This window comes from Rattus norvegicus, chromosome 10 (genome assembly GCF_021556685.1).
Source record: "Rattus norvegicus strain SHRSP/BbbUtx chromosome 10, alternate assembly SHRSP_T2T, whole genome shotgun sequence".
Lineage (NCBI taxonomy): Eukaryota > Metazoa > Chordata > Mammalia > Rodentia > Muridae > Rattus > Rattus norvegicus.
Window position 1 is genome coordinate 79,725,482 of NC_141543.1, and position 144,179 is coordinate 79,869,660.

A 144,179-nucleotide genomic window follows, 5' to 3' on the forward strand; every position below is an offset into this window, starting at 1 on the left:
CAAGTGAGTAAAAATTTCTATTTTTATTTTTCAGTATTGAAAATTGCTAGGCAAGGGACTTTACAACTAAGCTATACCCCCAGACCCTTATTACTTAAGGAGGAGGAGAGTCTTGCTATGTAGCCCAGGCTGGCCTTAAACTTGATCCTCCTGCTTCAGTCTCCCCAGAGAGAGTTCTAAGATTGTAGGTGTGCCTCACCTCACCCACTTTAGAAATACTATAACCAATTTGGCTTAGGTGAAGAAATTCTTAAGGGACTCTTGTGTCTCAATCTATCAGAATACCGAAAGAGTGGACCCCAAAGAAATGGTAATTTCCTTGGAATCTCATGCTGGGAGAGAACCGAGGAAGAATCTGTCTCCTGGGAAGAGATTTCACAGTTCTAACAGCTTGTGGGACAGAGCAGTTTACAGAATGAAACTGAATCCCAGACAATGATGGGCCAGTGGTGGGCTGGACCAGGTCTTGACTGGCACTTAGACGTTCGTATTTTTGCCTTCTATTTTAACTTTGAATCTCATTTCAGAACCTGAAGGTGGACTTGAGGGGTTTCCTGGGTCTCTTTTGCTGTTTTCCTCTTTTAAGTTGGCTCTTTTTTTTTTTTTAAATTGGTCCCTCTCTTGGGGACTGGTGGCTGGAGCTGACTTGGGGAACAGGTTGTGACACCCCAACTTTTGTAATCTTAGTTTTTTGTTTTTTTTTTAAGATCATGTACCATCAAAGGAACACTAACTCTAAATGCGTGACCATGGGATCCTGCCTTTAGGACGGTGGAGTTATGTTAGAGTCCACCATCAGGGAAGGAGTGGGAGCTGGACAGAAAGGCAGCACAGTTGGAGGGAAGGAGGAAGGGAAGAGGAAGGGAAGGAAAGGACATCCACAGTTCATATCGTATGGTTGTGTTTTGTTTTCCTTTAATTATTATGGGTATGATATTGGGTGGGGGAGTGTCAGCGGACAATTTTGTGCAATCTTAACCAAGGTTTCAGTAATTGTATTTAGGCTTCATATTCTCCTGCCCAGCCATCTCCCCATCCCTGTTTCAGATGTTGAGACAGCCACTAACTCTCTAGCCCAGGCTGGCATTGAACTGACGGCAATCCTCCTGCCTCAGCCTCTCAAGTGACAGAATTACAGGAATGACCCATCGTGCTCTGCGTCTGCAGTATTTTTTTTTTCCTGTTTGGCTTTAAGGTTTTTGTTTTTTTGTTTTTTTTGGGTTTTTTTGGTTCTTTTTTTCGGAGCTGGGGACTGAACCCAGGGCCTTGCGCTTCCTAGGCAAGCGCTCTACCACTGAGCTAAATCCCCAACCCCTGTTTGGCTTTAAGTTTTAATTATAAGACCCGTCCTGTTCTGGAGGGGAGGTTTGGGGACACCTGGGGGGAACGGATGAATGTTCTTCATAGCCAGGCTGCACTCTGGTAGGACATAGGTCCCGACCAGGAGGGTAGGATACTCCAACCACTGGGACAATTCATCTGCAGAGAGCCTCTGAAACTGCACCTGGTGGCCTTGGGCTTGTGCGTCGCTCGGATCCACAGGGTATGAGGAGCATCAGAGCTCTCCAGGTCCGCTCACCTTTGGCTTCCAGCAACAGACCAGAAGCTTCCCGCCCACCGTCCGGCCCCCCTGGGCCCCACGTGACTTCCTGAAAGTTCAGGGCGCCGCCCCTCCTGCCCAGTTTCGATTCCTTCCTCGCCGCTCCCCTAGCACCGCGCGGTGGTGTGTGCAGCTGTCCGTGCGCGTCCCGTCGGGTGCCCCCAGGAGAGCGATGGCCGAGCTGTTTCCTCTGGCCGAGGAGCTGTCGTGCTCCATCTGCCTGGAGCCCTTCAAGGAGCCCGTCACCACCCCGTGCGGCCACAATTTCTGCAGGTCATGCCTAAATGAGACGTGGGTCGTCCAGGGCCCGCCGTACCGGTGCCCGCAGTGTCGCACCGTGTACCAGGTGCGCCCGCAGCTGCACAAGAACACGGTGCTGTGCGCAGTGGTCGAGCAGTTTCTTCAGGCCGAGCAGGCGCGGACCCCCGTGGACGACTGGATCCCGCCTACCCGCTCCGCCGCATCCAGCTCAGACACCCAGGTGTCCTGCGACCACTGCCTGAAGGAGGTCGCGGTGAAGACGTGCCTCGTGTGCATGGCCTCTTTCTGCCAGGAGCACTTGCGGCCTCACATCGACAGTCCGGCCTTCCAGGACCACCCCCTGCAGCCACCCGTCCGTGACCTGCTGCGCCGCAAATGTTCCAGGCACAACCGCCTTCGCGAAATGTTTTGTCCTGAGCACGGAGAGTGCATCTGCCATATCTGCCTGGTAGAGCACAAGACCTGCTCCCCTACGATCCTAAGCCAGGCCAGCGCCGACCTGGAGGTAGGGAATGGCTGGTTGAGGGTCTAGAGGACAGCCTGGGCCAGCTGAATTGTGGAGAGAGCCCATCCTGGGTATCTCTGTAGTACAGTGGGTTGCCGGGAAGAGATAGGCTTTGCTGGGCCAGAGATTCTATATCCCACCCCTTCCTTCACAAGAACTCATGGCCTTAGGCTCTGTGAGCCGCTATCTGTGAGTTGGGCCGTAAGGGGCCATCTCCACAGACCAAACAGAAAGCAAGTAGATTATATATAGCCTCCCCACCCATCCGTTATTGTCTGCCTTCCCCAGCCCTCTCATGTCTATTTTACATAGCAGACAACTGTAGGCACAAGAAAGAGTGCCTGTCTCAAGCCTGTGTTTGTCCAGTGGAGTTCAATAGTTTTGAATATTAACTAAGACGAACCCTGGGGGTTACCTCTCCACCCACTCCAGGTCCTGGCAGCATGTAAGAACTGTGTGTGCTCAGTTCATCCCACAGTTCAGGAAAACAGGCCCAGAGAAGTTAGCTTAGCAGGAACCAGACTGCTTTGACTCACAGTTTCTAGTTTCCTTTTCCCCTGTAGACCAGATCTGTTGAGTCCACGTTTGTTGAGCCCAGAGCATGGAGCTCCAGGAGGCTCGAGGTGCAACAGAAGCCTCTGTTGACTGGAGAATTTTCATGGACAGGAAGTGTGAACAGAGAGTCTCAAGAATTCCTGCTTGTGACCTACAGGGAGAGAGCCTTTGACACCGTGGTGTAGTCCATCTTGATTTTTTGTTTGTTTGTTTGGTTGGTTTTTTTGACAGTCCTATGTAGTCCTAGCTGTTCTGGAACTCACTCTGTAGGCCAGGCTGGCTTTGAACTCATCGAGACCTGCCTGCCTCTGCCTCCCAAGTGCTGGGACCTAAGGCGTGGGCCACCACCACCACTCAGTTGGTGTAGTCCATCTTGCTGTGAAATTGAGCAGGAATTTGGCCTCTGGACCTGGGTTCAACTTGATAAAGACTGGAGGTGGAGCGTGTGTGTTAGGGAGTCAGGGTTCCTAATGGCTTTGTGAGGGGTTGCCATGATTTTAGTGGATCTAGAGGTCCCCGTCTTCCCCTTATGGTGCCTCTCCTTTGTCCATCTGTCAAAGCATGATCTGATCTCACCTCTCTTAAACATCTGGGGGAGTTGAGACCTGTCCCAATGTCGTGGAAGGAATCAGAAGCTGGGTGAGGTTGGTAAGCTTGGCGATGGTGCCAGGACCAGAATTCCAGCTCTGCTCCCTCTTGCCACAGCCCTTCCCTGGCTTTGCCTGCCTCTCTGGGTCTTAGTCAGGTTCCTCAGGACTTTTTCCCCCCCTGAGTCTTGGCACTTGGATCTTTTGAGTTCACCTCTTCAGTATGCTTTATATAGGTATGAGTACCTCCAAGCCTAGCTGTCCTGGGAGAGAGTCTGCCCTGCATTTAGAGCCTTTGCTACCACAGAGCTAGCTGTTTGGCTCGAGACGAGTCCCTGCAGATCTCTGGGTAGGTTGAGAGCCACTTGGGAAGGGCTGCAGGGGCAGGATCCAGTGTCAGGAGGCCTGTCACTTAGGAGACTCCTCTCAGATTCAGTGCCAAGGTCTGGGGTTAAATCCTGACCCCACCTTGTAGCATCCAACTACAAATGGTAAATTGGGGGACGAGGACGGTCTCGGGCTATAGTGAACCTTGGGCGAAGCTGGTGTCGTGCCTATAATTCCAGCACTTGGAAGGCTTAGGCAGATAGATCATCGTGAGTTTGAGGCCAGCTTGGAACTACATAGTTTCAGGTCAGCTACAGGGTGAGACTCTTGTCTCACAAAGACAACAACAAAAATAGCCAGTGGTCAGCAAGATGGCTCGACTGGTAAAGGGACTTGTTACCAAGGCTCTGGCCTGAGTTTGATCTCTGGGACCTGTGTGGTAGAAAGAGAACCAACTCCAGCAAGCTGATCTTTGACTTGACACCTATATGCACACAGATAAATGAATGTAATAAAATCAAAGGAAGAAAAAGGGGACAAGGCAGTTTTCTGCAAAAATCTCCATATATTTACCAAGGCAGACATTGGGGGCATGAGGAGCCTCCCCAGCCTGTCCTGAGCCTCTGCTCCCTTTCAGCCTTTTTGTCCAGAGCTGGAGTGAGCGGCCATTCCTGCTGCTGCTTTTTAATCCTGATAGCAGAATTCCTCCTGCCAGCCTTGTGCCCGTGTCTTTTTCAACCCAGCTGTGGCTCTTGTCTCAGTGCCAGACCCTAGCAAGCACTGCTCAGTCTTGAGCATTGTGGCTGCTGGTTTGGGGGGGTGCAGACTCAGGATTCCACTCTCTCCCATGTGGAAGACCCAGATCCTTGGTCTGCAACAAGCTCTCCCAAACCCCAAAGTCCTCTGTCCTTGGTCAGTGGTCTGTTGTTGCCGCCTAAGTCCTTGAGCTGCCTCTCTTTGATTAGGAGTAGGTCAGAGTAGGTTCCCCCCCACCCCCCATCCACTAGGAGGGGACTTTTATCTGTGTTTACTTAATGGTGGATTACTCTTTCAGCGTGGAGGGCTCCTCCTGCAGTTCTGGAATGGAGTCAGTTGCTAGTACCTGTGTGTTCTCAAGTCTCTTCTAGCCCAGGGAGGCAGGGTTTGCCCTTTGACCCAAATCTGTCTCAGCCTCTGTTGGAGAGAGGCCTGGGGCAGGGGAAGGGTTGTGTCACAGAGGTTGAGCCAAAACAAACATCACTGACCTGGGCTTTCTGGCTACAGTTAGTTTGTGCAGCCTTGATCTTTGTGTCCTGCCCTTACGTGTGCTAGTGGGTGGTTCAAATCCAGCCCCAAGGTTAGGTCCAGCTCTAATGGAGTAGAGGAATCAGGAAAGTAGAAAAGAGGGCTACTGTGTGTTGAGCTACTTGATTAGGGAAAGGAAATATTATCATTATTATTATTGTTGTTGTTAATTAATTTGTAGAAATTCCTAGCATACACAGTTTGGTCATTTGTTTATAAGTTTAGTAGAACCTAACCTTTGCCAGTTACTAACAATGTGGTCTTGAGTGAATCATGATTCTGTGATGTTTTCTGTAAAGTCTGAGTGATGTCTGCTTCTCCGAGTTGCTCTAAAAGTTAATAGGTGTGAGGTGCTAGAAAAGCGTGTGAGCACTTCATAGCAGCCTTCCTGACTGGTGGTGGAGTGTTCTCTCTCATCTCGGCACGCCGTTCTATCTTAGCAGGGACATAGAAGACTGTCGCCTCTGGAAAGTGGCTAAGAGCCAGACAGTTTGAATCAGCGTAGCTCTTTCAAGCCCCAGTGGCCAGCCTACCCTGATTCTCGGCCCTCCGTGGCTCTGGCCTGGAGTGGCCAAGTACAGCTGAGCATTTGTCCCTGCCTTGCTGGAGGTGACAAAGCCTCACCTAGCTTCCGTCCACCTTTGGAAGTCACCTCTGGGGAGGACAGCGTTGGGTGCTGAGCTCTTTCGCTGGGTTCCCTTCTCCTGGAAAATCCACTGTTTGGTTAGCTCTCCAGCGCCTTTGATATTTTGTCTATTTTCAAGGCTGTTTGCTGTGGTAGGGTGGGGTCACCGTTACCAAAGATCGCTGTGTCTCTGTGATCTTGGCCACTTGCTATCCCTCTTGCTTGGATTTCATGAGCTGTAAAATGAGTAGTGGGAGAAGAAATGTGTTATAATAGAAGCTGAACAGATCCAGGCAGGGCTCTGAGCACGGTCCTTGGTTAGTCTTCCTGATTGCCCCTGTAGCCACCTACCCAGTGGTATCTGTTCATGGCCAAGGAAGTAGGCAGAAGACACATGGCTGGGTCACAGGATTTCAGACACCGTCATTTTGGTTCCAAGTCTTAACGTTTCTGTATTGTCTTCCTAAAGGGATAGCGGGAAGCTTCAATTACAAGGAGCATACAGCGTAGGCAGAAGGGGCAGCGGGATGGAGGGAGGGAATGGTCCTCAGTGTAGGGGAACTAGGACACTAGGGTAAAGAGGGGCTCTCTTGCCCTGTGTGTTTTCCTTTACAGAACAAACTGAGGCAAAAACTCACCATCATGTACAGCCACATCAATGGAGCGAGCAAAGCACTGGAGGATGTGAAATCCAAGCAGCAGAATGTGCAGGTGAGTGACCCTCCCCCACCCTCACTCAGTCTGTAAACTTCAAACCCCTTCATCCTTCAGGGCGGGCATGGCCTCCTTGTGCCTGGGAAGTTGGCTGTCAGCAGAGGGCTTCTGTAGCTCACGTGAAGCCTTGGGTTCTCTCCTGAGACCACAGAAACTGGTAGGGCGGGATCAGAAGTTCAAGGTTCTCTTTGATTCCATAGTCAGTTCCAGACCAGCCTTGCTGGGTTTCGTTTTGTATTCAAGACAGGGTCTCACTATGCAGCCCTGGCTGTCCATGAACTCACTATGTGAATTAATCTGGACTTGAATCCACAGAGATATCTATTTGCTTCTGTCTCCCGAGTGCTGGGATTAGAGGCGTGCATCCCTTGTCTTTAAAAAAAAAAAAAAACCTTGCAAAACATTCAGAAAGCTGTATGTCCAAGAAACAGCCTTTATAAATACACATTGAAGAACTCCCCGTAAGCCCAGCCTTGAGAGAATCATGAAAAATGTAGGGGTAAGAGGCTTAGAAAGATGGCTCAGTTCATAAAGGTGATTGTGGCGTAGCCTGACCGAGTTCAATCCCTGGAATCCGAGGTGGAAGGTAAGAACAGAAACACAGAGTTTGACTTCTGATCTCCAAGTTTATGCTGTGGTACTCGCCGCCTTCACTCTGACAGTAAATAAAAAATGAAGAATAAATAAACACGCCAGGCATGGTGGTGCGCACCTTTACTTCTAGCCCTTAGGAACTAGAGACAGGTGGATCTCTGTGAGATCTAGGTTAGCCAGGACTACATAGTGAGCCTTGATCTATGGGAGGAGGAGAAGAAATAATGATGACGATGACGATGACGACGATGATGATGATGACGACGAGGACGTGTCGGGGAGAATCCTTCCTGTCTCTTCCAGCTTCCAGGGTCTTCCTTGTCTTGAGGCTGCTTATACTTTGTCTTCCATCTATAGTAAGACCACAGTCATTGGACTCAGGGCCCACCTGGCTAACTCAAGATGATCTCTCTCTCTCTCTCTTTTTAAATCCGTATTTCATGTGCATTGATGCTTTGACTGCAGTCAGATCAGAAAGTTGTAAGCTGCCGTGTGGGTGCTAGGTATTGAACCCTGGATATCTGGAAGAACAGCCAGCGCCCTTAACCACTGAGCCATCTCTCCAGGGCCCAAGTCCCTTTATAGAGAAAGAAAGGAGCTTGACTTTTTAAAAATTACTGTCGTTGAGCTGCACTTTACCATGGCAACTGTTGCTTCATTGAAGTCTGGGTTCTGATACCCACTATCACGACTGTTCATGGGGCTACGGTTGTGTTGGCGCATCTGTGAGCCTTTGATCTCCCACTGTGCCAGTGGAGCCACAACTCCTCTGAGGAGGTTGTGAGACTTTCAGGATGAAGGTAGAGTTACGAACGTTGTTTGGAGGGCAAATTAAACTCCTAGGAAGAAGAAAGACACCTCCGAATGCAGGGACTTTGAGAAGTGGCTCATTTTGTTCAGTTTAGCATCCTAAGTGTAACTCTTGACCCAGAGCATGGCTTTGGCTTTGTAGAGCGTGGCTTTGCAACGTGTGAATGCTCCCGCTGTTCTGCTACTCCACAGTGTGATGCTCTCATCTCTGATTGAAGCTGGGATTTTTTTTTTTTTTTTGAAAAATCGAGGCCTATTATGGGATAGCTGGCTGTCAAGGCAGAAGGTAATGTGGAGCAAAGAAAGGGGCTGGCAGGTCCAGGGTTGCACGGGCTGTACTATAGCATGGATATCCTGGCAGAAGAGAATGCTGGGTAGTTGACAAGACAAGAGTGTCTCTGCGTCCAAGGGAGGAGAAAGAGGTTTATATGCTGTTAGGCAGGGCTGGTGGCCAACTGAAGTGTACCTAATTTTCCAAAGTGATGGGGGGGAGGAGGAGAAGGAGGAGGAAAGAGAAGGAGGAGAAGGAGGAGGAGGAAAGAGAAGGAGGAGAAGGAGGAAGAAGAAGAAGAAAAAAGAAGAAGAAGAAGAAGAAGAAGAAGAAGAAGAAGAAGAAGAAGAAGAAGAAGAAGAAGAAGAAGAAGAAGAAGAAGACGACGACGACGACTTCAACAACAACAACTATTAACGTGTCGTGTAGGGCTTGGGATGTGTGTTTAGACTCACTTGGCAGTTATAACCAAGATGGCTGAATTCATGTCAATTTGGATAGGTCACTTGAACGAACTTCCTGGGTAACCTCAGTCGTTCAGACGCTAGGTCACCCTCAGCTGCTTTCTCTCGCTTGTGAAAAGAGGAACAAGACGGAAGATGCTGGCAACAAGCAGTTTCCTTTAAGCAATCGGTGTGGTGTTTGTTGCACACACTACTTCCAGCCTTGCCTCAGTGGAAGAAATTTAGCCGCCCTGGCCAAGCCTAGTTGCAGGGGAGGCTGGGAAATGTAGTCTGCGAAGCTGTATATCCTGATGATGCTCCCGCGTGCTCTCTTATTAAATAGAAAAGGAAATTAACACTGGAAGACGTTGGTGTTCGCAAGAGGAGGTACTCTGAAGGGATACCTAAGTGGATAAAGAGTTGAGGGTCGGTGAACTATCTCAGTGGGTAAAAGGTGCTTGCTGAACAAACTTGAAAGCTTGAGTTCAATCCCAGGACCCACAACGGAAGAAGAGAGCCAACTCCTGAAAGTTGTCCTCTGACCCTCACATGTGTACCTGGGGATGTGTGCACACAATGATAACAGCAACAACAACAGCAAGAAGGACAACAATAATAAATTTAACGGTTTTTTTTTTTTTTCATTTATTTTTACTTTCGGTGCATTGGTGTCTTTGCCTGCATGTATGTCTGTCTGTCTGAGGATGTCAGATCCCGGACTTTCAGACAGTTGTGAGCTGCATGTGGGTACTGAGAATTGACCCCAGGTTCTCTATAGAAGAGCAGTCAGTGCTCTTAACCTGAGCCACCTCTGCAGCCCCAAAGTGAACAGTTTTTAAAAAGCCGAATTCCATTCTTTCGGTGTACACTGTGTATTTTTGTTTGTTTGTTTGTTTGTTGTGTTTGATTCTGAACTAGTGAGGTTACCCAAAAAAGTTTGTTCAAAAATATGACTGTTGAAGCAACACTGTCTACCAGGAGCATCCTGGACACCTCTTATTAATTTAAAGCGAATTTGAGTTACGAGTGTGGTGGTAGGCTTTGAACCTTGGACCCATGACCTCACACATGCTAGGTAAACATTCTGTCCCTGAACTGTACTCCCAACACCTGAAACTAATTTTAGCGGTGTAACTTATTTAACTCAGTGTGTCCAAAATGTTATTTTAATGTATTATCAATACATTTTCCTTTTTGATAGTACTGGGGTTTGAACCTAGGTCCTCGTGCACGCCAGGCAAGTGCTCTACTAGTGAACTAATTCTAGTTCAATAAAAAGTATTAATGAGTTGGGGGGAGGGTTATAAAGTCTCTGACTGACATCCTTCATTGTCTACTCGCAAGTTACGCCACTTTTTTTTTTTTTTTCTTTTGGAGATGGGCTTTCTTTGTGTAACCCTGGCTGTCCTGGAACTCTGTGTAAGCCAGGCTGGCTTCAAACTCAGAGATCCTCCTGCCTCTGCCTCCCGAGCCACTGGGATTAAGGTTTGTGCCAACACTGCCCAGCTGATGTGTTTCAAATGCTCAGAAGCAACAGGTAACACTGAAAAGGAGAGTTCTAGAGAGTTCTAGAGGATTTTTTGAAATTGTTTCATGCCTTCAGGCTAGTCACAAACTCTTGGGCTTAAGTGACCCTCCTGCCTCAGTCTCCGGAGGAACCGAAGTAATAAATTATGTGGCCAACTCACTTTTTACCTTTTCAAAAAAATTTGCTTGTGAAGAGTTGTCTCCCCTCTTCCACCACCCCAATTTAGAGATAAGGGTCACATGTAGCCCAGGTTGGCCTCAAGTATTGTAGCCAAAAATGACCTTGAACTTCTGATCCTCCTGTCTCAGCCTCCCAAGTGCTGGGATTATAGTTGTGAGTCACCACACTGGGCTTTGCTTGTTAATGTTCTGTTCGTTCGGTTTTTTTTTGTTTTTTTTTTTTTTTTTGGTTGCTTGGTTGGGTGGTTGGTTTCTGGGTTTTGAGACAGGGTTTCTCTGTGGAGCCCTAGCTGTCCTGGAACTCACTCTGTAGACCAGGCTGGCCTTGAGCTCAGACATTCACCTGCCTCTGCCTCCAAGTGTTAGGAGTAAAGGTATGCACTACCACCTCCCTGGCTCTTGTGAGTTTCTTACATGTGTTTCTCGGGGCAGGTAGTTAAAGTACTTTCCTAGGAATTGGAGTTGCTGGGTCTTGGGGTGTGGTCACACCCAGATGGACAGGACTTTGCCAAGTGGCTGCCCAGTGTGGCAGCATGAATTATCACTGAGTTCCTGATGCTTGCCTCCCCTTCTCCCTCCCCACCTCTTACACACACACACATTCTCTCTCTCTCTCTCTCTCTCTCTCTCTCTCTCTCTCTCTCTCTCTCTCACACACACACACACACACACACACACACACACACACACTGGAGTGCAGCCTTAGTGTTATCAGCAGTCTGACAGGAGCCCCTCCATCATGGCCTCACAGGAGTCTATGAAGAGGAAGATGCTACAGCTGAGACAGGAATATTTGGAAATGAAGGCTGTCATCGATGCCGCAGAGACCAGCTCCACGCACAAGTTGAAGGAGGAGGAGAAGAGAGTCTATGGAAAGCTCGATACCATCTACCAGGTTCTTCTCAAGAAGAAGAACGAGATGCAGAATCTGAAGGCAGAGGTTGAGCTCATCCTGGCCAAAGGGGACGAGTTTGAGTTTCTGGAGGTGAGTTGTGGCGAGGGAGGGCGCTGCTTGGGTGTGTGTTCTGTCCAGCATCGCAGAGCTGATGGGAGTCTGGACCTCAGAGAGTCAGGGCTTTAAGAGGTCATTTGGAAAGATCACAGAGACATACTGTATGTCTATGCTCTGTGACAGCTTACTGAATTGAGGGCCTTCAGAGAACCTCTGATGATTATCTCCTGGTTCCCTGGGCCCAGCGTCTGGGCGTGGCTTCCCAGCTGTTGTCATAGCACCAGAGGTCTAGCTGCAGGCTGGGCTGTATTGACTTTGGAGCCTCAGGGCTGTTTTCCAAGCCGCACCTGGCTACTTAGTTCCTTGGGGCTATAGATTGGGTGTGCACCTCCTTGCTGGCTGTCTGCTGAGGCCTTATTTCAGCTTGACAGCATGTTTGCTCAAGCCAGCAGAAACGTTCCTCCCTCCAGGAAGGCCGGTGTTCCCCTTGAAGGTCTCTTACCCAATTAAGCCTGGTGGTCTACCCAGGATAGTCACCTTTTCGATTAATTCTTTCATCTGGTTGGATGCCGCCGATGTCCCTGTGGTGTTCCCCCTCTCGTTCCTTGTAGTTCATCGTGCAGTAATGTTGTTTCTGATCTGCCCTGTACTCAGGGGAGGGTTATGGGGGACTCTTGGGAGCATCTTAGATGTGTCACCCACTGTATAGGTGTCCGCCTTCTCTTACTGTCCTCCCTCACATACTCTCCGAAGATGCCTTTCTGAAGCACTGCCTCCCTGCTCTGTCTGGTGCTGTGCCCCTTAGCATGGTCCAGGAATGAGGGCCTTGCTGTTCGCACTTGGTCTCTGCTGTCAGGCCCTTGTGCTCTGACCACAACAGGTGCTATGCTCTTCATTCCTCAGACATAACCCCGAGTGGGAGCACCATGTTGATCTCCTCTGCCCAGTGGATTATGTCCCTTATGTCCCTGTTCCAGGACCACCGGGGTCACGCTGCTACACATTATTAGTGTTGCAGAGTATGCCCCACCCCCGGTAGTGCTGAAGACATCATTTCAGATGTGCTTGGCCTGTGTATCCTTTGGCTATAAGCCACATCATCTTGTCACTTGCCTCTTCTTCCTCACCTGTCTAGTTCAGGGCCCGGATCTCTGTGAACTACCTGGTTTGGTCCCCCAAGGACCCAGATTGCCTGACTTAGTACAGGAGTGATGGAACCCCCTCTGCCCGTGATGCTTACTGGTACCTAGGTGGAGGTTTTCTGCTACCCCGGGAGCTCATTCCTGTGCCTAGGAACTACTGAGTTCTCTGAGAAAGGATTCAAGTCCTTGTCTGTACCCTTTTTCTTAAAGTTCTTAAAGGAGCACTCCAGCTAGTTCCAGGATCTTTCCCTTGTGATTGAGGCAGGAAGTTGTACTCACTGTTGCGTTAGGAAACATCAGTGGGGTTGATGAGGATGGAGGCCCAACCCTGGTTTTCCCCCAATCACCTCTGCTTAAACACCTTGGCTTGTTCCAGAAAGCTGCAAAATTGCAAGAAGTGTCAACGAAACCAGTCTACATCCCTAAGATAGACCTGGACCATGATTTGATAAAGGGGGTCTACCAGGGTGCATTGGACCTCAAGAGTGAGCTGAAGCTCTCCCTCAAGCAGCTACAGGAAAAGAAGGCTGAGGAGCCCTGCAACTCAGGTAACCACAGTGGTCCGACACTGATGAGCCCTTCGGTGCCTTAGGGTGGGAGAGCTGTCAAGCAGAACATTGGCATTTGAATTTCAAGGGTCCTGAAACGGCCTCTGCTTTGTCCCGATGTCACAGCTACTTTTCCAAAAGGAATACCGAGGCTTGGTGTTCTGATGGGCTCTGGAGGCTAGCATGGATGGCTTTGAGTAGAGACTGGGTTGCCAGTTTGTTTGGTGGACAGAGGGCGAATTTCAGGATCAGAGAAATCTGAAATTCCTCCTTGTCGCTCCTTTGCGTTCTTTTCTCCACATCCCAACCACCATCTCTGCTTTCCACAGACACACAGACACACTCCACTACTAACACCCAATTTTGGGGACAGGTCCCAGTGTATGCTAGGCAGGTACCCTACCACAGACCTCTATATCTAACCTTTGGCTTTTTGAAACAAGATCTCTCTAGGTAGCCCAGGCTGTCTGTCACCTCCCAAGTACTGTCCCACCTAGCTGTCCCACTGAGCCCAGCGAAACACCATCTGGCTGCTGTCTGATACCATCACCTGCTCCAGGACCATGCTAACTTCCACAAGGTCCCCACATCTGCTATTACAGCCAGGGAGGGTTTTACAGGATGTCACTGTCACCTTGTTTTCCTCCTAACCCCTTCGGGAGCTTTCTGGTTATCCTAAGATGTCACACCAGACCCTTGATGTCAGATCAGACCCTTGACCTTGCTACCTTTTCTTTCTTTTTTCTTTATTTTATTTTATTTTTTTCGGAGCTGGGGACCGAACCCAGGGAGGGCCTTGCGCTTGCTAGGCAAGCGCTCTACCACTGAGCTAAATCCCCAACCTTTTTTTTAAAAAAATATTTATTTATTTATATGTGTACACTGTAGCTGTCTTCAGACACAGGTGAAGAGGATATCTGATTCCATTACAGATGGCTGTAAGCTACCATGTGGTTGCTGGGAATTGAACTCAGGACCTCTGGAAGAGCAGTCAGTGCTCTTACCCACTGAGCCATCTCTCCAGCCAGGTGCTGTCTTTTCATCCCAACACCTACCACCATCTCTCTCCAGTCTCTCAGTGCCATGCTTCCTGCCACAGGACCTTTGTATATATCCTCCCCAACACACATTGCTTGGGGATTCTTCACCGGCTAATCCCTTTCTACTGTTTCTTTTTATTTGTGGTTTTGCTGCACCGCCAACTGAACCTAGGGCCTTCATATACCAGGCAAGGCGCCCTACCACATGGCCCCTTTGAACATTTTTATTTTGAGGCAGAATCATTTATTTTGTTTATTTATTTATTTTGTGACAGGGACTCTCTACTATGTAGCTCTAGGTGTTCTTTAACTTGCTACGTGGACCAAGCTGGCCTCAGACTCATAAGAAATTCCCCAGCCTCGGTCTCCCAAGTGTTAGGATTAAAGGCATGTACCACCACACCTGGCATTGAGGAAGGATCTTGTTGAGTTGCCTAGGCTGGCCTTGAGTTTGCAATCCTCCTGCCTCAGGCTCCTAAATAACTGGGATTATATATTCCATATGCCATTAGGCATTCTAGTCTTGTTAGGCATCTACATTTTGGTTTCCTGTGGCTGTGGTAAGAATATCCAGACAAAAGCAACTTAAGGGAGAAAGGGCTTGTTTTAGCTCCCGGGTCAGGTCACCGTCCATCACACAGGCAGGGCAGCAGGGCTTGAAGCAGCGGGTCACATGACTTCGCAGTCAGAAGAGCAGTGAACGTTTGCACGCTAGTGCTCCATTTCTTCATCCTATGCAGTCCAGCATCCCAGCCAAGGACTAGAGCAGCCAGAGTGGGCGGCTCCTCCCGCCTCAACCAATGTAATCTTGACAACCCCCTCATATATGCTTTAACATTGGCTACCACATTGGGTTTTCCTCTCTCTCACTGTGTGGAAATCATTGAACCGTTACATTTTCCCTTAGACCCTTCTCACTCCTTTAAGCAGAAAATGTTTATTTATTCAGCACGTATACACATATGTCTGGGTGTATTGCATGTATGTGGACAGGTGCACTGTGATATGGGGGTTGAGGTCAGAGGACAACTTATGGAAGTCAGCTCTCTCCTGCTCTGTGGGTCCTGGGGATCAGACTCAGGTTTGGCAAGCTCCTTCCTACAGAGCCATCTTGACAGACTCATTTCCACCCACTGGAGTAGGATCCTTTTCTTTGGGGATGTGGATGATGGTCCTGGACTCCACTGTGGCCATCCCAGTGTCGTTGAAGAGTGGCTTCTAAAACAGGTAAAGATGAGGAACCTTGTGGAAGGTTCTAGAAGTTCTTCACATGGGGTAAATCTGAGTAACTAGACTGCCAAGAGAGGGAAGAAAGAACTAGGGGACAAGAACCTGACATTAGCCTAGCCTCCACTCCACCCCAGACACCTTGACCTCATTCAGGGATTCCTGTCAGCCATTATCAAGTTCATGTTCTCCTTGATGGATGTCCAGAGAAACCAGAGAAGTCCCGGAGCTGGGTGCTGATGGAGGAGGCTTTCTCCCAGCTTTGCTTTAAGCAGAGGAGAGAAGGAACACATGGAATTGGCCCTCCTCACACTAACTCTGTCTCTTGCAAGTGACTGGATGGGACAGTCAATGGGAGGGCTGCCTGTGTGGATGTTCTGTCCACAGCCTCGACAAACCTGGCTCTTAGAGTGGGTGGGGAGGATCCACATACAGCTGGGTCCTTTTCTCTGCCACAGGTAACGTGGGAGACCATGCGCAGTCCACATCCAAACCCACACGCCCTGCGAAGAAGACCGCACGTAAGTAGCCTCTTGTTTTTTTCTGGTCTTAGTGTGGCTGTGACTGGCAAGTGCTTGGTTGAGACTGTTAGAGAGGCTACTGAAGCTTCCAGATGGTCACAGCCCATCCCAGGTTTTCACAGTTGTGTGCGCGTGCATGCTTATGTATGTATGTAAGCATTCATGTATGTAGTGTATACATGTATGTATGCATACATATGTGTACACATGCACCATGGTGCACATGTAGAAATCAGAAGTCAGCCTTGGGCATCGGTCCTTAACCTTCCACCTTGTTTGAGGCAGAGCCTCTTTTGTGCCCTGGAACAAGGCAGGCTTGCTGGCCTGAACGCTTCTGTGATGAACAGCCATTATCTTGCTGTAAGACTTCTGGGATTTCAGATGCAAGCTAGTCCATCTAACATTATCTGGGGTCTGAAGATCTGAACTCAGGCCCTCAGGTTTGCGTGGCAATTGTTTCACCCACTCAGCCATCTTCTGAGCCCTATGTTTCTCTCTCTTTTCCCCATTGCCTTCTCCCAGTGAGCCATAGAAAACATTTCCCTAATTGTCCCTACCAGTGAAAATGTGATCCTATACATACACAGTATATTATTAGTTTATTTATAAAATGTGTAATCAGTAAGCAGTCCGGGGTGGCTCATACCTCTAATCCCAGCACTTGGGAGGCAGAGGCCGGTGGATCTCTGTGAGTTTGAGGCCAGCTTGTTTTACGCAGTGAGTTCTAGGACAGCCAGGGCTATGTAGAGAGACCCTGGCTCAAAAAAGAAAAAGAAAAAAGAAAGGAAGGAAGGAAGAGAAAGAAAGAAAGAAAACACTTTTTATACCCCACACCTCAGATTTTTTGCCTCCGCCCCACTCCCCCAACAACAGTGGTGTCCCTGTCATTGAGAATGTGGGCGTGGAGTTGGGAGTATGAGTCTCCTCTTCTCTCACATTTGGAAAACAGTGACATTGGAGCCCACGGGATGATAGTAAGTGAGGTTCCCACGGGACACACTGGTTGTGAGGACACTTCATAACCATTTAACGGGGAAGCTGGGACTGTTTCCCCAAGGTCAGTATGAGATGACATCAATGCCCTGAAGATGCCCTGATGTTAGTGGGTGTCAGGGGAGTGAGAGGGCTCTGTGTGCTTTACTTGTTGTTTGTCCATAATGTGTGAGTCGTCTTCAGCAAACCACTGCTGGGTACCGGTCTCTCTGAGGGCTAGAACATTTGGTGACGGTGTGCTTATGGATGTAGGAGAGCCCTTGGGGATGCAGGATGTTGTTAAAGCATTATTGTGATAGTTAACCAGGATTGTTTATTTTCTGATTTCCTCCTTTTTTTTTTTTTTTTTTTTTTGCTTGCTTGCTTGCTTGCATTTTTTTTTCTTTTGTAGAGCTCTAATCTCTACAAAATACACAGATCCTAAATGTCCAGTCAGATATATTTTGACAAATGAGTTCTATGTTACCATTTCCCAAATCAACATAAACACTTCCTAGAAAATTTCTCTCTGTTTCCTAATAGACACTGCATACCCACCATGACCCTGGTGGGGATTCCTATACTTGTAGATGTGTGATATCAGCCACTGCCTTATAGTTCAAGTTAGGCCATCCTTCTTTAGCTGGTATGGGTCAGCTGGTATGGTGAATGTTACCATGGTCTTTTGTGTGTGGCATCATGCTTTTAAATATCCTAATCCTATAATCTTTCCTTTTTTTTAGCGGACAAGAAGACCAAGAAAACCCGTAAGTTGTGCGTCTGTGTATCTTTTTGTTCTCTTGACTTACGTGAGCCTAGGGCGAAGGTGGACGGCAACAATTGAGCTGCTTTAACGAGGGTTCTGCAATTGGACCTGTTCTTACAAACGTTTGCTGTGGGGACAGACGGCTCTGAGCGGGGAAAGGAGGATGGGCGTGGAGATGTGTGGATGGGTAGTTGGTTGGGGGGATAGTAAATGAGTAAGACAGATAAAGAGCCTCATCTGGACTCAATTTGTGTGGCCCGGGCTGGTCAGATGTGTCTGTGGAAGTTGAGGGTCGTTTTGGAAAGAGAAATCATCTAGTTGTGGGTGTCGTATTGCTATTCTGTTTGTCCTCCCTCGCCTCCCAGCTGGTGCTGCGGGTGCTGCCGGTGCTGCCGGTGCTGCCGGTGCTGCTGGTGCTGCCGGTCCTACCTCCTACTCTTCCTCATCTAACAAGTTGCCCACCTTTGGAGCTCCTGGACAAGCAACTATCCCTGATGGTGAGTCTGTGTGGACAAGTGCCAGGGAATTAGCTACCATTTGTCCCAAGTCTGCCGTTTTGAATACCATTCTCTATTTTGTCTTCTAGCCACACTTAAACCCAATGCTCCACAACCAAACTCGGCAGCCGTCAAGGCTAAGATGTTAGAAAACTTCTTAACCATGTCCAGAACAGAGCTTCTGGAATGTGAGTAGTTTGGCTAGGTGGATGGAAGAACGGCTGGATGGCTTCATGCATACGTGGGTGGGTGGGTGGGTGGGTGGGTGGGTGGATGGATGGATGGATGATGGATGGATGATGGATGGATGTGTGGGTGAGTGGATGGATGATGGATGATGGATGGATGGGTGAGTGGATGGATGGATGATGGGTGGATGGATAATGGATGGATGGATGATGGATGGATGGGTGAGTGGATGGATGGATGATGGATGGATGGATGGGTGGATGGATGATGGATGATGGATGGATGGGTGAGTGGATGGATGGATGATGGGTGGATGGATGGGTGGATGGATGATGGATGATGGATGGATGGGTGAGTGGATGGATGGATGATGGGTGGATGGATAATGGATGGATGGATGATGGATGGATGGGTGAGTGGATGGTTGGATGATGGATGGGTGGATGGATGGGTGGGTGAGTGGATGGTTGGATGATGGATGGGTGGATGGATGATGGATGGATGGATGATGGATGGGTGAGTGGATGGATGGATGATGGATGGATGGGTGAGTGGATGGATGGATGATGGATGGGTGGATGGATGATGGATGGATGGGTGAGTGGATGGATGGATGATGGATGGATGGATAATGGATGGATGGATGATGGATGGATGGGTGAGTGGATGGATGGATGATGGATGGATGGATGGGTGGATGGATGATGGATGATGGATGGATGGGTGAGTGGATGGATGGATGATGGGTGGATGGATAATGGATGGATGGATGATGGATGGATGGGTGAGTGGATGGTTGGATGATGGATGGGTGGATGGATGGGTGGGTGAGTGGATGGTTGGATGATGGATGGGTGGATGGATGATGGATGGATGGATGATGGATGGGTGAGTGGATGGATGGATGATGGATGGATGGGTGAGTGGATTGATGGATGGATGGATGGGTGGATGGATGATGGATGATGGATGGATGGGTGAGTGGATGGATGGATGATGGGTGGATGGATAATGGATGGATGGATGATGGATGGATGGGTGAGTGGATGGTTGGATGATGGATGGGTGGATGGATGGGTGGGTGAGTGGATGGTTGGATAATGGATGGGTGGATGGATGATGGATGGATGGATGATGGATGGGTGAGTGGATGGATGATGGATGGGTGGATGGATGGATGGGTGAGTGGATAGATGGATGATGGATGGATGGGTGAGTGGATGGATGGATGGATGGGTGAGTAGATGGATGGATGATGGATGGATGAATGATGGATGGTTGGATGATGGATTGATGTGTGGGTGAGTGGATGGATGATGGATGATGGATGGATGGGTGAGTGGATGGATGGATGATGGGTGGATGGATAATGGATGGATGGATGATGGGTGGATGGATAATGGATGAATGGGTGAGTGGATGATGGATGGATGATGGATGGATGATGGATGAATGGGTGAGTGGATGATGGATGATGGATGGGTGGATGATGGATGGATGTGTGAGTAGATGGATGGATGATGGATGGATGGATGATGGATGGATGTGTGGGTGAGTGGATGGTTGGATGATGGGTGGATGATGGATTGATGTGTGAGTGAGTGGGTGGATGGATAATGGATGGATAGGTGAGTGGATGGATGGATGGATGGATGATGGATGGATGGATGATGGATGGATGGGTGGATGGATGGATGTGTGAGTGGATGGATAGATGGATGATGGATGGGTGGATGGTGGATGGATGATGGGTGGGTGGGTGTGTGGGTGGGCAGCTAGGTGGGTGGATGAATGGACAAATGAATGGGTGGTCAACGCACTGGGGATTAGTAGCTAGATAATGTGTGTATCTGAGTAAATGTTCTGATAGATGAATGATTAGTTGGATGGGAGGGTGGGCCGATGGATAGTTAGACAGATGAGTGGGTGAGTGAATGGATGGATGAATGGACGACGTGTGAGTAGATGGGTGGGTATGTGGATGTGTGGACAGAGAAAACAAGTGTCATAGTACGGGAGAGCTTTAAAAGTGCAGGTAGCTTGGGCCCCTTGTCACAGTTCTCTGGGGGATGTCTTCTCAGATTTCGTTAAAGTCGTCTTCGACTACAATACCGCCCACAACAAAGTGGCTCTGGCAGACAACTACACCACCGCTTCCGTGGCCGACGGGCTGCAGCACTACCGGTCCCATCCCCAGAGGTTCACCTACTGCTCTCAGGTCCTGGGGCTGCACTGCTATAAGAAAGGCATCCACTACTGGGAGGTGGAGCTGCAGAAGAACAACTTCTGTGGTGTAGGCGTCTGCTATGGCAGCATGGATCGGCAGGGCCCCGAGAGCCGGCTGGGCCGTAACCCCAGCTCATGGTGTGTGGAGTGGTTCAATAACAAGATCTCCGCCTGGCACAACAACATGGAGAAAACGCTGCCCTCCACCAAGGCCACGCGAGTCGGCGTGCTACTCAACTGTGACCATGGCTTTGTCATTTTCTTTGCTGTCACCGAAAAGGTGTATCTGATGTACAAGTTCAAGGTGGACTTTACTGAAGCTCTGTACCCAGCCTTTTGGGTGTTCTCTGCGGGTACCACCCTCTCTATCTGCTCCAAGTAGTCAGGCCGCGAGGCCAGCCACAGACACTTGGGCTTGCTGGGGGAACATCCAAGACTGGTAAAAGGTGGGGACCCTCCTTTGGAGAACTTCTGAGTCCTTGACAGATAGGAGATTGGGAGGGGAGCTGGCGAAGGGGCGGCAAGAATAAAAGGGGAGATTGGGCTCAGAAATGGGTGGGGTGATTGTCTTGTGGGTGGGGAAGCATATCTACCTCAGGCCCAGAGGGCAGGGTGACCTCCTCCCAGTGTTCTGGGAAATCTCCAGGCTGCTAGTTACTTGGGCAGTGCTTCAGAGAAGAAAATTATTTAGTGTTCCTGTTGTCTCACAGAAAATCTATAGCTGCTAGCCATGCTCTTTCCTCGGGTTACAGATGCCCACCCTATTCTGCTCTCTGGGGTAGCAGCCCGCAGATCTTTGTGTTTTGATCATGATCTGGATTTAAAAAAAAAAAAAAAAAAGCCAGGTGCTGTGATACACGCCTTTTAATCCCAGCTTTTGGGAAGCAGAAGCAGGCACATCTTCATAAGGAGTTTGCGGAGAGCCTGGTGTACATAGTGGGTTTTAGGATAGTTAAAGCTACATAGTGCCACCTTGTCTCTAAAAACCAGACCAAAAAAACCCAGTTCTTGAGTTTGGTGTATAGATTATCTCTTTGGTGCTGGGGACTATATCTGCAGCCTTGAATGCATGCTTTACCACTGAGCCTCACCCCTACTCTGAACTCCCATATAACCCTTTCCCCCAAGGAACCTTTTGTAGATAAGGCTGAAACCATGTCTGAATGAGCCTGTGTTGATTTGTGTCAAGGTAACCCAGACGTGGTTGAGACGAAAGTCTCTCCCTCTCCAGAGATGTGTTGACTGTGGGCACGGAGTTAGAGGCCTTTCTTTCTTCCCATAGCCTAGGCCGGGGGAGCAGAACCCTGGCTGGGTTATGGGAGCCCGATGGGTTTGCTCTTACTTGTTATCTTGCCTTGACAGCTGTTCCCAGCAGTAATGTCCCCCTCCTCTGGATTGTAGATATTGGGCTGATGGCTGTCAATGCCACCATTTGCCCTTTGTGGTTACTACCACAGTTTAGTGGACGGCCATGCCGCATTCCCAAAGCCTACGGTCATGCCGATGGGCTGTGTGTGGTTGCTTCAGAAACCTTGCTAGATCACCTATGGCCTGAAGGGTCCTAAAGCAGACCTGTGGCTGATAGCTGGATTCCTGTTTGTTTATCTCTAGCCACAGACTGCAGACCCAGGGGTGAGTCAGACCCATCTCTTGCCCTGACTCTTACTTCTCTCTTCCTCAGTTGAGCCAATTCCAGATGCTCATGTAGGACCAAACTACGGGTTAGGAAGACTTTTAAGGCTAAGGGAAAAAACAAAACAAAACAAGGAGGGTCCAGGCAGTGGCTGTTTTCTCTGTTGCCTTTCACACAGTGAAAATAGCCCAGGCCACTGAAGGGCAGGGATGGATGACTGGGATCTCCTCACCTCCTCCTGTCGTGATGTCAGATCCAGAAGATGTGAGGGTTTCTCTTGTGACAGGAGTCCAGCTCTCTCTTTCCTAAGTGGAAAGCTCCTCCTCATGAGCCTTCTTATGAAGAGAGGCCACCATAGGGAAGGTAGGCCCCTAGACCTTGTCATATGATGGATATTTGAGAACACAGCGCACCTCAGGTATTTATGGAATCCCAGGCTCTTAGAATTGGCATTCCTGCCAGATGTGTGGTCTGTGTCCTCTCCCAGAGGAATGTTCTATTCCCTGGAAGCATCTTTGCAGGGGACATGTCCCTGTAGATGATATGTGGGCTTTGAAAGGTTTCTTCCTTTGCCACACAAATTCTTGGCGATGCTTCTCGAACTTTGGAAGATGCCCAAAAGCATCTTTGCTGGTCTTCCGAGCCTTGTTTGAGGCTACATCAGACTTGGGAAAACAGCTAGGTTCAGAGGAGCAGAATGCCAAGAATTAACTCGAGAGTCCTGCTTGGACTCGCCTCAGAAAGTGTTAAGACTTCCGGGAAGTGTGTAGTTCAGGCAGGGAAGGCATGCATCCCTCTGTTTATGAGAGCCAAGCAGGCGATCAGAGCCCAGAGCTGTGCGAGGTGCTTTGGGGCTGTAAGTGGAGGGGTGTACCCTTGCTGTCTGGTACCCATCTGTTTGCAATGGTAAGACCGTCACCTTAACCGTAAGCATTTCTGGGTGGATGTACTAGCTAGCGTACATCAGAGTGCACATCTCACTTAGCTCACAGAATTGAGCAGGTGGGAAGGTGGAGGGTGGCTTGTTCACTATTCTTGTCATTCCAACATGGAAGAGACTCCTTATATGGATGACAAGAAAACCCCAGGGCCCTCTGGGTGTAACAGAGATTTCCAGAAATGTTGATGTAAAGTCCTGTTCTTGACTGAGATACTGGGGACTGTCTCAGTCACTCTGGTGTGATAAACTAAAGGTCAAGTCTTTGTATTTTTCTGAACTGGCTGGCTGCTGCTTCTGATCACTGAGAAACTGATTTTTTGATCTATTACTAATACTGATATGTTACTTTTATACTATACTGAGCTAAATCCCCAGCCCCATACTATTGATTTTTAATTGATTATTAATTACTAATGTTTTAGCTATGTGTTGGACCTAGTGTTTCAGAGATAATTCTTTATTACGATAACCATTATACTGGGCAAGACTGGCTGTTGTATCTTACTTTGAATGCAGTGAAACGGCCTCTTCTCTGGATTGAGGTGTGGGTGGAAGGTGTCAGTCAAGCTGAAATCCACTCATGAGGCACCCACCCCCTAAAAGCTACTGCCTGGGACCTCTGGGTACCCTGGCTCCACCCCAGAAACCATAGTGTAGTGCCAATCACAGGAAACTCTGGGTAAAGAACACTCGAGAGAGAGAATGTGTGCACTTAGCTTTAAGATAGTGCCAGGGCGGAACACTGCTGAGGGGTAAGCCCATGTGAGTAACCGGCAGGCAGTGGTGGGAAGCCAGAGCTTGCTTGCTTATTTTTCTTGCTGTTCTATAGACTTGACCATTTCTATCATGAGAAATTAAATGGTGAAATGGAAAACAGTCCTGACCAGAGATGGGCCCTATTCATGATCTTCTCTACAGAGGGACAGAGGAATAGGGGTCTCAGGAACTGTAGATACTATGCTGACTGTTAAAGAATTTGGTTTGTCTTTGTCACTGGCGTGTGTGTGTGTGTGTGTGTGTGTGTGTGTGTGTGTGTGTGTGTGTGTGTGTGTGCGTGCGCACTTGCTTGCTTGCTTGCTTGTGCTTGTTAAATCCTTGGAATTTCCTGAGAGTATGGAGTGTCGTTGTTACTTGTCTGCCTTGTGTGTCACAGCAGAATTTATGTCGAGAGATGACCTAGGATGGTAGCTAGCCACTACCAGCTTGTCATCGATTACAGGGTTGAGGCCTTGAGCTAGAAGGACCTCTAAAGGGAAGAAGAGGGGGTTGACTTCAGTTCAACATCTCTGTGAATCCTGTCTACCTACAAATGATGGTTCAATTCTATCTCCAGTTGAGACCTAGAGCAGCTTCCCTGCAGATGAACACACAGCTCTGCTTCAGACTGATGCATTCTTGTCCCGTGATGGCAGGACAGGGAGCCTCTGTGCTCGAGACCCTGCTGGACCCTGCCCTGTATGTGTCTTTGTTTGACTGCTTCTGATAATCGTTCTTTTGAATAAAGTTCAAATCATAAATGCGGTATTGTCCTGTCTCCTGTGAATTCTAGCCAATGACCAAATGGGAGGCAGATCATAGTCTCTCTCAGGATTTGCAGGTATTTGGCAGTGTGGAGCCTGGGGCCAGGCAAAGCATGGGGGCACTGTGCACCACACCTAACCCTCGGCCGCTGGCATATTCTCAATGCAATGCAGTTCCGCTGCTGGGACAGACGTGGTGGGACCTGCGGTCACATCTGTTCATTTAAGAAACCACTCCTCTTAGATTTGCTCCTTCACTTTATTCTGGGAAGACCCACAACGTCAGAGACTCTTCCGAGATGCCACTTCGTCTGTCCCAGAACACTGTCATTCAGATAAACTCAGAGTGGTAACAAAGTCAAGGCAAGCCATGTGTGCATGTACAAATGTGCCCATGTGAATGTGGGTGCACCCTGAAGTTCAGAAGAGCGCTGGGGTCCCCTAGAGCTCTGGGTGGTGATGAGCCCACACAGGTACAGGCAAAGAGAAGAAAGCTTAAGTGCTGGGCTGGCCTGTTTCTGTTTGAAACAATCTCCTTTAACTCAGGCTGGATTGGCTGTGTACCTGTGAGTGACCTAAAAATCCCTCACCCCCTGCCTCCGCCTCCCAGACGCTGGGAACAGTTTCAAAGTTGTCTGTGGTCTGTTAGAGGGACCACTGGTGGAGACCGTGTCAGGGTGGAGACAATATGTATTAAAATGAATGTTGAAGCTAGCAGGCCATGTCTGAGAACACGGAAGAAAGGTGAATGAGGCTTGTAGCTAGGAATTAGCCAAGTCAATCAGACCAGAGGAAGGACAGGGCTGGGGAGTGAGTGGGGACAGGACAGACAAGACTGGTCTTGGCCAGCTCAAAGCACTTTTGCCCTTTCCCATCTCCTGAGACGTGGACTTGCAACAGACAGAGCTGTGAGTTAGAACACCTTCTAAGAAAGCCTTCACCCATTCCTGGAAGATCACCCCCAGGGAGGAGAGAGAGAGGAGAAAAGCAAGTAATGATACAGCTACTTCTTGGGACCTTTGTCCCCAGGTGGTCAGAAAGGCCTTTGGTGGTTAAACATCCTTGCAGCCATAGATAGGTGTGTTTCGCTACTCTAGGAACTACGTCCACAAAAGACTCAACATTGCTATATCATTTACGTTGTGGTTTTGATATCCATTCCCTTCTGTAGAGATCATGGGAGGAGGCACCCTCGAAAGGGAGATTCAAGGGGAACCTCAAATGACTCACCATAATTTCGGACAGAGAAAAAGGTCATCACAAGAGTATGCTACCCACCACATAAATATTCATAACAACAATTTAAAGGGCTGGCCGAATGGCTCAGAAGGTAAGGGCCCTTGCTTTCAAGCCTAAATGGTGTGAATCCAGTCCCTGGGACCCATGAGCTAGAAAGAGAGGTGAATTACCTCCTGCGAATACATCCTCTGACCTCCACGTGTGCACCCACACACACAAGGAATAAAGAAATATCAGAAACTTCTTTAAGATCCTCAGCACAGAGCTGACAAAGCCGCCTCTGCCCACTTGTCCGTCCCTCGAGTGTTGTTCACCTTGGCTTAGCTTTGCTTGTGATACTTCTTTTCACAGAGTGAAAGAGCTTGTTGCTCTTGCAGAAAACTGGAGTTTCACTTTTGGTATTCACTTGGGCTCACAAACACCAGTAACTCAGGTTGGGGGGGGGGATCCAACCATCATCTGGACCCCATGCTCCCATGCACAAATAGGTGGATATGTGTAAGCATGCAGTGCACATATGTGCATTCAGGGACCCATACATACACATAAATAAATCAGTCTGAAGAAATAAAAGGTTTTAAGCAAGGCGTTAGGAGAGAGAAGGACGCCTTGAAAAGAACAGTGCACACTCAGGTCATGGGTATGGACCTGTTCTTACCAGCCAACAACAGCCAAGTGGCTCTGGGAGTTATATTGTTCAAAGTGTTTCTAAGGAAGCTGTCTGTCTGTCTATCTATCTATCTATCTATCTATCTATCTATCTATCTATCTATCTATCTATCTATCTAGTAGATCAGAGCCTAGGGAAGTCCTGAAGTGCACTGGGCAGAGACAAGGCAAAGCAGTAAAGTGATAGCAATGGAAGAAGAATGCTTATTGTAGGGTGTCACAAGAGATAGCAAACGACATTTACAATCTTGCTTGTGAGAATCTAAGGACATTCTGGGGCATCTTTCCAGATCAAAGTGTGCTCAGGGGGCCAGTGAGATGGATCGGTGGGGAAAGGTGCTTGCTGGCCGAGCTGGCGAGCCTGTGACCCACATGGCAGGAGAGAGCTGATTTCTGCTGATTGTTTCCTGACTTCCGTATGTGACTCGTGACCCCACGCTCATGTACTGCACAGGCACACAGTCTGGGCTGCTTAGCAAGACCGATCAAAAGGAGAGGGGAGGAGGGAGAAAGGGAGGAAGAGAGCACACACACACACACACACACACACACACACACACTCACACATACACACGCAGGCAGACAAGAAAAGCAAGGGGTACGTAGCTCCTTTAGTAGAGCGCCTGTCCAGATTATAAAAGGACCGGATGGCGCAGGCTTTCCGTCTCAGCACTCCGGAGACAGAGGTGGACAGATCGCTCTGAGTTTGAGGCTAGCCTGGTCTACATAGTAAGCTCCAGGACAGCCAGGATTGTTACCCAGAGAAATTGAATCCAAACCTCAGAACTAAACCTGACAGGATGTTCCTTATACGAAGACAATGCAATATTTTCCTTGGCTGTGCAGTGAGCTAAAGGGGTTAATGCACAGCCTCTGCTATAGGAGTCATTGGTAATACGTGTGTAACCCACGAAAGGTATATTCAATTTTACAATAGAAGTGGGGTTTGTTTTGCTTTGCTTTGCTTTAAAAATGGGCTTTTCATGTACCATATTATAGCCTCAAATTCACTGTCTTCCTGCCTCAACTCCCCCACTGCTGAGGCTGTAGATCATGCCATCTGTGGTGGTTTGAATAAGAATGGCCCCCATGGGCTCATATATTTGAAGGTTTAGTCACTAGGAAGTGGAACTGTTTGACAGGATCAGAAGGATCAACAGTGTGACCTTGTTGGAGGAAGTGTGTCACTGCAGGGGTGGGCTTCAAAGTTTCAAAAGCCCACACCAAACTAAGTCTCTCCCCTTTCCCCTTTCCCTCCCCGCCCTCTCCCTTTCAGATCAGGCTCCAGGACCATGCTCCCTACCATGAGAATAATGGGAAAAGCCTCTGAAACTAAGCAAGCCCCCAATCAAACGCTTCCTTTTATAAGAGTTGCCTTGGTCATATGTGTCTCTTAATAGTAATGACACACTGACTATGACACCATTCTACTCATTCTACTAGGTTAGCAGAACCTTACTGGCAAAGTTCCAAGTCAACTCAGGGCTTCGCCTTCCAGAGGGCCAGAGTCTGGGCATGTGCGTTTGTATGTCTTTTTTCTGGCCTTTCTCTCACCTCTTCTAAATCTACTTGTACTCAACTGTGAGAGGATCCATACCAATGACCTCAACTAATGTCTAAAATATTATTTTATAACTTTATGTGTATGAGTCTTTGCCTAAATGTATGAATATACACCATATGTTTGCCTGGTGTCCACAGAGGTCAAAAGAGGGCACCAGATCCCCTAGACTTGGAGTTATGGTCAGTTGTGAGCCATTATATGTGAACTGGGAACACATGTGGTGTTCTCTGCAAAGAACGGCAAGTATTATTAGCCACTGAGTCATTCTCTCAGCCCCCAATTTATCTAATATTAGTCACTTCTAGATATAATATTTAAGATCCTACTCTCTTAATAACACACAATGGAGACTAGGAAACCTATAATCAAACCACAATGGCAGAAACACAGTGGGCATTTTTTGCAAAAGTTAAAACTGCAGAGATGGATCAGTGGGTAAAGACACTTGCTTCCAAGCCTGCTGACTTGAGTTCAATCCTGAAGACCCATAGAGACCACAGAGAACTGACTCCTGCAAGTTTTGTTCTGACCTCCATATGCCCACACACATACATATACACAGATCAATAATGACACAGTTTAAAAGGCACAGAAACTAAATCCATAAAAATACAAAAGTTAATCAATGATTTTATTTTATTTATTTATTTATTTTTTTTTTTTTTTTTTTTTTCAGAGCTGGGGACCGAACCCAGGGCCTTGCGCTTCCTAGGCAAGTGCTCTACCACTGAGCTAAATCCCCAACCCCTGATTTTATTTTTTTAAGGTTTGTTTTATGTACGTGAGTACACTGTAGCTGTCTTCAGACACACCAGAAGAGGGCATCAGCTCCCATCACACATGGTTGTGAGTCACCATGTGGTTGCTGGGAATTGAACTCAGGACCTCTGGAAGAGCAGTCAGTGCTCTTTTTTTCTTTTTTTTTTTTTTTTTTTTTTTTTTTTTGGTTCTTTTTTTCGGAGCTGGGGACCGAACCCAGGGCCTTGCGCTTTCTAGGTAAGCACTCTACCACTGAGCTAAATCCCCAGCCCCGCAGTCAGTGCTCTTAACCACTGAGCCATCTCTCCAGCCTTAATCAATGATTCTTTAACTGGGGGGGGGGGGGCAATTTGGAAAGCTGCTTCAGTAGCTAAGAACATTTGCTTAGCCCATACATATACAGCCACCCAATTAGACAAGATGGATGAAGCAAAGAAGTGCAGACCGACAGGAGCCGGATGTAGATCGCTCCTGAGAGACACAGCCAGAATACAGCAAATACAGAGGCGAATGCCAGCAGCAAACCACTGAACTGAGAATAGGTCCCCCGTTGAAGGAATCAGAGAAAGAACTGGAAGAGCTTGAAGGGGCTCGAGATCCCATATGTACAACAATGTCAAGCAACCAGAGCTTCCAGGGACTAAGCCACTACCTAAAGACTATACATGGACTGACCCTGGACTCTGACCCCATAGGTAGCAATGAATATCCTAGTAAGAGCACCAGTGGAAGGGGAAGCCCTGGGTCCTGCTAAGAGTGAACCCCCAGTGAACTAGACTATGGGGGGAGGGCGGCAATGGGGGGAGGGTTGGGAGGGGAACACCCATAAGGAAGGGGAGGGGGGAGGGGGATGTTTGCCGGGAAACCGGGAAAGGGAATAACACTTGAAATGTATATAAGAAATACTCAAGTTAAAAAAAAAAAAAAAAGAACATTTGCTTAACCAAGAACATGAGAGTTTGGTTCTCAGCATCCACTGGGTGGCTCACAAAATCCCGTAATTCAAGCTTTGAGGAATCTAAAGCCCTAGTCTGGCTTTCTAGGGCATCTGCACTCACACAGCTGTGTATACCAGACGTACAGGCGCATGCACGTAATAAAATAAATTCTATCTAAAAAATATAAATATAGGATCGAGAGCAGATTCAGCTGTGTTTTCCCTTGGGATATAAACACACACGCACATGCATGCGTGTGCACACACATTTAAATTTACTAAAGAAGCAGGAAGTACCAACCATGCAGTCCCTCCCAGAGTAACACTCTGATAAATGTAAATAGAAAGATTGGCCTGCTCGTGGATGGCTGTGGCTGCTGTGTAACTGAACTTTGTCCTGTGAGCCCAGTGGCACCTGCTGGGTGGGTCAGTTTCTAGTTCCCCATTTCTTCCCCACTTCTAGTGACTCATAATGGGTCTGTTCACCAGACCTCAAGATAGACTTCTTTAAAGCACACTCTAGCAGTGACCCAGAGTGACCTCTTCTCTGTCACTTGTCAGGAAGGCAGACAGCAACGCAGCAGGAGGTGCAGATGCCCCAGTATTAGGGAGGAAAAGAGAATTTTAGAAATGGAAGCTTCCAGCCTCTGGACACTAAAAGTAGGGCAGAAGTTACTGCTGGAGTTCTGTTTTACTGCTGTCTTTTTGTTACATTGGTGTTTGAACCTAGGGGCTTGGACATGCTAGGCAACCATCCTCCATTACTGAACGACATACCAGGGATGTTTTATATTTGAGACAGAGTCTCACTGATTTGTCCAGGCTGGCCTTGAACTCACTCTGTGGTCCAGGCAGGTCTGCATCTCACTCTCTAATCCAGGCAGCTGTGTACTTCCTGCCTCAGTTTCTAGAGTTAGCAGATAGTGCAGGCCTATACCACCAGGCCTGATTCTTCCGTTTATATTTTTGACTTCTCCCTTCCCATCAGGTAACTCCTCCCCGCTTGGAATGATGGCTGTGGTGTTTTGAATATGAGTAAGGCCCATAGGTTCAGATATTTGAATAGTCACCAGGGGATGGGTGGTACTACTTGAAAGGATTAGAAAGATTAGGAGTCCACATTGGAAGGAGCGTGTCACTGAGGGTGGGCCCACACCACATACCACCAGCTCCCTTTCTCTCTGTCTCTGTCTCTGTCTCTCTGCTTCTGCTATCATATCAGGATGTAATCTTTCCTGCTGTTGCAGATGCTTCCTGCCACGTTTCCCACCATGATAAAAATGGACCGAGCCTGTGAAACTGCAAGCCAGCCCCAGTAAAATGCTTTCTTTTTTTTTTGTTTTTTTGTTTTTTTGGTTTTTTTTTCCGGAGCTGGGGACCGAACCCAGGGCCTTGTGCTTGCTAGGTAAGCGCTCTACCACTGAGCTAAATCCCCAACCCCAATGCTTTCATTTGTAAGAGTTGCCTTGGTCACCCAAGTCTCTTCACAGCAAGAGAACAGTGACTAAGACAATGGCCCTTCTAGTCCTTAAAGCAGCACTGCCCAGAGGTGTTCTTACAGCCTTTACAACAGCGGCTTGTTCATGTCACTGTCCCTGGCTGGCCAGCCTTTGTGGGTCGCTGCTGTGAACTCTGCCTTAGTGTCTTCTCACACAGTGCCACTGCTACTGCACAGGTCAGCGTTCTCATCCCGTACGTTTGTCTGGAGGACTGCCATGTGCTAGGTATTGTAACCATGGTTACTGAAAAACCCACCCCCAAATCCATGCCTGGGGGTAGGTGGGACAGGGGTTCAATATCTTACAGAGGGATGTGAGGGGTTGGGGGGATGTAGAAAACGGGCAAGAGTATGGCATAATAAACAGACATTGTGTGCTGCTCAGACTAAAGCACCAGGGCGAGATCTTTAGTCCCCAGAAGGCAAGACTGGGGGAAAGCATGAAGGCTCGGAAGTGAGGTGTGTGTGTGTGTGTGTGTGTGTGTGTGTGTGTGTGTGTGTGTGTCTGTGTGTGTGTGAGTGTGTGTGTGTGTGTGTGTGTGTGTGTGTGTGTGTGTAAAACCTGGGCCGTTTGCTGGAGAGACGGTTCAGAGGACTGGACATTTAGTCCCCAGCCCTCAAACCCTACAGCTATTTACAGTGTGTGGCTCCAGCTCCAGAGATCCATCCGGGCATTCTCTTCTGGCCTTCCGGGATGACTGCACTCACTCCCCTACTCCCCCCACCCCCATCCTGTGCAAACATAGAATTATCATCACCTTTAAAACTTGAGCTAGAGGGGTTGAGGATTTAGCTCAGTGGTAGAGCGCTTGCCTAGCAAGGCCCTGGGTTCGGTCCCCACCTCCGAAAAAAAAAAAAAAAAAAAAAGAAAAGGAAAACTTGAGCTAGAGTTCTTCCTGTCTGGCCGCCATCGGAAAGCTGCAGCCATGCCCCGCCGCGGGCGCCTCACTAAGCACACCAAGTTCGTGGGAGATATGATCCAGGAGGTGTGCGGCTTCGCACCCTACGAGCGGTGCGCCACGGAGCTGCTCAAGGTGTCCAAGGACAAGCGAGCATTCAAGTTTATCAAGAAGAGGGTGGGCAACGCACATCCGTGCCAAGAGAAAGAGGGAGGAGCTGAGCAACGTGCTGACAGCCATGCGGAAGGCGGGTGGCCAAGAAGGATTGATGACCCCTCCCCCAAAAAAAGATGGTTCTTAAAAAAACAAAAAAACAAACAAACAAACAAACAAAAAAACCCAAAAACAAACAAAAACCAAACTTGAGCTAGGGCTGCTCCATTTCTGAAATCAGGGGGATCTTGAGTCAAGGCTAGCCTGAGTTACACGGTGAGACCCTGTTACCAACACCCTGAAGCTCAGTACGACTCTATCCAGAGTCCTAGGGAAAAGGGGAAGTTAAGATCCTCAATGGAGTTGCCACTCCCCAGCCCCGGCTCTCTGCCCTGCATCCGCCTTTCAGTAACACTGCCAGGGAGAGCAGTGCCACAGTTTCTTGTGGAGGAAATCTCCCTTCTCCGGTGTCCCACTGCCTTACCAATAGGGATCATTTTCGCTAAGGATTCAATGTTCTCCATGTCACCAAGGCCTTTCCCAACACTCGAAGCTCCTGAGGACAGATTCTCCACAGTTTAGGGTTTTAGTGACTTCTGAACCACCCCAGGGTTTAAAGAAGACTCTCTCTCTCCACCCACAGCATCCCAGATGCCACGGGTCTGGAGAATTCACGTTTCTAGCTAGCGTCTGAGAACTGCACTCAGGATTCTATGTCCGAGGACATGAGATTTTGTAGTGTCACACACGGTTCCCCCGAGGTCTCTTTGTGGTGAAGGAAGAGTTTATCCGCGGCCCTTGTCTTGCATGACTAACTCCTTGTTAGTTGTTGATGTCTCCTCAGTTTCCAGAGCAACTCGACCTTACTTTCCTTTACTGGTTGTCCTCTTACCTTCTGGTGACTGGGACCTGCCACCTCCAGCACCAGGAGCCTTCTGACTGCCCTTGTTCCCACTGTGACTCCCGAGTGAAGACAATAGTTGATAATGCGTTTCCTCTCTCTGTTTTCCCATGTTCCTGGTTAGCACCCAGCTCTCCATGAACTTGACAACAGGATGCAGCTTGTTGGTAATGAACCTTACTATGATTATATTTTACGTGTATCCATGTTTTAGATGCATGTACGTGTCTTCCATGTGCCTGTCTGATGCCTGAAGAGGACAGAAGAGGGTTTTAGATCCCCTGAAACTGGAGTCGTGGATAGTTGTGAGCTGTGTAACCCAGGTCCACCTCAAGAGAGTCAGTGCTTTTGACTGCCAAGCCAGCTTTACAGTTTTTCCCTCATTTAAAAAAAAGGGGGGGGGGCTGGAGAGATGGCTCAGCGGTTAAGAGCACCCGACTACTCTTCCAGAGGTCATGAGTTCAATTCCCAGCAACCACATGGTGGCTCACAACCATCTGTAATGGGATCTGATGCCCTCTTCTGGTGTGTCTGAAGACAGCTACAGTGTACTTATATACAGTGAATAAATAAATCTTTAAAAAAATAATAAAAGAGGGGCTGGGGATTTAGCTCAGTGGTAGAGCGCTTACCTAGGAAGCGCAAGGCCCTGGGTTCGGTCCCCAGCTCCGAAAAAAAGAACCAAAAAAAAATAATAAAAGATAAAAAAATTAAAAGAGGTTTTGGGGTTGGGGATTTAGCTCAGTGGTAGAGCTAGGGTTTGGTCCCCAGCTCCGAAAACAAAAAAGAACCAAAAAAAAAAAAAAAAAAAGAGGTTTTAACATTTCTTTTGGGGCTAGAGAGATGATGGTTCAGTGGTTAAGAGCAATGACTGCTCTTCCAGAGGTCCTGACCAGCAACCACATGGTGGCTCACAACCATCTGTAATGAGATCCGATGCCCTCTTCTGATGTGCATGAGGACAGTGACAGGGTACTCATAAAATAAATAAACATATCTTTAAAAAGAACATTTCTTTTGTGTGGTGTGTGTGTGTGTGTGTGTGTGTGTGTGTGTGTGTGTGTGCATAGGTGGCACTGAGTATAAGGATCAATCAACAATTTATCATATATTTTTTAATTATATTAATTTGCGTTAGAGGGGGATGATGCTAGGGCACGCATGTGGTCAGAGGACAACTTATGGGAAATGTAAGTTCCCTCCTTCCACACGATTTGTCCTGGGGGGTCAAACTCAGGTCATCAGGATTAAAATCCAGCACCCACATGAGCATTTTGCCAGCCTAGTTTTGTTGGTGGTGGTGGTGATTTTTTTTTTTTTTTTGAGACAATGTCTTACCCTGTAGCCCTAGTGGGCTTTGAACATAGCTCAAGACAAACCTCCTGCCATAGCCTCTGAATTAGAGACTTGAGCCACCATGCATGCCTTGCTTGACAACCCAGCTTTTCAAAAATGAGGAAATACTTCATTCACCTCAAGAACTTTCGGTCTCGAGGCAGGGCGTCTCCGGGTTACAGAGTCAGCCTGTGGCAACTCTGTAACAAAGATAGCAGCACTCTTGGAGAAGAAAGCAGGTGTACTCTGCTTCTGAGTCTGCGCTGTACGCGGTTTGGGCGGGGCAGCTCATTCCCATTCCACTTGGCATCTGTTGGGGTAGTTTGAAGACCGGAGCTGTCCTTAGATCTGCTTCCTTGCACCAGATGCTAACATGAACCGCCCATACATCTGTTTGTGTTTCCTGCAGCAGGAAGATTTTATCTATGAGAGGAAGAAGAAAGGGCTGGGACCTAAGGGCAACTGTCCCAGCAGAACCAGGCAGAAACGGGGCCACCTTTTATGGCAGAACCTCAGGAGACCCTGTGTCAGTCACACTGGCCTTACAGAAAGGTTAGAGGAAGAAGGCCTTTGGACTCAGCCAGTATCACCTACTTGAACCCAGCTTTTGGGTTGAACTGCGGTCAGAAGTCTCATCATGAAAAGCATGCCCCCGCCCAATTGTAACTACCAAGTTTTTAGGTAATTAATAATGCAGCCATTGTCTATATTACTTTGGTGTAACTGTGACAGAATACCCAACGGTAACAATTTTGCTTTAAATTTTTTTTCTTTTCTTTTCTTTTCTTTCTTTTTTTTTTTCAGAGCTGGGGACTGAACCCAGGGCCTTGCGCTTGCTAGGCAAGCACTCTACCACTGAGCTAAATCCCCAAACCCCAACGGTAACAATTTAAGGGAGGGTGTATCTGGCTCAGTTTCAGAGGGTCTCAGTTCAGGAAGGCCAGAAAGGCATGGTGGAATTCTTCATGGGCGATCTCTAGCAGAGTAGCCTCATGTCTTGGCAGAGCAGGAAGCGGAGCGGGCCAGATTAGATAGACCGTTCAAAGGCTTGCTTCTAGTGACTTTAACATGCTAGTAAACATGAACTAATGGTTTCACAACTTCCCAAAATAGTGAGACCAGACAGAGAGCAAGCATTCAAAGCAGGAACCCTTGGGGCACATCTGTTGGAAAACACAACAGGTTATCAGAGAGGCAAGAATAGAAAGGGCTCTCAAACACCCCGGTCACCACCATCGACTCCCACAGGACACACAGGCCTGTGTTTTCAGTTCTGACCAGCCCCAGGCACTTCCCCATAAATGTCCCCATTATCTGTAAAGTGTCTGCGTCTAAAAACAAGCTTATCTGTAGCTTTGTCTGAAAGCTCAGCTCTTAACGTGAGAGGAGGGCTTCACCATGGCATCTCGTGAGCTTGCCAGTACTCAGGTACAATGGAAAGGCAGCCTATCTGTGTTTTGGCAGAACACCCTGTGATCTTCCTGGGTGTGGGAGACCTTCAAGGAATTGCCAGGAGTTCCACTAGTTGTCTTACTGGTCTGGAAAAGCAATCAGATAGTTTAGTTTCCCTTTTCTCAGGGCTTCAGAGGAAGTGGGAGGAAGAGGGTGGGGAGCTTCCTGCCCAACCCCCTCACAGCAGAGCTTTAGAATACCTAAGCCTAGAGGCAGCTTCTTAGCCCCCTGCTCAACTACGTTCATTTCCATCTCAGGCCTCATGAATTTCAGTGCGGCACTTTCTGGTGTATGTGACAAAAAAAAAATAAAAATAAAAAATCAAGAGGATTTGTTTGCTCGTGATGTGTTTATAAAAAGAGGAGGATATGTTCTATGGAGGTGTAGTGAGGTATGGGGGAGGGGGGCACCACTGTGGGCCCATGCTAAGACATCCGTTCCCCCGAGTGACCAATCACACAAAGGTATAGTATAGAAGAGTGTTTATTTAGGGCATGGGGAGGGGAGTTAAGAGGGTAGTAGGGGCAGAGAAAGGCAGAGAGAGAGAGAGAGAGAGAGAGAGAGAGAGAGAGAGAGAGAGAGAGAGAGTAGTGGGGGAGAGGAGGAGTAGAGGCCGGCCATGAGCCGGTGGAGAGAGGGGGGAAGGGATTAGCGGGGGGTGGGTGGGGTGGGGGTGGGGGGACAAGAGAGGAGCAAGAGAGCAAGAGAGCAAGAGAGTGAGAGGGGGCAAGCAGCCCAGCCCCTTTTCTAGTGTCAGGCATACCTGGCTGTTGCCAGGTAACTGTGGGGCGGAGCAAACCTGGCTGTTGCCAGGTAACTGGGGGTGGAGCTTAGATAGAATGCTAACCCCTGGAACCTTTGGTTTATTCCTTTTGTTTGGCCTGGGTCTCTCACGAAGGAAGCCTGATCTGGCCTCAGACTCTTAAGTAGCTGAGGATGACTCTGGACTTCTGATTCTCCTGCCTCCAGCTTTCACTGCTGGATTACAGGTATGTGTTACCACGTCCGGTATACTCGTCAACTCGGCTACACCTCCAGCCTTGGAGTATTGTTCTTGCTGTCTGCATAAGTAATAGTATTTTTTATCGGTGCATGTCTTTTTATTGCATTGATTTATTTATTGTGTATACTGGGCCAGTGTATTCCTGTGGAAGTCAGAGGACAACCTTTGGGAGCGGTTTCTTACCTTTTGTTTGTTTGGTTGGTTTTGGTTTCTGAGACAGGGTTTCTCTGTTTGGCTCTGGCTATAGTGGAGCTCAAACTATAGACGAGGCTGGCCTCGAACTCGGGTCTGCCTGCCTCTGCCTCCTGAGTGCTGGGATCAAAGGCGTGCACCATTACCAACACCTTGGCTTGGCTCTCGCCTTCATAATAGAGTCTTTTAGTCTGTTACTTCATGTGGATCTTTGGGATCAAATTCAGGTCATCGGGCTCGGTGGCCAACACCTTTACTTGCCATGTCACCAGCCCATAAGTGGCTCCTTGTAGCATACTGATTCAATCAGCCAGCACTGACTTAGCTCTGTTTGTGTGAGCTGGCATTCTATGCTTCTGTCTCCATTGTCCACACGAGAATGCATGCAATAGTTACTGAATAGATTCAGTTTCCCAAAGCTCAGGCCCCACCTACTCCCTCCTAGAGACGAGGAGTCACGTAGACAGAGCTGTCCTCAAAGTTGCTGTGCAGGTAAGGATGCAATGGAACTCATGCCCCTACCTCCCCAGTGCAGAGATTACAAGCACCGTGGCACACGTCCTCCCCAATGAATGAATGAGTGCGTGAATGAATGAGTGAGCCAATGAATGAATGAGTGCATGAATGAATGAGTGAGCCAATGAATGAATGAGTGAGCAAATGAATGAGTGCGTGAATGAATGAATGAGTGAATGAATGAGTGAGCAAATGAACGAGTGCATGAATGAATGAGTGAGCGAATGAATGGATGAATGAATGTTAAAACATTCTCTTCCAGGGGCTGGAGAGATGGCTCAGCGGCTAAGAGCACTAACTGCTCCTCTAGAGGTCCTGAGTTCAAATCCCAGCAACCACATGGTGTCTCACAACCATCTGTAATGAGATCCGATGCCCTTTTCTGGTGTGTCTGAAGACAGCTACAGTGTACTTATATATAATAAATAAATAAATCTTTCAAAAAAAAAACCCACCATTCTCTTCCATAGTTATTTGCTGCTTTTCCAGACTCATCTCCCACTGATCCTCTGCTAGCCCCCCACCCCCACACCCGTTCTTCCTGCCATCTTGTCCAGCATAACGTTTTTGGCTTTGGATTTCTTAGGTTTCTACTTCTAGGCTCAGGCTAAGTATCACTTTCCTTTTCCTGCCCACTCTTCTGAACTTGTAGACCTCCAATCTTGTCTCTCTGTGCATTTGTAGATGAGTCAGAGCTGAAACTGCCTGGAGGCAGCAGAAACAGACCAGTCAGAACAAGTTCATCCCCACTGCTGGCTTATATTGATGGTGTGTGTCGCCCATTGCTGGAGCTGCTGGGCTTTTGTTTGGTTGGCTTGTTTTTTGTTATTTTAGACAGGGTCTTTCTATGTAACCTTGCTGCCTGACCTAGAATTCGAAATATACACCAGGCTGACCTCAAATCCACAGAGATTCAACCACCTCTGAATGGGGTGGGATTAAAAAATATGTATTACCGTGCCAGGCTATGAAATTCTGTATTTTTCACATTCATTCATTCATTCACTCATTCATTCATTCAGCGTGTGTGTGTGTGTGTGTGTGTGTGTGTGTGTGTGTGTGTGTGTGTACATGCCACAGGACATCTTGTGGGTCCTGGGGATCAAACTTAGGCTGTCAGGCTTGGCAGTCTTCCACCTGTTGAGCCATCTTGCCAGACCAGTTCTGATGAGTTCTGAACCACAAAATTCTGCTCTTTGATCTGAGGAGATATCTGAGGAGTTGCATTCCACCCCTTAAAATCCTGTAAAAATGTCCAGTGTGGTAGCATCCAATTATAAACCCAACCCTGGGGACGTGGAGGCAACAGATTCCCCAGGCTTGCTGGACGGACAGCCTAATCTATATGGCGAGCTCCCAGGTTGGTGAGAGACCCTGTCTCAATTCCTGAGGAATGATACGTGGGACTGAGGTTGCCCTTTGACTTGCACAGACACATGTACACATGCACGCGTGCTTATATACAGGGTGCACTTGCACACACATGAACATACGTACATATACACAAACACACACATCTGCTTTGTGGCATAGCTGTGAGACATTGGAGAGAGGGAAAAGGAGTGTGTAACGGTCTTTGTGTGTGTGTGTGTGTGTGCGCGCGCGCGTGCGTGCATGGGTTTGTACAGGAGCAGGCAATGTCTTTGGAGGCCACAAGAGACATTGAATCCCCTGGAGCTGGAGTTAAAGGCAATTTTGTGCTACCCAATCCCAGAGCTGGACACCAAACTCTGGTCCTCTGCAATTACCGGCTCCTAACTGCTGAGCCACCTCTCTAGCCCTGTCTTAATTTATTTCAACTGTCAATTTGACGATGTGGAGGTACCTGAGGAGGCCTCCTCTTTGAGGGATTGTCCAGATTGGATTGGCCTGTGACATGTCTTGAGGAGGGGGGTGTGGGGGGATTATATTATTAATGGATGCAGAAGGGCCCGGCAATCCCACTCCCAGACCTGAGCCTGGTCCTGAGCCGCATAAGAAAGTTGAGTCTATGTTGGCCTGTGAGTAGGCTAGCAAGTACCCCCTTCCATCTGTGAAATGGGTTCCTTGATTGGAGGTAATGCTGTGTGGAGGCCTGCCTCTAACCTAACCTAAGTGTTTGCCCTGAATTCCACAAATGAATTCCATCCTTTAAGTAGAAATAAACCCTGCTCTTGCTTTTGGTCACAGCAACAGAATGAAACCCTAATAGTTAAAACAATAGCTAACCACATAGGGAAGCCTGCCTATGACCCAACGGAGACTAGAAACCCCTCACTTACTAGATGATTGTGCAACTTAGGGAAAGGGAGGCCCAACCCCCCTGGATTTCAGGATCATGAGATTGGTGTCCTCATTCCTCACAACACTGGCACTGAAATAAATCAACTTAAGAAAAATGCAGATTCCCACACCGATTAATCAATTAATCTTGATAATGAATCCATTAATGTTTTGGCCTGCAATCAAGAGCCAGCCAATGCCTCAGAGTCTCTTGGTGTTGAAGCTCAAAGGTGGTGTCTTTAAAGGCAAAAAGGCACAATTACATCAACCTTAGGTGAGGTCCGGGTAACCCTGCAACATTTGTATTGATAGAACCTAAGTATTTCGGGTACGACATGACAATTAATTTTGATTTATACTTTTCCCAGTTATTTTAACTTGTGTTTTATTTGCATAATCATTACCTATTTTGGTTAATGTATCCAGATGGACCATGCTCAGAGTCATAGAACAAACGGTGTTGCCAAGGCAGACAGACCTAGCTGTTGGGAGGTTAGAGGGTAGAGGGCTAACAAGTGTCTAAGCGGATGTAGGACGGAGTCAGGACAACTTCAATGTGTGTTACCTTTCGGAGTAAATGTCATGATTTGGGCAACAGAAATGGTATCTGTTCTGTTGATTCACTTGAATTTTTTGAAAGGAACAAATAAAATTAGTGACTGGAATTGCTCTATAAATGCCAGATGCTGTCCAGATGTTACTGTGCCACCTAACTGGGACACATATTATGTTATGGCTTTATGCTTCAGTTCAAAATCGCTTAACAGATTTTTTTGTTTTGTTTTTGAGGCAGTTCCTGACTGGTCTGGACCTCATTATGTAGATCAGGCTGGCCTTGAACTCGCAGAGATCCCCGCCTCTGCTTCCTAATGTCCCTCTGTCTCTTGAATTCTGGGGTCGCAGGAATTTGAGAGATCACACCAGCCTGATATGTGGGTGCCAGGAACCGAACTCAGTTTCTCATGGTTGTATATCAAGTACTCTTTTTTTTTTCTTTTTTTCGGAGCTGGGGACCGAACCCAGGGCCTTGCGCTTGCTAGGCAAGCGCTCTACCACTGAGCTAAATCCCCAACCCCGTATCAAGTACTCTTAACGGATGAGCCATCTCTTCAGTGTCCATTACAATTTTTTGTTTTCTTTTTGGTTTCTCTGTGCAGCTGCGGCTGTCCTGGAACTCACTCTGTAGCCTTTCAAACTCAAGAGATCTGCCTGCCTGTGCCTCCTGAGTGCTGGGAGTAAAGGCATGCACCACCACTGCCTGGCTTAATTACAATTCTAAAGTTTGTTTTCTTAAAGATTTATTTAATGTATATGAGTACACTATAGCTGTCTTTAAGATGAGGGCATTGAATCCCATTTCAGATGGTTGTGAGCCACCATGTGGTTGCTGAGAATTGAACTCAGGACCTCTGGAAGAGCAGTCAGTGCTCTTAACTGCTGAGCCATCTCTCCAGCTCCTCAAATTACAATTCTTTTTTTTTTTTTTTTTTTTTTTTTTTGTTTTTTTTGTTGAAGCACTTTATTCAGAGGCTTGGGGGAAAGGTTGTATGTAGAAGCTCACGCTGTCTGCTGTCCTGCGCAGGGCAGACCTTAGAGCTATCCCCGTGGCTAAGAGAGCTCAAATTACAATTCTAATGCAAGAGGGACAAAGGCATAGCAGCAGGAAGAGCTGAGAGCTCACATCTCAAACCCTCAACAGGAGTCGGTGGAGGAGGTATGTCACAGAAGGGGGCAAGAAGACACTTCCTAATCCTTCCTGAAGTTCCACCAACTGGGACCAAGTATTATAAGACATGAATCTATGGAGGCCGTTCTTCTGTTCTTTCCACCCCCAAAAATATGGGACTTAGAATTTGCCACGAATTATGCTTGCCCCGGTGAAGACCACTGACCATTGGTGGAGACTCACGGCTGCTTTTTACACGATTACTGTCTGACAAACACACACCCAACCACACTTTGTAAGTACTATACTTTATGTTTTATTTTAAAACAAGCAAACCTATCTTCAACGTATCAAATGCTTTCATTTACACTTCTGTTTGTAGGCACTGGTCACAGGATACAGACCCAACTCAATAATTAACATAGAATAAGTAACAATGATGTTATTACTGCGGTCAGAGCAGGGTCAATGTCTAAGAAGCCAGCTGGCTGCTCCAGTGGGGTCCGCCGAATATCTTCAGTGCTGTGGGTTAAGAGGTATGAGTAGAGGTTCTCCTGTGAGAGGACTGAGGACCCAGATAGGCTGCTCTAAACTTGCACAGAGCAGAATCAAAGAGCAGAGGGCCCAGCTATTCATAGGGGTCATTTAGGTGGATCAAGTTCTAAGGACTACTAGCCGAGTCCTGAACCCAGCAATTACAAAAGGTGTAGGAGGCGATCGCCACCTAAGAGCATGCACTGCCCTACGTAACCCTGTGTTTTTCCTCCCCTGTCACATCTGCCCATCCAATCAGGATGCTATCATGCTTGGACAATGTCAGAAAGAACCAGGAAACAATCTAACTTCCCAACTCTCCTCGTTTCAACATTCTCTGTCAGTCACCGACCAGACAGATCAGCGTTCCTTTCCTGTTCTGTGCTGGCTCCTTCAGTGAGTAGCCCAGGTTACCCTTATAGAGACCTAGGAAATGTTTGTTTTTGGTCTAGTGTCAGCATAATGACTACATGCTTTCTGGACATTCTACAGCTATTCTAGAGAGCTAAATCTTGCCAATGTCTGCATTAAAGCTTGACTCTAATATGCCTTCAAGAATCTTAGGATCTACCCTTCGAGACCAGTAAGTTTCAGACTCCTTACACAGCCAGGGGCACAGAGTAAACACCTCTGTGCGTATTTACATAAAGTAACTGAATACACAGTCAATTTCCACACTACAATCACAACCCAAGGAATAGAGGCTAAGTTTGGTTTTTTTTACTATGCAACAAACTTCTCACAGAAAGCTTGAGATAGCCCAGGGAGTGCAATCCAAGTGGCAACTAAGATCCCCAAAAGAGTATTTCCAGAAACACATGAGGTTTTGAATTAAAAAAAAAAATCATTGGAAAATCAATCATGTGACTAAGTCATCAGAGATAGCATTTTCCAAATCCCTTTTACAAAAATACAATCTCAGGGCTGGAGGGATGGCTCAGTGGTGAAGAGTACTGGCTGGCTGTTCTTGCAGAGGTCCTGACTTCAAGTCCCAATACTCACATGATCATGGTGCAGATACATGCAGACAAAACAGCCGTACACATAAAAGCTCTTTTTTTTTTTTTTTTTTGAGACAGGGTTTAGGTAGCCTTGGCTGGCCGGCCTTGAACTCAGAGATCTTCCTGCCTCTCTCTGAGATAACAGATATTGCTACCATGCCCTACTGAGGGTTGTTTTTTTTTAAATAGTGGAAATATTTTATCTACTGGTCTTGTATATGACTCAGTAAGGCTCAGTGCAGAGTAATGCCACACTGACTGAGGTGCTCCACCAGCACCTACTCCCCGTCCTCCAAGAGTCCACGCACTAATCTAAAGACTAATCGCTCCACCAACTTATCTGAAAGCTAGGTCACTCCAGGAGCTATCACTTTCCAATAGCTAGGTCACCAATCGGGTTAGAATGCAAGCAACTGCTTTGAGATAAGGGCCTCACGTACAGCCAGGCTGGCCTTGAACTTAGCCTCTAGGTATTGGGATTGCCAAGTTGATCCAAAAAGGGGCAGGAGTTCACCCCTCAACCACACTTGTGGCCCTCCTGGCTCTTAAAGGAGAGCTGCTGCTGAGCATGTGACGTCATGAGGCTGGGCAACAAAACTATTTTTCCTTTAAAATTTCTAGACTTAAAATCCATCCCTTGTCCTAAACCATTCAGAAATTTAAAAAAAGTCACAGAAACCAAATTAACACCCCCCCCCATTTCTGAATATAAAGTGCTGGTTTCTTGCTTCCATAGTTTCATTTTGAACAAAAGTATCATGATGTCATTGCCTATTCCACTGACCTTTCTGGTCAGATTATGTATTTAGGTCCATATTGATGTGCAAATCATCATAACCTTTCAAGTTTCCTAGCAAGTGCAAATTAAAATCCCACAGTGTAGACTAGGAATATTTTACTTTATGTTATAGGTGAAAATTACTTTCTGACATGCTGGCAGAAATACTAAATTTACACAGCACAAAAAGAACTTTTCTAAGTCAGCCTCATTACAACCAGGCACACAAATACTCAAAAAGTAATTGCTACAGATTTTCCTTCCACACTCTAAAAAAATAAAATAAATAGTTTTCACTATAAAATTTTTTTATAAATATCAGCTACATTACAGGTTCACAGCTAAGTTGCAGAAAGTCTAAAACATTTAAGTTCAGTTACCTCACTACTGGACAATGCCTACTCTGAGACAGGAAAGCCTCTGACACTATTACATATGCAAAGCGCTGAAAACTATCCCTAAGGACCTATTCGGAGTTTAAGCCACTAAGTTCATGAGGCGTGAGGAATGTATTAGAGCAGAAAAGACAAGAGATGTGGAAACAGATACAAAGAGATGGTTCTTAGTTTTTCCTGAGAATGTGTAAGTTGTGTTGCTATGGAGACAACTTTAAATGGAACAGAGGGATCTCATAGTCAATCATTTTGTGAAGTACAGAGGCTTGTAATAAGCTATCACCATCTAATATATAACTTGCAAACACCAAGTATTACAAATTGTATTCAAACAAGGCACATGCCTATACATTTGTCTGGAATGCTGGGTAAACTAGTGCCTAAATGTGAGCTGCAGTAAATAAAATACTGGTCTGTTTTACGATACAGTATTGTGGAAGTTACATATGGAATCTGAGTAAGGCATCAGAAAGACATCATGGCGTGTCCTGGCAAGGGGACACAAGCCTGCTCTACCTGGAGAATCTCGGTAGTTACCTTATCTTGACTGATAGCCCCAAATTAATAAATTGTTTTACCACAAACAGAACATTATGAAATACAGGTAACTAAATATACCCACAATAAATTTAATAGTATGCCTCAGAGGGTGACTCTCTAACAATTCTGACCACGACTCTAAGGATGAATCTCATTACACACCAAACACGATCAGCTCACAAGGAACAAGGTACAAACTCTCACGGCTCTCAAACCTCGGCTGCGGATCCACTCTGAAGGTGTAAGTTGGAGCAAACCCATGGAACATCTTTCAACAGTAGAATTTGATAGCCCCCAGGAACAGGTGGAAAAGGTTAACCCAGCAGGGTAAAATTACTTTGGATAATGTACTCACTAATATTTTACTTACTAAGTTGTTCTTTCAAAAACATGGTCTGGGCCTGAGGTGACTAAACTGACGTTTATGGCAACTCACTGACTGCAGATTCATAAGAAACCATTAAAGGGAGACAAATGGTGGTTTGGGAGTAGATTCTAGTCTTTCAGAAATTAATTCACGAAAGACCACCATTTGTCAGAAACACACCAAGCCAGATGCCCACTGGTGTGGCGAACTGCAGAGGCAGGCCTCGGACAGCAGCGGCACAGCGCCCCCTAATGGAAGCGATGGGCCTGCCTTCAATAAGTGCTTCCCAATGGAGGCCGGAGGGGCAAGGAAAGAAAGGAAGCTTTGCGGGACCTCAAGTTCTTTCTTTTTTTTCTAATTTTTTTTTTTTTTCCCGGAGCTGGGGACCGAACCCAGGGCCTTGCGCTTCCTAGGCAAGTGCTCTACCACTGAGCTAAATCCCCAACCCCTCAAGTTCTTTCTTATTCATGTGCCCTCCCTTTTAAGGTCTGAGGAATGAGCACAGTGAGTATATATGCCATGGAACAGAGAGAGAGAGTGCTATGTGACTGTGACCAGCAGATTTATGTGACCACTTTACTAAATAAAGCTATACAATACAGTGTAAACGCTTAACAGAAGCATCACGCCACAGGTAAACAATAAGTTAAAAATATATCTTTCATACTTTGAAATAAATAGGATACAAACATCTTAGCAGAGCTCCCTCTCTGAGGGCAATGCTGTCAAGAGTCCTGCAGTGTTTCACTACACAAGACCACTCAACTTGAAGGCAGTCAGCCTGGACTATTTTTTGAGTAACTAATCTGACTTGGAGGCTTCCCTTATGTGTCTATTTTTTCCAGTCAATGATATCTTTTAGTCTAAAGAAAAGCTGGTGAACTGTAGAGCTTCCATTCCAAAGTTTTCTAAATCTTACTTTAGCCCCATCTACCTATCTAGTTGTATATACATATATACGTGTGTGTGTGTGTGTGTGTGTGTGTGTGTTTGTGTGTGCATACACACCAGTGCTGGAGTGTAGTTCAATGATAGAGCATTCATCTAGACTTCCAGAGGTTCAATCCTTAGTACTGCCCAAACAAAAACAATTAAAAAAAAAGATTTTGCACTTCAGTTCAATATGGTTGTGAAAATCTGAAAGCCTGATAGGAAATATCTACTGTGAAAATGGTAAGCGCCATCTTTCTTTCACTTTTCTCCTCAGGTGCTCCTAGGAATCAGAATGCAGGGTCCATTTGGTTTGAGGTGTGGGGCATCTTCCTTGGCACAGTGCGGGAGGAAGCCCATGTTAACCAGGGCAGTTCAAAAGCAAGCTAACGTTTAACGCGTTAATACACACCAAGAACTGAGGGAGGGAATGATCTCTCCGTCCACATCCTGTCCACCAAGGCAGTGCACAATGCGGCGTGAGGCCAGTCTTACAATGTCCAGCCGGGAGAAGTGTTTCATCTTCCTGGACCTCTCTGTGGTGGGTTTTTCTTTTCAGTTAGTGATAATGATCAGAGTGTGTTGCTGACAGGAGAGTGTGTCTGTGATACTGAAGTCTAGCTGTGGAAATGCTGTTCACATGCTCACACACAATGCTAGGAAGGAAATGACAGCTGACGGCCAGCAGTGTCCTGTGGGCGACATGTCACCCATCTGGGCAGATACGCTTCATCTCAGCCTTCTACTCGGCCTCCTTTAAGTCCTCGTGATCTGAAGGGCTTGAGAGGTCATCATCCGACTGCTCCCCAGAGAAGTACAGCATCAGTGCATGTGTCTTGTGCGTTATGGTGACAGTACAGGGCCCTTGGGCCCAGGGCTCCCCATCCACCTGCATCGGCATCGGCATCCTGGAGCACTTCAAAGTCAGCTGAAACCAGGAAAATGATCAGAAAGTGTCCGTCAGAAACTACAGGCAGGTGTGCCCACACCACTACCTCCACAGGTCCTCAGCCCCTGACATTAAAAACTAATCTCGGGCTAGAGAGATGGAGCAGCAGTTAAGAGCACTGATTGCTCTTCCAGAGGTCCTGAGTTCAATTCCCAGCAACCACATGGTGGCTCACAACCATCTGTAATGGGATCTGATGCCCTCTTCTGGTGTGTCTGAAGACAGCTACAGTGTACTCACATACATAAAATAATTAAAAACATTAAAAAATTCATCTGAATATAGCTTTTTCATAGACTTTATGGATTCTCTTCCAGTGGGCATTTTATCTCGTTGGCTGGCCAGCTCCCTGCAAGCCCTGGCTATAGAGTGTGGGGGGAGAGGTGCAGCCCCGGCTACAGAGTGTGGGGGGAGAGAGGTGCAGCCCCAGCTATAGAGTGTGGGGGGAGAGAGGTACACGCTGTCTCTGTTACCAGTCACTGTCACCTACCCGCACGGTATGGGCCTGTCCGATTCGAAAAGGATTTGCCAGTTTCACCTGGATTTGAGCACAGTGGAAAGACCCATATACTCCAACAACTTCCAGTAAGCCATCATCATGTCTAACGTGAGAAGAAGAAAATGTGGACTACAGAATGCAGTGAAGTCAAATTATCTACAGAAAACACTTTTAATACAGGTGGGTCATCAACTTACTTTGTCAATCTGTCTGTCTGTCTATCTATCTGTCTATCTATATCTCCATCCATCCATCCATCCACCCATCCACCCATCCATGAGAATTAAAGCCATTAGTATAACCACACCCACCCGCCATCTTATTAACATATACAGCAGTGAAAATCTGAGGGAAACAGAGTTCAAAAACAAACCAGAAGTATTGCACACCTTTAATCCCAACATTAGGGAGGCAGAGGCCTCTGAGTTCTAGTAAACCAGAGCTACATCGTCCCATGCTGTCTTGAAAACAACCAAACCAAACCAAACCAAACCAAACCGAACCAAACAATACAACAAAAACCCAGGGCGCTAAGTGACAGCCACATACTGCAGTCACCTGTGGCACTAACAATTATAATCTAGTTCCAGGGAGGGGGAAAGAGGAGGACTGAGTTCAAGGTTAGCCTATTTTACAGAGTTTATCCCAAACCAAAGCACCTCCCGACTGCCCCAACAGTCAAGCAGCAACATCACCACATACATACCTGGCTAGAGGATACGTCTCATCTCCCACTCCTTCCCACAGTCGGCAGCCACCGCCCCAGTAGCCAATGTTCAGAACAATAACTCCCTCCAAGTTAGGCAGTTCAACTCGCTCACCATCCAGCTCTAGCTTTAAAGAAATTCAAGTAGTTACTACAGGGCACCCTACTTCCACAGCTATCTCCTGGGAACTCAAACTTTAATAAGCATGCTCAGAGATGTGGGACATGCCTGAGGGGAAGGCAACTTCCTGCCCTGCACTCAAGGCAACCTGGCCTTTTCTTTGTCGTCACACAATGGAACTAATTAACTGGTTTATTCCTGGTATGCGTGTGTGCACACAGGTGTGGAGTCAATCTAGGCTGTCTATCTTGGTTTTGAATGTCACTGCCTGGCCCTTACTGCTTTTTTTTTTTTTAAAGATTTATTCATTTATTCTATATAAGTACACTGTAGCTGTCCTCAGACACACCAGAAGAGGGCATCGGATCTCATTACAGATGGTTGTGAGCCACCATGTGGTTGCTGGGAATTGAACTCAGGACCTCTGGAAGAGCAGTCGGTGCTCTTAACCCCTGAGCCACCTCTCCAGCCCCCATCCCTTACTGCTTTTTAAACTTGGTTTCTGGGAACTGGACTAAGGTCCTCACTTGTGTTATAAGCCCTTCACCAGCTGAGCTGTCCCCTTGGCCCTAAGAGGAACACTTTTTAATCCATTTATCAACATTGTCCTTTTTTTAATCACCACCTTGCCCTTTTTAAATTTACATATTTAAAACATTTTATTCCTGCTTATGTCTATGCATTGTTTACATACCTGGTGTCCAGGGAGGCCAGATTCCCTGGAACTAATTACTTAGGCACCTGCACTTGTGTGCAACCCCCTCCCCTACACACATAAATAAGAAAATAAGATACTCAAAAAAACTTCCTCTGCACCCTGGAGAGCAGCATGGCACCTCACATTCCCAGAGCAGGAACCTGGCATTATCTATGCTGCGTTCCCTACAACCAAATTAGTAGGGAATCACATGACACTGTCTGTGTCTTGCATTTCTGACAGTATTTTGTGGGAGAACCTATCTCCCTATAGACGTTCAACAGGCTGTACGCTCCGGCCTTATTCTCCCACACGCCCTAACACCTTTTTTTTTTTTTTTTTCCTTCGGAGCTGGGGACCGAACCCAGGGCCTTGCGCTCCCTAGGCAAGCGCTCTACCGCTGAGCTAAATCCCCAACCCCACGCCCTAACACCTTAATGGGCACAAACCAACACAGCATCCCCCATTAACAAGCCTCCACTGGCTTATTTTCCTGGCACAGGGGCAGAATTCAAGTTCTAAACATGCTGGTATGATACCGTGGCCCGGCTTCTGACTGGATGCCTTTAGTCTTGGCTCTTGCCCACTTCCACCCTGCAAGCCATGCTCTGCACTGAAGCGGCATCACTCAGTAACACTTTCATGGAGACTCTCACAGCTCCTTCCCTGCATGCTCATGCTGTTCATTCTTGCCAAGGTGGCTATCATTCCCCCCCTTATCTGTCAATGCTTTTGGGCTCCTTTAATATCTTTGTTGTTATTAACCATTACACACTCTTTCTAGAAGCAAGAAAGATACACAAGGCTGCTATATATGATGCCTAGGTTCTGCAGCAACACACAATCAACAATGTCCTACTCTTACTGCTTATACAATTTTATTTGCCTTAGTATATAAGGTATCATACAAAACATGAATTAATCTCTTACATTTACCTGAGCACTGACATGAGTCAGTACTGTGTCAGAAACTTTAGATTTGCTATCAGTCAGCTAAACAGATTCTGAAACAAACCTGGGTTTAAGTTGTGATGACTACTAGTTTCCATGACCATGACCCATGTGACTTAGGAAAATTACTTAACTTCAAACAGTTTTACAGTCTCTGGGCATACAGTACATAGGGGGTTGTAGTGACAATGTAGAGGAATGATGACCATAAAGAAACCTGGGTCAGTGGAGGGTGCAGACATGGCTCAGTGGTGAAGGGCACCTGCTACTCCTACAAAGGACCCAGTTCAATTCCCAGTACCCACACAGCTTACAACTGCCCTGAACTGAAGCTCCAGGGGATGTGGTGCAGCCCAGGGCACCAGGCACAAAACTAGTACACTTAAATTGATACAGACCAAACACATTCATTTATATCCATATATATAAAATATACCCGTGTGTGTGTGTGTGTGTGTGTGTGTGTGTGTGTGTGTACATAAAAAACAAAAACAAAGAATGTAGCCAAGTGCTTGGCATAAAAATGCTCCACATTGGGGTTGGGGATTTAGCTCAGTGGTAGAGCGCTTGCCTAGCAAGCGCAAGGCCCTGGGTTCAGTCCCCAGCTCCGAAAAAAAGAAAAATGCTCCACATCCACGAACAAAGTATGTTTGCAGAAAACTCAGCATTTGTTAAAGAACTTCAGAATCCAGAAAATACCTAAACCTTTAGAAAAGGCATCAGTAGCTTACCTCAATTTTTTTATTCAAATCTTTACACTCTTGCACCAAGCAATCTCTAGTTCCATAGAATAAATAAACAGCCTGTGGAAAATAGACAAAAGACACTAAATCAAGAAGACACTGTAAATGCGGCCTTAGCGTGCTGAGAAACACGACAGCACAGCTCCTGCTCTGCTACAAGCTGCTGCCTCAGTGAGGCCTGGGCATAAGAACAGACTGGGGATGCCTCTGGCATGAAACTCAGGTTCACCCTTTAACACTCAGTCAGCATCTCATCTGGCAACTGCAGCTGAAGAATTCTAGGTGAATTGTAACATGAAAAGTGAGCCTTTTTTCTCTTTTTGGAGATAGGGCTCATGTAACCCCGTCTGGATTAGCATTTGATACTTAGTCTGAACTCCTAATCCTCCTGCCTCTACCTCTTGGGTACTGAGATTACAGTTGGTTGGCTGTCACCACACCTGGTTTTAAGGGGTTAAACCCAGGGCTGCCGAGTCCTGCATGGCCATTTAAGGGATGGCATGACATGATTCCTGCCCCTGGAACAGAGCCAGCAGGGTGTGGGCCTCCAAGAGTGTTGACTGTTGCTGGACATGAGGCTTGTTTGTATAAGAAATATGTATTTTACTTCACATTCCTCCTGTGGGGAATATCCTCTCTGCCAAGACTATTGGGGAATATCCTCTTTGCCAAGGTTAATGACTCCATGTGACCATCAGAACAGCCCTTAAGGCTGTGGGAAAGTGGGCTGGGGATTTAGCTCAGTGGTAGAGCGCTTACCTAGGAAGCGCAAGGCCCTGGGTTCGGTCCCCAGCTCCGGGGGGAAAAAAAAAAAAAAAAAAAAGGCTGTGGGAAAGAACTATGAAAACATGAGTTAAAAAAAAAAAAATTCTCAACTATGCAAAATATAAGGATGCAATATGAATTATATGTAGGGCTTCACAGACCTAAAAGAATAGAGGCAGTCGCACTAAATAAGCAGCTTGCCAGAAAGATACAAAGGCAGGCAGATTCCTGGGTTCAAGGTCAGCCTGGGACAAAGTTAGTTTAGACCCAGGCAAGATGGGAATAACAATCTCAGGATGGGATCCCACCATTACCAGATATGCTTACAAAGGCAGATCTCTGAATTCATTTGCAATGTTAAAAAATGTGCTTGCTCTCCTTAAGAATCAAGGGGCTGGGGTTGGGGATTTAGCTCAGTGGTAGAGCGCTTGCCTAGCAAGTGCAAAGCCCTGGGTTCGGTCCCCAGCTCCAAAAAAAAAAAAAAAAAAAGAATCAAGGGGCTGGGCTCAAGGAAGGCTGATTGTGGGACAATCATAAGCTGGACCTAGAATAAATGACTTAATTGATGTGTAAATAAAAGACTGGGCTTCGGTGCTTGAGAGCTGAGCTATCTGGCTGAGCTGCCTCAAACAGAACACAGGCTGTCAGCCTGAACCCACTTTGACTTTTGAGTTGCTCTTTTCACAGCTCCTGAAGACCATTTCCTCACCACTCTCCCAGACGAGGCAGGTCCTTGACACAGGGCTACATGCATACTACACATGAACTCTACCAATTGAGCAACATTTCTGAACCGTCTCTCTTTTTGTTTTCTTTGACAGGGTCTTTCCACGCAGACAGAATGGCCTTGATTCGTGGTGATTCTCCTGCCTCAGGTTTCCTATTTTGTTAGAATTATAGAATCATCCTTCTCTTTAGAAGATGACAACAAACCCTATTATTTTGTGGTTTAACTAGTCTTTTTTTTTTTTTTTTTTTTGGTTCTTTTTTTCGGAGCTGGGGACCGAACCCAGGGCCTTGCGCTTCCTAGGCAAGCGCTCTACCACTGAGCTAAATCCCTAACCCCTTAACTAGTCTTTCAGAGGGAGTGAGGGCTATGGATGGGATATTTTGTGTTTACATAGCATTGCCTCCTGATTTACATTTTATAAGACTATGTTGGAGTAAGAAAAATCTCTTTTCCTAATATTCCAGATTATTTACAAAAAAATCATATAAATCTAGCAAACACTATAAACACTTTTTTTTTAATTCATTTATTATATATAAGTACATTGTAGCTGTCTTCAGACACCAGAAGAGGGCATTGGATCTCTTTACAGATGGTTGTGAGCCACCATGTGGTTGCTGGGAATTGAACTCAGGACCTCTGGAAGAGCAGTCGGGGCTCTTAACCGCTGAGCCATCTCTCCAGCCCAACACTTTTGAATATAGAAGGGTTGATAGGAGACCTAAAGTTGCTAACTATACAGATAGCAATATGTATTGTCTTAGTAACATTACTTGTAAAAAGATTTCTTTTTATCTTATGTGTATGGGTGTTTTGCCTGAACATATGTCTGTATACTGCACGTGTGCTTAGTGGCTGTAGAAATCACAGAGGGCATCTGACTCCCTGGAACGGGAGTTAAAAAGGGATGTGGGCTGTCAGGTGGGTGCTGGCAACCAAACCCTGGTCCTCTGCAGGAGCGTCCAGTGCCCATAACCACTGAGCCATCTCTGCAGCCCATGTTATTTTAGTAATATTATTTAAAAATACTAGTGTCTGTGAAAGAGCTGTCCCTGAAAAATTGTGATGGTCCTTTGCATCTATTGGATACTGTAATGGTTGCTGCTACAGTGGTCTTTTAAGAAGACCAGTTCCAGGACTAACTGCTGGAAACAAAGATTTAAAAAATGGCCTATATGATTAGTAAAACTACTAATACAACAGTAGAAATAGTAGCAGGAGCCAATCAAGAAATGAGCAAATGAGAAACAGTGTTACAAAACAGAGCTACTGTAGATTATCTGTTACTCAAGCATAATTGTGGTTGCCAATAATGTTCCTGGCATGTGTTGCTTTACTGTGTTATCATCAACGGCTGAACTGATGATCTGCATAAAGAGATAAATGAAATCTCTCAAGTGATCTTTAAATAGCGATCATGGTTAGGATGGCTTTCCCCTTTCCTTGGTACTCTGCTAGCTATTCTTACAAGTTCACTATGCTTACCCAGAATAGCTAGACGAGCCATGCAAGTTATATTCAACCTTGGTCTCTATTATAGCCACAGTTCTCTCTTTAAACAATAAAGCTTTCATGGGCACCGAGGTCTTTGTGCTCACAGACATGCACATGGGACTGTTCTTCAAGGGAAGGATGTAAAACTTGTTCTCTGTCCAAAAGGCTGGAGCTTTCTAGTCCGGTGACCTTTGCACTCTCTGTGTGGCTAAAGATTTTCTGGCACCAGATCCACCCCCTGATCCTTACTGTAAGCATGTTTTCCTCAGTCGATCTCAAGCAGACAGACACATGTATACTTTGTTGTACATGTGGGATTGAGTTAATTATCACCAGAGTAGTTTTCACCAAATTGTGCTATGCTTAAATATGCCTAAAGTAAACCACCTGGAGTCAGACTCCTGAAGTCTGAACCACCCTTGGCTACTGAGTCCTGTCAAGCAGAACCGCCTTCTTGCTTCCCACAGATCATCACTCTGCAGTCTGTGATGGTCAAAAGACAGACTCTATACTCCGCAACCTAGCATGAAATTTCAACTATTTGTAAAACAGAAATAGATACAACTAATTTCTATTTATTTTTACAGCTAAAAAAAGAATTAAAAAAAAAAATCCCACACAGAGCCAAGCATCGAGGAGCACACCTTTAATCCCAGCCGAGGCAGGTGGATCCTTGCAATTTGAGGCCAGCCCACTCTACACAGCAGGTTTCAGGGCTACCCAGAGAGACCCTGTCTCAAAAAAAAAAATCCAAAAACACTAACAACAAACCAACAAAAACAAAACCCCAAACAATCCTTCCATTTAAGGAACTAGCTACGCTAGGAACTGGAACAAGACTTCTGTCAATTGTCAAGGGTAACTTTAACTGCCTTGTGGCACTCTCCTAAGCTAACATATTTTTTCTATTAGTGACATAACCAAAAAATTTATTTTCCCTAGAATTTTCAGCTATTTACATGTCAACATACTCCAATTAACTTCCATATAAGTAAAATATCCCAACTTTTAATTTTAAAACTCATTATAGTTAACAAAGCATATTTACAGATTTTAATTTGAAATCCTATACAAAGCAGAGCACAGAAATGTTTCTGTAAGTCAGTATGATCTGAATCTAAGAGTGCTAAATATAATTGAACTGTTGATTTTTACTGTACCTTCGCTGATAAGCAGGAAATGTTATTTTATCCAACACACCTTGTTAAGGATTCGGCTGGAAAACAGAGACGGCGCCTTCTCACGATGAGCATGAAAATTGAGAGCCATGAGGGCATCGGGTCCAATAGAGAAGTAGTTGTTCATTGTGAACTCCTGGGAGAGAGGAATGGACAATGACTCTAGCAGCTGAGCCACACAGGCCAGTCTTAGTCTGCACTCTTCTGGAAAATGCACTACTTTTCCTCTCTCTTTTCTCACACAGGACTCCTGCTGCTTCTGCTTGGCTCGCCACACCTCAGATCCTCCATCTGGAAGGGCTCTGAATTTTGTCAGTAGGCTTTGTCTCCTGTGTTCTCATGGCACCACTTGCTCTGGACCTTCTGTGCGATTTCAGACTCTGTGGGTCTAAACTTTTTACTCCCTTAGTCCGTACTATCAATTCAGCCTAAATTCTTCTGTCTCCATGTCTAGCTGTGTTCTCAGTCCTAAGCAGAAAGCATAAGCCACCAGCCTCTTGTTCAGCACCCCACAGTCATCTGAGTCAGCATGCCAAGTACCTCATCCATTACACGGGAACTAAAGTTCTTTCTTTTTATTTTCTTGGTTAACACCATTTCCATGCATCTTAGCATGAAAATTAGAACTCTTGTAGCTATGCATTCTCCTCCTGAGGGCATCAACGCCAAGTCTCCATCAGTCTAATGTTAGAGTCTCCAAACTGATTGTCCCATGTTCTCCTTGTGACTGTAAGCCATGGCCACACGTCTTTAGAATTTTTCCTAAATATAGATGGGGACTGTGGATAGCCCAGAGGCAAGTACATGGGCAGCATGCGTGAAACCTTGACTTTGATTCCCAGTAAACAGATATTCTCTTATCTCTGCTATTTGCTGGCATGCTTCACCTCTGTGAGGGAAATTGTTTCTTCGCTGACCCAAATTAGCTCGACCTGCCAGGGTGGCAGAACTAGCGCACTTGGGCAATACTCTCTTCCACAGCACACTTTATACAGTCCAGCTTGGGGCTGGGCTGGGGCTCAGTGGCAGAGGGTTCACCTAGCACCTCCCATAATGCAAGCCAACGGGAAAACGGACAGAAGCAGCAGCGCTCAGTGAGGAAGGCAGGCACTCTGCACTCTATTCTGCCCCGGCCCCTTTACACCAGGTGGCCCAGCCCACCACGGACACTGCAGACATCTGTAGCTGCTTACAGCTCAAGCACTAACACGTACCTTGGGTTTCCTTAAACTGTAGTAGCCTTTATTTGTTACCTGCACTTTCCATCTAAGAAACAGAAGTCAAAAAAATTCTACGTTAGTAAGTGCTGCTTTTAAAGCATTTGAGAACTTAGTTACATCTAAGCAAGTGTGCAAATTTTGGCATAATTTATAACTGAAACATTTATAATATCAAGACAAGACACCAGCACCTGTTGTAAGTACAGCAAATATAGTTCTTTTCATTTAAATTATATTGAACTTGGTTTTTTTTAGATCGATCTATCTATCTATCTATCTATCTATCTATCTATCTATCTATCTATCTATCGATCTACACATACATACATACACTGTAGCTGTCTTCAGACACACCAGAAGAGGGCATCAGATCCCATTACAGATGGTTGTGAGCCACCATGTGGTTGCTGGGAACTGAACTCAGGACCTCAGTCAGTGCACTTAACCACTGAGCCATCTCTCCACACTCCCACAGACCCCCCTTTTTTGAGATAGTCTCAACACTATGGCCTAGGTTGGCCTCAGATTCATGGCAATTCCTGTTTCAATCTCCCAAATGCTGGGATTACAGGTATGAGTCATCGTGCCTGGCCAACTTCATTACATTTTGTAGCTACACAAGTCGTCATTTATAAAAACAATATCCCCAAGCTCAAGTATCAGCCTCGCTAGCACAGTGCAGCTCACCTGTCTAGTTTGATTCCATCTGCTTCCATTACATTCCTTAAGACCTGTGCAACCGGGATTTCTCCAGCATAGCCAGTACCCCAGCCCAGGGTGTTGGATAGGTCGTTGCCTGTTCCCAGAGGTAAGACTGCAACCTCTGGAATGTATTTTTCTTGTCCCTAAAATATAAATGACACACTGCAGATTTTTCTCTTTAGATTATTTGTAGCACAGTAGTAATTGTAAAATTTAAAGACTGATGCAACAAAGACACAAACACAGCAACTGTAAGTGTGCAAACTCCTTAATCAGCGTCTCATTCCTAACTACTGATAGTCGCCTGTTAGCTTCATTCTTTTGGGGGGAGGCGGTGCAGAACTGAATCGCACATGCTAGACAAGCACCCTACCACTGGGCCACATCATCAGTCGCCATTACAGTAGTTTGCAAAGACAGATACCTTAATCTTCATTTCATCAATTGCATCGAGGACCCAGCCCACAGTCCCATCCCCTCCACAAACAAGGACTCGAACGGAGTAATAAGGAAGAAGAGTGCACAGCTGCAGAGCTTTGATCGGAGGAGTTTTAGTGACATCGAACACCTACAAACGAAGGGACAAGACGACTGTTATTTTCACCCAGCACTGTCTTTCACTGCCTGGACTACCTTCTGGATGAACAGAGGGCGACCGAGTAGCAACTCCGACTATTTCGCATTTCCTCTCGCAGCTCCCCCGAGACAGACCACACCTCCTGTTACTGCGGCTCAGACTGTACACTGACCCACAGAGGAGGAACCAGCCTTACTTATTCCACTGATTAGGACACTGAGGCCAGGAGGTTAGGTCAGCTGCTGGCCAATCTGTAGGTGCTGAGGTACGGTTCAAATGGAGTCTGACGCTGTCTGACTCCTTTCCATTCACCTCACACCACAGTGGGCCAAGCCCTCCTTTAGCCAGTGTTCCATTCATTATGCCTTAAAAGCAAAACAAAATACTAGCACAAACTTCTAAAAAAACAATTCTGACAAATACACAGTGACCTAAAATGTAAGGACTCTGATTATCTATAAGTATTTACTGACACAGGGACTACTAAGAGATTAATGGCCTCTGTATAGTGACCTCTGTGGTAGAGTTTATAGTAATTCAAGTGCAGGGACAATCAATTTCCAATGATAGGAAACTTGATAAATCACCACATATCTGTTAAGTTGCTAGTTAGTCATTGGGTTTGAAATTACGAAGATATATCGCAACGGCAGAAAATATTTAAATCACCGAGGAAACACAAGTTTGCGCATGTTACTGTTAATAGCAGTTACCGTCTACACCTTCCGACTCTACTGACCTGCCTTTCCTGGCTAGGCCACAGGAATGCAACTGTGCGGTATGATCCCTTCAGCCGGGAGTGATGTAGCAGGATAGTTCCCTCACAGTAATGTATAGTTGGTGTCTTTCATTCACTGAGAAGTACACCACCTTATGCAGACAGTCTGCTTAACCACTCGGCAGCCAGTGGACAGCCGAGCCAGCCTACCTCTGTCAAGTATGGACACCGCTGCCCTTGAACCTCTGCTCCCGAGTCTGCGAGACATAAGGCTTCATCCCCATGAAACGGGATCGCTAGGCGCTACGATTCTTGTTTTACTTTATATTTGAAGGGCTTGAGTGTTTTACAATCACTACTCTTTCCTATGAACTAAACAGTGAGTCAAGGCACCAATAACCATGGCATTTCAGGGAAAATAAAAGGTAACAATAAGGAGACTTAGAAGGAAAGCCTTCTCTTTCAGTTACCTGGACGGGATTTAACAGCATCTTAAACTCTCCCAACAGTCCTTCTCCCATGTTAGTTCCACTACGAGAGTTGGCCAGGATTATTAATGGGGTCCACTGCTTTCCAAACTTAGAAGCAAGCTAAAAAGAAAAAATGAACGGGAACAAAATGGGGTTAGAGTGAGAGATGGCAAACATAAAACTTCCCTTAGTAACAGTGGAGCTGCAAGTTGCTGAGATAAGAACTATGCAGCACCATGGAGACAATAAAAACCCAGGAATGCATAGGACTGTCCAGCTTAGCCTTCCACTCAATGTAGACTTATATGTATGTCTCTATGTGAAGGTCAGACCCTCCCTCCCTCCCTTTCGAGGTAGTCTTGTTTGGTCTGGAACTCAGAGATCAACTTCCCCCAGACACCCAAGTGCTGCGATAAAAAGTGTTCCAGCAGAGGGGCTGTCTTCCTTCTGAAGACTCTCTCCCCACAGGTCAGGACTTGTCAGTTATGCTAGGCTGGCTGGCCACCAAGGCCCCGAAGCTCTGTCTCCCTAGGCAGGCTTGCTCATAAATGCCACCAGCTCAACCTCCAACACAGATGCTGAGGACTGAGCGAGCCCCTTATGCCTGCATGGCAAGTACTGACCGACTGAACCATTTCCTGTCTCCACAGTATTCCTTCTGCATCATCCATTTTAAGAAATCAAATGAAATCAACTTTTTTGTTGTTGTTTTTCTTGTTTTGAGACAGGGTTTCTCTGTGTAGCCCTGGCTGTTCTAGAACTCACTCTGTCCTCAGAAGCCAGGGGGTGCCAGTCCCTTGGAACTAGAAGTACAGACAGCTGTGAGCTGTGCCGTGGGTGCTGGGAATTGAAACTGGGCCTCTGGAAGTGCAGCCAGTGCTCTTTACTGCTGAGCCCTCTTTCCGGCCCCTTTATCATTCTTTAAACAATATTTTCATGAGGCTCCTGCAGAGGACTTGACTGTGGTTTCCAGAACCCACTTCAGGTGGCTCACAAAAGCCTGTTAGAAGACAACTAGAAGTCCTTTTAAATATGAATATCCAAGCATGTCCTAACTGACTTCTGACTAATACAGAGGGGCTGGCAAGATGGCTCAGCAGGTAAAAGTGCTCACTGCCCCGCCCAACACCCTCAGTTCAATCCCTGGAACCTACCCGGCAGAAAGAATCAACCCAACTCCCACAAGTTAACTCCGCACATCCTCCATGGCACGTGCACAGTCCCCATGAAATAAGTAAATGTAATAAGCGTTTAAAAAACATTTTATTTTCATTTTCAGTTGTGTGTGATGTGCATGTGTTGAGTGCAGGTACCCATGGAGTCACACATGAGCTCATGGTACATGCACACATGCATACATACAAGTAAATAACATTTTTTTAAAGAAACTCATTAATAAAGCAGTCCACTCTATCGTTAAATCAAATTAGTATAAAAACAAGAAAATGGGGTTCTTAGTAATTTTCATTGACTTCTAAAATAATCAGTCATCAGATAATTTACCACATACATACCACATTACCTAGGTTGAGTGTCCCTTACCAGAAATGCTTGAACCCTAAGTGCTGAGTGTCCTCCTCACCCCCTCAGGCCTGTGGCCTCACTCTGCGTCTCCCCTCCCGTTTCCTCTCACAGTTACTAAGCTTGGTCTGAATGTGGACCTATCCGTCAGAGCCTGGAGCACCAGTGGACATAAACAGACACCATGTCTTCCACTCTATGAACTGTTGCCAGCAGATCAGCAGCCAGCGGTAGGCTGTGTCATCGTGCCTGTCCCTCATGTGTCCTGTCGTCATTCTATTTTGTTCCCCCCACCCTGACAAAATTTCTCTGTATAACTCTGGATACTCTGAAAACCTGTATTCTGTAGACCAGGCTGGCCCCAAATTGAGTGATCCACCCAGAGTGCTGGGATTAAAGACAGGCACCACCTTACCTGGCCCGAAGTGTCTCTTAGTTTGGCGTGTGTTTGCACATACACAATGGGGTGTTTTGGAAATCAGATCCAAGTTTAATATGAAGTTGATTTAATTAACTATGTATGAACCTTCATACGTAGCACATAGGTAATTTTGCAGGACATTTTTTACTGTCCCTACATTTTGACTACAACCTGAAATTGGAGGATTTTCTACCTGTGGTGTCATGACAGCACCTAAAATGTTGGATCAGGGATGCTCAACCTTTACATCTGGGAGTCTGTCCCCAGTTAATAGACATCATGTTCTTTTAGCCATCGACAAACTGGATTTTATTTTCCCTTATCTCTTTGTTTTCCTTTTCTGGATGTATCTGGGGATATATCAGCTTGCAAGATTTTGTTGTTTGTGATTCCCAGTTGTTTTGCTTTGTTCTTTGAGACAGGGCCTCACAGATCTGTCTGCCTCCTGCCTCTGCCTCTTGAGTACTGTGATTTAAGGCTCTTTTACTATTTCATGCATAGATGGGTGTTTTAGCTGCATTTATGCCTGTGTTCTAGATCGAAGCAATGCCGCAGGCCACAGGGCGCACTGGATCCCTTTGTATGAGAGTTAGATCTGGTTCTGAGGCTCCACTTAGGTGCCGAGAATCAAATCATGATCCTCTGGAAGAACAGTCAGTGCTCATAACTGCTGAGCCCCTCTCCAGAGCCCGGCTCTTAGTTTTTGAAACCAGATTTTACTAAGCATTCCAGAATTTGCCATATAAACTAAGCTGGCCTTAAACTTTTGGTCCTTCTGCCTTTACCTCCTAAGTGGTGCTAGTAAGGATGTCTGACATCATGGTGGACCTTGGGTAAGGTTTCACCGTTTACCATAACAACATTTTATATCCCTTTACCTCTTAGTTACTTAATTCCCAATTTTTCTCAAATACACAAAATTAACTATCTTATATGTTAAATTTAAATGAATAAAATTATAAGAAAATAAATTACCACTTCATAATTTGTGTTTTTGTCTTTACGCATCTGGTTAATGGACGTTAAATAACTTGGAGGGATGATGAGATTTTTGAATTCTCCAAAATCACACTTCTCACTCTTTAAGCTGCCTCTCATGCACTCATCGTGGACTGTCTGCTGGCACCAAACACACCTGAGGAAAGTAGAAACAGCTGTCAACTATTGTTAAACCAGTGTTCCCAAGCCACAGATCATATTCTGTGAAAAGTTAAAACAGTCTATTCACACAGAAATAAACGTAATAAAAAATTCCACAAAAATACTACACATGATCATAATTTTAAAGTGAATAAGTAACTTCTTAGGGCAATTCTGTAATTTGGTAATACCTGTAGGCACAACCTCCCTAAAAAGGTCAACCTGGAACAACAGCTGTACATAGAAACGTGTGTGCATTAGGTCAATCTGTTGATGATACCTGTAGTTCCATGAGCCTGGTCTGGAAAGGTTCCAACTTTTATGTAGAATGCAAAACAGCCCATTTCTTTTTTTGAAGACTTTATTTTATGGCATTGACGTTTTAGATGCATGTGTATGTGTATAAAGGTGTGGGAACTGGAGCTGGAATTACAGACAGTGAGTGGCACGCTGCCACGTGGGTGCCAGGTTCTTTGTTAGAGCAGCCAGTGCTCTCAACCACTGAGCTATCTTTCCAGCCCCCAAACATCCCACTTCTTTTAGGAGCTGATAAATAGCTCAATGTCTGGTTCTAAAACAAAGATAGGACATGTGCATCCAGATCTACTCTGTTCTGGTGCCAGTGCCAACAACAGGCAGGGATTAGTGCTGGAGACTCAGGCTTTCTATTATTAATCTGCTCAACTATTTAATCCACTCACAGATAAGACACACCTGACTAGCAAAATGAGGCCACCAGAGAAGAGCAGAATCAACTGATTTATAAAGGAGGGAATGTTGACTCTGGGCCTTCTATTTTAAAGGTGTTTTTTCCTCTTGGATGTTGGGACTTGTCAAGTAATTACTGCTGCTTACTCAAGAGTTCTATTGAGGGCTAAAAATAGATACCTGAACATTGTGTTAGAGACAATTACAGCACGGCGTGCTCAGGACATTTATAAATAATGGCCTTTAACGTCAGAAACTGTAGCAGATGGTTACGGTTGATGTAACCGTTCCGTCTACTGGTGGCCTGCGGCTAACTCCTATTTTATTGCGATCACTGTATACATTATTGTTTTTGATAAAAGATTCTGCTTTTTGGCTCTGTGGCTTTGAATTCCAGGTTTGAGAGTAGTAGAATTAGAGCAAGAGGGCCAAACTTGGCTTGGGTCAATTTTTCCCTCCAGTGCTGGGGATGCAACCCAGTTCCTGCTATTCTGCTGTTCTGTTTCTTACCTACATACATATGACTGTAGCTCAGCTAACTCTAAGTACTATATTATATTTATTTTCTCCCAGATACCACATTTAGGGGAAAAGGGTCAAATCTCACCATGTATGTCTGTGTGAGGGTGTCAGCTCTTGGAGTTACGGTTGGAGCTGCCATATAGGTGCTGGGAATTGAACCTGGGTCCTCTCTGGAAGTGCAGTCAGTGCTCATAATCACTGAACCATCTTTCCAGCTCCTCTCACAACCAATTTTTAAGCTGAGTAAGACTACGAGACACTGATCTACTTACTCACCTCCTTGGTTTCACCCCTGCATGGCTAATCAGATCTGGCATGTAAACTGTTGTCACAGGGAGATAAGCAGTATGGGATACACTGTGAGGAGCCATAGTTTCCCCTTCAGAAAATGCTGTTCTTGGAACAAAACAAAATAAAAAAGAAACAAAACCCAACAAACAAACAAAAACCTATAGTGTCGAAAAAGCATGGGCAGGGGCTGGGAGATGGCTCTGCAGTTAAAAGCATTTATTACTCCTGCAGAGGACCTGGTTAGACTCCCATGGCTCATCAGCATTATAACTCGACCTCTAGGGGAGCTGACACCCTCTTCTGACCCGGGGACACCAGGCATTCATGGGGCACATAAATGTATGCAGGCAGAGCACAAGTGCACCCCAAAAAACTAATACCCCCAAGAACCTCCTGACGGGGTTACACATGATGGTGGCCTTATAAAAGATAATTATAATCTAAAAATGGTATATTATTACTGAACATAATTGCAAAAATACCCACTCAAGTATTTCACAATAATTTCCTCTAGGAAGACAAGACTAAGGCTGGGGAGGCATGATCTTCTTTTTTTTTTTTTTGGTTCTTTTTTTCGGAGCTGGGGACCGAACCCAGGGCCTTGCGCTTCCTAGGTAAGCGCTCTACCACTGAGCTAAATCCCCAGCCCCGAGGCATGATCTTCTAACCCTGTTATTTTTGTGTTTAGTTAAGTTTCTAAAAACTAGAATATATTCATGAATTTCTTCACTAAGTTTTTAAAAACCGTATTTTAAATAACACTAACATGCTTGAGAATTTAGGTATGTAGATAAAGTCATCTACAGACAGCCACTCAATTCTTTGGAGCACTTACTCCCAGTTTTACAGTGCGAAAATGCTTTTCAAGTAGGAACCTGGTCTGTATATGTACTGGACACTGTGTTCCTTCCTAGTTGGTATCAGGCATATTTTCCTAAGATATTTCCTAAGAGTATTTTCTAAAAACCTGGGTTAGGAAGAAATGTGTAATATTACATTATATGGATGGATATGTTATAACTTAGTCAATATTTTTTCTGCTAATTTTTTTCTGTTTTCTCCTTAGGGTTTCATGTATTCCCAGCTGGCCTCAAACTCTGTATCTGGCCAAGGATGACCATGAATGTCTGTGATCCCCCTGCCTCCCACCTCTCAGGTGTTGAGATTACAGGTGTGCATGACCAGAGGAGTTATGTGGTGGTGGCTTCATACACAATAGGTAGGCATTCTACTGACTAAGCTACATCCCCAGGCCCTAAACCATGGTTTTTAAAGCCCTGTCCACTAGTACCTAAAAACCTGTCTGGATGATAAAAAAAAAAGTACTCTACTGTTTTAACTCAGAGATCTTTTATAACTATGTAAACTGAGTTTTCTTTCTTTCTTTTTTAAGATTTATTTATATGAGTACACTGTCGCTGTCTTCATACACACCAGAAGAGGGCATCAGATCCCATCACAGATGGTTGTGAGCCACCATGTGGTTGCTGGGAATTGAACTCGGGACCTCTGGAAGAGCAGTCAGTGCTCTTAACCACTCCGCCTGCCTCTGCCTTCCAAGTGCTGGGATTAAAGGTTTGTGCCACCAATGCCCAGCTAATCTAATACATTTTTTAAAAGTTAAAAGTGAGGCTAGAGGGATGAATCTGTGATTAAGGGCACTGGGTGCTCTTGGAGAGGACCTGGGTTTGACTCCCGGCACCTGCACAGCAGCCCACAACTCTTTGCAACTCCAGTTCCAGGGGATCAGAGGCTTTTTTTTTTTTTTTTGGTTCTTTTTTTCGGAGCTGGGGACCGAACCCAGGGCCTTGTGCTTCCTAGGTAAGCGCTCTACCACTGAGCTAAATCCCCAGCCCCGATCAGAGGCTTTCTTTTGGCCTCCATGTAGTACGAAGTATACATGTGATGCAGATAAACTTGTAGGTAAAAAACCCACACACATACAACTTAAAAGAAAAACAACTTAAATATGGCAACCACCTATCTTTGCTTGACTGTGATCACCTGGATTTTGGCTTATTTTCTGGCATCAGTATTAATAACGCTCTCAATGTGACCCAGCATGGACCGTAAGTTCAAATGTAACAAGAACATTTAAAGATGGGTCAATGGTTATGAATGTGTACAACTGCTCTCACAGAGGACCCTTTGATTCCCAGCACCCATGCTGGGAAGCTTACATCAGCTCCAGGGTAGGCTGATGCCCCTTGTGGCTGCTGTGGGTATCTGCACTCGTGTGCAGATAGCAATACCAACACCCGCTACAATGTGCCCACACTCACAGTAGCTTCAGAGTTATTACCACCTTTCTGCTCTGCTCTTGAAAGTGTGTGAGGTTTTCTACTTGTTGGAAATAAAACCTGTTACACAGTAAAGTCCAGACAAAGCTCTAATAAGGCTGGGTGTTGGAAATCTTGGGGAACCAGCCCTACTTTATCTTCCGTTTTCTCAACTGCGGACAGAGCCAGGAGAGGATCTGCATGGCAGCACTGTTGCTCACCAGCCTCCAACACGGAAGCCTGTTTCACACAGCATTCCACCACGCAAGATCCCTTGTTCAGTGTATATGCTGAAGCCATGAAAACACTCTCAGTCTAACTCAGGCGACTCATCTGAGACACTAGTCCTGAAAGATCTGACAACAGAAATTCCCTTTCAGGGCTGGTCAGAGAGCCCAGCAGCCTGATGAGTTAAGAGCTCACTTCGCAAAGTTGCCTCCTAACCACATATACAACTCCACTGCAAAGGGGCAATCCCCTATAAATAAATGAGTGGCAGGTGTAATACTCCTTTCCTGTCTTGCCCGTCAAACACTTGACTATGACACCAATTGCTGTGTTAGCAAAAGAAATTTAAAACGCTGCTTTGGGAAGACCCCTGTTTGCATAGTTCTGAACCAAGAACCAATTGGTTTTGTGACTGGCATAAGGTTCTTTGGGTATCCTTCATTTTTCCTTATGAAAAATGGGGTGCTATAGATTAGCCACTCTTCAGGCAGCACTTAAGAGGCCTTTGATGGAAATTAAGAGCCCTGGAAAGGGTGGGAAGTTTTGTGTGGTGGTGGTGTTCAGTAAGAGTGCTGAAATAGCATGCTTAAGGCCTTTGGGTTCGATACCCAGCACCTCATGAACTGGTGCTGCACCATGGTGGTGGTGCACACCGGTAATCTCAGCACCGGGAGGGGAAGGCAGAAGCATTAAAAATTCAAGGTCATCTTTTGCTATCCAGTGAGTTTGAGGCTAGCCTGGCTACAGGAGACTTTGTCTCAAACAGCAACATCTACATGAGACCTGCTGCAAACGCCAGGGATGTCGTGAGTAGTTTAGGCCATTTGCTGAGATTGCCACCCACTGTTTGCAATCCTGCCTCCCACAAAAGCCATACCGGTAGTCGCAGAGTTTAGGCTGGCTGCCACACTGCTGCCTGCAGATTACACAGTAAGTGCACAGGGGGACGTTGCCGCGGATCCAGTGGTGGGGCATCGCATCTGCGGCCCTGCTGTCGTTCTTGAGCATGATCTCCTTGCACGGGAAGCGCTTGTCGACCTTCTTGAGGCAGCCCTCGTCCACGCGGAGCCCGCAGCAGTCGCAGAAGGCTCCTTGCAGGATGTGCTGGGCGCACACGCAGCAGTAGGTGGGGTGGCTGAACAGGTCGGTGTCACGCCAGCAGTGCTTGCTCTTGCGGAAGATGTCCCTGCGGTGCAGCTGCCGGCGCGAACGCTGCAGACTACACCATAAGGTGATGAACACCGGCAACAGCACGGAGAACAGCGTCCATAGGATCAAGTGGCCATCGGGGAGCAGGCCCTGCGCCGATGGGCCGGACCGCTGGTCTCCCTCCATCTTCCCAGGCCCAGGCGTGGCCTACGGAGAGGCCGGGTCCAGGGGACTTGCTCTAGGACTCACAGCGTGGGGTTGCAGCTCGTCTTCGCTGCGCGTGGCCTCGGCCCCGGGAAAGGCGCAGGTCGCACCCGCGGGCTCCGTGCAGCACAGGCCCGGCCCGTGGCCACCGTGCTCACAACGGCCGTCGCGCTGGGCCTCGCCCGCGCCCCTATCGCGAGGTCTCTGGAGACCCCAGTTCGCTCTCGCGGTCTCGGGTACCACCTCCAGCCAAGCCTCTGGCCGCCGTCCCACCCTCACGCTGTGAGATGTGCGTGGGATGAGGAGGCCGCGCTTGAGGAGCGCACCTGCGCAGTCCGCACGCCGGCCGGCTGCTTAGCGAGGACTGGGCGGGGCCTGACGCGCCCAGAACAAGGGCGGGGCCAGGTAGGACAAGGCCTATGGTGGCGCTTTCCGATGGTGGGCGGAGCTAGAGGAGGGCGGGGCCTGCGCTGATATTTATTTATAGGCGGGACCAGTTGTATTTATTGGCGGGTCGCGCGGCTGCCTTGGGTGGGAGGGGTCAGGTGGGCGGGGCGGAGGCTGGAAGTGGCTTGCGAAGTTGAAAGACATCAAGGGTTTGGACCATATAGGAAAGTGTTTGTTCTTTTGAAAGTGTTATGTTCTGAATGGCACAAATCAAAGATTGCCAAAAGTCACTAGTGCTCTTTGTGTATAAATAAAATAACATAATAAAGTAACCGGGCATGTGTCCTGCAGAGGTGGATGGATCTCAGTGAGTTCAGGATCAGCCTGTGTGAGGACCAAAACAGAAAAACGACACCATACAGGTTAAGAGTTCTGTTTGCATTTAAGGATGAGCTCCCGTTTGTTCCGTGTTTGTTTGACCCATCTGCACGGATGTGCTTGATCACTTGCCGGCCAGAGGTAAATCAGGGGGGCACATGTAGGCAGGAAATACGTCAAGATATATGCTTGCCCCTGATTGAACCTGATGGGAAATGAAGTGAATTGTGGGTTTTGCCCTTTTAAGCTTCTGTAAAGCACGACTCGAGGCCATTTTCTGGGAACCCAGAGGTGGACCTGGCCAGAGAGTCCATCACCCTGGCCAATAGTTAATTAAAGCTTACTTTAAACTTGGTTTTAAATTGTGGTAGTGGTCTTATGCTCTACTGGTGGGATTAACACGGGTTCTTGGTCAACTAGGGACACACAATAAGACTCTGTCTCAAACAAATAAGCAAAGCAAAACAAACAAACAAAAAACTCAAACCAAAACAACCCCAACAGTTCACCACAACCCCCCAGATCACTTTCTTTTTCTTTGGCTATTCATGGGCCAGGGAGATGGTTCAGCAGGAACCTGCCACTATGCCTGACAAACCTCACTTTGATTCTTGGGACCCAAACACTCTCTGTGGCATGTGAGTACCTACAGACGTATACACAAACATAAATAATAAGTAAATAAGCAAACATAGTTCTAAAAAGAATTACTTTGGGCATACAGGTCGGCTTCAGTTTCAGCCATGAGAGAGTTTCTATAATCTGTTCTATAATTCTATAGTAGAATTCTATAATTCTATAAAATGCAGGCTCTAGTCCCCCTTTTCTTGAGGAAGAGACCCGAGATCATTTTCTCTTTGAGACAGTTTCATCCCCTAAGCCAGGCTGGCCTATAATGCGTGGCCATTGTCCTGCCTCTGCCTCTCCAGTGCTGGGAAACACAGGGCAGTACCGCTCTGCCTGGCTGTGAGCATCTACACTTGTAACCGCTATCGGGTGACAGCTATGATGATGCCTGTGGCCGGGGAACACACTGTGAGCCTGAAACTGGCATATGGAACAGTCTGGAATTGGAAGATGGAGACTGTTTAAGTGGGGAGCCGATCAGACGGGCTGGGGAGTGTTGGGAACAGGGCTCTGCCCTGTACCTGTGGGATTGCTGCTTAGGCTTGCCATTTTCCCTGTAGGTCCTACATCCTCATCTGTAACCTGAGCGAGTCGGAAAGACCTCTGCAGCGTTGCTTCTGCTGCCATCACTGGTGCTGTGTTACCATTTTCTATAAATCCTTCCGGGTGCAGAACCCTTAAAGTTATTAACAGGCAACAACAAACACACTCCTAAAAAGTGTGTTTTGACTATTTGGAAAATACAACAAATTAAAGGGAAGGGGGAAAAAAAAGCACCAACCAAGTGTTAGTCCAGGGACAACTGGTGTTTTAAACATTTGACATGTTTTTCTTCTTCTGTTGCCTTTTCTCTTTTCTTTTCTTTTCTTTTTCGAATGTATCCCACACTGGTCTGAAACTCACTGTGTAGCTGAGGATGATCTTGGGCTTTTGATCCTCCTGCCTCCACTTTCCAAGCTCTGGATTACAGGAGAGGGGTATCAAACCTGGTTTACTTGATGTAGGGGGTGGAACCCAGGGCTGCCCAGTAGGTAAAGCCCCAGCCAGCCCTCTTATGTTTCCCTTTGGAAATAGTGGCTACCTTTTTGTATGCATACTTAGGGGCAAGTGGTAAACACATTCTCTGTCTGGGTGTGTTCCAAATTTAGATTTAGATTTCAAGGTAGTGTGTGTGTGTATGTGTGTGTGTGTGTGTGTATGTGTGTGTGTATGTGTGTGTGTATGTGTGTGTATGTGTGTGTATGTGTGTGTATGTGTATGTGTATGTGTGTGTATGTGTATGTGTGTGTACGTGTGTGTGTATATGTGTGTGTATGTGTGTGTATGTGTGTGTATGTGTGTGTGTATGTGTGTGTGTGTGTGTGTGTGTTTATGTGCTCAAAAGAGTGTGTTTGACAGAGTCACACTATGCAGCCCAAATAAGTCTCAAATGGTCCCATGGTTTGTGATCCCTTTGGCAAACCTGTATCTCCAAAAATGCTTACTTTATGATTCATAAAAGTAGCAAAGTTACAGCTACAAAGTAGCACAGAGGACTGGAGAGATGGCTCAGAGGTTAAGAGCACTGACTGTTCTTCTAGAGGTCCTGAGTTCAATATCCAGCAACCACATGGTGGCTCACAACCATCTGTAATGGGATTGAAAGGTAAAAGTTTTAAAGTTGCCCCCCTAGACACAAAGTTTAGAGCAGAAGAAAAAAAAAAAACAGGTTAGGAACCAGAATTATATGTTCCAAGAAGCCTCTCCTGGGGCTATAGAATGGGTAACTACATTGGCCAGCTCAACAGCTTTCTCCCAGAAACTAGCTGACCATAAATCTTAGAGAACAATCTTGAGAAGCAGGAAGCAACTTCTCCTAGGAACTAGCGGACCATAAAGTTAAACAACCCGAGAAGCAGGAGACAGCTTCTTCTAGGAAACAATCTTGAAAAACAGAGAGATTTTCCTTGTGATTTTTCACTGTTATTCTACACACTTTCCAATGACGCCATCCCTGCCCCCTCGGGTTGTGGTTTCTCCCTTTAAATACCTCCCAGCCTCTCGGACCTGCCCCTGCGTGGGATATGAGTCCGACCCCAGTGCACTGGTTGCTATCGATAAACCTCATGTGATTACAACAAGGACGGTCCTGTGTGAGTTCTTGGGGGGGTCATGTCATACTGAGACTTGAGTGAGGGTCTCCCTGCTCCGGGGGTCTTTCAGGATCAGATGTCCTCTTCTGGTGTGTCTGAAGACAGCTACAGTGTATTCATATATGTAAAGTAAATATTAAAAAATGAAAACAAAGTAGCACAGAAAACCATTTTAGGGAGTCTGCACAACAGGAGGAAGTGTGATACTAGAAAGTTGAAATGATGGGGTTGGGGATTTAGCTCAGTGGTAGAGCGCTTGCCTAGCAAGCGCAAGGCCCTGGGTTCGTCCCCAGCTCCGAAAAAAAGAAAAGAAAAAAAAAAAAAAGAAAGTTGAAATGAGAAGGTCTAACACATGGTGACTGTCCGGCTTCAGCCTCCCCAGTGCTGAATACGGATTTGTATCACAAGCCTTGGCAACAAACAACTTCTACGAATTTTTCTTTCTTTTTTTTCTCCGGAGCTGGGGACTGAACCCAGGGCCTTGCGCTTGCTAGGCAAGTGCTCTACCACTGAGCTAAATCCCCAACCCCTTTTACAAATTTTTAAAAAAGTCAAATTTATAGCCTAACCAAGACCTGTACAGTGACACCACTTGACATGCCAGCATGTCTCAAGAAGGCCACACCCATAGATGAAAGGCTACATCATGTAATGACTGCTGAGAGAGGGAGATCCAGCCATGCCCAGGAATAAACCTCTTAATTGATTAATCAGTATCAAGTGGTCAGTCCTAAAAACACCTATGTATAAACCACACTGGATGGACTCAGCAGGCTGTATTTATACATCTCTTTTAAAAAAAAAGATTTATTTATTTATTTATTTATTTATTTATTATATATGAGTACACTGTGGCTGTCTTCAGACACACCAGAAGAGGCCATCAGATCCCATTACAGATGGTTGTGAGCCACCACGTGGTTGCTGGGATTTGAACTCAGGACCTCTGGAAGAGCAGTCAGTGCTCTTAACCGCTGAGCCATCTCTCCAGTCCTATACATTTCTGTGTACACACACACACATAATAATTAAAGAAAAGGAAAGAGGGGAAAAAATGTCCTATTTAGTGGCTGCATAATGTCCCATTCTTTGATGCAATTCACACCTTATGTAAGCACACTTCCATGCTTAGTGACGTGGTTGCCAGCGTATGTTGCTGGTCTTTGCTACTTTGTGGGTTCTTCTTCCCACCCTTTGCCCTGATTTCATTCCCCATCACCAGGTAGGAGAGAAAGGATAGAGATCCCCCAAATCTAATTTCTTTCCTTTTATTCCTTCTTTGAGCACCACTAAGGAACTGAAATCAACCTCCCTTAATCAGCAAGCACCCAGTCCCACCTAGGGGGCACTAACAATGATATATGTTGGGGTCCAGGAGTCAATCTACAAACACAAGAACACCTATCTCAGTCAGACAGGGAAAGTTCATTGAGCATTTGCCTCAGGACTGATCGATCGGGGTTATAGCTCAGACACAGGAGCTGACCGCTATGAGGAGCCAGGATTCTACAGAGCTTTTAAGCCTAAAATCCACAAACATCTGTGCCAAATCATTTCACCAATCAGGACTTATGGATAGGGGATTTCCTCAGGAGCATGCATTTGTGGTACACTTACCTGTTCCCATTGGTTGGGATATTCAACTGCGGCAGGGGACTTGCCTTGCTTAACATTCATGTCTTAATTTGCCATCCAGGATGAAAGTTACCCACATAAACTCTATCAAGAAGGATGTCAATTCCCAGGGATGTCTTGGGAATTTAAAACTTTAACTTGACCTCTACTCAAAATAGAAATTCTATTCCAAATGGTTTCTTTTTTTTTTTTTTAAAGATTTATTCATTTATTATATATAAGTACACTGTAGCTGTCTTCAGACACACCAGAAGAGGGCATCAGATCTCTTTACAGATGGTTGTGAGCCACCATGTGGTTGCTGGGATTTGAACTCATGACCTCTGGAAGAGCAGTAGGGTGCTCTTAACCACTGAGCCATCTCTCCAGCCCTCCAAATGGTTTCTTATATTGGTGCAGGTGTCTCCCTTATGCTGGGGTCCATTCCAGGAGCAGTTTACAAAGGCAAAAACCATAAAAGCTCACACACAGGTACAGGAAGTGCTGCTGGGTAGTTGGTTTGGGTCCAAGCTTATTGTGGCTAACTATAGAAAGTAGTTTTTAACTGCTCTTTATTAGGATTGATTTCCAAGAACACCAAAACACAAGACATAACAGAATATGCAATCAACTCAGGCATGAGAACGTTTCCTAACAACAGTAGTAACAGCATATGAGAATGTTTCTTTGTAATAGTAATAACAGCATAAAATGGCTGGCTAGACAGACAGCAGTTACCCAGGCCTTAAGAATATACTCTCCGAAAAGTTCCCAGAATGCCAAACGTTGCAAAAAGGCGGAAACTATCTGCAGGTGGCAAAACCATGCCTCTGCTAGAGCAGGAGGCAAATCACAGTCAGCTGCTGCAGACAGTCCGAAGCAGCCCCTATCTCCACACCTGAAATTAAAACAAAAACGCTTTCTTATAACATTCCTGTTTTTTTAAAAAAGAACCCCAAATTCCCAAATTGTAACGGCAAGTATACACTATTATAAACATCCCCCTGTCTCACATGCTTTCCTTAGGTTCTCATATGTATGTAAAGGCTGTGAAGAGATTAATGCTTATAAAAATTTTTAAAGAATAATATTCTGAGTGTGGCGGTGCACATCTGTTCCCTCACTGGGGAGGCTGAAGCAGAAAGATTACTTCAAGTTCAAGGCCAGCCTAGGCCTCCTAGTGATATCAAGGCCAATTTGAATCTGGCTCAAACAAATGAAAGTAGTCTCTGACAAAAGTTAATATTATCTAATAATTAAGCCTAAATAGGAAAAGTTTCATAGAAACTCCTGTCTCTGAGAAATCTGACTTTGTTCCTGGGAGATTGAATCCAGAGTCTCCTGTGTGCTAAGTCCCTGTACTACCATTGAGCTACACCTTAGTCCCTACTAATTATCACCATAACCAACTGTGTTGACTGCTGTCTAGACACTTTGCTGCGTCCATTATCCTCTTATTATTATTATTATTATTATTATTATTTGTTATTGTTGTTGTTGTTTTGTTTTCTTTTTGGTTTTTCAAGACAGGGTTTCCCTGTGTAAACAGCCATGACTGTTCTGGAATTTGCTTTGTAGATGAGGCTAACCCTCACAGAGGTGTTCCTGCCTCTGCCTCCCAAGTGCTTAGATTAAAGGTGTGAACCACCACAACCTGGCTCATCGTCCTCATTTTATGTGCGAAGGAATTTTTGTAGTGTTACACAGTCCCAGTTAATGGAATGGGGACCTTGACCTCGAGATTGTCTTATACCAAAGCTATGATGTTCTTTACCTAGCTAGACTTTATTCTGTTTTGTTTTTCGAGGCAGGGTTTCTCTGCGTAGCTCTAACTGTCCTGGAACTCAGGATGTAGACCAGCCTTGAACTCCAAGATCCGCCTACTTCTGCCCCCCAAGTGCAGGGATAAAAGGCATGTGCCACAACCACCTGGCCTTAGATGTTTTTTATTCTTTTTTCGAAGGCTACCTGTAATATCACCTAAAACTTTGGGTTGTCTAGTTCCTGTCCAGATCCCCTAACCAGATTATGGCAGAGATAGTCGTCTCCTTTCCCTACAAGATCTCCAGGTCATTTATTTATTAAAAAAAAAAAAAAAAAAAAAAAAAAAAAAAAAAAAAAACCTTGTGGGCTGGAGAGATGGCTCAGTGGTTAAGAACACCAACTGCTCTTCCAGAGGTCCTGAGTTCAAAGCCCAGCAACCACATGGTGGTTGGGATCTGTAGTGGGATCTGATGCCCTCTTCTGGTGTGTCTGAAGACAACTACAGTGTGCTTATATATAATAAATAAATAAATAAATCTTTTAAAAAACGTGTTTAAATTCTGAAATATGAAATGCTACATGTTGCAGGGGTCTGGGGTAGTAGCTCAGCCTGTATGATGCTTACTGTCCATCCAAAAATGAGGACTTGTATTTGATCACCAGAACCCACATATAAAGCTGAGTGTGTTGGGGCCTGGAGAGAAGTCATCGCTCTTCCAGAGGATCAGGGTTCCATTCCCTGCACCCACATGTGGCAACTCACAACCAGCTGTAACTCCAGTCCCAGAGGAATCTCTTTTGGAACTAATACCCTCTTTTGGCCTCTTAGGCCATGCATGCACATGGTGTACAGACATACCAAACACATAAACTAAGATAATGATTAAAGATGTTTTTATTTTATTTATTTTTTTTTGGTTCTTTTTTTCGGAGCTGGGGATCGAACCCAGGGCCTTGCGCTTCCTAGGTAAGCGCTCTACCACTGAGCTAAATCCCCAGCCCCAAAGATGTTTTTAATATAAGGGTAGAGGGCCATAGGAGCTTTCACCAGCCTTATACCCACCGCCTCAGGTCAAGATTAGGCCAAGTACCAGCTTCCCGCCTCAGGTCAAGGCTAGGCCAAGTTTCATTCTCCACCCACAGTTCTCCAGAGGAGCAGGGACATTCTTGAAAAACTGCAGAACGTACTGACAGTCACTTGATCCTCTGGTCCCAGATAGAGTTCGAATGCGTGTCGTATGCTTGCTAATCAATAGATTCAAAGGTCAATATGCTTAGCCAGTAAGTTTAAACTGTAACCTTGCTGATGTAACCTGTACCCCTAAAAAGTATAAAAACTGCTTGTTATAGCCATTCAGAGTCACCTTCTAGTCGCTCGACTTGAGGGTCGACCCCAACGCACTGGAAAAATAAACCTCTTGCGTTTGCATTGAACTCCGTTCTTGTGTCTCACTTGGGTGGGGGGTGTCTCCCACTAGTTAAGACTCACTTCGAACCTTACAAAGGAAAGAAAAGAAGGAAGAAATAAAGGAAGAAAAGTTAATAAAAGCTGTTGTAGTGGATTTGGCTTATAATTATAATCCCAGTGCTGGGGAGAATTCTTAGGGCTCGCTGGCTTGTTGGCTGTCTCAGGAAAAAAAAAAAAAGTGGACAGTGCCCCTGAGGAACAAATACCCAAGGTTAACTTTTGGCTTCTACACACACACACACACACACACACACACACACACACACACACACACACACTGCATACATATAGCTTGAAAGGCCATAGAATACACACCTGTGGAGCTACTACCCAGATGGGCATATTGTACTGGAACGACAGTTCTGTGTGTATTGTGTCCTCTGTCCCTGTCACAGGAAACACCTGTTCTGAATTGGGAGTTGGGGTCTTCATTTCTTTGTTCTTCTTTTTTTTTTAAATCCATCATCCCCAAGAATATCTCTAAATAATACAGTTTTGTTTTGAAAAACTGTAAAACAAAGCCCAACTTAGCCCTATCCAGAAGTAGCCATAAAGCCCTTCCATGTGAAGACCCCTTGGGGAATTTAGGCTGAGTGTCTCAGGGACAGAGAATGGTCTCAGCTTCCCAGAGAAGATGCCAGCCTGGGAAGTCAAGGGAAGACCTGGTAAGGTCTTGGGAAAATAGCTCATCATGATGGAAATCTCCAGGTAGGGCTATAATCTGATAAAAATATGGTCTCAGGGAGGATGCTGTGGGGTCCTGAGCATGTTCATGTGACTCAGGTAACGGGGTGAGGTGAGGGGAGGAGCAGGGGCCCCGCTCCAGGTGTTCCGCGATGCATTGTGGTAGCAGGGATAGGAGGCACCCTGACTACATCCGGTTTTCTTTCACTTACTGTTAACGCTTTTCTTTCCTCCTTTGTTCCACTTTGTCTTTGTCCACTTGCCTCTAGGAGGACATCTTGATGGCTGGCAGGCTTTGGTAATGATGAGTGAAGCCTCTGTGAATGTCCGTGTACAGCTTTTCTGTGGACACGGCTTTCATGTGGGTGAACGCCCTCTCTTTTAAACATATTTTTCTTCTTTTCTTAAGCCTCCCTGTCAGTCCTGTTTTATTTTAAAAAGATTTCACCAGTTTCTCTCTTAAATCTTTTTATTAGGTTTTCAATGTCTGCTCTTGTGTTAAAGGAATCTTTTAGAGTGTGTGTGTGTGTGTGTGTGTGTGTGTGTGTGTGTGTGTGTGTGTTGGAGACAAGGTCGTGCCACATGTAGCCTCAGCTACATCTTCCTCTTTTTCTGCCTTCTGCATCAGAGCTCATCAGATGCTGAAGAAGCACTGTTGGGGGCCCCCGGTCTCGGAAGTTTTGTCAGCCTGACTTCTCGAGAGACCACCAGAAGAACTACGTCTAAGTTAGTGTTTCTCTCAGAATGAATGCTGTGTCCTCGGTTCCAGGCCGGGCACTTTCCGGTGAGCATCAGTCTGCACCCCACATTCCTGCCCCTCAGCCCACATGCTGCCGCCGCTCCTTCCTGTTTAGGTTGGACAGCAGTCTGGCCCTGGCCATTAGAGCCGTTGCTGACCTTGGCCGTCCTCACCTGCTGGGCAGTCACAAAGTGAGGCCAGCATCTGGACTCAGAGGAGAAATTAAAGTCCGTTTGTGGAAGCACTCAAGAAGCCGGAAGGTCTCCGTCCAAGGCCGAAACATCACACCATTGTTTTCCCAGTTCCAAACAGGAAGGGAACCTGGGTGTGCTTGGGCAAAGCTTTGAGGGAAAGGAGGGGAACCCCAGGTGGATGTAAGTGGGGCAAGCGATCTCACGTTAAAAAGGGGCCACAGTCTCTTCTAATAAACAGTGTATAAAGTTTTGTATCCTGATATGCATGACTAACCTTGGCATCTTTGTTCCTCTGAAACGGTTTCACAGGCTCATTTTCTTCCCCTTCTATTTTCAAAGACAGGGTTTCGTGTTCTCCAGGACGGCTTTGAACTTCCTAAGTAGCCAAGGGTGACCTTGGCCTCCTGATCTTCCTGTCCCCTCCTCCCAAGTGCTAGGATTATAAGCGTAGCAAACACTGCCACTCCTGGCTGGGTGTACGATTTTCTGTCCCTTGTCTGAGAATGTCTGCTTGTATGCAAAGCAAGTAAGAGTGGCTTCTCACAGAGAAAGAGGGAAGAATAAGACCACCGTTAACACCTCCCTGTTCTGCGCTCGTGTATGTGTGTGTGTGTGTGTGTGTGTGTGTGTGTGTGTGTGTTGGAGACAAGGCCACACCACATGTAGCTGGCCACAAGCTTGTAACTCTCTGCCTCTGTTGCTGGGATTATAGGCAGATGCCACACCTAGCTAAACCAGGGTTTGGAAATGATTCCAAACCCACAATTGCAGCCATTATACTACCCTGCCTACATCGGGGCATTTATTTGCTTTTGAATGCCATTCTGTCAAGGCCTTACTAATGTCATTAATATATGCCGGGCTTGGAGGGTTTGGGAGGGTTGGCTGACCTAGCTAGATCACCTTGAATGACTAGCTTCACAAACATATTGCATACCCCATTTGTGTCATATCTGCTATTGTCCATCGTCCAAAGGCAGTCACCTGGTCCGTCCCTTAGCTTCTTTAAGTGGGAGCTGTGACTCCATCTGAATATCTGGGCTGTGGAAAATTTGGTGACGATAGAAAAGTTTCTGAATGTGCAAACTCCGAGTCACATGTGTAATAAATTCAAGGCCTTTCTGGCTGAGCTTCCACATCCTGCTGGGGCCCAGTTCATTACAGACTCGGTTTGATCACGAGCACGCATCGTGCTGCGTGACACCAAGGGCTGCTGCCAGGATCGCCTCAGCTCGGCTTAGACACTGAGATGTTATGAAGGGCAGTGTTTCTACTGGGCATACGAAGTCCTCTGCTTTGGGGTCAGTGAAGTGTCTCAGCTGATAAAGATGCTTACCACGATGCTTACCACGATGCCGGATCACTTGAGTTTGGTCACCAGGACCCACGTAGTGCAAGGAGGGAACTGATTCCCCAGAGTTATCTCCTGACGTCTACCTATATATCTTGGCAGGTGTATGGACAGCCCCCCCCCAATAAACTAATTAATGAAAGTTTTTTTCTTCTTTTGTTCTTTTTTTTAAAAGATAGGGGTTCTATGGGTAGTCCTGGCTATCCTGGAACTAACTCCATAGACCAGGCTGGCCTCAAACTCAAAGATTTGTCTGCCTCTGTCTCCCTAGTGCTGACATGCTCCACCATTGCCCTACTAATAAAAGTATCTTTTAAAAGTTCAGTGAATTTGACTTGTCATTGACTTTCAACAGTTTCCGAAGGGGTCCTGAGCACACTGTATCGTTTAGTGCTGTGAATTGATGTGGAGTAATGCTCTTAGCACTGACAATGATGAGGTCAAAATAGCTATCATCTCTGAAAACTGTTGAATATACCCTAAAAAAAAAAGAAACAGGGGCTGGGGATTTAGCTCAGTGGTAGAGCGCTTACCTAGGAAGCGCAAGGCCCTGGGTTCGGTCCCCGGCTCCCAAAAAAAAAGAACCAAAAAAAAAAAAAAAAAAAAAAAAGAAACATAGCCACATAATTAATGCACAGTTATCTTTTAATATTAATGTTAAATTTATTTGTATATGAAAGACAGGCTTTAAAATAAATTCCTGCATGATTTATTTTCAGTAACCATTTGATTTGGATACATGGATCATGGACAAATTTACTGAGTGAGAAGGGGTCCCCATTGCAAAAGGTTTGTGAAGCCCTGGTCCAGTCTGGAGTCCAGGTGCAGAGGGTGAAGAGTTGATGTGAACAATTCAACCTACCACAACCCCTCAAACCTAACATGTGCCCACACACAGTGTAGCTGCCGACCAGTGTGGGTATGTGTGGACCTGCAGCTTATAACACAGCCATAGCCACTTTTTAGAAGAAGTCTATATTGCTAGGCATGGTGGCACTCACTTTTAATCCCAGGGCTTGGGAGGCAGAGGTAGGCAGATCTCTGAGTTTGAGGCCAGTCTGGTGGTCCACAGAGTGAGTTCCAGGATAGCCAGGACTACACAGAGATACCCTGTCTCAAAAAACAAAAATGAGACAAACAAGCAAGCAAATACAAAGAATTATGGCTGACCCTGGGCATATACAATTTGGACACATGTTAATCCTCTTGCCTAGGATAGATTCAGGATCTTTCTGTACTAAAACAAAAACCCAAATAGATTTCCTGCGTCTCAGAATGTTTTTTTAGTTCCTGGAATTCTAAATCTCTTTTGCTATTAAAATATCATGTAACGGGGAGGATGCTGAGAACTCTACAGTGTTGTCTCTATCAAAGAGTCCTAAATGTCTGGGTAATTTTAAAATCACTTACAAAAGAAAATGGAGAACTCCTGTGAAAACATTAGTTAAGCGAATGTCTGAGATTATGGGTGGTGGGTGCCATCTAATCTATCTTTCTATCTATCTATCTATCTATCTATCTATCTATCTATCTACTTACCTATTATATATCTATTTATTTTGAGGCAGTCTTGCTTTCTGATGGTCTGTAATTCACAATCCTCCTGCCTCAGCCTTGAGAGTTTTGGGAATACGGGTGTGCCTCCCTCCAAGCCTGAATGGCACTTTCTTATGTCCTTAGACCTTGTCAAATGGATAATTGAGTTGTTCTAGCCCTTGGCATCTGTTGAAGATCTTCACATAAGGAGCTGAAGTGGGACTTAGTGGTAGAGAACTTCCCTACCATGCTCAAGGCTTTGGGTTTGAGATCCAGGAATGAAAAAACAAAAAAATAAAATGGCCTCCTCTCTTTTTTTTTTAATATTTATTTATTTATTTTATGTGTAAGTACACTATAACTGTCTTCAGACACACCAGAAGAGGGCATCAGATCTCATTACAGATGGTTGTGAGCCACCATGTGGTTGCTGGGATTTGAACTCAGGACCTCGGGAAGAACAGTCAGTGCTCTCAACCGCTGAGCCATCTCTCCAGCCCCATGGCCTCCTCTCTTATAGCAAAATAGAGTAGCACATTAACTAAGTAGTTGAGAAGTAGTCCTGGGCACATGGGAGCCTGGCTACATCCAGAACAGAAAGTTTTGTGGTTTCACTTTCCTATGGTTTTAGTTGTGGGTTCCTGCTTTCTATTCTGCCACCTTGTGGCCATATTTGGAATTGCATACTCTTCTGAGAGGCAAAACTGAAATGGCTCACCTAGCTTCAGCGCTCCTAGCTCCACACTTACTGGGTCCTTTCCACCGGAGCATCCCAGGGTGTGATACAGGCTCTGACTGTCACCTTTCCAGTCCACTAGACGATACACACTAATTTAGAGCTTACAGTGGAAGAGACAGCCTTTAAAAAGCAAACAAATAAACATATTGATAAACTGTGGGAAAGAAGTGGGCGCAGGAGGCGAGGGAATTTTAATGAGAAGGCTACAAAGGGCAGAGTTTCCCAAACGGGAGAAGTTTCAAATTGACACATGAAAGACGAGGAGGTGATCAGGAAAAGAGCACATGCGGAGGCCCCGAGGCAGGAAAGTGGCAATGATTGGGGAGCCTTGAGCACGAAGTGATTTTGAATATATTTTATGAATATTTTATGACTGGGGAGGGTTGAAGGGGTAGCAGGCGTGGGGTTGGGCAGAACTACATGCATATAGCGCAGGGTCATGAGTGCAAAGTAAAGACCCCGATTTTGTCTTGAGTCCGTTGGGAAGGGAGTGGAGTTTCTATTTTTTCAATGTTTTAAGAAAATGTTTTAGACGTGGTCTCACTATGTAGGCCAGGTTGGCCTAGAATTCACAGAGATCCACCTGCCTTTGCCTTGCAAAGTTGTACGCCCCATTAGCTGGGTGAGTTTCTATTTGATGGGGATGATCCGCGCGGTTGCACGGGGGATGGTTTGACGTGGGCGGCTAATGAGAACCACCTAGGGACCTAGGACAGGAGCTGGGTGAGCTGTAAACGGCAGTGATAGCAAGAGAGATGGCTGCGGGCCCCTGAGGTCTAATCCACTGCCACTAACCACATGCAGCTGTGGAACACCTGAGGCACGAAAGGGTGAACTACATATCAGAGGGTGCAGGCTGACTCAGCAGCAGAGTGTGAGATAGCCCAGAAATGGCTGGTCTACATCTCTTATTTATTCATTTTTTAATTTCGGTTTTTAAAAATGGGATCTCTCTACATATCTCTGGAACTCTGTATGTAGACCAGGCTGGCCTCGGTTTTACAGAGATCTGCCTGCCTCTGCTGGCAATGAAAGGCGGGGCTATTTTACATTGCTTAAGAAGTGTCCCAGGATGGGGATGTGGCTCAGTTGGTAGGATGCTTGACTAGCAGGGCATCAAAATGAGCAGGCTGGCATGCCCCTCTAACCCCAGCACTTGGGAGGTAGACACAAGATGATCAAGAGTTCAAGTCCAGCCTCAAGTCCAGGCTATATGTGACCCCATCTTGAATGATCGTCTCGCCCTCCTGTCCCCTGAAAGACTGTTCGTTGCTTTCACTCTTTTGATAGGGTCTCATACAGTCCAGGCTAGCCTCGAATTATCAATGTAGCTGAGGATGGCCTTGAGCTTCTGACCATCTTGCCCGCCCCTGCAAAGCACTGCCCATATTCATTTATGAGCTGAGGGAACTCCATCCACAGCTTCATGCCTGTGTAAGCAAGGTTCTGAGGCTAGCCTCATCCTCAGCCAAATACGTTTCTTTCTCTTTAACTGCTTGTTTGTTTGAGTCAGGGTCTTACTATGTATCTAAGGTGGACTCGGAGAATCATAATTTTCCCTGTCTAGTCTGCTGCGTCTGGGGATTACAGCTGTGGGCCTAAGCTTGTACCTGGTTCACATTATGGTTTTTTTTTTTTTTTTTTTTTTTTAAAGATTTATTTATTATATATAAGTACACTGTAGCTGTCTTCAGACACACCAGAAGAGGGCATCAGATCTCATTACAGATGGTTGTGAGCCACCATGTGGTTGCTGGGAATTGAACTCAGGACCTCTGGAAGAGCAGTCTGTGCTCTTAATCATCGAGCCATCTCTCCAGCCCCACATTATGGTTTTGTTCCTTTGTTTGTGTTCTAGTTTTTCAAGACAGGGTTTCTCTATGTAGCACTGGCTGTCCTGGAACTCACTCTGTAGACCAGGCTGGCCTAAAAACTCAGAGATCAGAGAGCCACCTACCTCTGAGCGCTGGGATCAAAGGTGTGCGCCACCACTAGCCTGCCACGTGTTTTCTACTGGACAGAAGTTACTAGATTAGAGAAGTGCTTTCGGAGTGAGTGCATACTGAACCTTTTTTTTTTAGTAATTTCTAGCTAAGTATAGATTTTTTTCTAATGGATTGAAGAAGTTTATTTGATAGCATAAAACAACAGCGTTCCCTCCGAACATGAAGAGCAGAAGAAATAAAAAAAAAATAAAAAGGCGTGTGGATAAGAAACAAGACACCTAAATGTTTTATTGCATTTATTTACTTCATATAATTATTTATTATGTTATATTATTTATTTGTATGTTTGTTAGATTACATTTACTTTTGTGTTTTTGTAGATACAAATGGATATGGGACAAGAATGCCCTGGCATTTGTATGGAGGACAGGGTTGGTTCAGGCTTTTCACCTTGTAGATCCTGGGGATTGAATTTAGGTGGTCAGGCTTAGTATCCATTTTATCAACAAAACAAAACAAAACAAAACAAAGCTGGGCAGTGGTGGGGTACACCTTTAATCCCAGATCTCTGAGTTTGAGGCCAGCCTGGTCTACAGAGTGAGTACCAGGAGGGAGAGGGAGAGGGAGAGAGAGGGAGGGAGGGAGAGAGAGAGAGAGACTTTTACTGACAACACACGATTTCATTCCCTTTTTTGCAGTCTGCTTGAAATCTCTGTATACCAACCCAGTGGCAGGGCATTTCAGTTTTAAAAGTTTGTTTTTCCTCTGTCTTTTCTTTTTGAGGACACTTGAGTTTAATATCAGTTACCAGGCATTAGCATGGCCTCCAACAACTGCCGCCAGTCAGGCTCTGTTTTCTTTGGAGCCGGCAAAGTGAGCACAGGACAGCAGCCATTATTCTGAACAGAGATCATTCTACACAGAAACCTTCCAGCTATCATTTGTTACGTATTTGATGATTTCTTCATATGACGTTTATTGATGAGATTCAGAGAACCACAGCACCAAGTTGGACCCTCTTTTTTGGATGAGACAACATCAAGGGAGTCAGGTTTGCACTGATAGAGACAGTGTCACAAGGTTTGCACTGAACTTCCCATGGGCTGGAGAGGATCTTGAGCTCCCTGGTTCTCCTACTGGAAGGAGCTGGATCCCTGCAGTGTGCCTCCACAACCAGCAGATTTCCTGATCTTTATGAAGACAACCTTAAGTCTGGTTAAAGCTGCTGACAGTCTTACTGAAGTTCCTGAGGCCCCGTACAGGAACAAGTTTGCTATGACTGTGTCAGTCAAGTTTATGTCTTTGTGATAGAGTACTTGAGATGGTCAATTTATAAAGACAAAAGGTTTCTTTTAAAAAAATTATTAATTTTTTTGAGATTATACATAATTTTCCCCTTTCCCTCCCTGCTGTCCCTTCAAACCTTCTTGTGTATCTGCCTGCCTTGCTCTCTTTTCAGTTCATGGCTTCTTTTCCTTAAAAAAATATTTTTAGGTTTATTTTATTTTAAATCTTTTTTTTTTTTTTTCAGAGCTGGGGACCGAACCCAGGGCCTTGCGCTTGCTAGGCAAGCGCTCTACCACTGAGCTAAATCCCCAACCTTATTTTAGATGTGAGTGTTTTGCCTGAATGCACTCATGGGTACCTTGTGTACGCTTGGTGCCTGGGAAGGTCAGGAGAGGGCATTGGATCTCCTGGAACTGCAGTTGTGAACTGAGGAGCACCAGAATCTGGGTGTTCCCCAAGAGCAGCAGGTGCCCTTAACTGCCCCAGCCCTGAGGAAAGGTTTCTTTGGTCTCACAGTGTAGGGGTTCTAGCACATGAATGATTGTCCCTCTTTGGGCTGGGCCTGTGTGAGGCAGGAGATCACTGCAGGAGATCACTGCAGGAGCACAGAGTGGAACAGATCTTGTCAGGATCCAGGCGCCAAGGAGAAAGAGGAATGGAGCCAGGTCCCACAATTCCTCCCCATCAAGGACCTGTTCCCACTGACCTCAGGACTTGCTATGTAGCGCCCACCCCTTTTGAGACAGGATTTATCTATACAGCCTTGGCTGTCCTAAAACTCACTAAGTATAATAGCCGGCCTCAGACTCATAGTCCACCTGCTTCTGCCTTTCGAGTTCTGGGATTAAAGTCATGCACCACTATATGCGGGCTAGGTTTTACATTTTAAGGTTGTTCCCTCTCCCTCGGACTCACATGTTGGGAGGCCTCTGACACATGGGCTCTTATGAACAGTTGGCGTCTAATCTAAAGCACGGAGCATAATGAGAACACACAGGGTCAAGTGTGAAGACAGACTTTTAGTTTCTCCCTCCATACTTAGGTATGAACCTGGGCTTGATCGCCTTTCTCTATCTCTGGATCTTAATTCCCCTGATTTTAGGAAAGAGGTGGCTAACAGCGAGTGGTCACACCTAACCGTGGGAAGCTCATGACTTCTCACCAAGACTCCATCACACCCTGTGAGGGCGTGGGCTTCGTTGGCTTCTTTTTCAAGGGGAGAGAAAAGAAAAAGGGGAGGGGGGAGAGCTTGGATGTTGGATGGATTTTGGGAAAACATCATAAAATATGCAAATATAAGAGATAATTAGGGCTGGTGAGATGGCTCAGTGGGTGAACATGCTGCCATTGCTTGCTGCCAGTTCTGACAACCTGAGTTCAATCCCTAAGACCTACACAGTGGAGGGAGAGGACGGACTCCCACAAACTGGCCCCTGACACGTCCTTCCATGGAGGCCTTCGAGTGCACATACACACACACACACACACACACACACACACACACACAGGCACACAGGCACACACACCCACACACACAAAATAAATGTCAAAAAAGAGATTCGTGCTAACTCAGTGAACCAAAAGGCAAGCTGAAGCTTTAGAGAAATACCCAAGTGATCACGGAGTGTAGCTAGACAGACCTGTTTACTCGGAATGAATGTTTTCAAAACGGCGCTCAGCAGGTCACACAGCAGAGGGACCGTTTCCTGTCTCAGGATGAAAGTCCGCAGGAATTCAGAGGGGAGTATTTTAACAGTCATTATTGCAAACCCGGAGTCAGATGCACTTAGCCTCACGAGGCAAACTGTGTTAGTGGAAGTTTGCACCGTATTGGATCTGACGGGGCCTCTTTCAAGTAGGTAGGGCCGGTCTGGAGAGTGCAGTCAGCGGAGAGAAGCCTGGCATGATGGAGAAGCTGTTTGTCTTGGTCTTTGCTCTCACCCTGCTGGCTTTCTCCTCAGGTAGGTTCTCTCTCCATGGGCTCGACCAATTTTTACACGGACATGATGGTGTATAGGGTAGACTGACATTTCACTGCTCTCTCTCTCTGTAAGAGCAAGCTTGTAGAATTGTTATTCTTTAAAAGGGAGGTAAATTACCTTAATTGAGAGGTCTTAAAATGTGTTTGAATACTATTAAAAAAAAACAAAACACTGACGAGCCTTCAATTGCATCTTCTTTTAATGTTCATGTGAGATCACAGAAGCTTTCTGTTCTTTTACTCTGCTACTATCTTTTAATAGTTGCATGTGATTACCCCTCCTCTTCATTAATAATTTTGTAACCGTACCTTCTCAGTGGAATGTGTGAAGACCAGGTTGGACACAGTCTTATTGCCACAGACAACAGAACAGGCAAGAATAAATTTTTTTTTTTTAAATCAGGGCTGGGGATGTAGCTCAGCTGACAGAGCCCTTGCCTAGCGTATGTGAAGAGAGCCCTGAGCTTAGTCTCAGGACCACGTTAACTGGGCATGGTGGTAAACAACTGTAATTTATTGTACTAATCAGAAGGATCAGAAGGCTAATCACCTCCCAGCTAGACAGTGAGTTCAAGGCCCGCTAGCCAAAAACACAAACAAAACAGACAAAAACAAGCAAGGAAGCAACAAAACAAAACAAAACAAAACAAAACCACATGTTACATAAATGTCCACTTTAAAGAAAGGGGCTATTGCAGGGAGTACATAGATTTTAATCCTGACACTTTTGCTCCTAGTTAACCACAGTAAAAACAACGTAAAGTTTCTGAGCCCTCAGAAATGCCACATCTTTTGGGACAGATTTCTTGTTGTATTTTAGCCAAGATTAGACTTGCAGACCCTCTCTGGAATACTAAGGTGGAGTGTGGATTCCTGGGCCTGGGAATCTCTCAAGTCTCTTCCTGATTTTCCAGAAGCTTCCCCGATTTTGACAGAAAAGCAAGCGAAACAGCTCCTGAGGTCCAGGCGGCAAGACAGGCCCAGCAAACCTGGATTCCCGGACGAGCCCATGCGGGTGAGTACCTGGCCCTGGCAATTTTATAGAGCATGTTATCTTCCGAATGAGCCTTCATTCCGGGCTGGTCACAGGTGGCTGTGGATGGAGTTTTCTATTACAGACTCACTCCTGGAGATGCTGGCTCTACCCACCTACTTAACGCAGACATAGCAGGGTCTACAGGGTGTGGAGTATGTCCTAGTATCCTGAGTGGGCTGCTCAGCATCTCCCTCCTCCGATCTGCTTGCTCAGTTTGTTCTCTTTGGCCGATGCCAATCCACTGTCTGCCTCTTGGACCCCAGGCAGACTAGACTAGCATCCTCAGCCAGCCATGGCCTCCCTAGGCAGAATCTTCATAGCAGCTGCTTCTGGTTATGAATAGCCTTTGTCCTCAGCTCTTCCCTGAAAGGTTACGCTATTCACTTGTGTCGTCTCTCTGAACCAGGGCATCTGTGAGAGTTACAATTGTCAACTTACAAGGGTCTAGAATCACCTCCAAGACAACCTCTGGGTTTGCCTGTGAGAGTTTTAAGACTGAGCTAACTGAGGTAGGGAAAGACCCATTTAGTAAGCAGCACCATTCTATGGACTGGGTTCTAGACAGCCATGAAAAAGAGAAAGCAATCTGGGCAAAGGCTTTTATTTATTTTTTAATAACATACTTAAAATTTTTTTGAAATTATAATGTAATTATGTTATTCCCTCTCATGTACCTCCCCTTTCTCTCAACTTCACTGCCTCCCTCCCTTTCTTTCTTTCTCTCTCTCTCTCTCTCTCTTTCTCTCTCTCTTTCTTTCTTTCTTTCTTTCTTTCTTTCTTTCTTTCTTTCTTTCTTTCTTTCTTTCTTTCTTTCTTTCTTTCTTTCTTTCTTTCTTTCCCTCTACCCCAAGTCAGGGTTTCTATGTGTAATAGTCCTGGAATTCACCTTGTAGACTAGGCTGGCCTCAAACTCACAGAGATCCAACTACCTCTGCCTCCGGAGTGCTGGTATTAAAGGCATGGGCCACCATGCCCAGCTCTTCTTGTCTTTGTGGTTAAGCACACACACACACACACACACACACACACACACACACACACACTCACACACACTCCTACACACTCACACACACATTCACACATACACTCACACACACTCACAAATACACATACACACTCACACACTCACATATTCACACACACACACACTCACACACTCATACACACACACACACACACACACACACACAAACACAGAAATACAACCTGCTCAGTCTGAACAATGCTACTTGTATCTATTTAATCTCAGGGTTGACAACTTGGCATTGGATAACAAGTTAGGGAGGGTTTGACCCTGGAGAAGACCATTTCTCCCTCTCTCAGAATTCCCCAGTGGCCTACAGTTCTTTGTCTAGGGTTGAAGTCTCCTGAGCTCTCGCCCTTCTATGCTAGCATGCCCGTTGCTGTCATCCTTGTTCGAGTTTTGTCTGGGCAGCCATGTTGACCATCCTTCATGGATGCAGCCTCTCTGACATTTCTAGGAGACACAGCCTCACAGCAAACTCTCAGTTCCTCTGACTCTTACGGTCTTTCTGGTTCCTCTTCTGTAACGGTCCCTGGGCCTTAGGTGCAGGAATTGTGTTGTAGATGTATTAGTAGGATCACTTCTTGATCATGGTAGCAATATGACCCCCTCCATCATGATGGACTGGTACCCCCAAGCAGTGAAGGAAAATAAGTCTCCCTCAAGTTGTATATTTTATCACAACGAAAAGGTAAGTAGTTACACAGCCTCCTTTCCTGCCTTCCTTTTGGGTGCTTAGTTCAGGGTATAAGACCTTGGCAGGCTGATCCAGCCTCTGTTTGAGGTCTACCTCGGCTCCTGCTGTGACCAGCCAGAATCATTTTGGATATTCATGGTGTTTCCACCTCATCCAGGTGAAAGTTCATCCCAATGCACCAGCAAGCTCGGGGAATCTGGAAATTTTTGTCTGGCCGTATCTCTGTGGTTCAGGTTGGTCTCAGACCTCTTAGCTGGGTGTTTGCTCTTAGTCAGACTCTTCTGTCGAGGCTCACGGAAATCTGAAGCCATGTTTATCTTTTCTTGATGCAGACCCAATGTGCGTGATTTGATATTTAAAAGACTTTTTCTGAATATAGCTTTTAAAAGATTTATTAAGGGGTTGGGGATTTAGCTCAGTAGAGCGCTTGCCTAGCAAACGCAAGGCCCTGGGTTCGGTCCCCAGCTCCGAAAAAAAGAAAAAGAAAAAAAAAAGATTTATTTATTTTATGTACATGAGTACACGGTTGCTGTCTTCAGACACACCAGAAGAGGGCATCGGATCCCATTACAGGTGGTTGTGAGCCACCATGTGGTTGCTGGGATTTGAACTCAGGACCTCTGGAAGAATGATCAGAGCTCTTAACCGCTGAGCCATTTCTCCAGCCCTAAAGCAAGCTTTCTATCAGTAAGCTAACACCCTAATCTCTGACAGCATCAGCACCTGGCTCAGTCTTGCACTCTGTGGGGAAACGGCCTTGGTCCTGACTGAGGGCTCCGTAGGCCTCTGTGTGCAGGCGTTTGGACGGTTGAGGCTCAGTTTCCTGCCTCCTGCAACCGTGGAGCACTTGGTCTGCATTGTGTGGTGCTCTCCCCTCTTAGAAACTTCTGAGCGGACACGCTCAGAAAACTGTCCTTTGCGGACATGGTGCCTCTTCCTGGGTCAGGGCCACAGCCTGCCTCAACCCCTGAGAACACATGCAGCTGGATTTCAGTGCAAAGTATGGTGGCCCTGTGCTTGTCAGCGTGTTGTGGGATGTCAGTGAGGTCCCATGGCGAGGCAGGGTCAGGAACAAACTGGCGATCAGAGCTGCACAGTGGGTAAACATCATCCCGGGCCCTTGGCTCCTGAAGAGACATGGCTTCCTTCTGTCTTCCTTTTTTTTTTTTTTTTTTTTTTTTGAGACAGGGTCTCTCAACATAGCCTTGGCTATCCTGGAACTCACTCTGTAGACCAGGCTGACCTTGAACTCACAGAGATCTACCTGCTGGGATTAGGCATTTGCCACCAGGTCTGATCTATACGTATGTGTTTTGAAAAAGGCTTTGCAGAATATTTGTGTCAGATATCCTTTCTCCATGCTCTTCTTTAGGCCTTTTGGGCTTCTTGGAATGATGCCTGTGGAAGGCTCTCTCAGGGTCAGGATGGATGTCCCCTGGACATCATTGCAACACGGTTGGGTTTTAGTGTTGTACACACTGTGGAACCATCCAGGGGTTTCAAGCAGGGTGCTGATACGGTTAGGTCTGTGAATTAGAGACTCAGAATATAGAGCTTCTTAGATGCTGGCCTTCAGATGCTGTACTTGGGAAACAGCCAGTGACATTGTTGGACACATATTGCATCTCCTTGCCATGGTACCCAGGAGACCGACAGGTGGACTTGGGCAAATGAGTTCAGTTGACAACTTTTGGGGGAAGGCATGTGCCCCTGAAAACCAAGCCTGGAGACCCGTGTGCTTACTGCCAACTTACCTAATTGAAATGTTAACTAATGGGGTTGTCTTATGTTGCTTCTTGCTAAGTGACTGGATAGAAGAAAACTGGTTCAGAGTATGGAGAGGTTATGGAGAGGCTATGGAGAGAAGTGCTTTAGGGAGGTATGTTAGTTCAAAACCAAAACACACATAGAGATTTGTAGTCTCTTCTCATGAAGAGCTATGGTGAAGCGTTTGCTATTGTGACCCTTGGCTTCTGCAGAATTACAGGTTAATTGGACACAGGTAAGGTGGGGGAACTTTAAATGTATGGAGGCAGGCAGGATGCAAGACAATGAGACCACTGTTTGGGTGGAGAGAGAGAGAGAGAGAGAGAGAGAGAGAGAGAGAGAGAGAGAGAGAGAGAGAGAGAGAGAGACCAGAGAACGGGACAGGCGGATGGTGCCTGAGGAAGGCAGAGGGCTGGAATTCCCTGGTCTAGGAACCGCTGACACACGTTTCTGAATACACTTGGTGCTTTGGGTTTGCAGTTAGTTTCGTAGCACGATGTTTCCTCCGCAACCCCCAGCCACACAAAGCCACCTGTGTTAGTGGTTTTCTGGAAGGAATGATGACTGGCAGGTGTTACATGGGGTGATCGTGACTTTCAAGAGAGGAAAGTCACCCCTAGACTCTGGAGGCTGCTGTGGTAGAGAAACTGGCTGTGACGGTCGTTTATCATGAACTTGCCTCCAGACTTTTGGAGACTTGGGAGCATAGCGTCTGGGCTTCACAGAAATGGGATGGGAACTCCCCAAAGGCTTCATTTAGGGACCTGCCACACGGAGACAGGTAGATTTGACTGACTTGTCACAACGATTCTATTGTGTCAGAGGACTTGCAGGCCTAATGAATCCTTGTGGAGCTCACAGAGGCCTAGACAAACCAAGTAACCCAACCCTGTTTGGAGACAACTGCAGGAAGACGGGGCTATGGGAAGAGAGCGGAATGGAAGGCAGTTTGAAGATTTATTTATTTATTATATATAAGTACACTGTAGCTGTCTTCAGACACACCAGAAGAGGGCATCATATTCCATTACAGATGGTTGTGAGCCACCATGTGGTTGCTGGGATTTGAACTCAGGACTTCTGGAAGAGCAGTCGGTACTCTTAACCACTGAGCCATCTCTCCAGCCCCCTGGAAGGCAGTTTGAAACTGGAATGTCCTCACAGGCTCGAGTTTTTTTTTTTTTTTTTTCTTTTTTTCGGAGCTGGGGACCGAACCCAGGGCCTTGCGCTTGCTAGGCAAGTGCTCTACCGCTGAGCTAAATCCCCAACCCCCAGGCTCGAGTTTTGAATATTTGTTCCTCAGCTGTCACCGAGGCCTGGCTGGTGGTGGAACAAAAACAAAGCAAACCAAACAAACACCCCCAAAACCAAAAAGGGGTACACCTCTGAAAGTTATTCCTGGCCCTGGTTCCTGCCCTACTTTCTCTGTTCCCTGGTCACCGTGACATGAACAGTCACACACTCCACTGCCTTGAACTGATATTGGCAGTATCTTCCCCACTGAGATGGACTAAATAAACTCCAAACCCATGAGACAAAACAAATCTTCCCTAAGTCTTTTTTTTTTTTTTTTTTTTTTTTTTTTTTTTAGATTTCTTTCTTTCATTTTCATGAGTGCTCTGCCTGCATTTATGCCTGCAAGCCAGAAGAGGGCATCAGACATTGTTGTGAGCCACCATGTGGTTGCTGGGAATTGAACTCAGGACCTCTGGAAGAGCCGTCAGTGCTCTTAACCCTTGAGCCATCTCTCCAGCCCCCCGCCCCTTTTATTTATTTTAAATCTTTTTTTAAAAAAGGTTTTATCTATGCTTTCAGTGGTTTGTATTTGTCTGTATCTGTGCGAGGGTATGTGCACGTGAATGCTGGTGCCCAAAGAGGTCAGAGGTAATAGATTCCCCTGGAGCTGCAGTTACAGATGGTTGAGAGCCACCGGACATGGGTGCTGGGTACTGAACTCTGATCCTCTGGGAGAGCGGTAAATGCTCCTAAACACTGTGTTGCTGTAAAAATTGTAAAAAATGGTGTCTTTTATCCCGCACCAGATCCGGCACTGTGGTGGAGACACTAGGCCGCCATGGAATTAGGATGTATATTTCTGGTATGGTGGCAACCTGCCTTGGGAACTAGATGGGTGGAGAGATTGTTGCCAGGCTCAGAGAGACGCCATCGGCGGTGTGATATGGGATGGAGCAAAGCAGGTGAGAAGCTCTGGTAACTGAGATGAAGACGTCTACCAGATGTCTTGGGGGTACTTCGGTGACGGACCTAGTGCGGGGTAAAAGACAGCATTTTTTATAATTTCACAGCAACACTACAGGGCTGTCTGTCCAGCCTAAATCCAGCCTAAATCTTTCCTAGGTTGCTTCTGTTGGGTACTGAGGGTCACAGTGATATGAGAGTAACCAACATGGAAAATGATTCTGCCCCCCACCCCCACTCCGAGAACCCTGGACTCCTTAGCTGTGAGGGTGTTTGCCTAGATCTTTATGGCTGGATCTCAACCATCGCCTCTCAATGTGGTCCCTAGAGAGCTGCTCAGGCTTCTCCCAAGCTCACCAGACAGGCAGACCCCAGGCTGCTCTTCACACCCCCAAAATGTGGCCTGTGTCTGTGCATGACCCACCCAGCAATCTCTGGACACCTTAGAGTTAGGAAGTCCTGCTCTGTTGGAGCATCCTGGGCTCTGCCTTCCCTCTTTCTCTAGTCCTGTGGCTTGACTCTTACCTCTATACCAATGAGACAGCCGCAGGCTTCTGTCCCCTGCCTGACCTCTCTCAGGAGCTCTGGACTGGTTTATCCAACTGCCCACTTCCTAATTGTGCTTGACTATCTAATAGGCATCTCTGATGTAACGGCTCCAAAAGGAACTCCTGATTTTTTTTCACTTACAATGGCTTCCGCTCTTGCCTTCCACACTGGAGTGTGTGGCACCACCTCAGTTCTAGAGCCTGGATCCTCATCCTCCACTGTCCTTGTGGTAGGTGCAAGTAGGACAAGCAATAACCCTGCAGCTGGCACTCCAGCCTCCCCATTGGGTTCTCCAGTTCTGGCCTTCCCTGAGGATCTATAAGCACAGAGGCCCATCCATCCTTCATCATCTCGTTGTCCTGCCTCTGCTCCAGCCTTGCTGATCTCTGGAGAGAGAGAGAGAGAGAGAGAGAGAGAGAGAGAGAGAGAGAGAGAGAGAGAGAGAGAGAGAAAGGGAGAGAGAGAGATATCTTATTCATACCATGTCAGGCAAAGGACACTACTTGCCCAGACCACCAGCTTGCTGGGGTGGTAACTAGGTCCTGCTTATGCTTTTTCTGCAACATGGTTGCTTCCACTCAACACAATGTATTCCAGCCTGTTATTATTAAGGGATGCATGTTAGAATGTGTTACAATTTATGTGCTCTTTTTCTGAACAAAGATATTTTCCATATGTAATAAAACTCCCCACATGTGGGGTTGGGGGAATGGCTCAGAGGTTAAGAGCACTCCTTTGCAGTTTGCAACTCCGGTCTTAGGAGATCCATTACCATGCGGTCTTCTAACCTCTGAGGGCACCAGGCATGCTCCTGGTGCATGGACATACATGCAGGCAAGTACTCATACACATAAGATAATAAAATAAAACCCATCATACACTTGTGTGTTTTTCAAGTTCAGTGAAAAAAAAAAAAGGAATTTCTCAGAGTTTCATGTGCTTTCATTTATACTAAATACTGCCAAATTGTACCAAGGTCTGCCCTCAGTGTGCATAAGAACTCTTTCTCTCTCTGTCTCTCTCTGTCTCTCTCTGTCTCTCTCTGTCTGTCTGCCTGTCTGTCTGTCTCTGTCTTTCAGACAGGGTCTCACTATGTAACTCTGACTGTCTTGGAACTTATTAAATAGGTCAGATTGATTTCAAACCCAGAAGTACATCTTCTGCCTTCTGCGTGTTGGGATTAAAGGCATGCACCACCATTCCCAGTGTCTTAGTCAGGGTTTCTATTCCTGCACAAAACATCATGACCAAGAAGTAAGTTGGGGAGGAAAGGGTTTATTCTGCTTACACTTCCACAGTGCTGTTCATCACCAAAGGAAGTCATGACTGGAACTCAAGCAGGTCAGGAAGCAAGAGGCTGGAGCTGAAGCAGAGGCCACAGAGGAGTGTTGATTACTGGCTTGTTCAGCCTGCCTTATAGAACCCCAGGACCACCAGCCCAGGGACGGCACCACTCACAATGGGCCCTTCCCACTTGATCACTAATTGAGAAAATGCCTTACAGCTGGGTTTCATGGAGGCATTTCCTCAAGGGAGGCTCCTTTCTCTGTGATAACTCCAGCTTGTGTGAAGTTGACACACAAAACCAGCCAGCATACCCAGCATCCTATACTCCTTTAAAAATTATTATTATTATTATTTTTTTGGTTCTTTTTTTCGGAGCTGGGGACCGAACCCAGGGCCTTGCGCTTCCTAGGCAAGCGCTCTACCACTGAGCTAAATCCCCAACCCCCAAAATTATTATTTTTGTGCATGTGTGTGGTGAGTGTCTGTGGGTGCACATACCACAGTGTGCATGAGGTCCGGGGACAGTTTAGTGGAGTTGGTTCTCCTCTTTCACCTTTCTGTGGGTTCCAACGATCGGACTCTGGTCACCAAACTTGTACAGTGAGCACCTGACCCCTCGGATGTGATGCATCGTGATAGCCTATGCTCCTGTACTCTTTTTTTTTTTTTTTTTTTTTGGTTTTTTTTTTTTTTTTTTTTTTTTTTTTTCGGAGCTGGGGACGCTCCTGTACTCTTGACACAAACCTTAGATACAATTTTGCACGTACAACTTTAAGAATGGAGATGAAGTTTTGAAGAAAAACTTGGTCTACCCATATTCATGTCTGTTTATCTGTGTGTACGGAGCAGCAGTGATGGAATCTCTGAGTGATAAGATTTGGCGCAAAATTTTACCTTCACCTCCGTCCTCTCTGTGGCTTGTGTGTATCCATTTCTTAGGGCTGTGGTAAAGTAGCGCTTTATTTTCTTACAACTCAGGAGGCTGGGGTTTGAAATCAAGCATCAGCAGTTCCCTCTGGAAGCTCTGAAGAAGTGGCTATTACCCGTCCCTCGCCTGCCTCCTAGTGGTGGCTGGCGGTCCTTACTGTTTCTTAACCCACGCCGGCAAGTCTCCAGCCTGCCTGCTGTCACGTGGCCTTCTTTGTGTCTACATTTCCTTTTTATTTTTTCCTCCAGTATTGGAATGTTCTAGTTTTGTTTCTGTTCTGTAATAAAATATCCTGACAGTTGCAAAGTGGGGGAGAAAGGGTTTATTTTAGCTTACAGTTCTGGGTGGCACTCCGTTCCCGTGGGGGAGGTAAGGTAGCAGGAACCGGAAACAGTCATACCCACTGTCAAGAGAGAATGAATGAGAGCATTGCGTGTATTCAGCTCATCTTCTCCACTTGGCACAGCCACAGACCCAAACCCAGGGAAAGATGCCCCACCCCCCAGTGGGCGGGTGTTCCCATCGATGCCCCCCTCAGTGGACAGGTCTTCTCATCTCAATGAATTGTGACACAGAGACCCCTACCTACCCACAATGCCTCGCTGAGATTCCCTTCCCAGGTGACTGTACATTGTGTCAAGTTGTTAATGAAAACAAGCTATCAGGTGGGGATTGAACCCATGTGTGCCAAGCCAAGTTCCTCGCCTCTGAGCTGGCACCCTGGTTTCACACATTTCCTTCTTCAAAGGACACCAGCCACGGAATAGGACCTACCTGAATCCAGTTTGATGTCATCTTTAATTGGTAACATTGGTAAAGATCTAGCTCCCTAAACAAAGGATGAGTGAATATGAATTGGGGGGGGGGGCATGCTATTTAAGTTACCAGTTTAAAAAAAAATTAACGAGCTTAAGTATGATTTCCACAAGATTATGTCAGTTCATGGTGGGCAACAGATTGTATGAATCTTTTTTTTTTTTTCCGGAGCTGGGGACCGAACCCAGGGCCTTGCGCTTCCTAGGCAAGCGCTCTACCACTGAGCTAAATCCCCAACCCGCTTGTATGAATCTTAACTCATCATATCTTGGCCAAATTACTTAAAACTCCGAGTCTTTCTTCTCTCTCTCTCTCTCTCTCTCTCTCTCTCTCTCTCTCTCTCTCTCTCTTTGCAGCTAGAGAACGAGGAAATTATAACTGCTTAATGAGGCTCATTGTGAGGCTGAAGTGAGTAAGTGAGTGCTTAAACACACACACACACACACACACACACACACACACACACACACACACTCCCCCAAAAAACCCAGGAGGGCGCTTTGACTGGGAAAATGCCTCTGAAAGATCCGGTTGTTGGCAAGCCTGCAGGGCAATTTCTTAATTAGTGACTGATGGGGAGGGGCCCAGGCCATTGTGGGTGAGGCCACCTCAGGTTGGTGGCCTTGGGTTCTATAAGACAGCAGGCTGAGCAAGCCACGAGGAGCAAGCGAGTAAGCAGGATCCCTCTATGGCCTCAGCATCAGCTCCTACCTCCAGGTTCCTGCCTTGCTTGAGTTCCCGACCTCTTTGCTTTTGATAATGAATGGTTACATGGAGCTGTGAGTGAAGGAAAGCCTTCCCTCCTCAGTTTGCTTTGGTCATGGTGTCTCATCACAGCAGTAGTGACCCTAATTAACACAGCCTTCTGAGTCCTTCTGTTTATAGAAAAGAGGCAGTGTGCTCTGGCATGGGGACATGCTGGCCCCAAGTCATCTGGGAGTTCCCTGCCACCCTTCCCAGGTAAACAAGGTCATAGCATTTGTTTCACAGGTGATCCCATCTACGGGAAGGCCCTTTCCCCTCAGCTCTGGCTGGTACATCTCTTTCTGAATGTTACAGTGTTTCTCTTTCCTATCTACCCTTCCTGTGTGCTCACCCTTCCTTGTTTGCACTTCCGTTTTCTGTGACTCCTGGTCATCCATAGTCTACAAATATTAAATAGGAATTTTTAGCAGGGAACAATGCGTAAGATAAACTGGTGTGCTATTCTGGGGAGGGTGATGAGGTCTTGGGATGTCTTGCTTCATCTTGCCCAGGGTGGCCATGTCTAGTGTATCCACACTCCTACACATCACTTGTCAGCCACTTCGTCTCTGTAGTGTCTGAATGAGAATACCCACATCGGTTCATATGTTTGCATGCTTGGTCCCCAGACCAACTGTTTGGATGGATTAGGAGGTGTGGCCTTGTTGGTGTAAGTGTGTGTCACTGAGGATGGGCTTTGAGATTTCAAAGGCCCACACCAGGCCCCCCCCTCTCTTTCTCTCTCTCATGCTTAGGGTTCAGGATGTAAAGCTCTCAGCTATTGCTCCAGTGCTGTGCCTGCCTGTTTCCCACACGATGATTCTGGACTAACCTTCTGAACCTGAGAGCAAGTCCCCAGTTAAATGTTTTCTTTCAAAAGCGTTGCCTTGGTCATGGTGTCTCTCCACAGAAATAGATCAGTGACTCACACAGTCTCTGTCTCCATTATTCAGTCCATTATAGTGCTTCTCTTTCAGTACAGCCTCTGCCTTTCCCCTTACTCCGTCCTACCCCACAGGCATTACATCATCTGGTGTTCCCACAAGAAGGAGGGAAAGCACAGTCCAATAAGCCATGTTGAGGGTGTATGTGTGTGTGTGTGTGTCTGTATGTATGTGTGCTGGTATGTGTGTGATAGACTGCAGTTACAAAGCTTTTATTATATATTTTTGTGTGTGTCTATGTGTGTGTACATTTATGCTTTTATATATGCGTGTGTGTGCGTGTGCGTGTGCGTGTGTGTGTGTGTGTGTGTGTGTGTGTGTATGTGTGCGTGAGCACACAAGCCGAGATTAACCTTGGGTATCATTTTTCAGGAGCTGTCTACCTTGTATTTTGAGACAGAGTCTCTCGTGGGCCTGGAGCTCCTCAATAAGCCTGACTTAGTGTTGCCAGCACTGGGATTAAAAATGCACACCATGGGTTGGGGATTTAGCTCAGTGGTAGAGCGCTTGCCTAGGAAGCGCAAGTCCCTGGGTTTGGTCCCCAGCTCCGAAAAAAAGAACCAAAAAAAAAAAAAACCATAAAAAAAATGCACCCCATTATGCCTGGGATTTTAACTGTGTGTTCTGGGGATTGAACTCAGGATCTCATGGAGTGGAACTACAGGATTCAGTAACTTTCTCCCTAGATAGACCCACCCAGCCTCTCCTGAGGCATGCCCTTCCCCAAGTGGAGGTAAAGGCTTTACTGACGTTGTTCCTTCTCCAGCTCCGTGGCTTATTCTATTTTATAATTAATATTGTCATGGACATCTTATTTTTTTAGATTTATTTATTATATATGAGTACACCATAGCTGTCTTCAGACACACCAGAAGAGGGCATCAGATCTCACTACAGATGGTTGTGAGCCACCATGTGGTTGCTGGGATTTGAACTCAGGACCTCTGAAAAAGCAGTCAGTGCTCTTAACCTCTGAGCCATCTCTCCAGCCCAGTTCTTGGCTTCTTGCTTGACCCAGTTTGTAAATTAAACTTCATTATAGGCCTGTGTGTATAGGATAAAACATGGTTTGTGGAAATTCAGCACCAGTTGTGTTTCCAGATAACCACTAGGGGGCGCTGAGAAGATGTTTCTTGTGGCTAGAGAGATCATCTTACTCATCTACAAAACAATGCTGTACTCGTTGGTAAACACACCCTTGTGAAAGCGGATTTCTAGAGCAAGGCTCAGAGAGATAATGGGCCTACCGTCTAGCAGAGTATTGAAGCTGTTGCTTTGGTGAACTTTATATTTAATACTTAAATTTTTGTTTATTTAAAAATATTTTTTAGTGCATTTGTGCACTTGTCTCTGTGTATACATGTGTGCATGTGTATATATGCGAGTGCTGGGAACGGAGCTTGGGTCCTTTGCAAGGACAGTATGTGTTCTTAACCACCGAGCCACTCCAGCCCCCAATTTTGACATTTGTTGTCTTATTAGACTGTTCTAAATCTGTTTAGGAGAAGGACAGTTTGTTTCACTTCTGGGTCTCCAGAATCAGACCAATGATTAGCATTTAGTAAATGCTAGCTACATTTCTGCTTCCTGGGGAGGGCGGGCAGGCGTGTGCGCACACCGTGGAACCTAGAGTGTATCTCAAGGAAATCTCTTCAGTCGCCTTGTTTAAACTCACCGAGCTTCTCTTATCTTTCCAAATCTTAAGGAAGAATTTGTTTTTGCCAATCGCCTGGGAGAAGCAGGCAAAAGAACGAGGACGTTCAGGCTTCAACAATGTCCTTCGCGGTCCGTTTGTTTATAAGTGCTCCTGCACCCTGGGGATTTGCCTTTCTAGGAAGCCGGGCTGCTTTTGGCCCGTAGTCCTTTCAGGTGCGTTCTTACTGGATGCAGAGAAATCAGGCTGGCTTTAGTAAATATGGTTTCATGTTTAGCACCATGACAACGGTCCCAGGAACTCCATTCCCCCTTTGTTCCCATGATCTCAAAGATGGTTCAGAGTAACTGAGATGTTCAGAGCGTATCGGCTTTCCTGGGACGTGGAGCCTTCGGGGGAATCCAGGACAGTTAACTTCTGAGCCATCCTCCAGATTACTTTTGACTAATGAGCAAAATAAATCCTCCCGAGTGTCATAGGGAAGGATGGAGACATCTTGGAAAGAGTTCATGCCTTGATAGGCTGTTTTCTATGTCATTCTTGGGTTGGGCCAGGCCCTGCTGGACATCTCATTTCATTATCACGCCATCCAGTGAGGGTCTAAGTCGTTTCCATCCCAATTTACTGGGAAAGGATTCACTTTAAATCATCACAACGAGCGTTTGACATGGGACACAAATAGGAGTTTTTGTTTTTGTTTAATTTCTTCCCTCCCTGGAGAAGGGAAATCTAAAGAAATGAAAACCTGTTTTCCATCTCCCTCTCCTTTCTTAGTCCAGGAACATTTGAGAGGGTCATTAGCACTGGGTCATTTCTGACTCGGCCAATGCAATTGTTAAATTTGTGGTTTTTAGCTGATTTGTAGTTGGGCTTTTCATCTTTGACTAATGACTGCTTTCAGGCCTTTGTGGCATATTCATTTCCCCAACATTTAAAATAAATACTGAAGTGTCATGGAAACCGGTGCTGGCTTCTTTCTCGTTCTCAGTGTGTGTCTATTTTGGTGGCTTTTCTTCAGTGATGACTTCAGCTGCTGTGAAACAGGACACTGGACTTTTGCTTTTATGTACATTTGGCCATTAGAGCAAAGATAATCCACACGGGAGGCGACCTTCCAAGGAGGATTTAGTACGATAAAAAGCAATCTCTCCTTGTATTCATTTATACGTCCCTTCAGCGAGCTGTCCTGAGGCCCTACTGTGTACCAGGCATTAAACTGCACACTCGGTGTACTGTGGCTGTTGTCCTAAAAAAACAAACCCACAAATAAAACCTACTCAGGGCCGGTGACATGTGCCATAGTCCTAGCTATTCAGAAGGCCAAGGCAGAGAATCATGAGCCTAAGATTCCTTTGTTTTTGAGACACTGTCTCTCTCTGTACCCCCCCTCTCTCTACTTAACATTATTTTATGGACTTATTTTTATTTTATGTGTAGGAATATTTTTGCTTGAATGTATGTGTGTGTGCCATGTATGTGCAGTGTTCCCAGGGCCAGAATATAGATCGGCATATGAAAGAACATATGCTATTGGTCTTTCTGAGCCTGGGTTCTTACCTCACTCAGTGTGAGTTTTCCCAGTTCCGAAAAGCAGTAGATGCCACAAAGTGGGTGGTAATGTCTTACCCATATGTGTGCTTTAGGCCCTTGTCAAGAGGAATGTTAAACATCTCTTTCCATAGACTACTTCGTTTCTTTTTTGAGGCAGGGTCTCACCTTAAGCCTAGGCTGGCCTGGAATTTATTATGTTGCTTGGGCTGGCCTTGAGCGTGTGGCAGTTCTCTTGTCTCAGCTCGCCATGTGCTGGGATTACAGCACATAGCCAACCATGCCTCCCTTTTCTATGAGTGTATGTTCACTTATATGATGCATGCGTATGAACGTTTTCCGGTGCAGGTGTGCATGTGCAGGTGTGTGCACGTGCAGGTGTGTGCACGTGCATGGTGTAGGTGTGTGAATGTTTTCCTGTCCAACTGCTCTCCACCTGTTGTTTTTGAGGCAGGGTCTCTCACTGAACACAGAGCTCACTTATTCTGAGAGACTGGCTACCCAGCAAGCCCTGGGGTCCTTCTGTCCCTGCCCCATCAGTGCTGGAATTGCAGTCATGCACCACCATGCTTGTTTTTGTTTAATGCAGGTTCTGGGACCTGAACTCGGGTCCTAATCTTGTATTGCAAGTATTTCACCAACTGAGCTATTTCCCAGCTTTACCCCCTTCCTTCCTTCCTTCCTTCCTTCCTTCCTTCCTTCCTTCCTTCTTTCTTTCTTTCTTTTCTTTCTTTCTGAGACAGGGTTTCTCTGTGTAACAGTCCTGGCTGTCCTGGAACTTACTTTGTAGACCAGGCTGACCTTGAACTCACAGAGACCCACCTGACTCTGCCTCCTGAGCACGGGGACTAAAGGTGTGCGCCACCTCAGCCAACCCACCTTTTCTTCTTTTTTAATGATTGTGTTCAGTGCTGGCTGTAGAGTTCCTGGAGGACATTCTCAAAGCATCAAAGCTTCAAGTTCAAACTGGGTCCTCTGTCAAAGGCGTGTCAGTGCTGTCAGGAAGGTTTAAGATATTTTTGATGTAGACATGTGTCATAAATACTCTATTACTAAATATGCCACTCCCTCCCATAGTGAAATGTTTTGTGGTTCTGTTTTCACACGCACTCTTTGGAGTGATTCACACCTCATAGCTATAGCATCCAGGGCCCTCTCTGAGTGAGGGTGACCCTGCAGGCTGCACCATCTGGCTCCCTTGCTGGCTGGCTTCCTACTGGACTGTGAAAGACTGAGGGTAAGAAGCAGGCAAGCTTCACGATCTTTGATCCCAGCACTCGGGAGGCAGAGGCAGACAGATCTCTGGGAGCTTAAGGCCAGCCTGGTCTGTGTGGTGAGTTCCAGGAGCCTCTCACTGCTATGCGTTTGTCTCTTCAGGAGTATATGCACCACCTCCTGGCCCTGGAGCACCGCGCTGAGGAGCAGTTTCTGGAACACTGGCTGAATCCTCACTGCAAGCCACACTGCGACAGGAACATTGTCCAGCCCGTGTAAAGGACCTGGGGCCAGCTCGGTATGTCCTAGACCTCCTTCTGTTGGAGAGGGTGACTATTGGAAGTATGTTCATGGTAGGGAGATTTTGGGGGGCAGTGTGCTTAGAGGCCAGTGTGTCGGTTGTGTGTTGTTTATGGGGTGTCAAGGGAGCCAGGCAAGGAAGAAAGCAGGGAGCCTATTGGTCACCAAGAGATCTCAGATTGGGAGGGCATGATATCCTATTTACCAGTCTGGAAGGATCTGTGCACCACATGCGTGCAATTCCTACAGAGGCCAGAAGAGGGCATCTGATCTCCTAGGACTGGAGTTACAGCAGTTGTGGGCCACTGTGGGGTGCTGGGAACTGAAACTGAGTTCTCTAGAAGAGCAGCAAGTGCTCTTAACAGTTGAGCCGTCTCTTTCCCTCTCTAACCTCTTCTCTGCTTCTGGGCAGGTTTTTGTTTTTTCTTTTTCCTTTTCTCCCGCCACCACCCCCCGCCCCCTGTAGCTTTGGAGGGCCTGGAACATGCTGAAAAGACTGGCCTTTGTCTTCTGAGTGTTTAAAGGCATGCACTACTTTATAGACCGAGAAGGACAGAACATAACTGGATGGTTTATTACGCGTGGTCACAAGCAAGCTTTTTATCTTCAGTGCTGTGTATTTTGTGCTACTGTAACGGTACGGGGATGCTCTCTTCGGAATATCACCCGGTAGTTTGCAGTACTCTCTCATAAGCTCTGACATCCACCGTCTTATTACCCTGGTGTTAGTGATGGCATGAACTTTGACCCCATTTAATGGAGGAGCTGACTGGGTGTTATGGAGCACCCAGGCACAGAAAGGACTGGCATGGAATGAATGCAGACCTGTTGCTTGGTCCTGTCCAAGATGCCCTGGGAGGCAGTTTTGCAGAAGGCAAGAGGATGTGGAAGAGGGCAAGAGTTCTACTCTGGAGGATAAGGGTTGGGCTAACTTCCCTCTTCCACCCTTTCTGGCCCCAGAGCCCTATTCTGAGTCAGTTTCCTCTGATGTGCCTGGTGTGACTAGAGTTGTTCTGTTCAGAGTTTGGGCCTTGGCAGCTTCTGCAAGCTTGTTTCCTTCCTTTCTCTTCTTTCTTTCTTTCTTTCCTTCTTTCTTTCTTCCTTCCTTCCTTCCTTCCTTCCTTCCTTTCTTTTTTTTAAAAAGAATTATTTATTTATGTATGAGTACACTGTAGCTGTCCTCAGACCCACCAGAAGAGGGCACCAAATCCCATTACGGATGGTTGTGAGCCACCATGTGGTTGCTGGGAGTTGAACTCAGGACCTCTGGAAGAGCAGTCAGTGCTCTTAACCACTGAGCCATCTCTTCAGGCCCCCTGCTTGTTTTCAATAGGCCAATCAAAGACAGAATGGAGAAAGCCAGAAAAAGGAGACTTATTCCATGGGAACACACCGGGAAGAGGAACAGAGGTCCCATGACCCCTGTCCTGACTTGAGGGTCCTGACTTGAGGTTTAGGTTAAATAGAAGACCAGACACATGCTTCTCTAAGTGGTTTTGGTCAAAGTATGGTCTGTCAATCATCTGTGTCTAAGCTTCAGTCTCTGCCACAAGGTGACAAGGTGACAAAACCTTGTGGAATCTCCCAGGCACTGGGCTTCAGTCCTTTCCTTCTCCCAGCATGGACACTCCTGGAGAAATTCCAATTCCTGAGGGTTGATAACCAAAGGGAGGGACAGTCCTCCCGAGTCTTAAAGAACTTGTGCGTAGACTAGGACAACCTTGAATTTCTGATCCTTCTTCCCACTGCTCCCAAGTACAGAGATTACAGGAATGTACAACTGCAGTTGGTTTTATGCGGCGCTGGAGACCAAATGCAGGGCTTCATGCATGCTGGGCAGTTCTCTACCAACTGAGCTGTGTCTTCAGCTTGGCAAGCGTCTCTGTAGAATGTTTACTTCTGCCAGGATGGTTACATATGGATATACCCCTGACTCCCAGGCTGCCATTCCTCCTGTATCAAGGGCCTTGTCTTCCCTCACAGAAAACTCTACTTGAGTTTTCTTGAAAACTCTACTTGAGTCACAGAAAACAGAACTGTGGGGGCAGGCAAGATGGCTCAGCTGGCAAAGACACTTGCCACTAAGACACTCGCTGTTAAGTTTGATGATTTGAGTTTGAACCCTGGGACCCTCAGGGTAGGAGAGGATTCCCACAAGATGTACTCTTGTGCTTTGATTTCTACATCTACACTATGACACGCTCGCGTGCGCGTGCGCGCGCACGCGCACACACACACACACACATTCAAAAAAGGAAACAGAATTGTTCGGGGCTTAGGGGCTCAGACTCTGGCTAGAGTGGGCTGACTGCTCTGTGTCTTAACTCTGTGGCAAGCTACTTCTCTCTCAGTTTCTGATTCTGTATCTATACATTGGGACAATGTTGTCTTTGGGCCTGGTCCTCAGTGAATGATGACTTCTCCTTCTCTTTCTCCCTCTTCCTCCTCTTTTTCTCTTCCTTTTCTTTTCTTTTCTTTCCTTTTTTTTTTTTTTGAGACAGGGTTTCTCTGTGTAGCCCTGGCTATCCCAGAACTTACTCTGTAGACCAGGCTGGCCTAGAACTCAGAGCTCTGACTGCCAAGTGCTAGCATTAAAGGGCTGCACTACCACCACCTAGCAGTGAATGATTCTTAAACAGAATCTTGGGATTCCACAAAGGCATCATTTCAGACAGCTCCCACGTACATGGAGACAGAAGCAGTAGGGACAGAGGTGCCTCAGCCTGGAATTTGGGGTCAACAGCCTGAAGATCCTGAGTCTACCAGTGACTGGCTGAGTGGAAAAGCCAGCCTGACTGCTTTCTGTTTCTCCTGTAAGATATAGAGAGTGACAGCTTCTCCTTTTGCTGTCCTGAAGATCCAAAAAGTTGGAGATGGCTCAGTGGCCAAGAGTGCTTGCTGCTCTTCCAGAGCACTGGAGTTTAGTCTCTAGCACCCACGTCAGGAGGCTCACAATCTCCTATATAACTCCAGCTCCAGCAAAATCTGATACCCCCTTCTGGCCTCTGGCACGCATGTGTACACATACAGATACACATATGCATACATAAATAAAAGAAATCTTTTAAAATTGGTGCACACAGAGGGATTTTTTTTTGTTACAGGCGATAACAGCTGGTAGCCTTTTCCTTTTTCTTCCACTACCACCACCATCACCTCCACCATCACCACCACCCTCACCATCACCACCACCACCATCACCTCCACCACCACCACCACCATCATCACCACTGTCATTATCACCATCACCATCACCATCACCACCACCACAACCACCACCACCATCATCATCACCACCACAATTACCTCCTCCTCCTCCATCACCACCACCACTATAACCACCACCACCACCATCATCACTACCACCATCACCTCCTCCTCCTCCTCCACCCCCCCCCCCACCAATATCACCACCATCACTACCACCACTACCACTATCACCACCATCATCACCTCCACCACCATCACCTCCACCACCATCACCTCCACCACCACTACCATCACCTCCACCACCACCACCACCACCACCACCATCCCACCACCACTACCATCACCTCCACCACCACCACCACCACCATCCCACCACCACTACCATCACCTCCACCACCACCACCACCACCACCATCACCACCATCACCACTGTCATTATCACCATCATCATCACCACCACCACAACCACCACCACCATCATCATCACCACCACCATTACCTCCTCCTCCACCACCACCACCATCACTAATATCACCACCATCACCACCACCACTACCACTATCACCACCATCATCACCTCCATCACCACCACCACTACCATTATTCTAACATTATTTTCTCATTCTTTTCTTTTCCAGCAAGCACGCTGACAGGCAGTGATCCAGAGACTGCTAGGACAGAGAGAAGCTCATCTTCTATTTGATCTAAAACCTTAGAAACAATGTCTTCTGACCTCAAGAACTTGTGGTCCTTAGTGAGCAGCCAGAAGTTGCCTTGGGGGAAATGGAGAACATGTATTCTGCTCCATTTGGCTAACCTGCCTACAGTGTGAAAACAAACAGGTGCAAGCACAGGCTCCTGAAGGCCTCCCTGCTAGTTTGCAAGGGTAGGCAGAACCGCAGTCCTTCCTTAGAGGGGTGGAGCTGGGGGCTGCAGAACAGGCCTGTGGCAGGGCATCTGTCCTGGGGACCCTGGGGATATCTTGTTCAGAGAGGGAAGGGCATCACTTGGGGCTGCTGAGGTTTGGGTCATCTGCTTTTTCATTTCTTTGCTGAACTAATAAAGGCCAGTGCTTAGTCTTTCTGTGTCTCTTTTCCTATGATGAGAGTACTGGAGTTTGCCTTTCCCTGCTTATCTTTGTAAACCCAGTTCCAGAAAGTGTACTATTTTTTTAAACGTTTTTCAAGGCTTTTTTTTATTATATATGTTTGAGTGTTTATTTGTATACCATGTCCTAGAGGAGTCCAGAGGCCAATCTCCAGAAACCGGAGTTCATAGATGGTTATGAGCCACCGTGCATGCATGCATGTATGTGTGTATACGTTGAGGACTGAACCTGGGTCCTCTGCAAGAGCTGGAATGGAAGTGCTCTTAATTGCTGAGCCATCTCTCCAGCCCCTATATTGTTCTGCAGTATGTAAATGGGCCCGGTGAGATGGTGGGTAAGTGTGCCCTTTGCTAAGCCTGATGTCCTGAATTTGATCCCCAGGACCTACATGGTGGAAAATAATTGACTCCTGTACGTTATCCCCCGACTTGCACAAGCATCTGTGGCACGCACACACCCACTCCTAGGCACAGATAGGATAGATATGCACACGAAATAATAAAGAAACGCAGATCGAAAATGGAAACATGAACGTTCAGTGGTTTTGCACGATGGCTACTTTCTGTTTTTCTTTCCCTCCAAAGAAAATATTTGCCCAAGGTCATCCCAGCAGGCCCAGAATACAGCTCTCAATGCATACCTCGTCCTCCAGCAAAGGAGACATTTCTTGTGGAAAGCCGGGGTGCTTCTCTATTAGGAATTAGAGACAGAGTTCAAGCAGAGCGGGGGAGTCCCCTTGGGTGGTGTCAGGGGTGGGCTTCTTAGGAAGAGAGTTACTGAATCTCTGCATAGCAATGCGAAAGAAAGCTGGCAGGACAAAAATGGAGTCCCTTGTGTTAGCCCTACACAAGGCAAAACAGAAAATAAAGCTGGTAGCTTGTGAGGCAGGGTTTTCCCCACATGATCGCCTGACAGTAACTGCCACGAAGAAATCTAGTAGACTTCAGACAAAGGCCTCTAAAACCTTACACAGAAAGTTCTTGTGGTGGCTTGAAAAGGTTTGGCCCCCATACACTCAAGTGTTTGAATGCTTGGCCATATGGAGTGAGATTGTTAGAAAGTGTGGCCTTGTTGGAGTGGGTGTTGTAGGCATATATTTTTCCCAATCTACTTTAATAAGCGTTCAACCTCCCCTCTATCCCACCACTCACCAGAGTAGTGGAAAAGAGAGGTTATTAGGACATGGGGGAAGTGGACCTGTTTAGAAATAGTTCTTTTTTTTTTTAATTTCTTTTTTTTTTCGGAGCTGAGACCCGAACCCAGGGCCTTACGCTTACTAGGCAAGCGCTCTACCACTGAGCTAAATCCCCAACCCCTAGAAATAGTTCTTTAGGGCGATTCCAAACTTCGTTGTTTTCAGTCAGTCCAGTCTACTAGGCAGATACCACACACAAATCAGCAAGATAATCCAATCTGGGAGAAACCACGATGTTTGACAATCGGCTCGAGCCTTCGGAAGTGACAGGAAGCCACACGAACCTCAGAAGCTCGTTGGTGAGCTTCTCTCTGTGAAGTCACCACAAGAGAAGCTCAGCAATGCATGTACGGTGAACCAACATGCGCTTGATGTCAGCGAAGACTAGCGAGACGGGGCAAAGCAAATCGATGTTCAAGCTCCCCCTGTCTTTGGGGTCACATTTATACTTTCTAAACATCATTCGTCCTTTCACATGTTTGCTGTAGGGAGACATCCTTTCACCTGAGTCTGCCTCAGCAAAACATCATTATAATCTAGCTAAGTCTCCAAGGAAACCAGAAAATTTCACTTTAGGGTGTGGTCTTGTTAGAGGAAGTGCGTCACTGTGGGGGCGGGCTTTGAGGTTATATATGCTCAGTGAGCCACACGGTCTCCTTCTGCTGTCTTCAGATCAAGATGTAGAACTCTCAGCTCCTTCTCTGGCACCATGTCTCCCTGCCATGACGGTAATGGACTAAACTTCTGACACTGTGAGCCGGTCCCGATGAAATGTTTTCCTTTATAAGAGTTGTCGTGGTCATGGTGTCTCCTCACAGGCATGAAACCCTTACTAGGACAGCTCTATAAGGACACCAGCTCTTGTTATTGGTCATTGTGATCCAGGATTGTTGTTTCAACATGTCTGACGTAATCACCTTTTTTGTCTTGAAAATTCAGTTTGCTTCTGCCTCTTTAAATATTCCCACTTCCTACTGTGGTATCTGTATTTTCATTATGAAGCTGGCTTTCCGTAAGTATTGCTATATTACAGTATCTCTGGTATTCAGGTTGATGGTCATCACCGTAATTTTTTTTTTTTTGGTTCTTTTTTTTTGGAGCTGGGGATCGAACCCAGGGCCTTGTGCTTCCTAGGCAAGCGCTCTACCACTGAGCTAAATCCCCAACCCCATCACCGTAACTTTTAAAGATTAAATAAAAGGTCCACAAAAGCAGATACTGGGAGGGTTTGGGGGGTGTCCTGAGTGGTCCCGGGGAAGGTAAATCTGGCCTCTTTCAGAAAGGGCCAGGCCGGTATACCCATGTAGAGGGAGGACATTAATTTTATATGCCTTATGGGACTCTCAAAACCAGAAGCAGGCTGAGTGCCTTGTGCTTGTCATCCTGGTATTCAGGAGGTTGGGCAGGAGGAAAGCAAATTCAAGGATAGCCCTGGCTACATAGAGAGTTCGAGGCTATCCTGGGCTATGTGGCAAGACCCTTGCTTTATTTATATGAGTAATATCGACCTTTTACATATGTATTGTATTAGAGTGACCCTTCCTGGGAAGAGTCCTGTGGTGGAATGGAAGGAAACAGTCACTGTGGGTATCTACCATAGGAGGTGGTCTGCAGCCTTCGAGCCACTCGAATGAGAAAGGTTTTGGTCCCTGACTTATTACACAAATGTGACTTATCAATACAAATGTGCTTGCTGAAACAGGCATAGACTCTTGGCTCAGATGGCTTGGGTTTGTGGCCAGAAAGGATGCACACAGACTAGTAAGACCACTCAGAGGGTAAAGGAACTCGGTGCTGAACCTGAAAACTGGATCTTCATCATGGATCTCCATGATGGAAGGAGAGAACTGAGTCCCAGAAGTTGTCCTCTGACCTTCACACATGCTACAGTATGCTAACAATGTGCACATAAACATGAGTACACACACACACACACACACACACACACACACAAAGATGTAAGAAAAAAGGTGAAAAGTGGATGGACATTAGGACTTCTGTGAGAAATTGCCTTTCATATTTCACAGCCAGCACAGCCTCTAGCTGGGAAGTGAGTTGTTCTTTTAGATACTCAAAGATAAATATGATCCCTGTTCAAATGGATTTTCTACACACTGGGAGTGTAAATTTAGAGGGCTGCACTATAGGTCGGGAATTGGCAGACCTTTCTGGAAAGGGCCCCGACACTGTGTGACAGTGGGAGGGAGCACAGAGAAAATATCAGTTTGCTTAACTGTGACTCCTCTCCCTGTCCTGTCCTACCCCAGCTCAGCCTTGAATTGCAAACCTTTACCCTGGTAATGAAGAAGCATGATTTATTGGATGTGAGATGTTCCCAGAAGACTTCTGTACTGGGTTGGAGAGGTGACTTGGAGGTGACTAGTAGAGTTGACCAGATAGCATGCACAAAGCCCTGGGTATGGCCACTAGCTCTCCATGGTGGCACATGCCTGTAGCTCCCATAGAAGCTAGAGGTGAGAAGTCCCACAGTTCAAGACCATCCTCAGCTACACAGTTGAGTTTGAAGCTCAGCTTGAGTCGCACGAGGCCCTTTCACAAAACATCACCACCAGCGTGGATTCTAAGACTTGATTGGCAGCCAGCGGCACACCTTTAGAAGTCAGTGCCTACCTGCAGGAAGTGGGTCACTGGGACAGGTCCTTGGAGTCTGCATCTGGTTATCTTGCCCCCTCCTGAGCCTGCATCTTCCCTCTGTGACCTGCAGAATTTGAGGCCCTGCTTGAGATCTCTCACTAGGAAACTGATTCAGTATGGTTCAGTTTCCTTCCTTCCTTCCTTCCTTCCTTCCTTCCTTCCTTCCTTCCTTCCTTCCTCCCTCCCTCCCTCCCTCCCCTCCCCTCCCTCCCTCCCTCCCTCCCTCCCTCCCTCCCTCCCTCCCTCTCTCTCTCTCTCTCTCTCTCTCTCTCTCACACACACACACACACACACACACTATGTGGGCCATGCTCTTCCTCCAGATGCCGCCTTGTTCTGAGATGCCTCTTCTATGGCTGAATGCAACGCGTGCAGTCATGTTCTTAAAGTGTGGCCCTGGGGGAAGACAGGCATCGAGTTACACACGCAAACTCCCAATCCTCACCAGTCATTGGAGCATTTGGAGTTTGACAATCATGGACCCAGAGCTTCCTGGGACTTCATGAAAGCACCAGAGTGTGCTGGGAGATATGGGTGGTTCCATAACTCATGTCTCAGGGAGTTATTTCTGTTACACACCAGACACTGCTCTAGGTCCAGGGATGTGATGAGCAAAATATGCAAAGCAGATTGTGTGTGTGTGTGCGCGCGTGTGCACACGTGCGTGAATGCACATGCACACATACCTCAGAAGTCAACATCTTTAATAGTTTCCCATTGTCTGCTTTGAGGAGGCGCCTTTTGCTGAACCTGCAGCTTAGTGATGGGCTAGTCTGGCTGGCCATCGAGTCTCCGAGTCTTTGCTTTCCAGAACTGCGATTACAGGTGCACGATGCCGTGTCTGTCTTCTTTTACATGGCTGCTGGGGATCTCATGCTTTTGCAGTAAGGAATTGACCAATCAAGGCATCTTCCCTGCGTCCAAAGACTGGTTTATCTGCTTCTCTCTGTCTGTCTGTCCGTCCATCCATCCATCCATCCACTCACCCACCCATCTATCTATTTTGCATATATGTCATGCTGTGAACCTGGAAATGGAAATCAGAGGACAGCTTGCCAGAGCTGGTTCTCTCCTTCCACATGGCTTCCGTGTACTGAACACAGGTTGTCCAGGACTTTTCTCTGCTGAGACATCTATGTAGCCCTCTTGTAACAGAACTCAGTGGTGTCTTCTATATTCACATGTGCAGTCAGCACCACCATCTCGTTCCCACCATTTCAACACCCTGAAGAGAGACCCTATGTCCCTTAAGCTGTCACTCTCTATTTTTTCCTTCTTTCCAGTCTTCAGCAATACCTAGCTGCTTGTTATGTATGGGTTGGCCTATTCTGGATATGCCATATACATTGACTCCTATAAATTTTTTTGACTGACTTCTTACATGTAACATATGATTTCAAGGATATCATTGTCATAGCATGTATCAATATTCCTTTTTGGGGCCACCTAATATTCCACTGCGCGCATATATATATATACCCCACTACATGTTCATACATGTTCATTAGTTGATGGGCAGTTGGGTTTCTCCCACTTTTTTTTTTTTTTTGGTTCTTTTTTTCCGGAGCTGGGGACCGAACCCAGGGCCTTGCGCTTCCTAGGTAAGCGCTCTACCACTGAGCTAAATCCCCAGCCCCGGGTTTCTCCCACTTTTTACCCCTCCTCAGTGGTATAAACACTCAGGTACATGTGCTTGTTTGGGTAACTGTTTTCAATTTCTTTTGGTCTTTACCCGTAGTGGAAATTCTTGGGTCATATGTGATTTCCATTGGGCTTTGTTGCTATCATGTATATGCAAATTGTGCACGTGTATGTGTGTGTACAAGCATGCATGCACATACACTCTCAGCTATACATCTGTGTGTGTACAGCGGGTTTCGGTCACAGGACCACATTTGCTCTGTAATTCCTTAGGAACTCCGCCCACCTTGTTTTGAGTCAGGGTCTCCCATTAGGCTCGAGTGGCTGGCCTGTGAACTCCATGGATCCGCTTATTTCTACCTGTCCACCTGTGAGCACAAGTGAGTACACCACCACATTACAACCAGCTTTAAAGAAAACAAACCAAAACATTCCTTACTGGGTCTTTGGGACTGAACTCAGGTCCTCAGACTTGCAAGGCGCAAACACCTTACTGACTGAGCCATCTTCTCTAGGGCAGCTGCCTGGTTTTTCCCTCCCACCAGCAACACACAAACATGGAGACTTCTCCACGACCTTGCCAAGCACGTACTGTTTTCCGCTGAGAATAATTAAACACTCTTCGTGGGTGTGAGAGGGAGTTCGTTGGGGATTTTGATTCCCATTTCTCTAACAATAACCTCGAGCATTTCACTTCTCTATCGGCTAATTCTGTATCTTTCAGGGGGAGGAATCTCAAGCTTCGTGCTTGTTAAAAATTTCAACTGTCTTTTGCTGGTGACCGGCTGATGTTTTTGTCAGGCAGAGAGCAAGCTTACTTGGAGTTGCAGAGATGGCTTGGCAGTTAAGAGCTCTGACTGCTCTTCCAGAGGTCCTGAGTTCAATTCCCAGCAACCACATGGTGGCTCACAACCATCTGTAATGAGACCCGATGCCCTCTTCTGGTGTGTCTGAAGACAGCTACAGTGAACTTATGTACAAAAAAATAAATAATTCTAAAGGAAAAAAAAAAAAGAGCAAGGCTTACTAAAGGCAGAATTTTGGATAAGTTGTAGAATGTTCCCTGCCTTGATGTCCTCTTCCATTCAGTGGGGATAATGTTAGAACCTCCTGCCGTGGGCTCCGGTGGGTGAAGCTTTAGGACCCTCACATGGCCCACCGCAGGCTTTTGCTGCATTACAGACACCCTTATTACCCAGGAGCTGAAACCACCAAGGATGACTGGACACCATCAAGATTAATAACTGCTGGGAAGCGATACGGCGGTGATGCAACAGAGGGCAACTGGAAGGCTATTTTAGGTTGGCTGTACAGGGAAGGCTTTTCGGAGGAGGTGACACTTGAGCTGACCCCGGAATGACAGGAAGGAGCCAACCTCGAGAAGATCCATGTACAGGAAGGGCACTCCCGGCTGAGGGAACGGCTGGGGTAAAGGTCTGCAGACATGAACAAGCCCTACAGACCTGCTAGAGAGGAGATGGGGGACAGGTAGCTGGGTTCCTGCCATGTGAGGGGCCCGGGCAGACTGTCACAGAATGGGAAGACAGCTTCTTTGGTCCAGGGTGTGTGGGACTCTCTGCTCATTAACAAGGAATCTCTAGCCACTGACAGAGCTCATTTGGTAGAGACGTCCATTTTCCCAAGTTAAAAAAACAAAAAAACAAGGGGTTGGGGATTTAGCTCAGTGGTAGAGCGCTTGCAAGCGCAAGGCCCTGAGTTCGATCCTCAGCTCAAAAAACAAACAAACAAACAAACAAAAAACCAAGAAAACAAAAAAACTAAACAAACAAAAAACAAAATACAAAACTCAAGGCTGGTGGGCTTCTGAGTTGGCTCGGTGGGCTGAGGTGCTTTGCGGCAAGGCTTCCGATAGGAGTTCAAATCCTGGGACCCTCATGGTAGAAGGAAAGAAACAGACTCCTGCAGGTTGTCCTCTTACCTCCAGATGTGGGCCACAGCACGTGAGTGCCTCCCCCTACTCCACAGAGACACACAATAAATGATGATGGAAACATTAGGGAAAAACCTCATATGATATATAAACTTCTATGTCGTAAGACTTCTGTGAAATGAGGGACGAACGAAGCCAAGGAGAACAGCCCCTGTTTTCAGATGTGACTCCGGGCAGTGTGCGGTAGGGAGGGCTGAGCTGAGGTTTACTTCACCCCCCCTTGTACTGGCTCCAAGATGAAGGAGAGTGAGGGTGTGCTTAACCACTCGCCCCCCCCCCCAGAGTGTGAGGTAGGTTTCCCCCTCAGCATGATGGTTCGTGGAGCTCTCACCCCTCCTCTTGCTCCTCCATTTTGCTAGAACCTTCCTTCAAACTCCATCCAGCTCAGGTTTGACTGAAAACCCCCGCATGTCAGGCCCGAGGCTGTGAAAATGAGTGATGTTCTGTGAGGCCAAGGAGCCCACTGTGTGCCTCCCACACGTCGCTTCTTTCTATGGCTTCATCTTGCATTGTTATGGCCCTTAATCCTTAGGCATAAAAGAGACACACAGAGAAGAGTTTGAGAACCTACGCCCACCATCTCTTCTTTGTTGACATCTACCCACAAACCAGAGGCAAGTGCAGTAGCTGAGATACAGGTTGCTTGGGTTTCCTGCTGGACTGACCCTAAATTATTAAGCCTTTCTAGGTCTCAGTTTGCTCATCTGTGAAATGGTAGTATAGCTCTAACTGCATATAGATTGCACATAGATAATCAAAAAAGTGTGTGTATGTGTGTTTGTGTGTGTGTACCCCCCCCAATGCTGGACTTACAGGTGCACTTGGATCTTTTCTATCTTCTTAATGTATATATGTATGTGTACATGTGAGCTTGCCTGTGTGGGCGTGTGTGTGGAAGACTGAGGTTGATGTTGGGAAACGTCCTTGGTGGCTCTCCACTATATTAATGGAGGCAGGATTTCTCACTTGAACTCAGAGCTCATCCACAGGCTAGCCAGCTTGCTCTGGAAATCACTCGTAACATGGAGGCACCCGCTTGGCGTTTTTTTTTTTTTTCTTTTTTTTTCTTTTCTATTTTTCGGAGCTGGGGACCGAACCCAGGGCCTTGCGCTTGCTAGGCAAGCGCTCTACCACTGAGCTAAATCCCCAACCCCCCGCTTGGCGTTTATATGTGTTCTATGCCTATCAAAACTCAAGTCCTCATGTTTGGTCAGCCAGTGCTTTTACCATTGGGTCATTTCTTCAGCACTCTTTCTGCTTTTTGCGTAGGTGTTAAGGGACTAGACCTCAAATCCTCACGCCTGAGCAGGAAATTCTCTTATCCACAGAACCATCTCCCTGCCAGCCCCGTGTTATACAGGGACACGATCTCTCTTTCTCATCAACTCCCCCGGCCCCTTCTAGGGAACGTAGGAAATTGTTCTCTGGAATGGACTGAAGGAGGGGAAATTGCTTCGGTTGTTTAGAAGGGAAACGGGGAAAGGTGTGTGTAAATGCACGCGTGTGTGAGTATGCTGGGGTCGGTGGTGGAGACACAGCACGGGGCCACACCCACTAGAGCGCACACTGGATTGCCTTAGATAGGGCAAAGGTGGGCCCAGGGCTGTAAGGTCTTAGCAGGCCACTAGGGGTCAGTGTGTCTCCGCTTCAGGCGCCGGCGGGCGGCTCACCTGATCGCTGCAGACTCCAGCAGACAGTCCTCTCTTGCTTTGTATTTGGACAAAACAAAACAAAACAAACAAACAACAACAACAACAACAACAAACTAAACAAAAACCACCACCACCACCACCACAGCAGAACTTTCTCTGTAGCAAGGAAGAGAGCCTAAATAACACACTTTCTCTTTGCAGGAAAATGCAGAAGGTGGTTAAACCATCTTGCCTTTGGCGTTCCTGGGCGGAGGGGAGCACAGCTCCAATTGTGGTTTCTGGCCTGGTTATCTTGGTGCCTCCGAGAATGACACGGGGGTGGGGGGAGGTGTCTGTTGAAATCTTCCTTTTCTATTTTCTGCCTCAGCGAGGAGGAGGGTGTTAATGCCGCTTGGCAGTTACATGAAACCGAGGCGGATGGTGACGGGGTGTGTTAACAAACAAGGGCAGGAAATAGTGTCATATTTTCTGGAGAGTGAACAGCTCCCAGGAGACAGACTGCAGGATTCCACCCGAGGAGACTCTTGGAAGGGGCGGCAGGGTGGATAAGAAGTCCCGCTTCGAGCTTCCCCCGCCTTTCACTTTCTGGTGTCTCCGTACAGTGACAGATTCGGTTTTCTCCCCAGACTGGCTAACTAGCCAAATCACTGGGCATAAAAAAGAAAACCATCCACTTTGATCTGATGTCGCTTGGGCGATTATTCCTTTGTCAAGAATGGCCCCTGGAAATGAAACTTCAGGGCTTGGAACACTGAATCTGGCCCTCCTCAAGTCCAACCTCTGGCCAGATGAGACAGGGATAAGCCGTCTCCTTGCCTTGCCTTATCCTCCATTACATATTTTCTAGTCCCTTCCACAAGGATCCAACTTCTACCTGCCTGCTGTCCTGTGGATGATGGACTTTGTCTGAACTCAAATCAAATCCATTGAGCAAAGGCAGGTGGAGCTCTTGAGTTCAGGGCCAGCCAGGAAAGCCCTGTTTTGAAAACTCCCCAAAAGGGGATGGTGGTGTTGGAGACACGGGCACAGTGCTTCCCTAGGGTGTAAAAGGCTCTAGATTCAATTCTCAGGACTATAAACCAAACCAAAACCCAAACCCAGACAATATACAAAACCGGCCTCTCGCCCATCTGAGGAAACGAAGATAGTGTCGAACGTTCCACCTGAGCCTTGGACATCACGTGTCTTTGTAAAACGGCAGAGAATGTCCATCTAAGGCTTGGGACTGATCACATTGAGAGCATAGCTACTTTGGGTAGGCACACACAGTCGACAAGGCTAGCGGGCCTCTCCGGATGGATATAAATACTCCAGAGGGGGAAAGCCAAGACCAAAGGCTCAGGCTGTCCTGCTCCGGCGGCACCAGCTCATGTTCTTCCTGTATGTGAGGCAGTCTGACTGATATCTAGTCCTTCCTGAGAGCCCCGTGAGCCCACGACGGCCACATTTTTGTCAATGTTCCCAGTAGTGTCACCGGATACCACATTCTCTGGGGCCAGAAGGCATACTATCGCCTTCCTTGAGAAGGCAGATAGGGAGGAGGCCTTGATCTTGGAGAGACTGAGGAGGAATCGCTTGCAGTTGGGTGTGTGACACCGGTCTTGGGGTTGGGGACTGCTCGAGAGTAGCCCTTGTGGTTATTACTTGGTTTTCCAATATCCATGTGACACTGCTAGCTAGACTCTTGGGCAGCGCAGTACATGTGTGGATGCTCAAGGCAGTTTGTCTCCACGGAAGCTGCAGCCCAATCGAGCCTGCCTGGTGAAGGGAGGCCTTGTCGAAATGGAAAGAGCAGGGGCTCAGGGAGCAAGAGGTTTACATGGGGGCGAAGGCCTCTATCTTAGCATCCCCGAGGAGTGCTATCTAAGCTGAATGGCGAGGAATGAACGAGAGTGGCCAGGCAAAGAGGAAGCAGCTTGCTCCAGGCTTGTGATACCTAGTTCGGCCTCATCCCCCTTCTCCATATGTAGGTTTAAATACGTGTGGGAGTGTATGCATACACATGTGTATGAGAGGCCAGAGGTCAGCATCAGGTATCTCAACTGTTCTCTACCTTTTTTTGAGACAGAATCTTATTGTGTAGTGCTAGTGTGGAATTCTCCACGCAGACCGGACCTTTAACTCACAGAGAGCCTGTCCAGGCTTCTCAAGTGCTGTGATTAAACACAAAGCCACCACAACTCACTCTTTCTCTCTCTCTCTCTCTCTCTCCCTCTCTCTCTCTCTCTCTCATAAAGGTTGATTTAGCAAAAGTTTCATATAAAGTGTATATGACCCCATTTTATGTCATTAGTAAAACAAACCCTTGGGGGAGGGATATGGGTTTCTCTGCTGTTCAGTCATTGTTTAAGCTTATGCGAGGCTTTTAAGGGTGATTCATTGTTTCCTTGTTGCACTACCATTGGGATATTAACTGGTTGTCCTCAATCGCAAGATTCCCAAAGGGATGGAAGCCTCACAACACTCCTTAGATTCTTTTGTCTCCATTTTACTACGTTGCTAACTTCTTGCCCATAAATTTCTTCAGCAGGGAAGGTGGGCTTTGCTCCTAGAGGCCTCTTAGGTAGTTTCAAATCAATGGGTGGCTTCACTTTCTCTCCACCTTGGTTTTTTTTTTTTTTTTTTTAAAGATTTATTTGTTTTGTGTATGTGAATACACGGTGGCTGTCTTCAGACACACCAGAAGAGGACATCAGATCCCATTACAGATGGTTGCGAGCCACCATGTAGTTGTTGGGAATTGAACTCAGGTCCTCTGGAAGAACAGATAGTGCTCTTCACCGCTGAGCCATCTCTCCATCCCCACCTTATATGTTTCGAGACAGGGTCTCCAACTGAATTTGGAGCTGATCAGCTGTGATAGAAAGGCCCATGGGAGTTGCTATTGCCTCCTCTTTTCACTTCCCTGAAGCTGGCATTACAGACAAACTCCTCTGTGTCCAGCTTCTTAACACAGACTCTGGGCGACAGAACTCAGGCCTTTACGCTCGACAGTAAGCATTCCATTGACTGAGCCATCTCGCCAACTCTCTAGCTTCATTTTCTGGGGGTATTACCTATACTAGTCATTGGAAGTAGATGTATTTGAGCAAAGGGTTCCATACCAATGATGGCAAAATCTGCGAAGGTGGCAATGAGTGGCAAAGCCTGGAAAGATGATTATATACTTTTAAAAAGGAATAGTCCGCAGGGGTGGTCGCCATCTTGGTTTGCCTCCATTTGTTTTCCTGGAGTATTGAACTTCCCGTGAGAACTGGGAAAGCCCCAGCCATCTGGGATGAATTGGTCAGTCTGGACCTCAATGAAACTGACCAGTCATCTTCCCCGGCTGTCCTAAGTCCAAGCAGTACAGCTGGTTATGCTTTGGAGTCTCCAGGGGACATCGGGACATAGGAGGGAGTCAGTGGTCTCTGCTAGCAGCCGTGACTAATACGGCTGAACTCTTTTACCCGACTGATGAGGAAACCAATGAGTGGGAAAGCCGTGGACCCATTCAAGGGTGTGCAGAGTGTGGTAGAGTGGGAGCCTGTAGTTACATAATTAATAAATACTGGTACAGGGTTCCTCCCTGCCTTTGACCATTTATGTTCCTGAAAGAAAGATACACACAGCCTTACATTTTAACATTCCTTAAGAAGCCCAATAGCTGGGCAACTGCCTAACCTTCATGCTCTTAGAATCCATTTTCCTACGAATGACCCGGAGTTACTACTTACTAATTCCTATGTCCCGTCTTGGCTGCTCTCGACCCAATGAGCTGCCCTCTGGGCCACGTTCTCCTGGCGTTTTTACATGGCGGCTTTCCTTCTCCTTTCGGCACGTTCTTCTTCCAAGCCCCCGCCACCCCTACCCCCACCCCCACCCCCACCCCCACCCCCACCCCCTACCCCACGGTCTCTAACCCGGGAAACCCAAACCCCGCCTATTTTTCTTCTTCCCAGCTATTGGCTGCTGGCATCTTTATTTACCAATCAGAATTAAGTGGGGGGCGGGTTCCCAGAAGCTAGGTGTAGTCTCTAGATCTTGAGGGCTAGCACTTGGCATTACAGCAAATAGCAAAGGATAAAACCTCAACAGGAACCTGTTTAGTTTCAGTTTCTCTCCCTGCTGGACTCCTAGCTAGGGAACTTTATTCTCTTCTGTTTTTTTTTTTTTTTTTTTTTCTGCCTCAATTGTTTTCAGGGTATCAGTAATGATGGTAGAGCGATTGGCAATTGAGCTTTGGGTGTCTTTTTTTTTTTTTTTTTTGGTTCTTTTTTTTCGGAGCTGGGGACTGAACCCAGGGCCTTGCGCTTCCTAGGTAAGCGCTCTACCACTGAGCTAAATCCCCAGCCCCGAGCTTTGGGTGTCTTAATCACCTATCTTCACAATTATGGGCGCTATCATTGATCCCCGTGGAATAACGAGATCCAGGAGTTAAGCACTTGCCTAAGGCGATCCGGCTAGTACGCGTCAGAGATGAGACTTGTAACCCAGGCTGTTTGGCTCCGAGCTTGTGAGACCTTTTCTCTCTCTGCTGATTGCATCTAGCCATGCGACCTTGTGAAGCATCTTCTCCAGAGCATGCAGTCTGCCTGGCTTCATGTGATGCAGTGGGAAGGGTTCAGAGAGAGACACGTCAGGATCTAGGGTTGAATTCTAGCTCCAGCATCCGTTCGAAATGCACAGTCCCAGAACATTGTCAGCACCTGTTACAATGAACATTGCATTCATGACTGCTTTTTCTTTATCCTGCGGGGTTGTCTTCATGACTACACCTAAGCCTCTATCAAAGAACTCTGCGGACCACCAATTTCAAAACAGATACCAGTTTCTGCAAGCAAACAGGGTGGGAGGAGATGTTGGTTCAAGGATTAAAAAAGTGTGAAGCCCCACCATGCAAAAACCACAGCTGACCATTGAAAAGGTCTTAATTAGAAATTTAGAGGGGGAGAGGGGGGAGGGTGGTGGAGAGAGGGCCCAGTGGTTAAAGAGTAAGGGTTGCTCTTCCAGAGGATCTGGTGCTCTCTTGGTCTCTGTGATGTACACACACACACACACACACACACACACACACACACACACACACCCCACATACACGAAATAAAGTAAAATAAAATAACATTCCTACAGAAAATATCTAGATGGGTTGGGATGTAACACAGTGTCTTTGAAGCCCTGGGTTCAATCTCCAGCATGGCATAAAGCCCTGATAGTGGATCATTCTTGTAAAGAAGGTCAGAAGTTCAAGGCCGTCTTGGGCTACATGAGAATCTGTCTTTTTTTTTTTTTTTATTAACTTGAGTATTTCTTATGAGAATCTGTCTTATATAAGACATATATTCATCAGTGATATAAATGGTAAAGGTTCAGTTTATGTTTGTTGGATGGGTAAAAAAAAAATGATGGGAGTTGGAAATACTGCCGTAAAACAGACTGATCTGGGCCAAAGCACAACAAAAGAACTCCCAAACAAACCCGCAAGGCTGCCCCGTTTACCGAGGAGAGTCCAAGTGACTCACATCAGCCCACGCTTACTGCTGCTCCCCACTCGGTCCTTCCCAGCAGCGGACTCTGGGCAAGCCTCCGTGCTCTGTACCCTGAGCCTCATTTCCCACCTTTGGGTGGTAAAGATTATGGGATATATCCCCCCTCCCCCACCCCCGGAATGCATCAAGTGCTCAAGAACTAGGCTCTTGGCTGGAGGGCGCCCACTCACCATCAATGGTGGAAGGACCTGGTTGGAAGGGAAGAGGATGCTGATTTGTAGTTCTCCACCGCTGCTAGAGTGAAAGGCTGGAAAAGGAGCGGGGAGTGTCTGTAGCTCAGTGGGAGAGCACTTCCCTAGGGCTTGGCTTTAATCTTGGGCTGTAAAGGGGGTGGGGGGTGGGGAGTTGCTAAGTGTGGCTGTGAAATCTTCCTTTAGTTTCAGAACCTCTCTGATCCATTCTGTAGGGCAGAAAGATGACATCCGGGACCCCTTGTAACCTGCCTGATTCAGCCCTCGGAGTGTGTGTGAGCCTCTCTTCCAGCCAACCCTATAAACTCTTATCACTTTAGTAGAAAAGCTACCCCATAGTGAAATTCACCTTCCAGCCAACAGATACTTCTAACAAAGTTTCCTTCAGAAGCCCAGAAGCCTAGAATTTGGTTTTTGTTTTTTGGTGCACGGACTGTCCCCTTCTTCTACCCTTAGCTTCTAGGGTCTTATCTAGGAGGACTGGAAAACTCATCAGAATAAGTCTGCTGTTGAGACTGTGGAATAATACTTGGGCGATGAATTTACGGGGTCACTGGGAGACCCTCTAATTTCTGGGAAATAACAAGGTGTGTGTGGCCACGTTGTGTAAAATGTCCTCTTTTATACCCCAGCTCCATGCCATGAACTGTTTACTTACAGTCTGAGGGTATATTTACCATCCAAGCAACATCCCGCTCTGTCAAAGAAATCTACTCAGAGTAGGATGTGCTGGGTGTCTCGCCTTTCTAAAAATGACAGTCACCTCTTTTTAATTTTTTTTTTAAATAAATCTTTTTAGGTGCCATGTTCCCAGTGTAAATAGCTCAGAAAGGATACGGGTATGGAGTCAAAGTTTAAGTCGGGGCAGATGTATTGCATGGACACAAGACTCAGGCTTCAGCTTTCTCAAGAAAGGACCGGCCTGTCAGCCTTAGCCGTGAGTCCCTGGAGCCAATGTCTAGGGACCAGAGTACCAGAGTACAAATTTGCTGAGCTCAATGGGTCGCTCCCAGCTAAGGAGGGAAAGTCACATGACACAGAGCAATTGCCTCCAAAGCCAACTGTTGAAGGAATGCCTCAGGTACAAGATCCAGAGAACATTGCCTCCCCTCCCTCACTTTAGAAACCGCTCGCATTCCGTGGCTTCCGACGTCAATATTGAATCTGAACACAGAGTTCTGGCAAAATACACTTTCCCGGATTCAAAACAAGACGTTGTCTAAGCGAGCCTGAGAGGGTGTCTCGGAAAGCCCATGGTCTCTCACAAGGCAGCCTGCTTGAGGGTTCAAGGAGGAAGGAGCCAGGACCAGGTTTCCTTCTGTAACCCGTGGTGCTTTAAATGATGTATCCTTAGGTGGTGGCGGGAGGAGCAAAGAATGCTCAGGAAAGTGCATTTGAGGTTTGCGGACCTGAAGACACTGGGAGATTAATAGAAATCCTACCAGGTGCCCGTGTTTGTGATTTTGGGTCTTGGCTTTCAGTCTGGCAAACAGCCAAGAGGAACTGTTGGGAGTTCCCAAGAGAACCCAAGAGGGATGCTACACCCACCGGATCCTGAGGACTTGATGCAGGAGGGAGTAGGGATGAGATTACATCTCCAGAGGGCTTTGCCATAGACAGGGTCCCATGTTATTAACTTAGACATTGGGTTGAGGCGGGTAATTGGAGGAAAACCAGCAAAACAATGGAAGGAGGTAGGGTTTGGGATGCCACCTTCACCCCAATGCCCCAGCTCTGTAGCGAGGCCACCAACCTCACAGTGATCCTCCTGGATTTGCGTTTCTTGTAGAAAGCTAGTAAGGAATCCTGGAGTTGTGTCCCTACTACCCATCATGGGATGACATTTGTGGAAACGCGGTTAGAGATAGAATCGGGAGGAGGAAAGTGAAAATTGTCACCCATTGTAAGGACAAGGTCTTGGGCCGTACAAGCTATGAGACCAGTGGTTAAGCAATGGGTGACACTTGCTGCCTTTCCGTTAGATTGTTGGCTTCTAGGAGAAGTGGTTAAGATGGATGTAAGTGAAAAGATGGGTAGGTAAGTAGGTGAATGAAGGGGTAGATTGAAGGATAGGTTGGTGGATAAAATAAGATGAGGGGTGTGGTGGTTCGAATATGCCTGGTCAGGGAATGGCGCTATTAGGAGGTTTAGCCTTGTGGAGTAGATGTGGCCTTGTTGGAGGAAGTGTGTCACTGCTGGGGTGGGCTTTGAGACCCTCCGTCTACCTGCCTGAGGAGTCTGTCTTCTCCTGTTTGCCATTGGAACAAGATGTTGAACTCTCAGCTCCTCCTGCACCATACCTGCCTGGATGCTGTCATGCTCCCACCTTGATGATAATGAACTGAACCTCTGAACCTGTGAGCCAGCCCCAATTAAATGTTGTCCTTAGAAGAACTGCCCTGGTTGTGGTGTCGACTCACAGCAGTAGAACCCTAACTAAGACAGATGGACAGACAGATAGGTGGATGAATGGAAGGATACCCAGACAGCGAAATAGGTAGATGAGTGAAGGGATGAATGGGTACAGGGATTGAAGGATACATGGGAGCACAGAGTTTGATGGAATAAATCGGTGGAAGGATAGGCATACAGAAGGAAGGAGGAATGATGAAAAGGTGGGTAGATTAGCAAGTAGGTAGATAGATGAACAGGTACATGGATGGATGGATAGATAGATGTATCTAGGGTGGATGGATGGTGGTCGAAAGGCAGAATGAATGGAAGGGTAGAGAGGTATTGCAGGGATGCAGACAGATGGGTTGTGATGTCCCTCTGCCTCAGGTGTCTTTCTTCCTTCTGTTCTCCTCCATGACCAGTCAACTTCAGCCATCCTTTAATGCACAGCAACAGAGAGAGAGAGAGAGAGAGAGAGAGAGAGAGAGAGAGAGAGAGAGAGAGAGAGAGGCAAAGGAAGGTCTGGAAGCCAGAAGGATCAAGGTTTGGTTGGGAAGAGGCAAACTAGTGTATGATCTTACGAAGCACTTTGAGGGAGGGGCAGAAATAGGTGGCACAGCTAGGGAATTTTAATGAGGGCTCAGGCACCAAAGGACTCTGCACATCCTTCTGAGACTTTGCAATTTGTCTGGAGAGCAATGGGAACTGATAAAAATTCGACAGAGGGCAAGATCCCAGGGCATTTGTTTACCTTGACTCTTTCTGTGTTACTGTTGAAGTTGCTTAGAATGGGAGGAACAGTCCCCTAGAGCAGAAGCCAGACCATCCTGATGTCTGTGGGAAGCTTTGGAACTGGACTCAGGTAGGGTTTACTGTGGGGTGGCACTGTTCCAGCTCCTGACTGGGTGACAGCAAAAGTCACCTCATTTGCACAGTGGACTTACTCAGGGTTGGCTCGCACCTGGGCAGCTTGCATGCTCACACGGGACCTCGTGTTCAGAGCGTCCCAGTTTCGATCTGATGCTCTACCGTATCAACACTGGAATGAGTGTCTACATTTCTTTTCATACCAGGCCCCGTGAATCATGTAGGCCCAAATTCATATCCTGGGGATGTCATCGGGGTCAGAACCTTAATGGTATTCTCTATGGTTCTATGGTCACGTGAACTGTGTCAGCCTTCTAGATGCTGGGACCTAGGGATGATCGAACTCAATGTCAATCCTGAGGAACTCTGGGCTGTTCAGGAGTAGGCAGAACTAGAACTTGAACCTAGGCCTTTAGCGCCTATGCCCAGTGTTCCTTCCACAGTGAACTGTGTTGCTCCACTGCTTGTAGGAGCCAAAGTTGGGTCATTTTCCATACAATCTTGTTGTATTAGGCAGGCCTCTCTAGAGAAACAAAGCCAAAAGGATGATTCATATTAAATAGGATTTATTGGATTGTCTATAGTGCTGTCTCATAGTAGGGAGCCCAACACTTACTGGTTATCGTCCTTGGCCTAGCCTCTTTTTTCTCTGTAGCTCTGGTTGTCTAGAACTTATTATGCAGACCAAGGTAGCCTTGAAGCAGGGATCTGCTTGCTTCTGCCTCCCAAGCGCTGGGATTAAAGCCATGCAACGCCTCTCTGGGAGTCCTGGCCTAGCATCTCTTGACGTTGCGTCTTTGCGAGTCTCCATGTGGCTGCTTGCTGCCTCCCTCCTGTGCTGGCACGATCACACTAGCATCCATTCCACGTGGCATTCCTGGTGACCGGAAGGGGACTGTCACAGGACAGGTGCCTGATAATAGTTGTTGAGTGTTTGAGTAAGCATAAATTGTGGGGGGGGGGGTGTTTATGTGTGGCCATCATGCTGTCTCCAGCATGACAGAAAAAAGCCTTTCTAGCCTCAGGACTAGTCAATCATTGTGTAGCAGTAAACTTAATCCAAGAAGGCCTCTTCACACGTGCCAGACCTGTGCCGAGCCCTGTGAATGTTCCCGCAGCACATCTTTGGAGTGTGTCTGTGTTGTCTCATACACCACACCCAGCAACAGCAAAGTGCAGAGAGATGACACACGCACCTCCTCCAGGTGATCTGAGAACGGGTCACGTGACCTTGAGGTCAGTTCTGGTGATGCTCTCTCTCCACTTCTTATGGCTCCTGCTTTTCAGCCTTGATCGCTCCTCCCCAAACCACACTGACTTCTGGAGGCTCCAGGGTGCAAGCACCTGCCATGGGGCTTAGGGGTTCAAATACTGGACAAGCGGCCCAGTAGGCTCAGGGACCTGTTCTGCCTCCTTTCTCCATTGCTGGTTACCATGAACAAGCTAGGCGTTCTTTGTTGGCCTCTGATTCCCCAGCTGTCAGGCTGGGAATTGAACTCTAAGATCTGGACACTTCCACCTGGGGCTAATGATAGCTTGAGTCACAGGTTCATCCTCATGGCCCTTTTCAGATCTGTCTTCCTGTATCCTCCTCTGTTGCCTTCATTATACCAAAATGCTTCCTGTTCCACAGTCTTGGCATTTGCCAGGCCTTTCTCTGGAGGACCCTTCCATGGTGTGCTGGTGCTGGGTCAGCTCCTGTTAATGCCACCATGCTCCAGTGTATGGGCAAGCATGCGTGCTTTGCATGCATGTGTGTTCATGTGTGCATGTGTGCATGTGTGTGTGCATGCTTGCTTGTGCATGCGTGTGTGTGTGTGTGTGTGTGCTCGTGCGTGTGTGTGTGTGTACACGTGTAGTGTGTGACACAACATAAAGAAAACCACTATTCACTCCACCCTTTCCTGGTCCCCTCCCCTGCTTCCAGCCCCTGCCTCCACCACCCTCAGGCACCACTTGATACTTTAGAAGTATGGATTGGATTTTATATCCCACAGCTGTTTCAAAGTTGGAGAAGCCCCGCAGAGTTACGACATCGAAATGGCTTCCAGGCTGAGAATATTTCTGATGCAGATCTGCCACCGTCTACTTATACCATCCCTCTCTGGATAATAAAATAAAATTACAAAGCATCAAAGCATCCCCACTATTCTCAAGTAGGTAGATCTAAGTAATTCACGCAGCGAGATTTTACTGTGTATGTTTAATGAGAGAATGAATGAATGAATGAATGAGGAAGTGGATAGTTCTGTGCTCTTTTTTTTTTTGGTTCTTTTTTTCGGAGCTGGGGACCGAACCCAGGGCCTTGAGCTTCCTAGGCAAGCGCTCTACCACTGAGCTAAATCCCCAACCCCAGTTCTGTGCTCTTTTAAAGCACTAAGATAATGCTGTTTTCTGGACTCCATTTTCCACTCAGAAAGGGGAAACCTGCACTCCTGGGCTAAAATAGATTCCTGGAGTGACAGTGGGAGGGTTGGGGGTGGGAAGATGGGGTGCGGGGGTGGGGGTGGGAGACTTGAGAAGTTCTCTTGTCCCCCCCCAGCCTACCTCTGGCCTGTCTGCGAAGCCACTACCTCATATAAACAGGCATCTAAAGGCCCAGAGAGATGGCGATTTCGCAGTCTCCCTAGGAGTCCTCTTTCATGGTCCAATAAGCCCTCTGAGTCAGGAAGTTGTTTCTAGGTCTGACCTGCCTCTCTACGCCGCATTATACCCTGCTGATCTCAAAGTATCCCTGTTTCCTGGATGGCACCTATCTGGGGCTTTCCCGGGGCCTTGAAGGTAAATGAGCTGCCTTTAAAGGCTGGTTTTAGAGGGAATTTGTCTTCCCTGTCTAATGGCTGAGCATCCCTGCTGCTGGGCCTTTGATGATTTCCTTGCTCGCTAAGGAGGTTCCATCCCCAGCAGGGAGGCCGCCTGAGGGGCCAAAGAGTCCCCAGGATGGGCTCTTAGGTTAGGGCAGCCTTGTACTTCGTCCTAAACTGTAGCCCTCCTTAAGCCAGCCCTGAGCATCAGGTAGATTTTGTTCTAGAATTGCTTTTCTGATGAGCAGGCTGTGTCCACCCTTCAGCACGCCTCAGCCAGAAGGAGTCAAATTAGAGACCCCAGTTCCTTCTACGGAGCGGTGTCCCAGCAGACAGAAGGCATTTCTTTTTCTTTTTTCCTTATTCTGACCTTTGAATGAATCATCGCTTCCTGAGAATCCTCTTGCTACAGGAGTCAGGTAAGAGCATTGTGAATGGGAAGATGTGTGAATGGACCAGAGAGTGGTAGCGTTACCCAGGACTGGCCCAGACATGTGGGCATTTTGGGTTTAGCAGTGGGTTTTCTGTCTCCCATTAATTGAGATCACAGCACACTTTTAGTAAGTGAAGAGTGTCACTTGGGACAGAGAGAGACCCAGCTGGGGATCCGGAAAGAGTTTGGTTGAATTTTGGCTTCAGCGCTGGGCCACAGCCATGAATCAGACAGGACACTAGGGAACGGACACAAATGCCTCTTGTATTGGTGACGTCAGCCCTAATGCCCTTTTACAACTCCAGTCTCACCATCTTCCCTCCTCTGAGCCCCCACGTCCATGTCAACCCGGTGGAGGCAGAGAGAAGCTGGTAGGGCCGTGGTCAGTTAGCTCTGACCGGAGAGGACAGCTCACTTTCTCACAATTCCTGAAGAGGCGAAACACACATGCACAAGCACACGCATGCGCACACGCATGCGCACATGCACGCACACTCACAAACACCGTCTTTTACTTATTGATTGTGTGTTGTGTGTGTGAATGCCAGAGGATATCATAAAGGAATCAGTTTTCTCTTCTCACCATGTAGGCAGGTTCTGAGAAGCAAACTCAGGTCATCAGTGTTGGCAGCCAGCGCCTTTATATCCCAGTGGTCCCCACTGTCTTTTATTGACCTCACATACCTTGGTATCTCCGTACCCCTTCACAAGAAGGGAACCAGCCTAGGAGGTGAAGTGAACCACTTTCCCATAGCCTCTGTGTGAGCTCCCCAACACGTTTAGACAAGAGGGGCAACACTAGCCCTCAGTGATCAGACCGGATGCCAGACCGGAACCTCCAGAGCTCTGAAAGCAAATCCAGCAAGTGGTCAGCTATACACTGTACGTCTCTTCTGCCTCGAGTCTGAAGTGAGCTCACTGGTTTGTACTCGCTTCAGCTTTTTTCGCAACTCGAAAAACAAAATAAAACACTGTTGTCTAAATCTTGAGTTTCTTATCCTTGGATGTTGTGGCTTTAAACATCTTTTCTTTTTCTTCACCCTGATTTCCTCTCTCTTTCTGGTGACAGAAAGTTGCCTTTAGGATTGCCAATCTTTCTGTGACATGCCCTCCTTTTTTTTTTTTTAACCCCAAGGTCATTATTCAGTTCTCTGGCCTGTGAGAAGTTGTCTTCACTGCAAGAAGCACGCCGCATGCCTCCACCCCCCACCTGAATTCTCCCTGCTTACTGTATTTGATAATCTCTAGAAAAAAACATTTTGTCTGACAAATTAGCAGGAATCTGTTCATTGCTCGCTGCGCTGGCCACCAGGAAACTCAGACAACTTTTTGGCTCAGTCGCGCTGATTTTCCTTAACTGAAGTCTTTTGGCTCAGATTTTCACTAAGTGGCTGCTCCCAGTGGCCAACTAGACTACGGTGTACCCTTTCAGCCAGACCCAAGGCCTCTCGGACAAAATGAAGGGTGTGATTTTGCAGGGAAAGAAAGTGGTTTGTTTTCAAAAGAATTGTGAACATGGCTTTGGTACCTGGAGTAATCTGGAATGAACCTCACAGATGTTAACAAAGTATCAGAAAGAACTTCCACCAGATGGTTCAAAAGGAAAAAAAAAAAAAACGAGGCAGTCGGAGATGTAAACACACGTCTGGCTGGAAGCAGACAGTGGTGCTGTGATTTTCTTACCCTCGGAGGAGCTCTTCCCAAGTGGCAGATCCAGATAGGCAGGGAAAAAAACCGCAGAAGGAAGAACCAAAAGCTCCAAAGAGAGAACCAAGGGATACAAGAAAAGAAGAGTAGAGACTAGCTCAAAGAACATTCTTTAATCCATTTTAGTCAGACTCTGAGAACACTCCCTGCTTGGTGGTTAAATCTGTGGGGATGAATGAGGCAGGCCTGCAAGCCTCCCTTGCTTTCCCATCCTGAATGGGAGCGGTTTTTTATTTTATTTTATTTTATTTTATTTTTTTTTTGTTTGTTTGTTTGTTTGTTTGTTTGCAATGGCTCAGGACACCATGAGCCATTGTGTGTTAGGGGTAGGTGGACAAATGACAACATGTCTTGTTGATTCTTAGGGCCTTATCAAATGAAGAACAGCCTTAGCTATCTCTGGTGTAGACGACAAGACTCTGGAATTGCAGGTCCAGGCTGGGTTTGGATTAGACATTAAGTATGTCTAATGGGATGTGCTGGCCATATTTTGCACGTGAGAGAGGAGCAGATATTTGTGACAAAAGGTCAGACAAGGGAGGAAGGTCTGTAAATACTCTTCCCCTCCCCTCTCACCCATCTCCTGAGACAAGCACATTCCCCTGCCTTTGACTCCAGGCGTCTTTATTTTCATTGGTGTTTATGGATACAATGTTATGGACAAAACTGGAAGTTTCCTTGTGCCGTCGAACTTCCTCCTTAGGCATGTGCCATCGCTACTGGAAAACCAGAGTGTGGGTTCAGTGTGATCAGAGCTGTGTGGAGCTAAGCTGCTCCAGGTGACCCAGAGACCTGTATCCTGAAGTCAAGCCACCCATGAGACCCTCAGAAATGATTATTGTCACAGGCTACTACGATGTTTGTGTCTGCTTCTTATGCAGTCTTGGCTGACTAAGACAACCCACGGTAGTGACCCAGAGCCCCAGTGACCTCCTAAAACACAGAAAGTGGACACACAAATTCCTTAAGAGTAGGCTGGAAAGGAGGAAAGAATGAATGTAAGTACTGGGCGAGCTAGGGGAAGTTCTAACTGCTTGGAGATCTCCAGGGAACTGCTGGATACGGAAGCAATTGACCCTTCAGGTCTCCCAGGCTGGTTAGGGCAAAGGCATAAAGAGTCGGTTGAGAGCCTGGGTGAGGCGAATACCTTTACAGACTGAGGTTGCTCAGGAATTCCCAGTGCATATATGCAGGGTACACACTTACTGTTTGATAGGTTTATTATACAGCAATTTCCTGATAATTAAACATCTTAATATAACTTTGTGGTCAGAACACTTTTCGAACATTCCAGAGATTACCTTAAAAAAATTTTTTTTGTTGCATTGTATATATTTTTAGAGGAGGGTCAAGTGAACACAAATAGATAAACCAAGGTTGCTAAGAAAGGGGGTTGGGTGGGAAAGAAAAATGCCATTCAGAAATAGACCGTGAAGCTAATTACTTGGATAAACCAACATTAAAAAAATGTTGTTTAAGATAACGGCCGTACACTCAGATTCCTTGGGGGGTCACATGGGTAACATGAATAAAGAAACCAAGTTGGAGCGGGGAGAGTGTGGTATTATGGAGTGTGTGCTCAGATTAGGGAGGATGCGGGACTTGGTTGTCTCTGCATCTCGCCCTATGACAGTGAGGGTCTAATGAAGCTAAGTCTGTTCCAGAGAAACAGTGTTGCAGTGGGTAGGTGAGTGTAAGGGCCGCGAGAGGCTGACATACAGCCCGATCCGAGCCGGGCTTAATAAACCTGGGCCAGGCCAGGACACATGCACTGGAAGGCAGAGGGGGCCTGATTTCAGCCCCTGCTCACCTCCTTCAGCCTGCCCTGGTGCAGATCAAGATCATACAGTGTGGACCCAGGAGGTCTCATCTCCTGTTATAGAGACTGTTACAGAGACTGGTTATAGTGAACCACTCTTGGTCTTTCTCACTCACTCACTCACTCACTCATTCATTCATTCATTCATTCTTTTCTATGACTCTGGGGATTAAACACAAGATTTTTTTTTTTTTGCATGTTAAGCAAAGTGTTCTTCCACCTAAACTAAATTCCCATCCTTCTTAAACTTTGAGACAAGATCTCACTAAGTCACCCAGACTGGCCTTGAACTTACTCTGCAAACACTTAGACACATGAAATAAAGACAAAATTTTCTTCAAAAATGAAATGATTTAATTAAAAAATAAAAGTAATATGAAAAAGATAAATCTGTCTGGATGATAAGGACAAGGGGGAATGCTAGATCCTAGGCAAAGAGATAGGAATGATGAGAAATGAAGCAAGAGGCAGAAAGGGGTCACCTGGGAGGCAGCGCTTCGGAAAGGCGTTAAAGCATATCGGAGGTGAGGATTGATAAACAAGGTAATGTTCAGAGAGTTCTGGAACTGAAGGATGTGAACGTGTAGACTGAACGATGAATCACTGTGAATATCTATCGAATGAAAAGATCCCGAAGACAGGAAGCCTGGGATGAAAGGAAGGGAGAAAGAAAGGGAGAGAAACCAAGAGCAGCACACCGTTCTGAGGGAATCTCGGTCCCAGTCCCTGTGAGTAGCATCGGATGCTGAAACAGGAAACAATGCATGTGACTCCAGAGTTCCGAGAAAAAAAATGATTCTTCATCGACTTTTCTCCATTTAGAAAAATGATCTGGTATAACTGAGAGATAGTCCCGAAAGCTATGAGGATCTATAGAAGGTGTATGCCACAAACCCTTTACTTATTTATTTGGAAGTTAAGAATATGTCCCAGTAAAAAAACCCAGAGAAGGAACTGGGTAGAGAGCTGAGTCATTGAAGTGCCTGCCAGGCAGGCGTGCGGACCTGAGTTCCATCCCCGGGTCCATAGGAAAGACTGAGTGTGGTGGTCTGTGTTGGTAATATCAGCACTGGGGGGCGGGGGGCTGGGACAGATCCCTGGGGCTCACTGGCCAGCCAGGGTTTCCTCATCAGCAAGCTCCAGGTCCCAGTGAGAGACCTCGTCTCAAACAAGCAACCCCACAAAACAAAAGAACAAGGTGGATGGCTCCTAAGAACTGATGCCCGAGGGTCACGTCTGGCCTCCACACGCATGTGCAGACACATGCATCCACATCTGTATTCCTGTGCACATACACACAAAGAAAGGTACTGGACCAGCTTTATGGGCTTGACGCAAGTTAGAGCCATTTTGGGAGCATCTCAATTGAGAGAGCACCCCCAACAGACTGCCCTGTTGGCATCCTGTGGTGCACTTTCTTCATGGCAGATTGACATGAGAGGGCCCGGGTCTCTGTGGGTAGTGCCATCCCCCGGAGGCAGGTGATCCCAGCCGAGCAAACCATTAGCAAGCAAGCCAGTAAGTAAGCAGTACTCCTCCATGGCTTCTGCATCAACTCCTGCTTCTGATTCCTGCCTTGAGCTCCTACCCCGACTTCTCCATACACTGGACTCTGAGCTGCAAGATGAGGTGAAAACCAAAACCAAAACCAAAACCAAATCCAAAATCTCTTTGCTTCCCGAGTTGCTTTTGGGTATGGGATTTATAACAGCAGTAGCTGTTATAAATAAGCTAAGACACAGCTTTAAAATGCTAAGATCTAACCCAAGAGAACATGTTAGGAGAGTTTCAGGAAGCCGCCATGGTGAAAGGTGCTGTCACTCAGGTGAGGGGCAGGGCAGTATGGTAAGATGACTCCTGGGGAAAGCCAAAGTCCCAGTGGAACCCTCGGCATGATGGGAAGTTTACAGTGGAGACCGAAGAAGTTGCTACAAAGGCACACATTACAAGGGGAACATAAGCAACTGGAAACCCAAAGAGAATAATAAAGCTTATGACAACGCAGGTAATGTTATACATTATTTACAAAAGCTATTAATCCAACACTGTAAGTGCTATGTATTTTCAGATTTTAGAGAGGTAAGGAATTGAAGACAGTTAAATTGGTTAAATGACAGAATGTGAACATCTTTACCATTGGCACTGTAAATAAAGAGATCTCTGAAATTGCTAGATGGGTGCGGAGATTTGAGCTAAGAAAAAAGTAGAGACACCCAAAACCTTTATAAGTAGTAAGTTAAGAAAGGCTGGTGAGGGGTTGGGGATTTAGCTCAGCGGTAGAGCGCTTGCCTAGTAATCGCAAGGCCCTGGGTTCGGTCCTCAGCTCAAAAAAAAAAAAAAATGCAAAAAAAAGAAAGGCTGGTGAGAGCTGGAGAGATGGCTCAGCGGTTAAGAGCACCAGCTGCTCTTCCAGAGGTCCTGAGTTCAATTCCCAGCAACCACATGGTGGCTTCCAACCATCTGTAATGGGATCTGGTGCCCTCTTCTGGTGTATCTGAACAGAATGACAGGATACGACATGAAATAAATAAATCTTAAAAAAAAAAAGAATAAAAATAAAAGGACTGGTGATAGTTGAAGGAATGATGCGTTTTTACTGCATTGCTTGAGTTTGTAAAGATAATTAACATAATAATTCAGATCAAGTAGGCAGGAGATAAGAATGATCCAGAACAGCTAAATTCACTTCTCTTTGTTGTTGTTGTTTAATTCTGAGGTTGTCCTTTTATTATAATATTTCTACCCTTTCCTTACCCATGTGCCCCTCCCCCTGTTCTCCTTCAAATCCACGACATCTTTTTTATTACATGCATTTGTATATACATGTACATCCCCAAACAGCCTACTGAGTCCCTATAATGTTCCTTGTGTGTATGGTTTCAGGGCTGACCATTTGGCACTGGGCAGCCGGTGCTCTTCTCAGGGAAAGGCCACTGCTCTCACTCTCGGCTTTACTCCATTACTTAGTGCAGTGCTGGGACCAGTATGGTTTGGCCACCCTTGTCCAGCTCACGCTTGGGCAGTCACGTTGGTGAGCCTTTATGGTTACTGCTTTGGGTATTACAGGAAGACATGGTCTTATGGCAAAGTCCCTGTCCCCCTGGCTCTTACAAGCTTTCTTCCCTCTCTTCCTTAATGTCCCCTGAGCCTTAGGTGTGGAAGTGTTTTGCTGATGTCTTCATTTGGACTGAACTCTCCAGCTCTTCTTTTCGACTGGTTGAGGTTTTCCGTAGTGGTCTCCATCTGTTGCAGTAAGAAATTTCCTTGGTAAGGGGTGAAGACTACACTTATCAGGCCAGATATTGGAGGAGGACGGGGGACGTCTGGGTAAATTTGCTTCTTGATGTCCTAAGAAAGAATTGGGGTTGGCAAGGTGGGTCAGCAGGTAAAAGAGCTTGCTGCCAATAAGGCATGATGACCTGTGTTGGATTCCTGGAACCCACGTAGAAATGGAAGGAGAGAAAGGCATGGAGCCTTTCTTCAAGAAAGACTCTGGTCTTCTGACTGCCATATGTATGTTGTGTAACGTGCCCCTCCTCCACTAAAGAGAAAAGGAAAAAGTAGTTGCCCTCTGACCTCCACACACAAGATCGTGTCACACGTGTTCATACATGTGTACGCACACAACCACACAAGTAAATGTAATAACAATTTTGAAAAACAAATAAGCAACATGTAACATGAATAAGTCAAAAGCAGCCGCATGAAAGGATATTTAGAGATCTGAAATAGTTTTCTGGAAAGATATGGGTATGAGTTAAAGTCTAGTTAATTTTGAAGAATAGAATTAAGGATGAAGTGGGGTGAGAGACGGCTGTGCCGTTTTAGTTTTAAACTGTGTGCATCATTTTAAGGCTTTTTAATTTTTACTTATTTATACACTTTTTAGCTTTTCACGACAGTGTTTCTCTGTGTAACCCTGGCTGTCTTGGACCTGAACTCACTCTGTAGACCACACTGGCCTTGAACTTGGAGACCTTCCTGTCTTCCAAGTGCTGGGACTAAAGGCATGTGCCACCTTGCTCTAAGGTTTACTTTTAATGGCGTGTGTGCCTGTGTGTCTTTGTGTGGGCATGAGCGTGTTCATGGAGGCCTGAAGAGCTGTCAGATTCTCTGGAGCTGGAACTAGAGCTGACTGGGAACTCCCTGATGGGGGTGCTGGGAACTGAATTCAGGTTCTCTGCAAGAGCAGTGCACGCTCTTAACGCTCGGTCAAACCATCTCTCCTGCCCCAAATTGTGTGCATTGCTGTTTCTACTTCCAAACAAGGCAGAAGTCATGAATTTTAGAGAAACAATGCCTATGTTACTCTCGTGCTCGAAATATCCCCTTGCTGACTATGTAGGCATCTAGCCCAGAAGTGGGAGCTAGATATATTAATCTCCTTTTCCTACTTCTGAGGGTTTCTTGTTGCTACCACCAGGAATAACTTGCTAGTTTCGTTCAGCCCCTGGCCATATCCATCGCGCAAGACAGTAGACTTACTCTTTCCAGTTTCGAACTCCACTTTGTAACAAGCGATCCCTTTTATACGTAGAACCCCAGCTTGGGGTGTATAGGAATACTCAGTAAATATTTTTAGACAGCGCGATGATGCCCAGAGAGACTAAGTGTCCCCTGCAGTCTGTTGCTACACTTCTCTCTCCAGGTGCCAATGTGTTTGCTTAGTCAACATGCATTCATGAAGCTCCTACTGTATTATGGGTTGCTAGTAAAACATGGACCGAGTTTTCATGCAGACAGATGTGAGCCAGTATGTAATTACATACTGCAAGTCATATTATAAAAGAAAAGAACTGCATGTTTTTGTCAAAGGATCAAGTGACCCCTTTCAGTGGAAATGACCTATAAATTAAGGATGAGCTAAGCCTGACTCACATGAAAGTGACATGTTCTAGATAGAGGGTACTTCCCGAACACATGTTCTGAGGTGAGAGGGAGTGAATGTGTAGTCACGAGGCTTCTCAAACTTTACTGTGCATCGACAGATCCCCACCCCCACCCCCAGATATGGTTTCTCTGTGTGGCCCTGGCTGTCCTGGAACTAGCTCTGTAGACCACCAGGCTGGCCTCAGGCTCAGAGATTCATCTGCTCCTGAGTACTGGGATTAAAGGCTTGGCCACCACTGCCTGGCTCACCCACAGACCTTAGTAGAAGGCATTATTCTCACTTAGCAGTTCTGGAGTGGGGCAAAAGTCTGGGGTTGCCCATCAGCTTCCTGGTGGTGCTGGATCAGCTGTTAGGAGTCTCAGGTTTGCACGTGGGTTAGTGATGAGTTAGAGAAGCCTCGGAGAGACTCCTAGAGGTGTGGCGAAGCACGCCCAGCTGGGATTAAGGTGAGGAGATGGATGGATGGTGGGAGGAGTATGTAGAGCTCGCACAGGGAGGTTTGGAAGAGCTGCCTTGAACGGGCAATTGATTCTTCAATGGTAAGAAACATCACTGAGAACTGTCATTGTTGAAGTAGATGCACCCTTGCGATATTACAATTCTGGGCTTTATCTTGATGCTGGAATACATTAAAGAACCAAAGGGATGCCAAAGACAACCAGAGGCACCCAGGAACTGGCAAGCCACAAAGCGAGAAATCCATCCAACGGGTCCCCATTCCTTTCTTGCCACCTGCCTCTCTCACCCTTGCTGGGTGAGAGGGTCTATGAGGGTGGGGTGCTGGGAGGAGGGACCTAAAGATTCATGGTGAAGCCTCAGCCTACCGCTAGTCAGTTGTGTGCCTGCCTGGCTCATCCTTAGCCTCCATTTCTGCTTTTGTACCAGTGAAACAGGCAGGTCCTGCAGAGGCTGTGGGGAATGACCAAAAAGTCATTCAGCTAATTACCTGTTCTCCAGTTCGGGAGCAGCTCAGAACAACTACTACCTGAATTTCCAGGATTGACACAGTGAGGTAGAAATGCTAGTCCCGCAGAGCCTAAGACGTCATAGTATTTGAGGTGAGCCTGGCAGAATACATGCAAAAAAAAAAATTACTTTTGGAAAAAGATAATTCTCTGTGGAGAGGAAAATGAGTTGAGTTTCCCTGTTCAGGTCTCTGTTGACCTTCTCCTTGTCCATCTGTCTGTCTGTCCATCTGTCCGTCCTTCTTGGTTAACAACAGGATGCCCTCTTTCTCCCTCTTCCCAGTTGCAAACAAGTCCGGAGCCTTTCTGTCTGCACACCCTGCCTCTGTTTAAAGGAACAGACACCCATTTCTCACCAAGGAACTGTTAGGTAAACAATAATATATTTTCTTAAACCCAGAGAGTGGTTTAACATACTCAGCACGAAGTGAACGGCCTCCAGCATTCCAGGGCTGGGCTCAGGACAAAGGTCTCCAGAGGAAGACGCTTCCTCTTTTGAAAGGAGTAAAGGAGGACAACAGGAAACCCTGGCCAGAGGGCGCCGGAGCTCCGGAGCTCCGAGGCCACAGACAGGAGCCAGCCTTCATTCTGTCTAAAGAACTTGGTGTGCTCAGCTGTCCCTAGCCCGAGCTGGCAGGAGACCACAGCGTTGGCTCCCTCGGTGCCCTGTCCCTTCTCCACTCAAACACATGACCTCAGTACACCCGACATCAGGAGTTAGACTGGCTTCACAGATGGAGAAACTGAGGGCTGGAAGATTAAGTTTTCACTGTCACAAAGAGATGGTTCTCTTCAGGGCTCAAAGACCAGTCTAGTTTGCATCAAAGTTCATTTCCAACATCTCAGCATTGACTTCTCAGAGCCCAGATTTCTGAGCACCGAGACAGTTGTCCAAAGGCCTTGTAGGTGAGGCAGGGTCATCTTTCAGCTCTGGAGGTCAGGATATGAGGGGGTGCTTAAATTGGTAGCTAGCTTAGGGATAGTATTGCGGTTCCTGAGGCCCCCACTCAAGTCCCTGCCACTGGGAGTTGCAGTAACCCCTTAGATGGATGTGCACTTCTGGTTTCCGCCATCGTCCTTCTTTCTTTTTTTTTTTTTTTTTTTTTTGGTTCTTTTTTTCGGAGCTGGGGACTGAACCCAGGGCCTTGCGCTTCCTAGGCAAGCGCTCTACCACTGAGCTAAATCCCCAACCCCTATCATCCTTCTTTCTGAGTGATTCCTTTAGCTTCCAAACAAGAAAGCCACTGGTCCCATACCCATGCACATATGTTCCCGACAAATAAGCAACAATCATCAGAAATAGAAGACTACAGGATGTGTGGCTTCTGGTGGGAGAAGAGAACAATGGTGGCTTCTGATGGGAAAGGTGCAGTACGGTGTGCAGTGGGCTGCTACTGGCTTTAGGTTGGGTTCAAAAGTCATCACTAGGAGAGTCCCTGGGAAACCCCTTACCTCTTGTGATCCCTGTTTTCCCATCTGCCACACCTTCCATGGGAGATGATGGAATGTCTCTGTGCTGAGTCCTCCCCATGGGCCTGCTTCCAAGTGAGTTGAAAATAAAAAAAAATTGTTTTCATTTTTTAGTGGTAGGATGGAGCTTGGGGAGTATGTGCTGTGCAAATGATCTACCGTTGAACCTCACCTTTAATCTCAAAGCAAGTGCATTTAACTGTCAAGCCACATTGGATGTGGTGTAGATTGGGACTGGGTACTCTATAGGTGCTCAGCCAATGTTAATTCCCTCGATGCCCTGACCCCAGGGGGCAAAGAGTGGAAGCTTCATGGGTCACTTTTGGTAGGCTGGACAAAGCTGATGACAGAGGTGTGGTTGCTTCAGGTCCCCATGGCACCCTAACAGAACCGGAATGTGAGATCCAAGGTAAAATGTGGTCGCTCGAATGAGGCTGATTGCTGCCATCTTCCGCAGTGGTCTCCTCCCTAAGAAGATAAAAGAACCACGTTTGCCCCATGGAAGGGAAGACTAGGTCCTAAAGGGCAGAGCAGAGGCTGGGCTTATGATTGACAGATGGTACCGTTGAGAATGCCAAGGATAAGAACCAGAAAGTGTTGGGTGCTCACTGTGGCAGCTGCTCGCTATGTTGCACTGTGATGCTGGAGTGACGTGGGCGAGCACGTTGCTCTTCTCCTCTGGGGCCATGTTCGGCCCTTCTCTCCATGCAGACACTGGCCCCTATGGACCACATATCCTTGCCTTACTTATCTATTGCCTTCATGTTGAGCTTGTCCAAGCAGAGACAGTGCCAGGACATCATAGGGGAAGCAGAGAGGTTGGGACACCTTTGTTTTTTCTCCAAAGTCTCATGTAGCCCAGCCAGACTACCCTCGAACTTATTAGGTAGTGGATGAGGACCTCAAATTCCATATCTTCCTGTGTCTACCTTCTAAGTTCTACGATCACACGTATGTGCTACCATACTGGGCTTGGATTGACGGCACTTCTTGCCCCAACTATTCCCCAAGGCTTCTAGTGTTAGACTTCTTCTCAGCCTCTGCCTCTATCCAGCCTCTCAGTTCTGGTCAGGACACTGTTGTTAGTTGCCGGTAGCCTGACTCTACCCCTACTTGGAGAAACTTCATTGAGTTCTCGTGAAGCCTCCCTACCCTCAGCTTGTGTTTCGTGTTTTCTGCACATTAGGGTGGGTCTTGTCAAGGTTTTTTTTTCTTTGTACAGGGCAGCAGATCTGTGCAGGGCTGTCAGACTCGTGTGGGCAGAGAGCACTCACTACCCACCGAGGCGGGTAAGGGGCACGACTCACCTGGGCCTGCAACGGTGAACCTGCCTCCTGCTTGGCTTTAGGGCTGCAGGTAGAAGGCACCTGGGCGAGATATTCAGGGTGCATGGGATATTGGGGAACATTTAGACATTGACTATCTCTCCCTTGTGACCTGTGTTGGGAACAGAGTGTGTCTGTTTTAGGTATTTCATTACTCTGACAAATACTTGAGAGGAGCAAGTTCAGAGAGGAAGATTGATTTTGGCTCATGGTTTCAGACGGTCAGTGGTCCCATTGCTTTAGGTCCAGGAGGAAGACTCATCGTGGTGGTGAGTATGTGGCAGAGCAGGGATGTTCACTTCATGGTGGCCAGGAAGTAAAGAGTCCTGCGAGAAGATACTGCCCCCAAGACCTCAGTGATCTACTTCCTCCATTGGGGTCCTACCTCCCACATTGCCCGTCACTGTGACCTCATCACATGTTACATTCATTGGTGGACTCATCAATTGATGAGGTCAAAGGCTCATTATCCAATCACCTCTCTATGACTGGATCTATCTGGGGACCTAGTCTGCTGTATACAAGCCCTTTTGTAACGATCTTGGTAGGAATGAAGATATCCTAAATATCTTCACTCTAAATATCTAAATACACAGATAAATGTCCTTCCTTATCAGACTGAGAAAATGGATTCCAGGAGACTGGAATTTATCCAGGGATCTCATGCTGGGAGAAGGATAAGACTGAATGAAGCCTAGTCCTAGCTGGAGGGGAAATCAGGTCTCTGAGAGAGAGATTTCACACAGTTTGGACAACTTGTGAGATCACTTTGTAGGAGGGACTGGAGCCAGAACAACAATGTGTTAATGATTGGCAGGACCACACCTTGGACCAGGACTGCTTACTTATGCATACCTCTGCCCCTTATTTAAACCTCAACTTCATGTCAGGACCCTGTAGCTGAACTTGCCATGATAAAAGCGTCGTTGGACAATTAGTTCCTCTTTCTAGTGTGACCATAGTGATCAAACCTAACCTCTTGTTGCTGTTACTCATTTGTTTAATTGATCTATTGAGGATGTGTGGCCGAGTAGAGCTTGATAAGGCTGCCAGGGCTTGGGCTCTGACCCTAAAAGCTGCAGCAGCATTTGGGGGGTACTTTACATTCAAACCATAACAATGTCACTCTATCTGACTTAGGCATTGATGGGCACAGTGTCTGTTGGCTTCCCCAATAGAGCTCTAGGATTGCTGGGGGCAGGGAGGGAGGGCAGGCCAGTGCATTGGTGCACTATTGAAGATATCCAAGTAGTCTCCCACTTTCAGAGTTCCCTCTTCCTCCTTGCATCCTCTCCCTTCCAGCTTCTTCCTCTTACTTTTTAGCCAGTTTGGGGACAATTGGGCATGGTTCCCTCAATCCACCATGCAGATGCGTCACTGAAACTTTGACAAATGTGGAGACGGCTTGACCCTGGTAAGCTTTGGCAGGGGTGAAAGGTAAGACAGAAAAAAGAGTAGAAGACTCAGTATACATATATACATATGCAAACATATACATACATATGTGTAATACAGGTATTCATGTATTAATAAACACCATCTCTCAGTCACTCCACTGTTAGACCCTGTTTTAATGGTTTTGTTTTTTCACTGCTACCCATAGACAATGTCAACCCTTCTCCCTACAACCCCATTCTATCTGCTTCTAGGCCACCACCTCTTCACAGACTGTATCTTTATATCCATTTTCCAGATGAGAGAACAGAGGTTTGGAGCAAGGAAGTCCCTATTATTGGTAAGAGGCCAAGGCTGATGTCATCAACATAGCTGCATATGGCTGTTGGCCACAGAGTGGCTGCTCTAGTCACATTCTCCATACATCAGCATGAATACGTTATCCATGTATGGAAACCAGTATCCCAGTATGGATATTGGTTTGTCCAGGACCTTGTGTCAGGGTGTTTCTCAGAATGTTGTGGAGCTGGTGACCTAGTGTGTGTGTGTGTGTGTGTGTGTGTGTGTGTGTGTGTCTGTAGGTATTTGTGTCTTCTCTGGGTCGAGCAGGAGCTGAAGTGACTATGACACACACACACCCTACGATAAGGGATAGGCTGGATTTTACTTAGAATCTTTTATCAGGTAGCAAGAACAGCAAGCAGTCCCTGAGGTGGGTAGAGGAATGCTGGGAGTCATTGTGGGTGGGGCAGGCTGGGTGGTGACGGGGACACTTTCAGGTATGGGAAAGGCTGGTTTGAGGGTCTGTAGGAGTCGGTGGCCTAGAAGCAGAGGGAAGGAGGACATGAGGGAGAGCATTAGACAATGTCCTTATGGGCATTGGTGAAAAGGGGAAGCCATGAGAACATGATTTAGCTGGCCACTGGCTCTGGATATTGGAGAGTCTTTTGCACAGGAGGCCAGCCTATCTCAAGACAGTTGTGAACAGATTCCTTGCTCCTTGGGGAGCAAAGATGGATGGCCTGTTGGACTTGAATGTGGGGATGAGGGACCAGGAGGCTGATCCGATGAGAAGGAAGAGTGAAGTAATTCAGGAAAAAGTGGAGATGCAGAGCCATTCAAGTGGAAAGAGACCACCAAGGAACGGATCTCACAGGTTTCTATACCTCAGTTCCAAGCCATCTCCTTTAACAGTTGGCCAAGATGGGAGCAGGGCTAAACATCCCTTTTCTGGAGACCACACACTAGTCTGTGTGGAGCCACTTCTGATGGTGCTGATCCACATTGGCTACCATGGAAGGACAGCCACACCCACTGTGTGCTGAGAAAAGCCAGTTCCAGGGCATTCAACAACTAAGCAAGCCCATCTGCACAGCAGGACCTGAGTGTGTGAGTCTCTGAGGGCAGATGTCTGGGAATGAAAGGCGCGGCAGCATACCAAACCCTCTTCTCTCTGAGACAGGAGAAATTTTGACTTTGTTTATTTATTCTCTCTCTCTCTCTCTCTCTCTCTCTCTCTCTCTCTCTCTCTCTCTCTCTCCCTCTCTCCCTTTCCCTCCTTCCCTCCCTCCCTCCCTCCGTCTCCAGCTTTCCTCCCTCCCTCCAGTATTTATCTGTGTAACAGCCCCAGCTGTCCTGGAACTCACTTTGTAGACTGGGCTGGCCTTGAACTCACAGAGATCCACCTGCCTCTGCCCCCGAGTGCTGGGATTAAAGACATGCGCCACCTTGCCTGCCTTTAAATTTTCTTTGCACTTATTTATTTATGTGTGTGCCACAACATGCATGTGGAGGTCAGAGGACAAGTTTCTGGAGTTGGTTCTCTGGGTCAAATTCAGGTTGTCAGGCTTGTGCTGGTGGCTTTACCATGGAGTTATTCTGCTGGCTAAATTTGTTTATTTTGTTTTGTTTTGTTTTTTCCCCAAATGTTCTCACAGTGTTTGCCTATTATAAGTTGACAATGAGCACATGTTCTTTAATTCACAGTAAGAAAGAAACTTTAGGGTCAAGAATACAAGTCATGGGAAAATGCTTTGGCCTTATAAGTCTCAACAGTCTGAATTTGATCCCCCGAACCCACTTTTAGTTGGATCCTTGTTCAGACACCTGCAGTTCTATCATTCCTATGGATGGTGGAGACAGGAGAATTGTCGCAAGCTCAGGGGACAGCTCGCTTGGAGTTCTTGGCACAGGAGCATTGATGAGAGTTGAAGGCTTAGGAAGGTGGAAGGCAAGGGCTGATCCCCCAAAGTTGTACATGTGCTATGCTTTTTTGAGAGCATGCACGCGCGCGCGCGCACACACACACACACACACACACACAAACAAATACACTCAGTCATATGCACACACTAAAACAAACAAACAAATAGAAACACTAAAAGATTTTCACCTTTAAAATCTATACGTGGTAG

The 144,179-nt window shown here is 46.6% G+C and overlaps 3 protein-coding genes, 1 long non-coding RNA gene and 1 pseudogene across 8 annotated transcripts; 3 read left to right on the forward strand and 2 right to left on the reverse strand.

Moving 5' to 3' along the window:
* The first annotated feature begins 1,711 nt into the window (after positions 1-1,711).
* Positions 1,712-21,199, forward strand: Trim25 (tripartite motif-containing 25). Its single transcript, NM_001009536.1, is given in 9 exon segments — positions 1,712-2,366; positions 6,360-6,455; positions 11,035-11,268; positions 12,754-12,925; positions 15,651-15,713; positions 17,429-17,452; positions 17,817-17,948; positions 18,038-18,136; positions 20,219-21,199. Coding segments are annotated over 9 exon segments (1,941 nt in total). The 5' UTR covers positions 1,712-1,772; the 3' UTR covers positions 20,746-21,199.
* Positions 21,200-36,410: 15,211 nt separating this feature from the next.
* LOC120095172 (uncharacterized) lies at positions 36,411-52,714 on the forward strand. The gene is made up of 5 exons (XR_015631934.1): positions 36,411-36,851; positions 41,535-41,796; positions 46,324-47,397; positions 47,432-47,674; positions 52,299-52,714. It is a non-coding gene; the product is annotated as an uncharacterized LOC120095172 (long non-coding RNA).
* Positions 41,794-67,360, reverse strand: Dgke (diacylglycerol kinase epsilon). Of its 5 annotated transcripts, none has more exons than XR_015630918.1 (11): positions 66,554-67,359; positions 61,484-61,643; positions 58,567-58,686; positions 57,226-57,369; positions 56,787-56,944; positions 56,094-56,145; positions 54,902-55,015; positions 50,701-50,772; positions 48,201-48,324; positions 47,486-47,597; positions 41,794-46,974 (listed from the first exon to the last, which is right to left on the reverse strand). XR_015630918.1 is itself a non-coding variant. In NM_001394358.2 (11 exon segments), coding segments are annotated over 11 exon segments (1,704 nt in total). In that variant the 5' UTR covers positions 67,012-67,360; the 3' UTR covers positions 43,091-46,788.
* An 18,414-nt stretch (positions 67,361-85,774) lies between these two features.
* Positions 85,775-106,560, forward strand: C10h17orf67 (similar to human chromosome 17 open reading frame 67). Its single transcript, NM_001377133.1, is given in 4 exon segments — positions 85,775-85,836; positions 86,771-86,871; positions 102,427-102,562; positions 106,413-106,560. Coding segments are annotated over 3 exon segments (276 nt in total). The 5' UTR covers positions 85,775-85,778; the 3' UTR covers positions 102,544-102,562; positions 106,413-106,560.
* Positions 101,087-101,188, reverse strand: LOC120095466 (U6atac minor spliceosomal RNA; annotated as a pseudogene).
* Positions 106,561-144,179: the final 37,619 nt, after the last annotated feature.